The sequence below is a fragment of the Tamandua tetradactyla genome, chromosome 3 (assembly GCF_023851605.1).
Source record: "Tamandua tetradactyla isolate mTamTet1 chromosome 3, mTamTet1.pri, whole genome shotgun sequence".
In the NCBI taxonomy this organism is placed as follows: domain Eukaryota; kingdom Metazoa; phylum Chordata; class Mammalia; order Pilosa; family Myrmecophagidae; genus Tamandua; species Tamandua tetradactyla.
The window spans coordinates 42,501,586-42,645,764 of NC_135329.1; the positions used below are offsets into that span (position 1 = coordinate 42,501,586).

The following is a 144,179-nucleotide window of genomic DNA, read 5'->3' on the forward strand; positions in this document are numbered from 1 at the left end:
ACAACCATTCCCGTCAACCCTAAAGAACACCTAGGGTTTTATATGAGATTCTACAAAGGTTCCGTGCGCTATGATTACTTTTCAGAAACCTACCACCTCCAAATGGGTTCCTAGGCCAGATAAGTCCTGAAATCCAGAGGGCCCAGCCTCTCCAGAACATCAACTAGTTCCATTTCCCTATCCCATATTACTGACTATCCTTTCCAACATGAAAAATTAGAATGGGCATAGCCCAAACACCTCTAAAGACTGGGAGAAAGATCAAAGGAGAAAGAGGAATTATAACAAAGAAAATAAGATTTAACAAAGGGTACAACTGCTGAATCATTATATTGATGCTACTTTTAGTTTTCAGTGTCTTGGAGCCGCTAGAAGTAAAAACCTAAAACCCATACCAGACTCTGAAATCTGTTCTACAACTAATTGTTGTGGTGTGTTTTGAAATTTTTTGTTTTTTTTAAATATATGTTATTTTTCACAATAAAAAAAAGAAAAAAATAGGCAATCATGGAATACCAGTGGTATTCCAGTAATAAACTGCCACTTGTGCCAACCTCTGATCAGTTTGGATTGAAGTTTCACAAGCATGTGGTTGCATGCACGGTTTGCAATGAACCAATCACAGAACCCTCAACAAGGAAGAAATGATGTTAGATACCCTTGTAATTGTCTCTTTGCTTGTAAGGACATGTCTCAATGAATAGGATGGATGTCCAAGACCCAATTGTAATAATTAATCTTTGTCCAATAATCCTTATTTCTGAAGAACAGCCAGCTCAACCTGCATTGCCAGATCAACCAAAAGGTACAATGGTCAAGTGTGGGCATTGTGGAAACACATTCCCGTGGATGGAATTGAGGTTTAACACGTTAGCAAAATGCCCACACTGCAAAAAAATTTCTCCAGTGGGTAGTGCACTTCCATGGAGATGTTATTGTGCATATATTACCATTGGAATGATTTGTATTTTCATTAGTGTTGGATTAACTGTTGACACCAAAGATTTTCCCAGGCAATTTCACACAACCTATGTTTTCTGGGCAATTGTTTGCCTCTTAGGTTTGATCTGCCTTATCCGAGTTTGTTACTGGGGAACAATAAGTGTCAGTTACCCAGGACACAGTTTTGCATAACCTTGCTTACGACTGAGTGACACAGGTGAGAGTTCTATAAGTTCTCCATAAGATGCTCTCGACATCTTGAAATCATTTATCCTAATGGATTCCATTCTCATTTACATTTACAAGTTTAAAGACTTTGGGAGTCTTTTATGAACAATTGTTCATTGTACTACATTATATGCAAATTGTTTTGTTACGTTTTCAAGCTCTGAATAATAAAGCTGTGTTTTCATGTTCTTTTCTATCTTTTAGAGGTATTTTTTATTTGTTCCCCACATTATATATAAGCATCGCCCTCTCATTGTTTTAAAATCATTTGCTCCATTACTTGGTGATCTGTGAGTATTCTCAAGAAGTGTTCCTCAATAGCTTCACATTTATACTTACATTTAAATTAAACAGAATCAAAATTGCTTGCTTTAAAATTTAAGCAATACACTTTTTGCTTGGACTGCTTACTGCAACTTTAACCTAAGATCATAGTGATCTTATTCAGGAAAAAATATTGAGTGTATCTTCAAAGACTTGTTCTTAAAGAAAAAACATTCCTAGATACTATTTGCTTGGTTTTTGTTTTTGTAGAGAGATACGATATTTTGGGTGTAATTTAAAATACAGGAATGAAACTATTTATTTGTTCACAGTTGGAGATAATATTGGATGAATGTCTTTTCTCAAAGATCACATGACTTCTGTCTTTCACTTTTGTCCCTATTACTTACCAATTATAAAAATTCCCCTCTGGATTCATGGAATTTGATGTTAATCAACTCTATGTATTTCCTTTTAGAACCCGGAAGAGTTAGTTCAAATAACATATTTTATAATACTTGACCATTTAAACAAAGATATATTTACATTGGTTTGCCCTCTTTTTCAATAGAGTATGGTAACTTTTTTTTATTGGATAATTATATACTACTTATGTGTGTAGGGGGCTTATGACATTTTATTTTATCTTAAATATAGCTGGTCAGAAAATTAGCTAGTTATTTAAGAAATAATATCAAAAGCAAAAAGTAGACTAGTTTTCTAAGACTTCACTAGGATTTAAGGAATCAGCTCTTACACTGCCCAGCTTTGCAGTTTTGAACAAAAAAATTGCTTAATTGAGACAGCATATTCTGAAGTCTTTGCTGTAAAAGAGTTAGATAATGAAATAATCTGAGTAAATTAATTGGCTCTTCCAGGGATAAGCATAATATTTTAAATTATTTATGTTCTTGATTAGTATGCAATTGTATCTAATCAGATATTTTGGAGAAAAATAAATGCAAATTCCAAAGAATAAATGATAAATGTGTAAATGGAGTAGCTCAGGATTATACGTAACTTTGAAATTCACTAGTAAATACACTAATAAAGGTTATTGTTCAAAAAAAGAGAAATGAGAAAAGAGATAAAAATAATTCAATAGGAAGTGAATTATTGAAAACAAATAAAGAGGATCCAACCCGAGAATAATAGAGAACTCAGAAGATAGAAACCAAAGCAAGAGAACAAAAAAATGCAAAAATATAATTCATGAAAGCATTCTTGAAAGGAAAGAAAATTCAAAAGTAAATATTGAAAAGTACACCTTATATATCAAACTATTGCACCAGAAAAACTAACACTAAGACACAGTCTAATAAGCTTATTGGAATGTAAAGGATAAGAAATTGTGGGCACATGCTCAAAAAGACCAAATGACTTAAAAGGGAAAGATAATAAGGTAACTATCCAAGTTTTTGACAGCAACACTTCATGAAAGGAGAAAATGGAGTAATATTTAAGAAAGAAAATATAAACCAAGGATATAAATATTTATATATATATATTCAAGTACAGAAGGCACATAAAAACTGTTATCAACATACAATAACTCAGGGAATATTGTTTCATAAATACTTCCTTAGCAATCTATTAGAGAACCCATTCCAGACATCCAAATGACAAGAGCTATATAAAGTTAAAGATTGGTGGTGAGCATTTAAACCATAATGACTTGTAGAACTAAGACAAATGGCTGTTAAAAAAGAGAATATAGTATGTAATAGTTACATGCTCATTTTTACGTGCTGTAAAAATGGAGGAGATTGGTAAGAGTATATTCAATTTTCAACTGTTCAAAATAATTGTATTGGTGATAGTGCTGTTTTATTGTTAGTCTGTATTGTGTATGCAGTGTGTGATCAAATACATGGGTAATTGTGAAATATTCTGTCATCTCTATGTCACCGAGAACTGGATTCCTTGTGTGGAAGAAGGGAGATACAGATGTAGCAGAAAAGAGGATAAGTAAAATTTGAATTGGAAGTATCAGTGTGAACTCATGAAATGTTTTTTACTTTATAAGCCTAGAATAAAAGACCAACCCATAAAAATGAGTATCTTTTGTGTTCAGATTTATGGTTTTCTTAGTATGGTATACTAAGATGATCTGGAACAGCTTGTCACATCATAAAGTAAGGAAGCTAACAGAGTCTACTTAAGTCATATTAAAAGGACCCAGGACCAAAATTTAAGAAGTTCCCAAGGACAAAGATGGGACCATTTAAGATTTAAAAAAGGTAATAATTGCAATTGATTGAAATCTATTAAATATATTTAAATTTATGACTTCAAAAATGATATTAAAAGTGATATTTGGTCATAATAAGAGAATCGTATTATCTTGAACACTGGCAAATAAGGGAAAATAATCACCATGTACCCTCTTTCCTGTATGAACTGTATCATTAGGAAATGAGGGAAAATATCTCATTTTAAAAAGAGTTACAACTAATAACTGAAAAAAAAAAAGAATATCAGCATTTTGAAAAGTGATGGATCTAGGAATTGACCATCAATAGAAGCTAACATCTCAAAAAGAGACAAGCAGGCATTATGTGCATCTTAATAAAAGAACACAGCACCATCTATGGTCCTGATTGTTCATGAGTCTCTAGCTGACCTGAGTTGCAGCCTCAGTGTGCAATCAGTAAAATCTAAGCTATGGAAACTCTACAGGCCAAATGGTCTTCAATAGATAATTGTAAAAGAAAGAGGAAAGGATGGAGACACAATTATAGATGAAAAGAGATTTAGAAGATATATCAAAGGAAAAAAATTAGGTAGAATTAAAGTACAATGTTTAGACTGAATACTCGAGTGGTAATCTTATCAAAAACACAAAGAAACAATTATAGTCAGGATAATGGTTACTCTTCAGAAGAGGGAGGGTGTTCAGATTGGAATTGGGCACATGGAGATAGTGATGATACTGCAAACAGGTTACCCTTATAATAAATTATTAAGCTAAACACTTGTTTTGTTTGGTATTTTTGGTACATGTTATTTATTCAATATGAAAGTGTTGGCAAATTATTGAATCCCAGAGAGGGTGAATGCTGTAATGGAGTCAATACTCAACTAGACAGAAGGTAGAGGATTTGGAATTAAATGCAAGGTCTACAAGCCAGTAGCTGAATTAATGTGGGCAAGATACTCTGTTTCTCCATTCTTTTTCTTTTAGGACTTGAAATAATTATTTCTTCAAGTTTCCCTTCACTTTTAAAATCTAAAGTAGCATCTTAGTAGAAATGGATTTCTTAGTAGAAATGGTATGAACAGGATGGAAATGGTAAGCTATCAGAAAGCCAAAAGCCTTTGGGAGGATAAAGCAGAGGGGGTGGTTCCTGGCGCATTGGAGCTACTGCAGAGCGGCATACCATGGAGCAAGGTAAACTGCTTTGAGAATTGATAAGAAGACCTGGAAGTGCAAGTAGAAGACCTTTTGTATTATATGTCATAGTTGCTGCTCCTGTCTGCTCCTTTCGACAACCTCTGGGAAACAGAACCACCTCCCCCTGCCCCCAGACACATACATGCACTCATACACAATCTCTCAAAGCTCTTTAAAGCTGGGCACCTGGACGGGCCATGGTGGCAGATTTCTAGCCTGCCATGCTGGCAGAGTTCTAGCCTGCCATGCTGGAGACCCTTGTTCGTTTCCTGGTGCCTACCCATGTTTAAAAAAAAAAAGCTAGTCACTTTCAAGAATTGTAGCCTCAAATAGTTTATGATTTTGTCTATTGTGCTTTCACACTTAGAATAACTAAGTGGATTCTCTGCCCAATGGGCTCAAATGACTGATTCCTGAGACACCAGGGGTTCAAACAGAGTAAGAGTTTATTGCTAAGCATGAAGCAAGAGATCAGATGGCTCATCAGTCCAAAAATCTGTCTCTCCTAACTGCAGTACTTCTGACAGTTTCATAGCATTAAAAGATAGGTAACTTTTCGGGTGAGCCACGGTGGCTCAGCAGGCCAAGTTCTTGCCTGCCGTGCCGGAGACCCAAGTTTGATTCCCAGTGCCTGCTCATGGCAAAAAAAAAAAAAGGCAAGTTTTAGAATAATGAGCACAATGGCTCCAGATGATATAATTAGAGGTGAGCAAATTATTGAGTATGTGCAGATTGATTACATGCTCAGTTACAGAACGTAATAAAGAAAATGGCAACCTTTATATGACGATAGGTATGGTTTTTAGTATTATAATGAGGTGTTCTAGTTTGCTAGCTGCCGGAATGCAACACACCAGAGACGGATTGGCTTTTAATAAAAGGGGATTTATTTCATTAGTTCTTCAGAGGAAAGGCGGCTAACTTTCTACTGAGGTTCTTTCTTACGTGGAAGGCACAGGATGGGCTCTGCTGGTCTTCTCTCCAGGCCCCTGGGTTCCAACAACTTTCACCGGGGTGATTTCTTTCTGCATCTCCAAAGGCCTGGGCTGAGCTGTGAGTGCTGAGATGAGGAATGCCGAGCTGCTTGGCTGTGCTACGTTGCGCTCTCTCATTTAAGCACCAGCCAATTAAGTCAAACGTCACTCATTGCAGCAGACACGCCTCCTAGCTGACTGCAGATGTAATTAGCAACAGATGAGGTTCACGTACTATTGGCTTATGTCCGCAGCAACAAGACTAGGTATGCTCACCTGGCCAAGTTGACAACTGAATCTAACTAACACATGAGGTATAGGTCACTATTGGTTAAGGTCTAATCTGCTGCACATGTCAGACAGTCCTGTCCTATTTTGGTTAGATCCAGCTTTGGTGATCAAGATAACCTTTGAATTGGGGTGAATTTGTTCTGAGCTGACTCAGGACCCTTCATTAATAAACATTAGGGATTGTCTTTGGTGATCACAAGACTTCAGAGTTGAAAAACTGGATAAATGGGTACAAGTGAGGGCCAGTCACAAGGGATTTATAATCACAACAGCACAAGATAAAGGCTATTATAATCATCATGGGAGATCAAGGCAGCTAGATTACAGCTCATAGATTTCAGGTATTTCCTTCTGTCTACTCTAATATACCAGAACGTAAAAAGAAATATCTAATAACAATTCAGTAACCATAATTATCCCTTAAATCCTAATTTCTTGGTTACAACTTGATGTTTGCATTAAAATTGTATCTTTCAAAAAATATTGCTCCCCCAGTTATTTTTGAATAGCCTTGAATGTTCTCTGTATTCAGCAGGCTTGTCTGCCCTTGGCTGTATAGAAATACTCATCTGTGATTTGTCTCCGAGTCTAGACTGCTTCCTAAAGTTTCCAGTGCCTATTAAAGTTTGCCTTGAGAAATGAACATGCTTTTTGACAATTGTTCTTCATGAGAGCTCAGTCATCTGACCAAAGCAAACTGCCCCAGGTACATTTAAAAAGTTATTGCCGTAAAAGAATTGCCCCAATCTGTAAAGGCATCTATTTAGCATGCATGCCTCTAGCTGTGAAATAATTCAGTTTTCACCTTTATAAAAATATGAAGTGACTCACCTATTTTAAATGAGTTCATACTGCGTTTTCAGTTAATCCCGTTGTCCTCTGAATTGGAAAATGCATGGATACCTTCATTCATTTATTTAATTAGAATAAAAGCCCTGTTCCCTTCTCTCACCCCACACTATATACACTAGATCCCACATAATAACTAAAGTACAGGCAATATACATTTTGCTGTATTAAAAGCAATATATTTAATGGTACTTCAGAATCAGACAAGTTGGCAAGGGTTTTGGCAGCAATTGTGAATAATTTGCAGAAGGTTTCTCCTGGAAGACTCTCTTTTATTAATTTGCCAACTTTCCTAATTTAAACACTGACTCATGTTTCATATAAATTTCTTCCTAGGACATAATTATACTGACAACGAATACTCTGTGCATGGGAGGTGATCTGGACTTGAAAATAGCTTTTTCTCAAAAGTCAACTTTTGTTTCACCAAAAGTAAAAATCTACTGAAAGTAACTACTGAACCAAATAGGTAGCAAGTGAAGATGCTATGACCTGCTTTAAACTTGGATCACACGTCTAGGCTTAATGGAAAAGATGTATAGTGGAAACTTATAGATTCTTGAGTAGTAAGCTCTAAAATGTTACTAGCTGTTTATTTTCTAGATTATCAATACATTACCAGCAAGTTTGACTGATGGAATAGGTCGGTTGCAGGAGAAAGGGTTCTTTAAGAAATTATCTGCTGAGCTTTGTAAGAGCATATATAGAAATATCTTACTACCTTCCAGTAATTCCTATTTATTCTACGTTTGACAGGAGATTGAAAACATTTTACCCTCTATCTAAAAGCCCCCTGGGTATAACTCCAATATACCACGTTCATCAATTAAAATAATCCAAAGCATAGAAGCCATGGGCATTTCAGAAAATGAAAGAAATAAAGCATTCCACCAAGTCTACCCAAGAAGCAACATTTTAAATTCAAATTTTGGAAGGAAAAAAAAGGATTCTTTCTCTCTCTCTCTTTTTTGTATAGATCTCAGAACACTGTAGAATGTGTTTTCCAAACCTGACTCATAGCATAATAACTTAAAACATTAAGGTACAGGTCTTCAGCCTCTGGCCTATACTACCTGAGTTACAGTAATGTGGTGATGGAGGTAGGGGTGGAGATGATGGGGAAGTAGAGTTAGAATCGGTTATGTATGTGTGTTTAAAAAGTTATCGGGTGGGGGTTGTGAGGGTAGTTCAGTGGTAGAATTCCCGCCTATCATGTGGGAGACCTGGGCACGATTCCCAGCCCATGCACTTCCCAAAAAACAAATAAACAAATGAAAAACCAAACAAAAACAAAAAATTCCACAAATGGTGCTGCAATAAGGGACTACTCATATGGAAAAAGAATAAAATGTGACCCCCGGCCATACAGTCTACAAAGAAAAAAAAGTTATCAGGTTTTTATTCTTATGCAGCTGTTCCCATTCCAGTAAAGGATCTGTATTTAGGAGCAACCTTTACAGAGCATTAATTACTGTGCATGAAGCATTAGCATAATCAGCATTGAGAGTCATTATAGGAAAATTTTTATAGGTGTAATCACTATATACTAAGTCCTATGTTAGTGGGAGAGATAGATATAAACATCTGCTTATTGTCTGTTTTAGACTGCCAAAGCTGCCAGAATGCAACACACCAGAGGTGGATTGGCTTTCAATAAAAGGGGATTTATTTAGTTAAAAACATATAATTCTTCAGAGGAAAGGCAACTAACTTTCAAATGAAGTTCTTTTTTTACACGAGAAGGCACAGGGTGATCTCTGCTGGCCTTCTCTCCAGGCCTCTGGGTTCCAACCACTTTCCCCTGGGTGATTCCTTTCTGCGTCTTCAAAGGCTGGGCTGAGCTGCGAGTGCTGAGATGAGGTATGCTGAGCTGCTTGGCATACCAAGCTGCGCTATGTTGAGCTCTCTCATTTAAGCATCCAGCCAATTAAATCAAGCATCATTCATTGCAGCAGGCATGCCTCCCCGCCAGCTGCAGAAATAATCAGTGACAGATGAGCTTCACATGCCATTGGCTCATGGCCACAGCAACAGTACTAGGCACCCTTACCTGGCCAAGTTGACACCTGACCCTAACTACCACACTGTCTAAGCAAATAAACAATGTAATTTCAGTCATTACTAAGCTCTTTGAAGGAAGACTATGGGAACAGGAAATGACTAGGGTTGGGTCAATGTGATAACCACTTTAGTTGGTTCATCTGGGAAGTTCTTTAAGCCCTGACCCAAAAGATGTAAATTGATTTCAAGTTGAGATGGGCAGCTGTTCAAATTTCTTTCAGAATCTGGTTCAGGTAAAGTCATATAGCAGAATGATCCCCTGTATTTTCTTAAATTAAAAAACCTGGCTTACAGGTAACCATAGTGAAGGTAATCTCAGAGCATGCCCTTGTTTCTGACCCAATGTTCATTGTTCCAGACAGTTACTCTCAATGAGAAGTTGCTATCTTATTGAACTATGTATATATTTTGAAAAACTGCAATAGATCTGTTGAACAACATCTAAACAGAATTTTTCAGATAAATATTTTCTGAACAAAGCTTACCTTTTAAAAAGCATACATTGACTATGCTGCCCAATTTCAGTGTTCAGCAACTAACCACTTTAAATAAAAAGGTGGGCACATTTTTGCAAACAATAACACCACTGGTACTTTCATTTATTCTGGGTTTTCCAGCTTAGCTGAAAATTTTGAAATAGTGAGTTGTACAACTTTTCCTTCACTCCTTTCAACTTACAGTATAAAGGAAATAGGAGACCAGATGCACAATAAAAGGAGATGCCTGAGAGCCATTGGTTGTATTGGTTATGCAGAGATGATAAACAATATTTTACTGCTGCTGACAAGTCTCAGTATACTGAGAGTAATGGTGACAAAAAGATAATTTTCTGGACAATGATAAAAATATTTGTGAGAAGAATAATAACTCAATAAAAAAAGAAGCCAGGGCCGCGGTGGCTCAGCGGGCAAAGTGCTTGCCTGCTATGCCGGAGGACCTCGGTTCGATTCCCGGCCCCAGCCCATGTAACAAAAACGGAGAAACAGAATACAATAAAACAAGAAAATGTTTAAAAATGTTTCCCTTTCTTCCTTCCTTCCTTCCTTCTATCCTTCCTTCCTTCTCTCTGTCTTTCCTTTAAAAAAAAAAAAAAAAAAAAAAAAAAAAAGAAGCCAAAGCAATTTAACCCAAAGTTAGCCATGCTACAGTGATTCCAACCAACAGAAAATAGTGATTGCTTGCAATAAAGCAAGTTCTGGGGCTACTGCTCATGGGGTAGTTGAGGATGATTGAGAGTTAGGTGGTTTCTATTCAATCATCATTTTTCTCATGCCTTCTACATTTGCATTTTTAGCCCTAAGAAGGTATGTTCATAATGAGACATGAACACAGGGAAAATTATCTTCCATATACACTGTTTATGAATAAAATCTTTTAAAAATGTAAAATAAAACTGTTTCAGCAAAGAACCTCTACTTATACAGAAAACTCATTCACAGAATGTTTTAAATTATGATTATGAAGTAACAGTTTTCACTGGTAGATAATTTTAACACCTGCAGAGTTCTTACATTTTATATTATATCAGATGATCTTTGCAATAGCCCTTAAAGGTAGAAATAACAGATTCTTATTATTCCCAGGAAACTGAGAGGTGAAATGATTCACCCAAGAATACTGAGTTTGAAAGTGATGGAACTTGGGTTTTTACAGCATCTTCCAACTTCTGGCCTATTGCGCCTTCCAGAAGTACATTTCAGCTACAAAAGTATGTGTTTTTATTACAAAACAAGAAATGTTTTGGCTTGGCAGTTCAATAGATTCTTCCCCCAGCCGGTAGTGTAATTTTGAATGAGTATTCCTAGAACACCGAATATTTTGGCTAAAAAAGTGTTTTGCGCTACATCGTGATCATTTTATATTGGACCAACATGCTAATTTTTTTCCTGTTATTAGTTGAAGTCTGGATGCTCATAGTGTTATTGGCAGAATAATTGATTTCTAGTAAAGAACCTTAATATTCTTCTTGGTTTTGATTTTACTCTTTCTCACCTGTGTCAACTGCTATTAATAAGGCTGCTAGATTGCCATTTGCAATGTTAAATGTAGCAAAGATGTTACAGGGATACATATGATTGAATAAGATAACTTTTTCACAAGTTACATTACCTTATCCTCCCTGGAACCACCCGGCACCTATAAACTGGCATTTATTTAATTCTGAATTAAGTAAAGAATTAGTCTATTTGTCTTTTAAACTATACTGTGGATCATTATTGCTCTGAATTTTAGAATTTAATTACTAAAGACAGTAAGAGGATGTTACTTGGGTATTTTTGTCTGTTTTGTTCACTTCCATCAGCAATATTATGAACCATACAATATACTCTGCCACTTATGTTCATTTGAGCAATATAGCCTTCATAGGATCTAGATTATTCAGCACAAATCCCAGGAATAATAACTGCTTCACGTTACTGCACATTCCCCTAGAGGTAAATTCCACTCCCCACTCCCTCTCTCCCAGTCCCCAGGGTTCTCTAATACTCTTTCCTTTCTTATTAGGTCTCAAGAGACCCATGCATTTATGGAAAGTGTTTTCCATTGTCTCACTCTTCTTGTCTACTGGTGGCTCTTGCCTACAGACTGTGGATGAGAAAAAATGACTGCTACCACTGCTGTCAGTGTTGTTTTAATCATAAACATTCTTTGTTCTTGTTATTTGCTGTTCTAGTCAGGCATTACTTTCCCTTCTTAATACTTTCTTGGTGTTCTCACAGCTTCAGCTTGAGAACAATGCTTTGGCTAAACCTTGGAAGATCGCTTTGTCACTGAGAACAGCTCTGCATTAACCTTCCAAGAAAAACTTTTACTGAAGTTTTTTTTTTTTTTAACTTTTTCTAAAGTTTTAATAGCTCTTTTATGTAGGAATATATGGACATGTCTTCTATGGATTAGGTTGGCAGCTGATATAGAAAAATAACCCAGGGTTGCGTTAAAAATTATGCTTACCTGTCAAGATGAGAGATATCCCAGAATGCAGTTCTGGCTTTTTGTTCCCTACTAAGTGGAACCCTTTGCCCATCAGGAGACAAACTCCCTTAGAGGCATGCTTTGCCTTCCCTCGAAGTCTGAGAGACTTACTATCATCACCTTCCACTTTTCTTCTCAAGAAGCCAGCCGGATTGGGTGAGGGTAGAAGGCTAGTAAATAGGACTCTTTTGTTTCCATGAAGGACTAGGAAGTTTTTTTTTTCCTCACCATGACTGGAATTACACCTTCTACAGAAAAGTCTCCCTGTAGCCCCAGCCAAGTCTTCGGGTTCTTTTAAGAGCTCCTCCTGTTGATCTATGGTGTTATGCACAGCAATCCTTTAGTTGGTGTATCTGCAATACTATCTCTTGACTTGGCTCTCTGGTATGGAAGCATATTTGCACATTCTGAACAATTCAGACTGGTGTGGATGTCATCAGTGATTTTTTCCCCAAGAGAACAAGTTCTATGGTTTCTAGAGGGTGTGGGGTATGTCATACATATGCTTTATATCATATATGTTAATGCATTTTGGATACATGCATATATTAATATGCTTTCTGCCTATCCAAGAAATGATCAATTGATCTTATATTGAAATAAAACAAAGCTAAATTACTCTAGTCAAAACCAGGTGCAAAGCAGAAAATGCTATTTAAATGAAACATTTTGTTTATTTATTGCCTTCTATTCACTATTACCATTTAATTTCTTGGAGTTTTATATTTTTAGCAGGTAGAAAACATTTAAGCAGGGAGAGGATATAATGTGCCAGAAGGTCCCAAGTCCATAAAATGGGTGTATATACATATAGTCTGCTGATAGATACAATAGGAATTTCTCAAACTGTAAAAAGCATGAATTTTTATTTAAGCTGTAATTTACCTATATTAACAACGTTAATAAAACTTTCACCAGCAATTAACATTTTTTTGCATATGAAGTGAACTTTGGAGGATTTTATTGATTCTTCTTTAGCCCTGTGGGGGTCGTGCAGTAGCCATATCATAGGTGATTGCTAACTGAATGATTGTCAGGCCTTTAAAATCTGCCTCTCTTGATTTACACTACTTTGTTTTCAATTATAGTTCAAACACTTGTTAATCTAAAAAAAAACCAAAGAAGTTAAGAGCCTGCATCAATCACAAGAGGCCATCCTCAGAAAGCATTTTTGTTCATGATGGCGAATTATTTTATTTTTTGCGTTTTTTTTTCTAGAAATGATCTTAGTATCACCTTCCCTAACTTGAATACTTAAATATGCAGTTGTGATACTTTACCAGTCACTTAAGGTCCAAAGTACCTACCATAGCTTTATTAAAAAAGGAAAATACAGTATGAACCAGGTGCTGGATATTTTTATGTTTTCATATAAATACAAATTTAAATAAAAAAAATTAGAAAATTAGTGAAAATACTAGTACCTAAAATGAAAACATTACCAAGTTAAAATATTATTAAACCTGCAATAAAAGCTTTCACATTTTCTTATGTAGTTTAACTGTCTTGAGTATATATGTCTCTTAGAACTGTCTCGATTTCTTTATGGGAGTAGTTAGCTTATAAATTACAAATCAATCAATTAATCATTAACTAGCTATGATAGTTACTTCATTTATTGATTCTGAGAAGTGCTTTCTCAAACATTAGCCTAATCAATCCAACACTCAGAGCTAACCTGTTACTATCCTGTTAGATTGAATTTTGCCCAGTGTTAAATGTATCTGCCCAAACAAAACTACGCTCTTTAACTCTATGAACCAAACTAAATTATAGTCTTACAAATGTTTGTTAAATCAGTTCTTAACTTTGAAAATTACCAGACACTCACAAATGTGGAAAGTTTAAAGAATTTGTGTGTACCCATCCATCATCCAGCTTCAACAACTCTCAGCATTTTATCGTACTCATTTTATCTATTTCTTCCCTATTCCATTTCTTTTAGTGAAATATTTTAAAGTAAGTCTCAAACATCAGATCATATCATCCCTAAACACTTTAGTATGGTTCTCAAAACTATTTTTCAAACTAGAAAGGAACATATGGTCAAGGCAATACATTTAACAAAGTACAGAGAGGTAGAAACTGAACAGTAAAAGTTATTTCCATCCTATGGGTTTCAATTCCAGTCCCCTACAGGTAACCAGTGAAGCTTTTGCAGTCTTTTTTGCTTTTTTTCCCTCTCTCTCTCTCAATCTCAATCTCTCTCTCTCTCTCTCATTTATCATGCCCCAAGCGCTATGAGTGATATTACGCATTTTTAATAATGGGCACTGAGCAATCAGAACGCGTCAATGACAAGTGGGAGTGGATACTGGCAATAAACCAATTTTATTGCCTTACTTGTGGACACCTGTGACTATCATCCCTTCCAAGCATATACATGATGGTACACACACACACACACACACACACACACACACACACACATACACGTACATATTTTTATCCAATTATTTGTTTAAAAAATAAAAATAGGTTCATTCTATACATACTATTTTGACTTAAAATTTTTAACAGATTCTGGATTTTTTTTTTAATATCACTGCACAAAGATCTTCATTCTTTGTAATAGCTGTGCCATATTCCATTTTATGGAAATAAAATTTGTTTGACCAATGTTCTTTTCAGGGACAGTTCTACTTTTCCAATAGATATGACAAGTTATTTACCTACAACCTCATTTATAACAATAATTTATTGATGAAAAAGTGTTCCACTTTTATTAGCATTTAAATTTCATCTTCTTTACATAGGCTTAACCATCATTTGCATTTTACTTTTTTCCAATAAGTTTACCCTTCCTCCCCTTTGTTCATTTCTTTGTTTATTCTTTTCCATGTTGATTCATAAAAAGCTCTTTGCTTATTAATATAGTGTGTCATTTTTCTGTCATATATCCTAAAAATAGCTTTTGTCAATTTTATTTTAGCTTTCTTTTTGGTATTTTAAAGACTGTATAGAAGTTTAAAATTTGTTTAAGATCAAATATTTTCCCTTATAATTTCTATAGACTTGAAATGTCTACAAAATATTTTTCTACTCCTAGATGATAAAATCAGTTCCCTCATGTTTTCTTAATATATTTTTAATATTTCATTTACTTGTTGAAAACTTTTATGTATCTTAAATTAATTTTGGTGTAAGTAGTGAACTATGACTCAGCTTATTTTGTTTCCAAATGACTAAATCAATGTCCCCAAACTATTGCATTTTAATCACATACTCAATTCTCATATGTACTTGGGCAGATTTCTTTATCTGTCTGTTAACTGAACTGACTCATAGGTATACCATTCCTAAATTATCACTGGGAAATGTGGCCTAAGGATAGTTTCTCTTACTTGCAGAACTTATCATTTCTTCTCACTACCCCATCGGTCTATCTATCATTTCTCTACCGAGTTCCCTGCATATAATACCTCTCATTCTAAAGTGACATACTTAAAAGGCTCGACATATATGTTCATCTCTCCCCTAAATGTACTCTGCCACCACAGGCTGCAGAGTATTGGGTTGAAAAAGGCAGAGTGCCTCTAAAATGGGAAAATATTGACCACGATGAAAAATAGTTCACTAGTGTCTGCCTGCTATTTTCAGACCTTCAGTTTCCAGCTAAGGCTTCCTTCAGTTCAGTTATATCTGAGCATTTCACAGGAACATCTCAGCTACCAAACAGCAGTCATTGTGTCTTTCTGTACTTTCAAAGCCTCCCTTGAGGATATTTATCTCAAGGATTCTGCTGTCTGAAGGTGCTGTGACACAGTGAGTTCGTCACTTCTGCATCTATGGAGGGAAGGATGATATTGCCTTCAAAGACATCATCTTCCAGAGGCCCCCAAAGCTACCTAAGAAGTTTTCAGTTTGATGTCTTTCTTGCCCTCGAGCATATTAGTTTAGGGTCCCTCGTGCCTGGCTGCCCTGAACTGGACTGAAATCACCACTAGGAGGTGCTGCCGATTTGCTTGAGTCCTTGAGGTACGGTATCCTCAATAGTTCGTTTGTTCTGTGTTCTGAAGCCGGGAGAATGCTTGCTTTCTTGACCTTCTGGTCCCTAAAATGATTTCATCACTAAAAAACCAATTTTTGGTTCCCTGTGTGAATAGACTGTGGACAAACCCAGAAACGTCTTAAATCTGCAGTGAGTAAACTTTAAGCTCAAGTTGGAATTCTTCTCCTCCCTCAGTACATTGATTACAAATATATTACCTAATGCATATTTTCAGATAATTTAACATAAATATGGTTCATTTGGACACAACTAAATTCTTCATAATAATGCTTAAAATTTTATATAAATTTGACGTCACAGTTAACTGGCAATGTTCAAAATGGATGCTTCATTTACAGGTTGTACCACACCAGATGGGCGGCTAAAAATGATTCATTCAATGCAATGGTAGGAAAGAGCTAAAACAGAGCTATTGAGGAATATAAATCCAAATAAGAACAGTTATAGGGGTCAAAAGAAAGATTTTCTAGTTAAAAATTGTAAGGGCATTAAAAATGGAACATAACATAAGCCCCCTTCTTTTACTCTATTTCAAATTTCTCCTGGGTAGAAATTAACATAGCTAAGATTGCAATCCTTACCTTCTGAACTATGACTCTTTTCTTCTGGAAAAACTATAAATCACCTTCATATAGTGATGATAATAATAGCTAATTTCACTAATCATGAAAGATTAGTGTACCAGATTCTGATAAATTAATGAGACATGTCCAGCACATTTGCAAGAATGATTTTTTTTTTTCCTAGGGAGATGTGTTGAGGTTGAAACATGTGACAAAAGGCATGATCAGATCCTATGGGTATGGGATCCATTTGTAAACAGGACCTTTGAAGATGCTACTAGTTAAGTTGTGCTCAAACTGAACGAGAGTGGGCCTTAGTCCGATATGGTCAACATCCTTATAAACAAAGGAAATTGGATTAAAAAAAAAAAAGGCCATAAGGACCAACCAGAAGCTGAAAGTCAACGTAACCCAGAAGAGAAAGAAAAAGAAGTTGCCATGTGCATTGACATAGGATGGAAAATCTAGGGACCCCAAAGACTGACAGCCAGTCAGGAGATACTGACCCCAGGAGGAAGTAATCCTTCTAGCCTCTGAAACGGTGAGCCAATAAATTCCTAGTTGTAATCCAACCCATTGTATGGTCTTTAACAGCCAGAAAACTAATGCTTTTCTATTTCTTAATGTAATTGATAGATACAAAACTAATTTTATACTAGAATTTAGACAGATTTTTATACGTGGGGACTGATTTTGATGCACAATTGTGGTTGTTACTTTTTACTTTTTAACCTGTTAAAATTGGTGTTCATGTAAAATCAATGAGTTATAATATCATGTGGCTTGAAAGAATATGTACAGATATTTGTTTGGTGTTCATGTTAATCTGTGTTCCTTTCAGAAAGACTTTGTTCTTTACTCAAATGCTTTGGATCGAAAGCATAGGAATGAAAAAGAAGTTCTTGTTAAGTAGAGAATGATTGGCTACAAAGGAAGGCCTCCTTTTTTTTTTTTTTGGACTTTCCAAAGATTTTGGATTTGGGATTTTCAAACAGGCTTAGCAGAATCATGTAAATGTTTAATAAGCATTTTTTTCATTTAAAAAGATGTGTAAGTATAAAATAAAAAATCCAAACATGGTATAGCTATGCAAACAATATTTACTTATATTCAAAATTTGAATTTTGAAATATTTCTTTCAGGAGAACTTCTATAAAACAAGGCTGCCTGCCTTGAGTTAGTAATAGCCCTAGTGGAATATTTGCCTCTGTTTTTATTTTTACCCCAATGTCCCATCCTTCCAACTGTATTTCTTGTTTGCCACCATAGATTTATGTTCTTCTGACTGCATGCACCACAGAACTCTGAAGAGATCTGAAAGTTCCTTCCCTATCATGGGGAAGGCCAGGCTTTAAATAAGAACAGAATTATTCACCGCTGACAGTTCTGCATGTTACTAGGTGTCAGAGACCCTTATATAAGATGGGCAGGGTTATTTCATCAGGTATCATGATTCTCTTGACTGAGCTTCTATCAAGAAACTTGAGTCAGTGCTCCTTTGAATGATTTTAGCGAGGACAAGTTGCCCAATTTATAAGCCCATAGGCTAAAATGAGATGGGAGAACATTTTATTTAAAAAAGCGTTAAAATCCAATGACAATTCAGTTGTAGTAACATGAAGTTCTTCATTTCAGGCACCTATTCAAGAGCTTTCTCTTATTCTCCTGTCCATAAGTCGATTTCCTGTGAAGCTAGTGAAGCTTAAGCTTCATGGTCTCTTGCTTTCATGGGCACCTATACCTAATTGTGTACTTTATTTTGAACTTTTTCTCGAGCAGAGGGCTTCTTGAATTGCCTGAGCTACAGGTCCCACAAAACCTGCATTTTCCCCTATTCCCAACTATATGACTATCCTAAGATCTGAAATCTTCAGGTACTGTTCTGATTGCTCCAGTTCTACCCAGAAAGCCTTCTTAGTTCTATAAATTCCCTAAATGATTCCATATTTTCCAGTGTTTTATATCACATAGTCTTTGGAATTCCACTCATGGTTGTGCTCTCTTATGTACAGCTGCTGAATCCTCTCTTCTGTGAGTACTCAAACTGATGCTGCTTGTGACCTAGTGTAACAAGAACTCCATCATCAATTTCATTTTATTTCATTTCCACCTAAATTGATAGATATCTCATCGAAGCCACCAATAACAGGGAGCATATAAAACAGATAATCTATGCAGAGGAGAGCATTTATGGTTAATATAATTTAATATGGGAAATAAAGATAAATCTACTTGCCACTACCATTTTTTTTTTTATCTGGCACACTAAAGGAAGATGATTTGATTTGCAAAGATCTGGTGAGTTGATTGAAAATATAGGTCTCTGATTAGTTGGCACAAGAAGGGCAATAAAACATAAACCGACCTTTAAGCATTGCTAATGTGTGCATAAGGATATTGACAGGCAGCCTTGGGAGGATTCATTTACACCACAGAATAATTAAGATCCAGCTCCAATGCTGCCTTTTTTTCTGAGTCCTGTCCTGCCTCTTTAGGGAGAGCAAGCCAATCTATCTTGTTAGCCCCACGGAAATTGATTCATAATTCTTTATAATGTCATAGTTGTTTGTTCATAAATTCGCCCCTCACTTTGACCCTAAGTCCTTGGTTGTTAATTGTGCCAACCTGTAACCAAGCCACAGTTTTTTGATTGACACTGTGGCCATTGTGATTATCAGAATCACTGTTATGTGGCACGTAATGCAAGCTAGCATCCTTATGAATTGTCTTTTCTCTCCTAACATCTATCTTTGTCTTTATGTTCTATTCTCAGAGAGTTCCTCAACTTTATCTTTTAACCCTGCTACTGTGTTTTTTACTTCAGCTACTGTACATTTAATTTTTATGAGGTCGTTCCACTAATAAGCAATCTATTGGGCAAGGCCTGCTATTGATAACCCCTTTGGATGAGGGTCTTCTTTGTCACTGGTACATGACATTCCTCAGCAATGCCTGGTGGGTCATCTGGAGCCACTTCCTACTATTATTGCTCAGTCACACTGAAACTTTTTCTTGCTATTACTGTCATGGCCACTAGAACCCTATAAAAACTTATGGAATGAGAGTGAGCTTTGGAGTTACAGCACCAAAGCCTGATTTTTGACTCTAGTTCTCTGCATCTGAGAGACTCTGGGGCAATCAACCTGTCTGTAAAGTGAGAATAAGGATTTACAGACTTGGTCTTTGAATTCAGCGAGGCATGGAAGTTTCTGTTTGCATAGAAGGACCTTAAAATTCTTGGAGAAGCCAAATTACTAACATGGGAATATTCCACTTAGCTTACATACAAAGCATGAGGCATCAAATGGAATCAGAATTCCCAACAGTAGCAGTGAATGCTATAAAACAGCGGAGAAAATAATCTCTCAAGGGAAGATGATTTACACTCTAAAATTCTGCCTATGAACTATCAATCAAGTGTAAGTGGGTGAGAGAAATGTTAAATGCAAGTCAGTATTTTAATTTAATATATTTTAATATATAAAATACTTTTATAACATTTATTATGTGGTACACATAGTTCTAGTCTTCATAAATATCAACTCATTTAATCCTCATTTTACAGATGAGTACTGAGTCAGAGAGGCTGAATAACTTTCTTGGGCTATGCAACCAATATGAGAGCAAGGTAGTCTGTCTTTTAATCACTCTGAGATATTGTCTCCCCAGTTTCCAAATTGAGCTGACTGATAGGAAGGCAAAGGTAGGTCCTATGAAAAAAATAAAGGCCCACTTCAGATAAAGTAGTTTGGCGGTGCTTCTCTGAACCTAAAGGATGAGCACAGAAGGAAGAAGATAATTCTGGGAAAAGACATAGGCTGCTCAAAGGCAGAAGGGAAAGGTATGTGTGATTGGTGAGCAGTGAGGAGGGGGTGCAAAAAGCGGTGTGAGCATTAGGATGTGGCCAGTTCACAGGGAGTCCAGCTAACACAGAACAGTTTAATGAGTTTTGTTTTTATTTTAAACACAATATGAAGTCACTTGGAAGTTTTAAACAGCCAAGTAACACTATGTTTTGAACAGACCACCTGCAATTTGGAGAACGGATTAGTGGAGTCCAGTGAATGGAGTAGGAAAACCACTTAGGAGGCTAATAAGAGCATTGCAAGCAGGTAACATTGTCAACTTGGACTAGGGGTCCCACTGTGTAGATGGAGAAAAGGGAGCAAATTCAACACATATTTTGGTGGTGAAGTTCATTTGATGACGTAGTTCTAGTCGGATGTGGGTATTTGGGGGAAACAGGGACAACTACAAAAGAGGATTAAGTTGCAGGAATGTGGGATGGAGAGGTGCTCAGGGGTCTGGTGACTTGGGTTAGAATTCAGTTCTGCTATGAATTAGCTCTGTGATTTTAGGCCAGTTACCTAACATTCCCAGGCTTCAATTTTCTCCTGTGAAGTATGAAGAGATAGACTAGAAGATCATTAAGAGATCTTGTCTATAATATCTCATTAAAATAAGCATTAAAAAATACATTTCAGGGCCGCGGTGGCTCAGCGGGCAAGAGTGCTTGCCTGCCATGCCGGAGGACCCCGGTTCGATTCCCGGCCCCAGCCCATGTAAAAAACAAACAAACAAACAAAATATAATAAAACAAGAAAATGTTTAAAAATGTTTCCCTTTCTTCCTCCCTTCCTTCCTTCCATCCTTCCTTCCTTCTCTGTCTTTCCTTCCCTTCCTCCCTTTCTCTTAAAAAAAAAAAAAAAAAAAAAAAATACATTTCAATCTGTTTTGCATGAGCTTGGATTGATTTCCTTAATTAGGCAGTTGATGAAAACTTCCTTAACTGATACCTCCAAATAGCTTTTAATCTTTTATTTCCTGATGTATTTGGCTATAAAAATCTTCCCATTAGTCTTTTTTTATTAATTGCTTGAGCAGAAAAGTAAGGAAACTGTGCTAGCAGGTGATGCCTGTATTTTTTCCCATGTTGTGCCCAATAGTTCCATTTTGGATAGGAATAACCAGCAGTCAAGTTACAGGAAGGTTTGTTTTGCCTTCTATGGTTGAACCTCACTAACCCCTTTTTCTTAAGAAATTATTTAGCATTAAATTATGTCCCTTCTATAGACAATCTGCAATTTTTATTTTGCAATTTTCAAATATCAAAAAAATCATTTGTTTTTTTCTGATTATAGAAGTAAAAGCTGGTCATTGTAGAAAATTCGAACTATAAAGAAAAGTATAAAAAAAAACAATCATCCATTTCCATCAACCTGAAAACCGCTGTGCATATTTTTATGACTCTTGAGATAACTGCCTAACAGAATTCAAGAAATTCCAGATCGATATATTCATTACTTAGAATGTGGAGTGTATTAAATGTATGAGAGTGGCCATTTTTTCAGGTTGTTAATAATAATTTTTAAAATGTCATGCTGGAAAGATAACATCTAGGTTTTTCTCATATTTTGTTTCTATTACTAATGATTTATGTGTTTATTGAACAATTTTTTTTTGTGTGTGTGAAATGCCAGTTTATATCCTTTGCTCTCATTTTTTAGAGTTTATTTCATGGGATATTTTTCTTGGGAAGACTATTCCTTGGCCCAATAAAAAGTTTTTCCCTAACCAAGATACAGGCCCTTCACAAGTTGTACAATCTATGCTGAAAAACATTTTAAATCTTTGCTAGAGATTGCATTCTCTCTCTCTCTCTCTCTCTCTCAGTTTTATTTTTCTTCAATGAAACTCTGCCCAAGCAAAAGCTTCTCTCTAGATTTTTGCTTTGTGTTCTCTATTCCTATCCTTCCTGATTCTCTATCCATATTTTTAAAGAAATGATTATTGACAAACGCATTAATTATTTAATATACTAATCTAATTATCAACTGATTTCACATTGTTTCAGTCTTTACTAAATCACTCTTCCTAAAAGACTTCAGTGTATGTCTCAAGAGCCTCTTAATTCTTTCCAATTCATGGCATATCATATATATCCTTACTCATTCTAATAAATATATAATAAAAGTATCTTTTCTTTTATTTGATTAATATGGAAACTAGTGATTTTAAGGGTGATTTAAAAAATATTTTTATTGACACATACATTCCATACACGATGTACAATCAATGGCTCATAATATCATCACATGTATTCATCACCATGATAATTCTTTATAACATTTGCATCACTCTAGAAAAAGAAATAAAAAGAATAAAGAAAAAAACTCATACATACCCTACCCCTTGCTCTCCCTCTCATTGACCACTAGTATTTCCATCTACCCAATTTATTTTGCCCCTTATTCTCCTATTATTTATTTATTTTTATCCTTATTTTTTTACTCATCTGTCCATACCATGGATAAAAGGAGCATCGGACACAAGGTTTTCACAATCACACAGTCACATTGTAAAAGTTATATCTTTATACAATCATCTTCAAGAATCAAGGATACTGGAACACAGTTCAACAGTTCAGGTACTTCCCTCCAGCCACTCCAGTACACCATAAACTAAAAAGGGATATCTATATAATGCTTAAGAATAACCTCCAGGATAACCTCTCAACTCTGTTTGAAATCTCTCAGCCACTGACACTTTATTTAGTCTCATTTTTCTCTCTTTTTTTGGTCAAAGAGGACTTCTCAATCCCTTGATGCTGGGTCCTCGCTCATCTTTAGGAGTCTCATTAAAAGGAAAGTTTGATGGTCACAAAATTGATTGCATTTGGTTAACAAAAAGAGAGAGAAAGAAAAAATGTAATCTAAGAATGTAGGTGGTTAGTCTAGCCATTATCTTTAGTAAGTGCTTGGTGCAGAGTGAATGTGAGAGGGGAAAGGGGACTCTGCCCATCTCATAGTCAGGCTCAGTTCCCACTGCATTTATGGGAGATTTAAGAGATTCCCTTTTAGGGTGCGAAAATATCTCTGTATTTATGGGTGATTTAAGGGACTTTCAAAGGTAATTTTGATTATACAGGATTTGGACTTTAGATTTGAACACAAATAAGATGTGATGCCATTGATCACTGCAGATAATCAGGGTGTTAAAAAAGAAAACCAAGAAAAAGAGTCCAGATATTCATACAAGAAATTCAGGTTAAGAGAGATGGCGTTGTAAAATTTTACAAAGTTTACAAATGGAAGCAACCCAAACAATCATCCAATCCAAAATCTTTGTTGTAAAAATAAGAAGTCTGAAGTCTACAGAAGTTATGCAAATTTGCCCAAATGAGCAAAAAACGAGTGTGCAGTTAGGTCTGGATCGACTCCCAGCCTGATTTCCATCACAACCATTGTCACTGTGAAATTCCATTTTCTAATAAGCTCCTCAAAGGCAATTGGAAAGGACACAGGGATTGAAATACATACATGCTGCAATGATCAAATATTGTAGGAAACAAATGAAGTAAAAACACACAAAGATTGCAAAATAAAGGGAGACTAAACAAACAAAGAAATGAAAACAACAATGAACAGCTGTGGAAAGAACGCTAGGGGCATTAGTCAATGAAGACAGGAGGACAAAATGAGACTACAAGATTTTTCACATGTTTGAAAGAACTGGGGTGGGGGAGTAATTTATTTTCAATATATATATTTTTTACTATACAGGATGCTATGATGTGCCATTCAGAATCTTTGTTAAGATGAAGGCACTTTTTCAGTAGATACCAGGAATGTTGGCTGATGATTGCTCCAAGGTGAGTCTCTCTCCAGGAATGGCCCTTGGAGGAATGGAGCCATCTTGCCAAAGAATACAATTCCACCCTGGAGCAACCACTAACCAATGAATGATCAATACAGGGGTAAAATGGCTTTGGTTCCCTCTTAACATTTCAGAAAAGCTCTGATGGGCCATCCCGGTTTCTGAGTGTCCTGAACCTTTCCTTCCTCCCCAGATTGGCTGGGGAGTATACTGCAATTCAACTTTTCTCTGTATCTCTTGCTCTCTCCCAGGGTTGTTCCTAACTGCTAGTGTCAGTAAACTTCCTGCATCCAAATCTCCGAGTCTTCTTCTTGGGTTAATTGTCCTAAAGCATCTGTCTAGTATCTAGACAACAAGCTTGAATTTAAAACTCTATGCTGGCTGCAAACTATTTATCACCAAGTAGATGAGCCAACCAAGTGCTCTAGCAAAACCACAATCTAATTAATTCATGGGTTAGTAAGTACACTGGGATCATGTAAGTAACAAGGATGCTAAAAAGAAAAAAAATGCAATTGGATTAGTTTGGAACTCTGACCTCATAGTTCATCAACTCTACAGGCTGTATCAATAGTGAAGATGTAGAGGAACAATTTATATTGTGGGGTCAGTGACTAACTTTTTTTTTTTCTTCAAACTTTTATTTAAATGCATTGACCCGGGTTGGACTAGATCTTGAGGAAAGCAGCAACATCCGTGGACTGCACATAATCCTCAAAAGCAGTTATCTCCTCCTCCAGCATATCTGCTCCAACCCTATCATCTTCAACCACACCCTGAATCTGAAGTTTTTAAATTCCTAATCCCACTGGAACTAGTTTAGAAGAGCCCCCAGACCAAGCCACATCTGCTTGAATGCTTCTAACACACTCTTCTAATTTGACCATCTGTCTCATCATTCCAAGGTTTCACATCTAGTAAGATGGAAGACTTGGCAACAAGGATTTTTGGCTTTCTTTTTTTTTTCTATTCTTTTTTTGTGTGTATTTATTTTAAACATAACAACATACAAACACGAACATTCTTAACATATGAGCATTCCATTCTTGGTATATAATTAATGACTCACAATATCATCACATAGTTGTATAAACATCCCCATGATCATTTCTTAGAACATTTGCATCACCCCAGAAAAGGAAAAAGAAAAAACTCACACATGCCAAACCCCTTACCCCTCCCTCTCATTGATTGCTAGTATTTTCATCTACCCAATATATTTTAGTCTTTGTTTCCCCTATCTTTTTTTCCTATACCCCTTACCACTCACTTTCATTGATCACTAGTATTTCAATCTACTCAATTTATTTTAACATTTGTCCCCCTATTATTTATTTATTTTTAATTCATATATTTTACTCATCTGTCCATACTGCAGATAAAAGGAGCATCAGACACAAGGTTTTCACAATCACATAGTTACACTGCGAAAGCTATACCATTATACAATCATCTTCAAGAAACATGGCTACTGGAGCACAGCGCTGCAGTTTCAGGCGCTTCCCTCCAGCCTCTCTAATACACCTTAAACCGAAAGGAGATATTTATATAATGCCTAAGAATAACCTCCAGGATAACCTCTCGACTCTGTTTGGAATCTCTCAGCCACTGACACTTTATTTTGTCCCATTTCTCTCTTCCCCCTTCTGGTCTAGAAAGTTTTCTTAATCCCTTGATGCTGAGTCCCAGCTCATTCAAGGATTTCTGTCCCAGGTTGCCAGGGAGGTTTACCCCCCACGAGGAGAGGGGGAGGGCTGTGAGTTTGTTTTTGGTTTTCTTTGGCTCCTACCGGGCAAGGCGTTCTTCCCTCAGCCGCTTAGCTTCTTCACTTTCCTCCTCCTCATCGGGTCCGAAAAGGTCAATGTCATCATCATCGTTACTATCCGTGGCTCCACGTCCAGTGGTGTCTTCCACATTAGCGGGTCCGTACTTGCCCAAAGCTTTTTTCACTCCTGGCAGGGTGGCTTTTTCCTTTTCATAAGATTTGATATGATTATACCAACATAGGGCATGATACAGGTCAGCGGGTGGTGGGCTGGAGACCGCTTCAAATATTGCCGCATCTGCTTGTGGTGGCACATATCTTCTCCATGCAGCTCTTGTTGGCCAAGTAATCATTGAGCGCTTGAAGGCTAACTGTGCTTTTCCGGATTCCGAAACCCATGGCAACATCTATATCCGGGAATTGGGCAGCAGCGGACAGAAAATGGAGTGCATGCAGTCCACCCCGAGTGCTGGGAGGAAAAAAGCTGATTTACTTTTTTAATAGAATACTTTTATTGTTTAGGGACCCAAAGTCTTAAAGCAGTTCTACCCCCTCCTATATAAATTTTTAGTTTACATGATATGGAAAGAAGAAATAGAAAGTTTTAGTCCTTTCTCTGCTATTGTCTGACATTGCACAAGTATATTTCCTTGCCTGCCTGTTCATGTGTATAAAATAAGGGATTTTCATAGATCAGCATTTCTCACATTATGGAAAACATGTTGATGGGTGTGCTGGATTGAAATGATGTATGTACCCTAGAAAAGCCATGTTTTAATCTTAATCCCATTTTGTAAAGGCAGCCATTTCTTCTAATCCCTATTCAGCACTGTATATTTGAAACTGTGATTAGATTATCTTCCTGGCGATGTGACTCAATCAAGAGTGGTTGTTAAACTGGATTAGGTGGAGATGTGTCTCTACCCATATAGGTGGGTCTTGATTAGTTCACTGGAATCCTATGAAAGAGGATACATTTTGGAGAATGAGAGAGATTCTGAGAGAGCAGAGAATGACACAGCCATGAGAAGCAGAAATAACCAGCCAGCGACCTTGGGAGATGGAGACGATAAATGCCTCCTGGAGAGCTTCATGAAAAGAAGCCAGGAGAGAAAGCTAGCAGATGACCCCATGTTCGCCACATACCTTTCCAGATGAGTGAGAAACCTTGACCTTATTCGCCATTGGCCTTCTCACTTGAGAGAGAAACCCTGAACTTCAGTGGCCTTCTTGAACCAAGGTATCTTTCCATGGATGTCTTTGATTGGAAATTTCTATAGACTTGCTTTAGTTGGGACATTGTCTCAGCCTTAGAACTGTAAACTAGCAACTTATTAAATTCCCCTTTTAAAGCGATTCCATTTCTGGTATATTACATTCTGGCAGCTAGCTGACTAGAACAATGGGTAATTCTTAAGAAGTATTGCATGTATACCATGTCCCTATTTTAGAGAGTTACACTGTATAAAACCTTATTGAGGAAGAAAAAAGGAATGTCATTACTGCAGGGTGCTGAAAATAGATGATAATTAATACTTTAAAATGTCACATTATGTGTGAGACTAAAGCAAAAAATGTTTATTTGTTACAAAATTTAGATTATGACTAGAGCATTTCCTAATATAACTCATGTAGATAGTTTGATTGAATGTCATAAGTACTTGGAATCTCAGGTAGCACATGAGATTTTGTTGGTTTGTCCAGAGTGATCCCCTGATGAATCCCAGAATGATTTGATCAGTGACTGGAAAAGTATTTGCAAGCCCCCTTGGGGGAATGGTGAGAGTGGGGAGAAATTCAACTTCCCAAGTTGAATTCTTGATATTCTCACAAGCAGTATGGACAACCAAAGCTATAGGCTGAGCCCCCAGTCTTGGGGTTTGTTCACATGAAACTTAACCCCACAAAGGATAGGTCAAGTCTACTTAAAATTTAGGCCTAAGAGTCATCCCCAAGAGAGCCTCTTTTGTTGCTCAGATGTGGCCCCTCTCTCCAGCCAACACGATGAGCAGTCTTACCACCCTCCCCCTCTCTGCGTGGGACATGATGCCCAGGGGTGTGGACCTTCCTGGCAACGTGGGACAAAGATCCTGGAAAGAGCTGAGACTCAGCATCAAAGGACTGAGAAAAACCCTAGAATGAGCTGAGAATTAACATCAAGGGATTGAGAGAACCTTCTCGACCTAAAGGGTGAAGAGTGAAATGAGACAAAGTGTCAATGGCTGAGAGATTCCAAACAGAGTTGAGAGGTTATCTTGGAGGTTATTCTTACACATTAAGTAGATATCACCCTGTTGTTCAAGATGTAGTGGAGAGGCTGGAGGGAATTGCCTGAAAATGTGGTGCTGTGTGCCAGTAGCCATGTTTCTTGATGATGATTGAACAGTGATATAGCTTTCACAATGAGACTCTGTGAATGTGAAAACCTTATGTCTGATGCTCCTTTTAGCTACTATATCAACAGAAGAGTAGAACATATGGAATAAAAATAAATTCAGTTTGAAATAGTGGTAAATGAAAGCCAGGGGTAAGGGGTATGGTATGTATAGTTTTTTTTTTCTCAATATCATTTTATTTCTTTTTCTGTGGTCTTTTTATTTCTTTTCCTAAATTGATGCAAATGTACTAAGAAGTGATGAATATGCAACTATGTGATGATATTAAGAATTACTGATTGTATTTGTAGAATGGAATGATATCTAAATGTTTTGTTTGTTAATTTTTTTTAATTAATAAAAAAAGTTAAAAAAAAAAACCTTATTACAATCTGTGATAAATTCCATGGTAAAGATAACTTTAATTTATTTATCCAGTGGTCTCTTAAACTTTCTTTGAACATGAAACAGTATCATTTTTGGAAAGTAATATCTTCTATCAGCTCACCAGAATAGTAATATTTAGAAAAGCACAGGCTTTAGTCATCTCTAGTGATGAATACAAATTTCAGTGGAGAAATGCAGCTGTGCTAAAATTTGGCTTTATTTTTTAAAAATTCAACTTCATTTCCTTTTTAAGCCCCCATGTATGTGTGAAGGTACTGGAAATGTATCTCAGTAAATTATAATCTCCCCTACTTTCCCCGGGGTTACATTCAGGGTGGGGGGGGGAGGACTTACATAACATCAAGGCAATAAAAGTGGTCTCGTCTGGTTTGTTATGTGGCCTCAACACGTACGTTTCCACTGAGGTGTCCATTTTCCTTGTCTGGTGCTTGGTCACCTGGGGCATTGTGGAGATTTTTCTCATCCGTCTGAAGAACTGTGTTTGGACTGCATTTGACTCAGTTGCACAGGAATCATTCTGAAGCTCCTGAGGTCTATAGCATGCTCCAGGAGCCAATGAATTTCTGGGATTGCTGCCCTCATAGTAATTCCTTTCTCCACTCCCTCTATTCCCAACCTCTAAGGAGCTGGGCATTTCTTTTCCAATCTGAGGGTGGAGGAGTGGGAAGTCTAACTCCTCAGGGGTCCTCCCAAGTGTTTCCCCATGTTCTGAATCTTTTCTGTTCTACTGAGCATCTGGGATTCCGAACTCCAAAGCCAGAAAGGGACTCATTTATTTTTCTCTATCTTTCTCAACAGACCCAGCTTTTCTCTGAGCCGGTGAGTTCAGAATGACGTAGCTGACCGAAAGGTGAGAAGGGTCAAAATGGGAGGAGAGGAAGAACAAGCCAGGGTGGAAAACAATGGTTCATGTTTTAAAAACAACAACAACATTATCTCACCAAATTAAGAAAAACACGTTCATGTTTATGTGGCACCTGTCATTGTAGTTTAAGTGATGTGTTGTTTGGGGACCTAACAACAGAAAGTGGAAGAGCGGAGGAGAAAGGACGGAAGATGAGACCCAAAGGATTTTACCATCAGAGTGCCCTTAGGGAGCAGCTTCTCTAAGCTTCCCCTAGGAACTTGTCTCAGGTTACACAGATCAGTGCTGCAGCTGGGAGAATTCCCAACCCCCACATTATCTGTCCTTGCACGTGTTCTCAGCTCCTAACACCAGGATGCCATTGAATAAAGCCAGTGACTTGTGAATGCTGACGTCTGGGGTTACAAGAGAGAAGGAGAAACAGGGACGAGAATCTTAGTTACAGATAGCATTCTAAAAAATGTATTGTTTTTCTCTTTACATAACTCATTTTCTTTTGATGTGATTCACACAAATTCGTTCTTCTCTTCATGAAGCATGAATTATAGGATTTCCACTTTCTAAAGGGGAAATTGAGTCCCAGAGACTTATTTGTTGTACCTCACATAGGAAAGGAGAAAGAGCGAGGCAGTCCAGGATAACAATGGACTGTGTCTCCGTCAATGTTAGTGTCTCCCGCTGTCATTGGGATTGACACTGGCTGCAGCGTTTTGGGCTCAGGAAGGAAATGCTGACAACTGCCATTATTTTCATTCTCCCTAGGGGCTGCAGAACATTATATGTACCTTGCTGATGGGTTGCAATGACAGCATATGTATTAGTGTGAATAATCTTGCTTAGTAAGAGGGATGGAGTGGGTGACCTGTTCTTTATGTCTAAATTCTTTTGGTATAAAGAAATTGGTGGTATTATGGCTTTCACAGAACAGTGGAATTACAGAGCTATTGCAGGTCAAATGTATTGTCAAAATAAGCCGAACTCCAGAGAATCTTCTCTGCTCAGAGAACACTATGTATGTGTATGCCTCTAGTCAACTGGTGGCACTCTCTATTCTCAGACACACCTGTACTTGCTCACACCTGTTCCTTTACCTTAAGCCATTCTCCCAAGGTGGAATGGGGAAACAGTATCATCTGACACTAAGAGTCCTTGGTATAGTGGAGTGACTGTGAGATTGAAAATCAGGAGACCAAAGTCATAGTTCTAGAAGTGTCAGCCACGAATTAGTCTGGTAATCGTGACCAAATGACTTAACCTGTGTGTCTCTTAGATTTATTCACCGAGACTAAAGCTCTAGTCTTAGAAGTTCTACTGCTAACTAGTTTGCTACTCTAAGCCAATTGATACTCTGGTTTCCATATCCTTATGTACTTTTTTCCTTTGATTAAATTTCTAGGGGAAAGGTTACTGGTATGAAAGGTATGTGCATTCGTTATTTTAATATATCTTGCCATAAAGCTTTCAAAATACTGTAAAGATTTATATTTTCACTAGGAATGTAAGAACTTCCTTTCCCTTCATGTCTGGCAGCAGCAGATGTTTTTAACACTTTTTAAATATTTCTCAACCTTATAGATATTATTTTAATTTAAATTTTCCCTAAATTCTATATAGGATGAGCAACTATTGATATGCTTTTATATGGTTATTGGTTATATGTATTTTTCTTCTGTGAATAACCTTTTTTATGCTTTACAAAATTTTCTCTTGTCTGTTTTTGTCAATTTAATTTTCTGGCTCTTTTAGACATCTTTGATATTAGTACATTACAGATATTAACTCATTGTTGGTTATTATAATTGGAAATATTTTTTCAAAATGTCAATTTCATGTGAGGTATGGGTCTTTTTAATAGTTTTTACTCATTATTTTTTATTACTTCTTGCTTCAGTTTGCTAAAGCTGCTGGAAAGCAATATACCAGAAATGGGTTGGCTCTTACAATGGGGATTTATTAGTTTACACATTTACAGTTCTAAGGCCATGAAAAGTCCTTAACTAGGACTAGTTAAGGCACCAATTGATGTCTTCCATGAAGAAGGGCTGCAGGCACCTGCTATCCTCTGCCACACGGGAAGGCACATGGCCGGTGTCTACTGGTCCTTCACTCCCAAGTTTTGTTGCTTTCAGCTTCTGGCACATTCAGCTTCTGTGGTCCTTGCTTGCTTCTCTCTCTCAGCTTCTCTCTTTTATTCTCTCATGAAGGACTCATGTAAAGGATTAATACCCACCTCGAATTTGGTGGGTCTCATCTCAATTGGAACAACCTAATCAAAACATCCCACCTACAACAGGTCTGCACCCACAAGAATGGATTAAAAGAACATGGCCTCTTCTGGGGTACACAAAGCTCCAAACTACTACACTGTCACTTTATACCAGGACTCTAGTATTAGGTGATAGGAATATTTTTTACTCTTTTCTATTCATAGTCGTCCCCTGATCCTCACTCATGTCAGCCTATTGTTTTTGCACCTCATTCCATAAGGAGTTTGAATTCTTTCTAAGAAGTTCTAAGAATTATTGACCCATAATATCCATTTCACCATTCTTCAGACATGCCTGAGTCCTAGGACAGACAATGCTTAGGTTCATGTTGGTGTCTTCATTCCCCAATTAATATTATTACTAAGTATGCAGAAGTGTTACAGAGCTATGTACAGAGTGTTACGAGAGGAGAGGGACACCAGATCCTTCTGAGAAGGTAGGAGGGTGCCATGCATACGCTTGTGACCTTCATTGCACATGGGCCAAAGAAAGCAGTTGGCAGTTCTTCCAATACATGTTAGTGAACCAACATCAAATTGAAAGATTTTTGAACTTGATATTGCCCTTTTAGAATGTGATGAAACAATATCAAGGGGCTGCCAGAATTATTTAATAAAATTTTCTGGCATTAGCAGTAACTCTTATGTCGATATCAAGATGAATCTGGGCAAACACAAATAAAAAAATCTCACCGAATCCCTTTTCAAACTAGCCAGAAGTAGAAGAATAATGAAAAAATAAGTGACTGGCCTTGCCTGAAACTATGTAGTTGGCATTTTTACTTTTTGAGATAATTTAGAAATGTGGCACATTTAATGACAGCAGATATGACTGTGAAAAATGAAGCAGTGAATGGAAGGTTTGGACTTGTAAGACATTTTCACTCAGCTAAAGAGTAATCTAGATATTTATCACTGAGGTAGCAGAAGAATCAAAATAAAGAATGATTCAATTAAATAATTTTCTCTTCATTTAAGAAATGGTCACAGAGCCAGGCCGCTTGTTAACATTATATCCTCAATAGTGAAGATTCATCCAAAAGTTAATTCTCATTTGGCTCTTTTCCTTTACTTTGGGGCAATACAACTCTTTCTGCATTTCTTACTTGCTTCAAGAATGTCATGATATCATAGTTGGAATGGAATGTATTCCATTAGCTCTGACTTCTAAGTGCTCATTTCCCAGTCTTTTTGCCTGAAACAAAGACTAGGACTGGTCAAAACAAATTTTTTTTTAACTGATCTCAAAATTATGGAATTACAAAGATTAAATGGCCTTTCTGAGCTAGAAGTAAAAATCTAAATTTGTGGAAATGTAACCCATGTCAAACTCTGAAATATGTTCTTCAACTAGTTGTGGTGCTGTGCTTCGAAATTTATAGCTTTTTTGTATATATGTTATTTTTCACCAAAAAAAAAAAGAAAGAAAAACAGTCAATTGTGATGATAATAAAATATTTAAGCTTTCTATATTCTGGAGCAGCTAGAAGGAAAAATCTGAGAGGATTGTGTGGTAGCCCATGACAAACTCTGGGATCTGTCCTCTAACTACTCGTTGAAGAGTGCTTTGAAAACCACTGCTTTTTTATGTTTTTGCTTTGTATATATGTTATGCCATACAATTAAAAAAAGTTAAAAATCTAAAAAAGTCCTTTCTGAAGAGCATTTGGCTCAACCAGCTATGAACTCCATTAAAATCAAGATCTTGTCAAGGAAGAAGTGGTGATTATAAAGGAATTAATAATTAATCCTTTATTTTGTTTATGATACTTTTTCTTTCTTTCTTTCTTTCTTTTTTTTTTGCGTGGGCAGGTGTTTGGAATCTAACCTGGGTCTCCAGCACGCAGGCGAGAACTCTGCCACTGAGCCACCATTGCCTGCCCTATGATATATATTTTTTTCCTATGATATTTTGCATAGGTGAAATCACATTCAAAAGTACCAAGACAACTCAGAAGGAAAAAAAAACACATACATTTCACAGAAGGGCAGCCTACAATTCGAAAATGTATAGAAGAGGGAACACTGTGGTTTGGTGACTAGCCTTGGTCCTGCCTTCATTGTTTTGGTGAGGTCAGTTAAAATAGTTGTGCAACCTCCTCTTTCCTCTTTCTCACACATCTCCTCACAGCCCACTCCCTCCCCAAGTCTCTCCCCAAAAGTTCTGCTTCACTTAAAAAAAGCACAATACCCAGGGCGATTGCACAGTAGGAACACCTTTGAATATCATCAGTCAAAAGCTCATATGATCACTCAGATTCTTTCAGATTCATGGAAATTAAAAAAAAAAAAACTATCTTTCCACTGCTTTGAAAATCAGAAGAAAGACAGTCATTGGTCCTAGGTTATCTTTTATTCTCATTGTATTATGGATATTTCAAAATGGCACCCAGTTATGATCAGCCATTTTTATGAACTGAAAAATTCCTAATTTCAACTTCTAGTTTCAGTTCTGTCCTATGAATCAACAGGAACTAAGAAACAGTGATGAGAGATGAATCCTGAGCATCTATTTCAGATATTGGAATTTGATTTACCTTTTAAGGTAAACTAAATTAGTTCGTTAAGGATGAACAATTATTCCCTACCCTTCATGTTTTCAAAGAGGGGAAGTATTTCTTCCTTATTTCCCAAGAGTGAGAATTGTGGGAGAAACCCTTCTGACCTCTCTCCATACCTTACTACACTTTATCAAAGAAGAAAACCTAATTTGTCTGGCGGGTGAATTTGGGAAAAGGACCTTGGTATGTGTGTCTTTGGCAGATATGCCTGGTTTCTGAGCTTGTGCTGTCTTCTCTCCATAGGGTATGCTGGTCAGGGTAGGGTCTACCTCTTCTGGAATGTCTACAATTATCTAGCTGATAGTAAGCCATTTGGGACAGTCTGCGTTTGGGAAGAGGAGGAATGATAGAAAGTACATTTTTTTTTTCCTGGGGTCTAATTCCATCTTATTAGCAGTAAGGCTTACATTATTACTCCTTTTATCCATCCTCTTATGTTTACAGGTTCCTGCTTCAGAGTAGGAAGAAGAGAGGTTTGTTCCCCCAAACCTCAACAGGTTACTACCAATTTCACAAAGAGCAAAGGTGCAAATACTGTTATAAAAAAAAGTACTTTCTTACTGTAAGGATGGATGGTGTCTACCAAACTTTTCAATAAAACATATTTGCATTTCACAGAAAGAAAGCCTTTGTCTTCCTTATTGCCTGATACGTTTAGGACCTTTTAGTTACAAATAAAGGATGAATGGGAAGGGGGCATATTTTGGGCAAGGTTATGCTTTCCGCTAAGGACCTTGTCATATTGTGTGTAACTAGTGCCTAATTTAAGAGCAAGTTGTTCCAAAAGTTTCTTTGTAAATCAGTGTCTTGCAGATCAGGATACTTTCTTCCATACAAATAATATAAAGAAGCTACTCAGGTTTTTCTGGGCTAAACATTGATAACATGTTTTATCTACCAAAGATGCTGATAAACTCTAGTACTTATGAAAGCCCCAAGCTGGATGCTGGGCAGGGTCAGGGATGATCACCACTGGGCAGAGAGACCTCGAAGCCTCATAGAAAAATCAGAATCAGTAGGGGGACTCTGACGTGACACCTTAGTTGGAAGAGTAGAGGCTGGATCTGATGAAATACTTATTGACAGAACACATAGGTCTATGAATCATTCATCTTTTTGCTAAGTTTTACTTTATTCCATTTAAAGAAGGCAGTGATCCAAAAACTTTCACTAGCTTCCTGTAATCTATGAGATAAAGGGAAAATTCCCTTAGAGTGCATTTAAATGTTGCTGAAATTTTAGCTCTGAACACTTTTCAACTTTGTATCCCAGAGTTGCTTTTCTCCAATTCTCCTCCTACTCTTATAATCTTTATTATGCAATTGGCACTTAAGATGAATTTCCTGATAGTTATCTTTACATGACCTATCCATGCGACCCCATAATACCTTAATTCCTAGGATTGACCTCACATTAACACTAATTATTGGCTTTTCCTATTTTCCTTGTCTGCTGAATCTGTAAGATGGCATCACCAGTTTCCATGAAGCAGTGTATGAAATTTTAGGGCACTGTACTCATGCTGATGGCTGGAGAATTGGAGTCAGATTTTTAAAATCCTGCTACTAGACTGAGTCCACTTTCCATTTCCAAGGTCTTGCTGAAGAAGTAGTGATCTGTCCAGTTCCAGTCACCTTACTCAAATTAAAAAAATGAAAAACATTTTAAAGATTAATGGTTACACAAAAAGAATTCAGTGTGACTAAGTGCTATATATATAAATAATGTGTTTTCTGCTTTAAGGTGAGTTAGCTCTTGAAGCCTCCAACATACACTTATGTAAAAATTGAATTAACCATTTGCACAGCTTCATTTGGGTAAAGACTTATCCACATCTATTTGGGTTCAAAACTCATAGAAATCTAGAAATTTAAGGCAAAAGGGCCTTAGAACTTAACCTGGTACAATCATTTAATTTACACATTAGGACAACAAATGAGGCTCAGGAGAGGTTAGGGAGCTCTCCAAGTTATTTAACTAGTTAGGAGCAGAACAAATAACAGTTCTAGATTTTCATCTGAATATCTCTATGTAGAGTTGATAAGGTTTCTTACTTGATTCTCTTCTCTATTGGTTTCTGAGCCATAATACATTGTTCCAACCTTATCTTCACAATCACACTTTTTTCTTTGGATGGTCGCTTCTTTTCCTCCTGCCATGAAAAAAATAATTGTTCTGGACATAATTCTGTATACTCATTCTATGTCCCCTTGTTGCTTTGAGATGACACTATTTCCTGTGACTCTTATGAATACTTTACGGTCCTGTACTATAATCTTAACATCATGCCTGCTAAATCCTTAAAAAGTTGCTCAACGACTGACACATTTAGGTGCCCAATAAATATCAGTTGAATAAATGTGCCACTCCTAAGTTCAGTACTTAGCTCAGATCTCTCTCTCTCTCTCTCTTTTTTTTTTTTTTTTTAACAATTTCCCTGGAATATCCTGCCAACATTTTAAACTTCACATGTCTAAAACCAAGATCATCATCTTTCTATGAAACACAACACCTCCTTTTTCCTTCTTCAACTTCCATTAATTTCCTATGCTCCAAACCTGAGAGTTGTGTTTACCCTTCTTCCTATCTAAATCATATATCCAATTAATTGCTAAACAATATGAATCCTACCTCTCCATTCTCCTGCAATCATTTTCCTTTTCACATGGCTACAAACCTACTTTGGTCCCTCAAACCCAGTGCATTGTAGTAGATTTCAAATAATTGCCATCCATACTGTAATACACTAGATTACAGACTGGTTTTAATAAAACATAGTTCTGAGCTTATCATATCCTTATGAGAAAGCTGTGCCTCCCCTTTGCCCTGACACTCAATCCTTTTGAGTAATGTGCCCCCTATGCCTTCAGCAGTTTTCTCTCGCTGCTTTTCTCTCTGTGCCCTGGCTTCTGGGTAAAACTGAAGACTGGCTCTCAGGCACATCTCTACTTTCCCATGCTCAGTCTCTCCTCATGCTCTTCATGTTTAGCATCATTGCCTTCTTACCCTGCTGCCTAGCATGTAGTTTGAACTATACGAAATGCCCCCCTTTTTTCAGTGGGTCAGAAATGATCAAGCACTGGCAATTCCAAGGAAATAAACCCAATACCTTTAAGGTCTACTTTAAACACCATCTCCTTTCTAAAGCTCTGCATGATTTTGCTCCAGCCCCCAAATTTGGATTTTAGCTTTTTCTCTTTTTTAAACTCTCATGCACTGTTTCTTTTTCCGAGCTTACTGTAACATACTTTTAATTATTATCCTTTCTATGCTTACATTGTTCCTTTACTTAACTACAAACTTCCTTTGGAAGGCACTGCAGCTTACTTATCATTTACATTGCAAAGATATTGAATTAAAAAATATTTGTATTTCACTAGGATGTAAACTTCTAACTCCAAGCCCAGGGCTCTTCCTAATATGGCATTCTTGGGAAATATTGCAACGTGAAACTCACTTTTTTTCATATCATTTTTTTATTACATTGCTCAGATTTCCAATCTGTATTGTATGTAAAAAAAAAAAGGATTATTTTTCGATACCCTGTAAGAACCTAGTTTCTTTTTTAGTTGCTCTAGTTGAAGCTAACACCAATGAAAAGCTGATATATTCATTTATAATGAAGCTATTTCCTTGTTATTTGAAAATTTCTCTTGAGGCTGCTTTAAAATAAACGGTGTGCATTTTTACATTTGCCTTGATAAATTGTATTTCCTGGGTAAGATGTGATGGCATGAATCGGAGTGAGCTTTAGGTGTCCTTAAAGAAACCAGGTAGTATCCTTAAAGAAAGAAATGACCAGTGTAGGATGAAATTGACTGTGCTACAATGATGATGTAATTTATAAGATTAACTTTTTAAAATAAGCCCAGTGACCCACAGATTTATAATCTCACGTTGTGATCTTTTCATATTTTAAAATAATTGAGGTTTGACTTAGTTAATGACTGCTGTGAATCCATTTCAAGAAAACTAGCAATGCTGTAGGAACAATTAAGAAACTACTATCACTATTTATAGAGTTGGGTGCTGAAAAATATCTACGATTTTAAAAGGTACAAACTACCTTTCAAATTAGGATATCAAAGTGTTAGCAAAATAAAAATTGGTTAGTCTTTTTTGACTAACATTTAAAACAAAACCAAAACTATAAAACCGCCTAGGTAGTAATTGTTACCTTTCCACCAAATGGTAGATATTATAGATTTCTACTTTTGTTGAGATGAAAGAAAAATTATCTCAAACTAATTAATATCCAGCACTATTCCTTTCTTATCAAATACATATTTTCTAGACATATTTTAGAGTGCTAGTACCTATTGTTTGCTAGAATATCAAATATTTTTGTATTCTGAGTATTAGAAAGGATATGCAGAGCTCCCAATTCTTAGTCATGTAGCAATGAGCTCTCTGAGGCTTAGTTTTTTCATCTATAAAGGTAAACTGCTCCTTCCTTCTCCAGAAGTATTATAATTTTGATGGGGTGGAAAGTTCCTTGACTCATTGAGTAGGACCCTGAAGATACCATTTTTCATCCTGTCTATTTTTTACTGGAGAGTGACAGATAATTTTCTTGCTTTCTAAGCTTCTTCTTCTTCTTTTTTTTTCGTATGGGTAAGCTCCAGGAACTGAACCAGGTCTCTGGCATGGCAGGTGAGAATTCTGCCACTGAGCCACGTTGCACCGCCCTCTAGGATTCCTTTTTAAGATGAATTTATTAAGGTATAATTGAGATGGAATAAGCTGCACATATTTAACTTTATAACTTAACTTTATATATGACTTTATAAGTTTTGACATATGTATACACATGTGAAGCTATCATCATGGTTAGATAATGAATATATTTACCCCCCAAGTTTCCTCATATTTCTTTTTAATCATTTTTTGAAACTGTCTATTTTGAAATGCTTTCAAACTTACAGGACAGTTATAAAAATAATACAACCCCCATGGAGGGAACTCCTACAACTCTCTACCCAGATATGTAGATCTACCAATTTTAACTTATGCCACATTGGCTACACCATTCTATTATCCATCTCTTTCTCTCACTCTCTCTTTCTCATTTCTATCTCTATCTCATCAATCCATTTTCTGAACACTTGTGTGCGTGCTCTATTCATTATGATCTTGAACACTTAATACTATCAGGTACATTTCCCAAGAACAATAATATTCACCTATGTAATGCCGTAAGTGAAAATTTTAAGCTCAAGATATTCAAAGTTTATAATCAATATTCCAATATATCCATATGTCCCAATAATGTTCCTTTGAGCCATTTTTCCTGCCTTTCTAGATCTCATCCAGGATCTTGTATTACACAAAATTATATAATTATCACCATCTCTTTAGTTGCTCCTTTTCTTTTTTTAAAAATTGTGAGAACATATATACAACATAAATTTTCCCAACTCCACGACTCCCAAACATACCATTCAATGGGATTAATCACATTCACAGTATTGTGGTACCCTCACTGCCTTTCATTAACAAATTTTTCTCCTCCCCCCGCAAACAGAAACCCAATAGCCACTATACATTAAACCCACATTCTCCCTGCCCCCTGCCCCTGGTATCCTGTACTCTAATTTTGGTCTCTGTGAGCTTGCGTGTTTTCCAATATTTTCTTTATAGTTACCATAGGGCTTAAATTTAACATCCTAAATCTAGAACAATCTTGTTTGCTTTGATACCAACTTAACGTCAATGGTATATGCAAACTATGTTCCTATACTGCATTGTCCCTCCATCATTATTTATTTCTTGTCCCAAATTATACATTTATACATGAGTTCAAAACCACTGATTTATCATTACATTTTGTGCATTTGCCTTTTAAATCCTGTACGGAACAAAAAGTGGAGTTACAAGCCAAAAATACGATACCACTGGCATTTATATTTATCCATATTTAGTACCCTAAATATAGATCATGATTTTCTTCGTGTGGCTTCAATCTATTGTCTACTGTCCTTTTCTTTCAACTTGTAGAACTCTCTTTAGTATCTCATGCAATGGTGATGAGCCTCCTCAACTTTTTAATTTTAATTTAGGAATGTCTTAATTGCTCTCTCATTTTTTAAAGAAATTTTACAGGATATAGAATTCTTTGGTGGCAGTTTTTCTTCCAGCCCTTTAAATATATCTTTCCAATGCATTTTTGTCTCCATGGTTTCTGATGACTCTTATTGATGCTCCCTTGTATGTGACATGCTGCTTCTCTCTTGTGGCTTTCAGAATCTTCTTTTTATCTTTGGTATTGACAGTTTGATTATAATATGCTATGGTATGGATCTATTTGGGTTTATCCTGTTTGGAGTTTATTGAGCATAAATAAATGTGGATGTGCATAATCAGTCACATCTTTCATCGAATTCTTTCAGCTCCAAGCTGCCCTTGAAATTTTCTAGGGGATTTTTAGAATTTTTAATTTATAATACAGTGATCTTCAGCTCTTTTAAGTTCCTTTTTCATGATTTCCATGTCTATCGATAGTCTCTTTGTGCTCATCTGTTGTTTTCCAATTTCCTTTAGCTCTTTGTCCATGTTTTCCCTTAACTCTTTGAGCATATTTAGGATCATTTTCAAAAAGTCTTTGTAAAGTATGGCCTTCCTCATCAGTGGTCTCTAATGCTTTAACTTTCTTCTTTGTCTATATTGATGTGTGCAAGTTCTCTCCTTTATGGTTTACCCATACAATAAGCTTTTAGCTCCAGGTTGAAGGTTAGTGTTCTTCCTTTCTGTGCACGCATCTTGTCTACATCTCTTCTCTACAGTTTCCTCATAGTCTTGGGCACTATTCTGTACATCCTAAAACCAGCAATCCTTTGCCCCAGGCAGACACTTGACTGCTCTCCCATGGCATTCTATAGGAATCAGACAGATTGGGACAGACATACATGCTTTCAGTATGTGTAAGAGAGTACTGTTCTCCTTCTGGAACTGGGACCAGGGATCCATGCACTGAGAGTGCTGCCAGCTCTGCACTGAGCCCATAAGTAGTGAGGGAAGCAGCAAGCCAGGTGCTAGTAGATCCTACAGTTTTTTGTTTTTTCTCATGGGCAGGCACTAGGAATTGAACTCGGGTCCCTGGCATAGCAGGTGAGAACTCTGCCTGCTGAGCCACCATGGCCTGCCGGATCCTACTGTTTTTAAGTGGTCTTTTTCTTGATTTAATGCTCATCCTGTCACTGTAACCCTTAACTGTTTTATGGAGCTTTGAGAAAGATGTTTCTGCCAGAGTTTCGCTGGTTGTTCAAAGCATCTATGGGGCAGGGAGTGATGGAGACCTGAAGCATCGCATTCTACCTTCTTTTGAAGAATGTCTCTTTTAAATCCTTCATTTCCTTCCATCTTCCCAGACAACCAGAGATCTGTCTATTACAACATTAGATTGGTTGGCATTATCTAAAATGCTATATAAATGGAATCATATAGTATGTACTCATTTTTGTTGTTGTTCTGGTTTCCTTCAGTCAAAATAATTAGTTTGAGATCCATCCCATCTGATTGAGTATGTCAGTAATTCATTATAAATCTCTAATCAAGTTTTGACACAATGTCACATAACAGATCTCTTTAAAGAATCCCCAAATTCCATGATCCTGATGGTATAGTTTTACCATCTAATCTTTTTCAGTTAAACTACAGCAGATTTTATTATGATAAAAACTGTTTTAGGGTGCTTTATAGAATGACATCATGCTAACAAACCTTATATGGTTGACTATAGGTCTGTTCTGTTAAATTAATTTAATTACATCTTTGAAAAATTACTCCTGGTGATATAGGTGATAATGATATACCACAGATTTTCTGGAACACTTGTATGTTCATAAAATTTTATTGTCTTCAATAAAGAAATTTAATTACATATATAATCCAATGTATTTTAACTTTTATGTATATGTAAAAGTTTTTCAATAAACAATTTGACAAATCAGAAAATGTTTATGGGCCAAAGGAAAAGAGCCAATAGAGGTGTAGGGATGAAGATAATGTAGAGAAAGGGCATGATTAATGGCAAAAGCCTACCAAGTTTGAGTTCCTGGAAGCAGACTCCAAAATGGAGAATAGTCTATAGGAGTTTATCAGGGAATGCTCTTGGGATCAACACCCACAAGAAGAAAAAGAAGCAAGCAGGATTGGGCTGAAGGAGGAATTGAGCTGTGATCCAGTTACCACAGAAACTGCAGTTGCCCAGGTAGGCATTCTGAAGGTGGAATGACACTTAAGAACTTTCCTGACCTGGGTTAGAGGGCTGGACTTTTATACTTCCATGATCATTTATCATTTGGATGCAAGAAAGAGCTTTCTTCAGCTGAGGTAATCCCAGTCTTTACTCAAGAAGTATGTGAGCAGTGCATCACAACAACCAGCAAAACCCTGTTCTTGCACCTTGTTTTAGTTTTCTAAAACTGTCAGAATGCAAGACACCAGAAATGGATTGACTTTTATAAAGGGGATTTGTTTCGTTACAAATTTACAATTCCTCAGAGGAAAGGCAGCTGGTTTTCATCTGGGTTCTCTGTCACAATGAAAGGCACTCAGTGATGTCTGCTGGCCTTCTCTCCTGGCTTCTGGGTTCAAAGAAGTTTTCCGTGGTGTTTCCCTTTTGCATCTCCGAATGTCTGGATCTATGTTGGCTCTGAGCACTGAGCTGAGGTGTGCTGAGCTGTACTGAGGTGTTCTTCCTCTTCTGACTCCTCCTTTTAAACCTCCAGCTAATTAAATTAAATGTCGTTCATTGCAGAAGGCATTTCCCTTTTCTGACTACAGATTCAATCAGCCATAGATGAATTTCAAACACTGATAATTTAAGTCCACAACAACAGAACAACTAGGCACCATCTCCTGGCCAAGTTGACACCTGAACCTAACTTCTACCCACCCCTTAGATACACTTCTTCATATAAATTCTGGGGGCAGCTCCTCCAGGAATTCTATGGGTCTATCCTGGGGGAAATTTAGAAGAGGAGGATTAGTGGGATTAACTGTTGCCCTCACTACTGCAGTTGGTTATAGATTCTCCCTCTCTGCTGACTATTCCTAATCCTGCCTTCACAGTTTTAGTTTCCTTAATGCTAAAACAAATCCTATGCAATGGGTTGCATTAAACAATGAGAATTTATTGGCTTGCTGTTTTGAGGCTAAGAGAAGTCCAAAAACCAAGGCATTATCAAGAGAATGCTTTCTTCTAGAAAAGTGTTCTGGGGCTGGCTGCTAGCTATCCTCGATCCTTGGCTTTTCTGTCGCATGTCAATGCACATGAGAGCCTCTAATGGTCTCTCTGGGCTGTATTGACTTCCAGCTTCTGTCTGCTCACTGTTTCTTTCTCCCTGTGTGTCTGAACTACATTCTGCTTATAGAGGATGCTAGTAATAGGATTAAAACATATCCTGGGCCACACCGTAACTGAAGAAACATCATCAAAAGATCCTATTTACAATGGATCAAGTTCAAGAACATGTTTTTCTGAGGTACATAACTCCAAGCAACTGCACTCACCTTCAGCTAGCCATCTCTATTGGTCCTCATAGCTTATGTGCTAACCTGATTGAGATACTCATCCTTGGCAGTAGAGCAGGCAGTGTGCTCTTCTCCAGCCAGAGTTGCTGCACTTGTCTATTTACCATCGAGATTGAGTAAGGCAGTAGTAAGCTGTGTCAAAGTGGATCAGCTGGGTATGTCTTTATTGTATAACAGCAGCCTTACTTCCTCCTGATGCACGGGGTCAACTTCTCCCAATATGGTGACTCTTCTTCATCTGCAGGTAACATGACACAAGAGGCCCAAAGTGGCAGCCATTGCTATGAAATTAAAGAAACTTTTGCTATTTGCCCATGGAAGAATTCCTTCTTTGGGAACCAGGACCTCCTCCAAATCTGTAGTGCCCAGAATTTGAGGAAAGCACAAATTCCCAAGAAGAGTTACAGACCACTCCTGCTTCTGCCTCTGGGTTCCTGGGTCCATGCATTTTTTCTCTTGGGGATACAACACCATATGGAGGTCTTTGAGGTCTTTGATCTCAACTGTATACAACATCCCGAAAGACGGTATCCCATACTCATAAAGTATCACCTCAGAGATGGTGCTTCCACTGTGTCTTCAACAGGCCATTCCAGTGCTCTTTCAGGCTTCTAGATGTGTGGTTTGTGATATGTGCCATGAATCGATTGTGACAGACAAATCTCTTTACTTCCTTTGCTTAAAGTGGGTCCTTTGATGGGATCTTATGCCAATGTATCAAACATTCTGTAAGCAATTGGAGAATGGTCCTGATGAAGCCCTGCAGGCAGGAAAAGCAAGCTCAGACCTCAAAGATACATCTATTCCTGTCAAAATAAATTGTGAATATGCCCAAGCTAGAAGGAGTTCAATTTAGTCAACTTGCTACAAAATAGTCTATTAGTTTCCTTGAGGGATGCTGCCATACTGGGAACTTGGCATTGGTCTCATTATTAGCAGGTATGGTTGTGGCAGCTGCAAGATTGGCCTTGATAAGTGGGAGCCAATGCTGTGAAATCCAAGCATGAGCTCAGTCCTTGCCATCACCATGGTTACCTGATCCATGTGCCCATGTGCCAACCCAAAGTCACAGAGGAATGGGCATCTAGAGAACAGGAAACAGTTTCCTTTAGGAAGCGTAAGAGCCATGAGTTCTCCTGACACTGGAAGGAAGACTGTATGGAAAGGTGCACTTGTAGGGGAGTTCGTAGATGGGGAGGGCTGGTGCATATGTGAAGGAGCTGCTACTTTTGGCCTTAACTTTTCTGGGAAGAGGGAGGGATGATCAAAAGCTGAGAGATGGAGGGGGTGGGCTTTTGATTCAAATGGCATTTTTGTTTTAACAAAACATGTAGCCTTAAAGCCTATTTTGTTAAACAGAAAATGAAGCCATAAAACAACCAAAATACTCCTCAAACTATTATCTGTACTGTACTGACATGTTATCTCTTATTTGGTTTCCAGTGAACCAAAGTTGCCTAAATACTGTTTGTTACTCTGACTGGAAACTCTGAACTTTAGCTTTGGTCCAGTAATTTAGGTTGACTGAGAGCCCTTTTTTGTTAGATTTTTAAAAAGTTATATACAAACTCATATATTTATATACATAGTATATATATATATATATATGCACATATCATACCCAGCATGTCTTAATCTTTTATAATGTATTTATGCATCTGAAAATAATGTGTTTTAGTTTCCTTGATGCTAAAGAAAATACTGTTCAATGGGTTGACCAAACAATGGGAATTTATTAGCTCGTGGTTTGGAAGCTAGGAGAAATCTAAATTCAGACAACATCAAGGTGACACTTTCCTCCCAAAGCCTGGGGTTCTGAGGTTGGCTGCCAGTGATCCCTGGTCCTTGGCTCCTCTGTCACATGGCAATGCACGTGGACAGCCTCTCCTGGCCTCTACCTTCTCTTCAGGGTTCTGTTGAAGTTTAGCTTCTGGCTGATCCCTCTGTGGCTTTCTTTCCCTCTGGCTGTCTGAATTTCACTCTACTTGTAAAGGACTCCAGTAACAGGATTAAGAACCATCCCAATTGAGTTTGGCCATACAGTAACAGAAGTAGCCTCATCAAAAGGTCCTACTTAAACTAATTTCTTACCCACAGAAATGGATTAAGTTTAAGAACATGTTTTTCTGGGGTACATAGCTCCAAACTACCACTATATATAATATAGTTTTGTTTATTAATTAATGAATACTCTTAATATTTTCAGAGTTCCAAACCTGTGTGCCTTATACTCCTCTTCCATCTTCTTTTTCATAACTTTTTACCTCTAAATAATGTCTAGTGTTGCAAAAGCAATACCAAGAACTCCTGTTTACTCTTCACCTATATTCCTGAATTGTTAACAATATCATATTTGCTTTATGATTTTCTCTATTCTTTCTCTCATGTTGTGTACATACATACATGCATAAATACATAAGATACATGTATCACACACATGTGTGTCTGTGTGTACATGTGTAATATAATTGACTTTCTTCTAAACCATTTGACTGGGCTCAAACTCTTTCTCTGTTAATGGTCAGCAGCAGCTGAAATCTCTGCTCATTTTTTTTTAGTGTTTAGCTGCAGCTTGTTCACTGATCTTTTGGGTTCTCACTCATGCATGAGTGACATCAGCCAGGATTCGGAAAGATATAGGTTGTGAGCTTTACCCCCTCTGTAGTTCCTGCCCTTCCAAAGTCTTCTCCCTCAAGTTTGGCTGACTTTATAGCCCTTTCTTCTGTTCCCTGGCACTTCAAGCTGGTATGGCTATGACTCTGTTTCCTCAAGCTATACAGAAATTGTGGAGTATCTTCAGGCCAAAAGCCACAAATCTTCAAATCTCACCAAGTGCAGTTTCTGTCTTTGAAGAGGACTTCACTCTAGTTTTTGCCAACTTTTGGTTTCTGTCCAGTGCCCTAGATTACTTTAAAAAAAATTTATTAACAAATCTTCACACACATGCATTCCACACATGGTGTACAATCAATGGCTCACAATATCATCACATAGTTGTATATTCATCATGATCATCATGTTTTAGAACACTTGCATCACTACAGAAAAAGAAATAAAATAAAAACTCATACATACCGTACCCCTTACCCCACCCTCTTATTGACCACTAGTATTTCCATCTACCCAATTTATTTTAGCCTTTGTCTCCCCTATTATTTATTTATTTTTTTACCCATATTGTCTTACTCATCTGTCCATACCCTGGATAAAAGGGGTATCGGACACAAGGTTTTCAAAATCACACAGTCACATTGTAAAACTTATATCTTAATACAATCATTTTCAGGAATCAAGGCGACTGGATACACAGCTCAACAGTTTCAGGTACTTCCCTCCAGTCACTCCAATACGCCATAAACTAAAAAAGAGATATCTAGATAATGCTTAAGAATAACCTCCAGGGTAAACTCTTGACTCTGTTTGAAATCTCTCAGCCACTGAAACTTTATTTTGTCTCATTTCTCTGTTCCCCCTTTTGGTCAAGAAGCCTTTCTCAATTCCACGATGCCAGGTCTCAGCTCATCTAGGAGTTCTGTTCCATGTTGCCAGGGAGAGTTGCACCCCTGGGAGTCGTGTTCCACCAAGGGAGAGGGCAGTGAATTCACTTTACTTTTTAAATATTCTGTCTGAATTTTATAATTGTAATCTGCAGGCAGGTTAATTCCACCAAGTTATCTGCCATTACCCTGATTTCATTATTTTACTTTTAGGTTTTTGATCCATTTAGAATTTGCTCCTACATATGGCATGATGTATGTACCACTGTTCTATTCTTTTAATTTTTTATTTTATTGTATTGTATTTTAATTTTAAAAAATAGTTATCCATTTACCCATTGACATTTTTTACATTCCATTTTTATACATTATTTGAGATGCCACCTCCATTATATGTACTTGGGTCATTTACTTTGCTTTTTATTATATCCCACTTGTGTATCTGTGATTGGGCCAGTCAATGCCAATCACAGGTTTTATATTATAGGTTTTATATTATTGAAGCCAAGCAATCAATCTACCAACTTGCATCTTATGGGGCTCATCTTCCTTTGTAGCTTTTCTCTTTTAGTATTTTCCTAGCTTTTTTTTCAAGTTTTTTTTTTCCATATGAACTTCTATGGTCCCAAAGCTTTAACCTAATGTTTTTTTCTAGAACTTCTCAACCTGGCTTCAGAAGATTCACAAAATTGAGGTGCCCTTTCATTCTCTTTGCCAATACTGTTTTCAGCAGTCCCTTGTCTGAAATAAGTCTAGAGGATATTTTAGGTTTGTAAAGGAGTCTAGGCTTTTTTCCTAAATCTTTGGTCAGGATTATAAATAGGCTTATGCGTTCCTCAATAAGCCAGTTAACTTTTTATCGTGGAGCCCATATTTCAAATATCCCACAGTTCTTAACATTGGTGAATATACCTTAAATATCCACTACTCAGCATGTGTTAAACTCTTTACTTTTCTTACTTAACGAATGCTCATACGTAATAGATTTGCTTGATTTACCTATAGAACTTCTCATAGACTTTTTTTTGATAGGATAGCGAAGGCATAGGGAAACTTCTTCAATGCTAGATCTCCTTTTCTTATATACAGCATTTGAACGTAGTACTAGAAACAAAAACGATACCTATTCTGTATAATCCAGTTTATAACAAGTGGGATAAGGTAATTCATTATGATGAGAAATGTGACTCTTCTGTGGGATGCCTTTCCCCCTTGGCTTAGACGCTGACCTGAAATAATTTCATGATGAAAGTCATGACCATTAGCCTTTCTTTGGGCTCACAGCCAAGCATCGCTGAAGCCAAGGTCATAGAAGCTGCTCATTCCCATGAGCATGCCCGTGGAACATCCATTGCTGATATCTGAATTTCATGATTAATGAGAACTGTAAAGCTTGTCAGGAAAATTGTAGGAGTAGGACTGTAGTTTAATTACCCATGATATCAGCAGGGAAGAGAGAGTGTTTTATGTTAATCTTCAAGCATAAGCATCACTGCACTTTGGTTTGACCTATGTACCATCATGGCTTTTATCCCATTACACACTGTAGAATTTCCTCGTACATTAAAAAAATCCTGTGAGAAGACTTTGAAGTTCTCCCATAGGAAAAGCTTTTTATGATATAACATTGGAATAGTGGCCACAATGAAATATTACAGCATTAGCAAGTGTCATCTTTGACAAGATAATATCATCATATTGCTACAGCGTAAGATTTTTACCTAGAAAAACTTTTATGAGAAGCCAAGCAATCAATCAACCAATTTGTATATTGCTAGGAAGGTCATTCAAGGAAGTGCAACATCAGTCACAGGACCCAGTGGTGAGAGGAATTAATTAGTGTTTGAAACAGCACAGTGTAATGAAAACCTGGCAGGTTTTGGAATTAGAGTCTCAGGTTAGACTCCTGACTCTGTCACTTTCTAGCAATTAGAATCATCTAAATTCTCTAAGTTTCCCTGGTCTTTCTGTAAAGTAATATCTACTCTATTCATTTCCTGGGGCTACCATAACAAACGACCACACACCTGGCAGCTTAAAACAGTAGACATTTATTTTCTCACAGCTCTGGAAGTCAGAAGTCTGAAATCATGGTGCCGGCAGTGTTGTGCTCCCAACACAGGCTTTAGAGAAGAATCCTGCCTTGCCTCCTCCAGCTTCTGGTTGCTCCAGGCATTCTTTAGCCATAACTGCAATCTCCAGTCCATCTTCACGTGGCCTTCTTCTCTCCTCCCTGTGGTCTATTCTCTGTGTGTGTCAGGGCCCAACTGGATAGTCCAGGATGTTCTCTCATTTCTGAAAAAAAGAGGTCACATTTACAGGTTCCAGGGATTGAGATGTGGGCATATCTTTTCAGAGCCACAATTCAACTCACTACACCTACTCTCCATGTAAAATGCCTACTACTGAGATGGGCACTTAATAGGTACTTGTACATGGAAGGCACTTTAATCAGTACTTTTAGAAAGCTTTTATTGATGTGTTTATACAGATAGAAAGGAGTACACATCATAAGGTATGGTTTAATGAATTTTAACAAACTGAACATACCCATGTGGTCAACACCCAAATAATAGCTAGCTTTCAACTTAATCAATACCTGGAAGATAGAATATGGTGTTACTATTATATTTTTTCATAGGAAATTGTATTGAGTTCAGTCCCAAGAGAAACTGACCTTGAACTAGCAATTTTGTGTTAACATAGCTATATTAAAACACAAGCTTTGTGGCATGCTTTTCATTTCACTTCTGTTTGATTCAGCCTTGTTCCAATTAAGCACCATAATTTGGCATAAATACTTTGAGAACTTGCAAGGGATTCAGAGAAGGGTCATAACAGTAATAAAGATATTGGAAAGTAAAGCTTATAAAGAAAAGTACTCGATGACTTTTAAGCTCCTCTTTCTGCCTTCATTTGTCTCAGTGTAATGACCCAGCCTCACCTCTGTGCCTTAACATGAACTCTCCTCTCTAGCTTGGCCAACCTCCTCATTATGCCCCACTTTGGGCAGTCACTTCTATTCCCCTTGCCTGGTCTGCTCTGCTTTCTCACCTCCACTATGTGCTCCTACTCTTTGCTTAAGGTTCAGCTTGAACTTGATCTCTGTGAAGTCTTTCCTTATTAATCCCTTTTTTCTTCTAATCAACTCTCGCCTTGGTTTTAACCATTCTCTCAATCCTCCCCCAGCTCCACTCCTCCCCCTGGATTCTTGGCCAAGATTATCATAGAATCATAATTTCCTTTGCCAGTGCAAATTTCTCCCCCTTCCATTCTGGGCTACAAGCTAACTGAGGTCAGGAGAGGTAAGAGATGCATGCCTACCATCCATGGAACTAAACTATGCTGACTTAAAGTTTATTGTGAGTAGATTATTTACCTTAAAGAATATTTTTTTGTTTCTTACTGCATTATATAAAGAAATCTTTATATAAAGGTTGTGAGCAATTATTTTCTATCTTCACAAGAAATGAGCAGGAAAACATTGGCTTGAATTTTAGAAAAAAATAGGATTACATAAAGGGATAACTGTAAAGTACAAGAACAACTTATTAAGACTCTATGGAGTTTCTTTGCATGGCAATAATTGGATCTGTTTGTTTCTCAACCTTCACTTTTCTTTTGTTTCTGGTAGCATTTGATATATAGTATAACTAGGAAAGCTATCCACAATATTTAATAACAGAACCATGTAGGCACTACGAATCAGAGGGTATGCCAATCAGATTGCCAGCTGGCATGTGGTGCCAGTGTAGACTGACTGGGTACTAGCAGTGACGAAAGGATGGCCTTTCAAACCCAGTTACATAGATTGATTTAGCTCTGTCACATACTAGCTATGACCTTGGTCAAATTATATAATCTTTCTTGCCTGGTTTCTTCATCTGCGAACTGGGGATAATTATAGTCCCCACCTCATTAAGGTCGTAATGAAGATCAACATGACTTAATCCCAAATTTACGAGACCTCCTGCAATATGCTAAATCCTCCAAAATATGTAGCTATTATTCTCGCAACTCCTGGAAACACTCAGCTCCTTCTTCAGTTTAACTGATTTTTATAAGTTAGTCATAACTGCCTCCATAATGCTTTAAGATTATTCTTATTTTATTAGTTATACACCTATGTAGTTTGGTAAGTCGAATGTCTAAAGCTTATAATAAAAAACAGAAAACAATCCAGCCTTCCACAATAATACCTAAAATGTTCCCTCAGAGACAGCTACTTTAAATTATTTACCTCCAAATTTTTAAAGACCATGGCTTTATTACTCTGATTTTTTTGTGCTTATTAGATATTAGCCATGGTTTTCCAAGCTATAAAGATTTAGTTTTTGTATATCTGTTCCCTTGTTCCCTGCCACACACATACCTACCCCCATCCTTGCAATGTAGCTATATCATAATTTTTAGATGAATTCTTAACCAATAATATAATAATTATTTTATAATTTTATTTACATCTGAGCCATAAATTCAGTCTAATATCCTTGTATTTCCTTTCTTAGACAACATTTTACTTTACAGGTAGTTAATTATATTTTTTGGGGGAAGGGTTCAGTGTATTATATATCCATCACTAGTTTATTCCTGAACTTTTTGCCAGACATGTTAATATAATCTTGGTAAGGTTAAAAACATCAGGAAATCTGTTTTATTATTTTCTAGGAGATTCTTCTTGGAGTTTTCTGTTCTGTTCTAATAGTGACAATTTGTTTCTCAGGACTGCTGTAAAGATCTGCCATCTGTTTCCGAGATTCTTTCTTTCTTTCTTGATTCAATTCTTTCAGCAGAAGGAATGCATAGGAAATAAGTTTTTCTTTACCTTTGACTTGATTAAAAGTTTCACTGGTTAAATAGCACATGATTTTGGATTTAATGTTCCCTCAAAAATTTAAGGGTACTTCTCCATTGACTCCTTGTTTCCTGTGGTGCTATTCAGAAATTCAGTGCTGCTCTGATCCCCCATCCTTTGTATACAATCTTTTTTTTCCCTTCCTTTTCATTTCTTGAATGAAGCATTTAGGGTCTTTTCTTAATTTATATATATATATATATATATATATTTAATTTCATGACAATATGTTGTAGGTATATTTTTCTTCTCTTTTGCTAGCTCAATTTAGAAACATTTTTTCCATTCTGGGAAACTTTCTTAATTATTTTCTTCTTGCAGTTTTTGCTTTTTTTTGAACTCATTTTTTTGATGTAGCGACGTTTAGACTGATTCTCTACTTTTCATAGATTTTTCTCCTAATTTCCATTTTTCACACTCTTTTTTTTTTAAAGCAAAAAATGTTTATTTGGTACAACATTTATATTTTAACTAGTGCATTTCCTAACGTAAATTATGTGGACAGATTAATGAAACACCGTAAGTACATGGAACCTTGATGTTCTTAGTTTGATAGCTGTAGGAATCCAATATACCAGAAACGGAATGGCTTTTAAAAGGGGGAATTTAGCAGGTTGCTAGTTTACCATTCTAAGGCTGAGAGAACGTCCACTTAAAGCATATCGATAGAAATGCCCAGTCAGAGGCATCCATCCATGGAAAGATACCTTGGTTCAAGAAGACCAATGAAGTTCAGGGTTCCTCTCTCATCTGGAAGGGCACATGACAAACATAGAATCATCTGCTACCTTCTTCTCCTGGCTTACTGTTTCATGAAGCTCCCCAGGAGGCATTTTCCTTCTTCATCTCCAAATGTCACTGGCTGGTAGACTCTGCTTCTCATGGCTATGTTGTTCTGCTTTGCTCTCTCTGAATCTCCTTCATTCTCCAAAATGTTTCCTCTTTTATACGACTCCAGGAACTCCTGAAGACCCACCTAAACGGGTGGCGACATGCCTCAAGCTGCCCAAGGTACCTAAAGATGCATCATAAAAGTTGATCCTGTGCTTGAGCGAACAGCAAAGATCCATCGGGAAATTATGAACCCGCTCCCTCACCACAGTTTTCCCTGCTTCCTCAGCAGAGGTCACTGTGATACTTCCAATGATTCCGATGACAGCTGCAATAATGAGTCCAATTAGTCTCTTAGTCCTTTTTAGATATTCTTTTGCCAAATGGATCAGTATTTGTGTTTCTGGAGAGGATTGCAAAGATCTTGACATCTGCACTGGCAGCCAAATACCTCTTCTTCTCCTTGCTGCTATAACAGTCTCATTTTCCTGCAACATAAATGCCATTTTGTTATTTTCATCCGGGCTGACATGTCTGGGTTTTATTCTCTTTGAGGGAATCCAAACCGATGTTCTGTCATCCGAGTGTTGTCTCCTGAGTCGTTTCTCTGTGACTGTGTGCTGTGTGCTGTGTCACTGACTCAAAATGGCCGTTTACCAATATGACTCGAGTCCTCTTCTGTTGGCTGGACACACATGCCTCTAATGAGACTTTTCCTTGGTTCCTTAATACTGTCTTGGAGTCTTCTTCTTCGAGCCCCATATTGGGTGCCATATGTTGCTTCCTTGGTTCAAGAAGGCCGATGAAGTTCAGGGTTTCTCTCTCAAGTGAGAAGACACACGATGAACACAGTCAGGGCTTCTCTCTCGGCTGGAAGGGCACATGGCAACCATGGCATCATCTGCTAGCTTCTCCTGGCTTCCTGTTTCATGAAGCTCCCAGGAGGCATTTTCCTTCTTCATTTCCAAAGGTCTGGCTGATGGACTCTGTGCTTCATGGTGCTGCAGTGTTCTCTGCTCTCTCTGAATCTCTTTCACACTCTTTTTTATTGTTGCTTTATTTTCCATGAGGTTTATGCAATACGACTTTTATGGAATTTAAATATTTGTATCATATTTTAAATTCATAACTCCTCTTTTGTTAACTGAATGTTCATTTTTTATAACCTCCTGTTCTTGTTTCAAGGATGCATTATCTTTTTTCTCTCTCAGAGGATAGTAATTGTAGTTATTTGAATTCCTTCCTGCTATATACATGTCTTTATTCAGTCTGTTTCCTTTTTCTTTTCTTTTTTTGTTGTTTTAGTCTCTGTCTTTCATGTTAAAGTTCCTAAAATATTGGTTGATTCTTGAACATCTGTTCAAATTTCAGAGTAAGACACTCTCACACTGACTGGAAGCTCAGAGCTATTTCATTTGGAAATGAACTCCTAAATATGTGTTATTTTCTCTTGGGCTGGCCAGTTTTCCCAAAGGTGAATCCTCCATTCTCTAGACTGTGATAGAGGTAAGACCAGGACTCACCTAGCTATCAGCCAAATCAGAGTCAAATTAGGGAAGGGAACATGCTAACTTCCTTGTGTTTTGTATTTTATAAACTCTTTATATGGGTGAGTGGCTTAAGAATCATCTGACTGGTTTTGGACATCTCCTTTGAAAGCTGGGTTTATAGGATGTAATTAGAAAGCAACTTTATTTTTGCCCATTAAATGTACTCAGTGAGGGAAAATTTTCTCTTTCCAAGGATACAAACCTGGGCAGGCCTATATTTTCTTCTCTCTCTTTTATAAAAAAAATGGTCAGCAACTATAAGTCACAATCATGGTTCAGTAATTAAAACTATTCAATTTTTTACAATAAATAAAACTCTTAATTTGATATTGTGGTAGTTAGATTCAGGTGTCAACTTGGCCAGGTGAAGTTGCCTTGTTCTATTGCTGTGGACATAAGCCAACGACATGTGAACCTCATTTGTTCCTGATTACATCTGCAGTTAGTTAGGAGGCATACCTGCTACGATGAATGAAGTTTGATTTGATTGGTTGGTGCTTAAATGACTCAACAAGTACCCTTGTTGGAGTCACTTCCCCACTTCAGGATTAATAATAGCTGTCATCGGACTTTGGCTCTTACGTGGCTTACATATATCTGTGGGGAATATTCACTAATCTCTGGATTTGCTGTTGGCAGAAGGATGATCCAGGAATCTTTTTTTCTTTGTTTTCTCTCTTTGCCACCCTTTAAGCCATAATCACAGCTTAGATTACTCAGACATGTTTCACACACCAGCACACTGGACCCTAACTCTCAAGGATTCATAAACTCTCTGAAGCATTTTCTTAAAATCATTCTCAGTAAGCTGGAATTTCTTGTGGAGTGTAACTCACAGTTTGCCTCTCTCCAAAGAAATATTCTTAAAAAAAAATCCACCCACGACTGATCATTTTATACTTTTATTTGAATGAGTAGCTCAAAAGTCACACAGCAGACTTTGTACATCTTTGCAAGGAAGGCTTGCACCAAAGTTGAGACAAGAGAGTCCCATGTTAATGTTGGGTTAAGCAGATGCCCTATTTTCAGTGTTCTAGGATCGCTAGTTCTAGAGTCTCTATTGTTTATCATCTCTAGAGAGTAAGACATAGGTCTTATTGCTGAAATTAGGTAGACAACTGCCTATGTACATTGGATGTGGGAGAGAATCTTGCCTCTTGTAGAAACTTCCAATTATTCCTTTTGCTTTACCCTCCACTGTCCATGTCTAAATGTATCGTGACTCCAATTTCTAAACGTTTCTGGTATTCATCAGGCTTTTGTCTGTTACTCCCACTTGTTGCTTATGTTTCAGCTTTCTCTCATCAGCTAAGTCAGTAGTCCTCCATCTGCTTGTTAGCTTCCAAAATTCTGTTGCTGGTGCTGCGTCACTTTATCTTTTTAGTGTTATGTGTTTGAGAAATTATTGTGTTCTCATTTTCGGGAGGTTTGTGGAGAAAGCAGAAGTAAATGCTTCTTTTCAATCTACCATGTTTAACAAAAAATTTGGTCATTCATTTTTCATAATCGCATATCTGAATATATGAGTGTTTCATGCATGTAGCTGCTCAAAATTGTTTTTAAATTTTTTTCTGTTTCTCCATGTTTATTTTTCTCTCTCTGATTTGCTTAATAGTGCCCCTTTCTATCTTTACTACCTTTTGAAATTTCTCGAAGTGCAATACTTAGCTCAGAAATTTCTTTACATTTTTTGCTTCAGAGAAAACTCTACCATTATGACTTGAACTAGAATTTTTATGGATATAATGCCCCGTCACTCTAGTTTTGACCTTTTTCTTGACTTTTTTATACATGTCTGCTGGATATTTTCACTTATCTGTTTCACTGTCATGTAAAACAACTTATATAAAATCAGACAATATCTTTTTTTTGCAGATCTGGTCCCATGGCACTTCTCATTTTTCTCATTCGTACCTTCATAACCAAAAGATTCAAGGTCTTTGGATCATTTATGAAGCCCTAATTTCTTTGTCTTTAAATTCAATCTCTAAATTCTATAAGCTACTATTTTATGTTATGTGCTAAGGGATTCCCTGGCCACGGTCTTATACCAGGCCCTTATCATTCTATTTGTGTCAAATGTGAATCTTCCACAATATTCCCAGGCCACAAATTTAGGAACATATTCTTTCCCTGTTTTATCCCTCACTCACCTACTCCCACTCTCCAAAACATGCTCATTGTGTATGCACACACATGCACACACTCACTCAGCACCCTTGGACATATATTCCTTGATATTGAATAAAAATCAAAGAATAATTCATTTGCTAGCATGTCAAGTACAAGATTATTGACAATAATGTAATTAATAGAAACTGAACATACCACAATTATTAAATCACAGGCAGTGGAGAGGAATAAAAAGAAGGGAAGATAAGATGCTCTTCTCTTCTGAAAGTCTGTCCTCTTATGTTTCCATTGTTGAGCTGTCTTCAGTGTTGAGGTTTTGCCTTTTCCTGGAGGTTGTCATCGATATTATTAGAACTGCGATATCCAGTCAAACTTTCTGTGATGATGGAAATGTTATATCTCTGTGTTGTCCAATGTGGTAACCACCAGCCATTTTGGATCCTGAGCACTTGGATGTGGTTTGTGTGACTGAGAAACTAAATGCTTCATTTTATTTAATTTTAATAAATTTAAAGTTAACTTTAAAGATCCACACGTGGCTAGTGGCTACCATGTTAGCTAGCAGTCACTGTTCTTGTATCATTGCCTAGACTGTGTTCTTACCTCTGATCACCTCTCTCCATCCTGCCCTGTCATTGCTTAATGGTATTTACTAAATCATGTTTTCATAATACCATTGACCCTGTCAAATATCTTTAATTGCTTTTTATAGAAAACTCCTATCTTCTTATGCTAGGATTTGTGGTATTTCAAAATCTGGCCCATGTCTGTCTTTCCACACTTGGGCCCCACAGCTGCCCTCTGGGGAAATACCACTTCAGTCAAAATTACGGTATTGGTGAGAGTCCAGTTGTTGAGAATGGAATCCACCCTGCTAATTAAAGCAGAAAGGGGTATATTACAGAATATTAATTGACTAATAAAATTGTTGAGAAAGTTGAAGATACAGACTCTAGTTAGAATCCAGGAGAGATTCGGAGATACAGACTCTAGTTAGCATCCAGGAATAATTCCCAAAGCCTTACCACAGAACTGGGCTACAAATAGAGATGTTGTTCCTGCTGCAATAGGGAGTCTGCCCACAAAACTAAGAAGTGACCATTTCTACTGTCACTTACAGAATCGGACTGTATTCTCTATCATTCATGCCAGTCATTGAAGGCTTCCTCCTATGACTCTCCCCTGACTTAACCTACTTCTGAATTGAAGACTTGCATAAGTCTAACTAATTGGTAGAACTTAGATCTAATCAGGAACCATAGTGGAAGGAATTCTAGGAAATGCAATGTTTTGTTTTTCATCCTCTGCAGTGCTTAAAGGTGCCCTGGAGTTAGATTGCATGCATGCAAGTGTGGATGTTTCGTATCCACCTGCTTATTGCTCTTGCAAAACCTTTGAGTGTGCTTCTGCCTCTGAATTACCCCAACACCTTGTTTTCTTACCAAGACACTCTTATTCCCTTACCTTGACCCCAAATCTATCCATCCTTCAAAGCTCATATTGAACTTCAGGTCTTTGGAAAGTTTTTTTTTTTTTTTTTTTTTCCAGAACACAGGAAGGCTTTCCAGAACTGGTAATAGCAAGGAGGAAGCAAAAACCAGAGGAAATGTTGGGGAAATCAGCCAAAGAATCTGTCTCCTAGAGAGAGAGCTTCTAAGCAAGTGTAGGTTTGGTCAGGTATCCTTATATAAGGTCAAATCTTAGAATGTAGCTATTGCTACAGTGCTCCATGAATAGATAATATTAAAAGGCAGACAAGTGCTGGCCTGTCATCCTTGTTCCAGGCAATCAATCTGGTCTCAGCAGCTGTAAGTGAGTGTTCGGACAAGAAGATCCAGTTCATTAGGGAAGGGACTGGAAAGCGTAGGGTTCGGTGTCAAGGCGGTAGTGAAATGGAATAACCTCAGCTTGACTCTAATCTTGACAGGAAATTGGGATCCTAGAAAGGGAATCCAGCTGTTGGGATGAGTAGCCGGGGAGGATCTGGGAGGGTAAACAGATTCTGTGGGGTCTTGAAAACACATGCCAATGATATGAGATAGAGGACAGTAAGAATAACTCCAGAATTCCAGGATTTAGACTGCTGTTATGCCTCTTAGCCAAGGAAGAGCTGTTGGGGAACTTGATAGAGCCACATTAGAAAGCTTTAGCATTTCTAGCTGGGGAAGACAAAGGCTGATTCAAGGTGATTTATATTTCTCTGAAATATAAATTTCAGAGAATGCACTTGACCTAAATCTTCAATTAGTATTTATTTTGCCATTATTTAAACTAGGTATCTATATTTATACGCATGCCCATATTTACATCTGCCACTTTGTATTGTATTCTGTACAAACCTAGTTCTCCATAAATATTTGTAAAATGTTTAAAGTTTGATAGGAAAAAAATTACTGTATGCATTTTATTGGAAAATATATTTGAAGGTAGGTAGGTGGATTTGATGACCTTAAAGCGACTTCCTCATCCTTTTAAATGAACTTCATATTCTTATTTTTAGAACTTTCTTTATTAACAGCATTTCAGAGACATGGGGTGTCAAACATTCACAAAAACAGAGAGAGATTGAGAAATACACCCAAGCAAATGGATATAGGAGAAGAGGAGCTCTGAAATCTTGCTTTAGTTTATGGAAAATTTGAGCTTGCCAGAGGGTTAGTTAACTGATGCAGGAATGATTCCTTCTGATTGGAAATGAATTGCAACCCAAAACAAAAGATCTGCTCTAGCTGAAAATAGCCCCATGCCTCTCACTGTGTAAGCCTCGGTTCATCACAGACATTAGCTCCACAGCAGGCCCTTCTCTTGCAGGAAGAACCAAGGCTGGCTGGGGACCCTTCCAGCTGTGTGGTGGGAAATTGAATAAAGGTTATGGGCCAACGGCCATAGAGGCTATTTTCTGCTTCACTGGACCCAACAAGAGTGCTACAGATTACCTAAATGTAATCCTAGAAACATGAGTTTAGTCCTATCTGATCATATGGTTGGGCTATGTGGTCTGCTCTGCTGACTATGCTCAGGAAAGGGCAGCTTTCTTGAAGCCACATTAGACCTTGCCAGAAATCCATGAACACTACTTAGAAAGAAAATAGGCAACACGAGGAAATGGAAAAAATCCTCATCATGCTTGAGTGTGTTAGATTTTAAAATAAAGCCAAGAATTAGTGTTTTATGGGAATTGGAGATTCTGGGACCTGGTTAGGAAGATAGAATAGCGATCTGTTTATTTAACAAGAGGTGAAACTTACTACATCTGCTTTCAATAATATTGCCTCTAAATCTGATCTGGCCTGGAGTGCAGGGACTTTGGGTAGGAGAATTTCAGAAACTTTGGAAACTCGTGCTATAAATTCATGAAAGTATGATGGAAACTTGCCCGAACTAAGAATCTGGAGTTTGCTCATCTGTCAATGAGTACTATCAGTTTGGACCTGACTCTAAACCTTGCTACAGATGCTTCCACATTTGTCCAAGACGGGTTAGTTGTGATTTCCAAGGTCTTTTACCAGACCTACAAGTTGACCATTCTCAGAGGAGTTCACAATGCACTTCTGATATTCATGCAGCAAACACTAATGAGGACAAAGCTATCTTAAAATGATTTCCCCATAGGGGTCCAAAAAGCTCTTTTCTAATTCTGAACAGAATCCATGATACTTTTCTTCTTGAGTAGATATAATATGATTTTTGGGAGTGTATCTTATTTTCAAGGTTTATGTAGTAATCTATAGACCAGCAATTTTCAAACTGTCCCACCCCATCACTTTACAGATGTGAATACTGAGACCCAGAAGAGCGTAAGTGACTTACCTAGCCCTCCCAACTGCTTAGCATTTGGTCTCTTGACTTCAGTGAAATAAACTGCAAGGACATTTGGAAATTAAACACACACACACAGTGATTAGACATGGAGTAAATTTTTGAATCAATGAAATTTCCACAGCAGTATGATTATAGTGCCTATTATAAAATGAAATGCATGTACGGACTTAATAAATGGAAATTTTATTCTGATTTTGATTTGGAATAATTAAAATTAAATCCCTTATATAATTAGTCCCCTTAATTACAAGGATGTATTGCCTTACTCACATTTTCTTGCTTTTCTTGGAACATATTTCTTTTCCTGCTATTTTATCTCAAGATGGCAATCAAAATTGGAAGAGGAGACTGATATATTTACATATTCTACAGTAAGAATAGTGTCACATTTCATCATCCGCTGTTGTCAGAAATTAAACAATCCCTCAAGCAAGGGAAATAAAGAGATTTTGATGATGAGTAATGAAATACAATTTTCTCAGAATAAATGAAGTATGATTTCTTCAGGATGATAAATTTAAGATTAAAGTGGCAATAATATATACAACTTACTTAGTAAGCTGATTTTTCTAAAGCAGACAATTGCAGTTTAAACTGAAAAACTATTATGTGTATTCATAGCTTTATGCTATGCTCCAGATTAAATAAAATTTAATAGAAGATGAAAACTAGAAAAAAAACAGTTATTACTCAATGCTACATGTGCGAAGCAAAAGAGGATAAAGTACAGAACATGACAACAAACTGATAGCAGATTTATTTTGCAGCTTCATCAGATGCTCTCTTCTATAGTTATTTATTATTTGGCCCATTTCTCATCCTGGTTATTTTTTGTAACAGAACTTCCAGAGACATATAGCAAAGAAGAGGAGATGACTCAAATTTATTCAACTAATCTATCTAAGCAATTGGGAAATATTTCTAAGTGTTTTGCAACTGTAATTTTAATGATCACAAATTGTGCTAGGTATACAAAAACTTGTAATTTCATAGTTACATCAAAATATCAATCCGCTACCTTATTCACATTGATTAAACAACTGTTTTACTGATAGCCGAATATGTGCAAAGTCTTTTATTAGATATAGTGGGGTAGATCATATGCATGCGTAGGATACTGATTTGACTTCAAGGTACAAACACCCTTTACTCCAGCGTTTTAGTTTTCTGGCTGTCAAAGCAAATACCATTCAATGGTTTGGCTTAAACAATGGGAATTTATCAGCCATGGTTTGAAGGCTAGGAGATATCCAAATCAAGGTGACATCAAGATGATGTTTCTTCCCAAAGACAGGTGTTCTGGGGCTGGCTGCCAGTGATCCTTGGTTCTTGACTTTTCTGTCCCATGGCAATGCACATGGTATACACTCCTGGTTTCTTCTCTCCTTTCCTTCTGGGTTCTGTTGAGGCGCAGCTTCTGGCTGCTTCCTCTATGGCCTTTTTCTCTTTTTGTTACCTTACTCATAGGTGATAGGATTAAGACCCATCCTGGGCCACACTTTGTCTGAAGTACCTTCATCAAGATTCTATTTTCAAGGGTTCACATCCTTGGCAATGGATTAAGTTTAAAAACATGTGTTTTTTCTAGGATAAATAGCTCCAAACTACTCTTTCCAGGAACTTCAGGTTACAAAATAAGTGTCTGTAAATAATTATCAATTGTCTATTGGAAGTGGAACACGAAAGACAAAGAGAAAGCAAATAATTCATCAAAGAAGACATTCATGCAATGAATATTCACCCAGACATTCAAAGGTATTTAAGAAGTAGTTCAGGCTCCCAGAAGCTCACACCCTAATGAAGAGAACTTACACAAACAGGTGATTTTGTAATGCCATTAATTAATGTTAAGGGAACATAGTGGAGGAAGGAGTCCAAGAAATCTTCTTGGAGAAAGCAGACCTTTCAGTTTTGTCTTAAATAATGAATGTGTCTTCATCTTTATGATTATTTCTTTCTTGAAAAACTCTTAGGTGCCAAGTGATATTCTAGGAAGTTGGGAAATAAAATAAGGCTATTCTTGCCTCTAAGAAACCTCCCACAGTGACTGAGATAAACAGATAATTAAAATATGCTCTAAGTCCTGTGATAAAGGCACTTGTAGAGTATTATGGGATCCCAGAGGTGGGCTAGGAATGTGGAGAGAGGCACATACAGTTCCCTGGAGGAGAAGGTGTTTGTGAGAAATCTTATTGGTTCCTTGACCCACAGAAGTTTTCCACCGTGACATCAACCCCAGGTTTGGGCTGATGAGATAGTGTTAGGAATTAAACTCTGGATACAGTTCTTCTGAAATGCAGTTCTGTTTTTTAGACCCAATCTTTGAACAATCCACTATTGGGATAAAATGTCAAAGGGTACTCTAGAAGTTTAGTTGGGATTAGGAAATGTTGAAATATTTCCCTTTGATTGAAATGGGTTGGGATGTTGTCTGCTTTTTTATCCTGGGCACCGAGCACTGCGACATGTCTGTGCTCCTTGCTGGACTCTCAGGACCAGCTGTTCACAGAAATGCTTCCACCAGTATCTCGTCAACCAGCAGGGCACCATTTTGTTACAACAGTAAACACCTACTAAATCTTGGGAGAGTTTCAGGAAGGGAATCCCAAAAGGACTTTTATTCTGCTTTACTTAGAAAATGCACCTTTTTTCGGATGAGGGTGAGAAATAGGACTGCTGCTGATGATAAGTATTCTGGAAATAGAATTATGTCTTATTCACATTTGTGATTAACTCAGAATTTAGGTTAATCTGTCACACTTAGTACAAGGAAAAGGAGAATTTATGGAAAGTAAAAAGGTTGGAAACTTCAAATATGTGACCATAATTAACCAAAGAAATGTGACAATGATCTCATCTGCTGTCATTATAGATGCAGGCTGATATAAAAGAATCATTATACAAAGGATATTTGTGATAAATTATTACAGTTACATTGTATAAATATGCATATTGTCAGCCTTTGCATGTAAGATCTGATTTGTTCATCTAATTCGATTTCCTACTAAATCCATACAGAAAGGACTTGGGGAGCGGTTCATGAGCATCGTAATTTTCAGGTCAGCCTATGGGGGTCTGTCAGGCAGCATAGACTGCAGAGGGGCTGCACCAGAGAAACTTAAGATTTCAAGAGGATTATGCTGCTTGCTTTATGTGGACTGTTACACTGTAGAAGCTCTGGGAATATTCCTTTCTCCGTGAGAGGGATTGTCCTGGGTCATTGTTGCTGAAAAAGGGAAAGGAAAAGAGAAGTTCTGAAAAGCATTCTCAGTGTGAATAATAACAGTTAAAGTCTGGGGAACCTCAAAATCCTCCTATTGGGAGTCTTTGAGAACATACATAAAATTCAGACCCTTTGAAATTAAATTAAATTTAAATTCTTCATTGATGGGTCATGGAATTATCAGTTCTGACACTTATAGTTGAAGCATAAAAAACTCAGGAGTTGACTTCAATATGGGGTCACTTACAGTTTAACTGAAGCTTTTAAAAATGTCTGAGGACATCAGGCACATGTAAGAGGTAATACTTTGACCTGTTTCTCCCTCTGCTAAGGCAACAGTAAGCTTCTGTTGTATTTATTACATGATAAGGGTAACCAACCATTCTGATATTCTTGGAACCGAGAGGTTTCCTGGGACAAGGAACTTTGAGTGCTAAAGTTGGGTCAATTTGAGGAAAACAGGTCCCCAAATAGTTAAGGAACATGGCACTCTGGATAGGCCGTCTCTTTTTAAACTACAGAGCCCTGAATCCTTGTTCCTAGTTGTCCTAACTAATGAGTCAGGGGGAAGGTGCCAAGATAAATAATTGTCTTCCTATTTTATGGTTCCATATTTTGGTCATGTGGTCATGTGCGATGATTCCAATCTATATAGCACAACTTTATTCACTGACTGCTCAGGGCCTTGGTTTTATTGATGGATCCAAAAATAACAGAATATAAGAAAATACTCTACTCTCTACATCATCAAGATTTTGCAGTACAGTGGTTTGTGTGAACTTGTCTCCTCCAGACACATATTCTTTCTAACAGTGAAAGCCACATGTAGAGAAAAGAGTCTTATTATCGGAAGGCAAAGACCTGGAATTCTAACCTGTGTTCTGTCATTACACTGTGAGTGTACGGATAGGATACTTTGCCTGTCTGGGCCTCGGTTTACCCAGCTGTAAAATGAGAGATTTGAATAAGACGATCCCCCAACAAACACTTCTAATAGCATCCTATTCTAAGTGCATGATAACTTGGAAAATATGTAGTTGGCTAAGGAGCTTTGCAAGTATATAGGAGATTTTTTTTTAATCCCACAGAACTTTCTCTTTGCAAGGCAGTGCTAATATACTGGGGTTGAATCTATTTTTTTTATAGTGATGCAGTTATGGTTATTTAATCTTCTCAGCAGATTGATTACAGAAATCCAGGATGTTGGTAAGGTATTTCCCTTTATGACACTTGTGAAATCAGGGAGAAAGGTTTTCCCCTTAATTTGAAAAGACTGGCCTTGGATTCTTTTCATCCTGTCATTATCCATTTGAACCATCTCCATAAATATCTAATGAGGTGACTAAAAAACAATCTGCAGTAATTGTAGTGTAATGGCATAGTGATGGATAAGCTGAACTCAGCTTGGAGGCAGGGGGTATCGCCCAGAGATTCAGGTGCATATTTAGCTCCATCATACAAAGTACCATCCTGTTGCCTTACAGTATTCAAAGATGTCTCTTTTATGGTGAGAATAGATAATGAGACAGGGCAAATGGTGACACAAACAGCTAACCTCTGAGAGGCTGTTGAAGCTTCAGTGACATATTTAAACTAAGTGATAGGTGTCAAAGTATTATATCATTGCCCAATTGTAAAATATCAGCTATTTCTACAATAATAACCAAGATATTTCATTTGATCTCTATCTTTCTTGAGGAGACATAGATGCATAGAATATATGTAGAAACAGTGACCTGGAAAGATTTATGGGTTTTATTACAAAAGCAGCAATTTGTCATTAATTAGTTGACTTTCTTCAATTGAGAGTTGTTAATGAAACTGATGAGGACATCTGGTGAGGATATATTAACCAAGCAAGTTTTGCTCTTGTTTTCAAAGATTTATCTAGGGTTTAGTTACAGAACTATCCAGCTATCAAGTGGGGTTACTTGTTGGATACCTTCATATTTTCAGGGCATGCCATTTTAAAAAAGATTCTCCTAAAACGTGTCTTTTATTGTAGATGATGGGACTTCCCAACTGGGTGATAATTTTTAAAATGAATTTTTAGACATGACTGACACATTAATTTTGGAGAAAATTATTCAAGGACTGCATTTAAACATGTTCAGTTAGAAGAGGCACAGTGGGGTAAAGTAAGAAGGGGTAGGTTTACGACACGAAGTGCTTTTCACTTTCTTTTCACTGACACGTTATATGAATTTGGCAAGTCACTTCTCCAATTTGTTCTCAGTTTCTTCAGCAATAAAATGCCTCCCTTCTTTGTTTGTCTTTTGAGAATAGTTAGATAATGATAAGACTAAAACTGTTCTGAAAGTTTAAAGTATTATATAAATCTTAAATTATGTAACTAGTTATAGGCTATGAAGACAAAAAGGTCTTAAAATGACATATCCATGACTCAGTATATATATTGAGCAGAAAGTCTTTGTCCGGAGAGAGGTTATGAATGTCTATATCCAAGGGTCTTCAGAACAGAAGAGATTGGGACCCCGGGATGATGTAGGTGAATGTTGAGAATTATAGGGTGTCATGGTCAGATGCTGGCTTGTCTATTGCGATGAGGACATTTCATAAAATTAAATCATGGTCGTGTCCGCTGCATCCACAGCTGATTCCATTTGTAATCAGCCAAAGGGGAGTGTTTTCTACAATGAGTGATGCTTAATCTAATCACTGAAAGCCTTATAAGGAGGATTCAGAAGAGACAGACTCTTCCTGTTTCGGCTGGTGAGCCTCTCCTGTGGAGTTCGTCCAGACCCTCCATCGGAATCATTGGCTTCACAGCCTGCCCTGCGGATTTTGGGCTCTGCGTTCCTGTGGTCACGTGAGACACTTTTATAAATTTTGTATTTGTGAGTGTTCCCTGTTGATTCTGTTTCCCCAGAGAACCCTAATTAATACATAGGAGAGTTCCATTATTTTTGAAATACTGTTTTAGCTTGCTAAAGCTGCCAAAATGCAGTATACCAGAAATGGGCTAACTTTTAACAATGGGGATGCATTTGTTTACATGCTTACTGTTTTGAAGTTGTGAAAATGTCCAAATCAAGGTACCAATAGGTGAGCCCAGCAATCCTGGACACCTCTGTTGCAAGGAAAGGCACAGAGCAGGATCTGTTTGTCCTGCTCTTCTGGGTTTCGTTGTTTTCAGCTTCTAGCTGCTCCATCTGTGGCTTTCTTTTTGAGCATCTGTGTCTTTTCCTCTCAGCTTCTTTGTGTGTGTTCTCCTAAACTTATTTTCTTTCTCTTTATTTCATTCTCTTATAAAGGTCTCCAGTAAGAGGATTAAGACTCGCCTAGGACATACCTAAAGTAAAATAACCTAATCAAAAGGTCCCATCTGCAAGAGTTCTAGACCCACAGGAATGGATTAGCTTTAAGAATGTGGTCTTTCCTGGGGTCCATGAAACCATCACTCTCCACCTTGTGAACCCCCAAAAGACATGCTCTTTCCATATGCAAAGTATATTAATTTCATCATAATATCCAAAAAGCTTTATATCAGTTCAGTAATCATATTAAGTATCAAGTATGAACAAAATTAGTTACAGGTGTGTCTGTTTTGGGGCACAATTTCCCTCAAGGTGTGGACCTGTGAAACCTAGAACAAGTTATCTGTTTCCAATATGCAAAGGAGAAACAATCATAGGATGAATATTCCCATTACCATAAGGAGAAATGAAGGGACACAGGGGTCATAGGACCCAAACAGTTCCAAAAACATACAGGACATACTCCATTAGATTTCAAATTCTGAGAGTCATCTATACAATAACATTTTGTTTCAGGACTTGCTGGAGTGGTAGGCCCACCTTTCCAAGGGCTTGTGCAGCAGCCATGTTCTCCTTAAACACCAGGATGAAGACTCCAAAATCTCTAAGCATTAAGGTGATGGCTGGACTCTAGGCACCACCCTCTTCAAGCATCAGGGTAGCAGCTGGATTCTCCACAATTTTGGGGGTGCAGAATCAACCCTCGCAGAATGATGGGATGTTGATTCTCCCCAATCTCTGGGGAATATGCTCCATGCTCTCTGAAGACTGGAGCAGCAACACCCTTTCTGAGCATGGTGGGCCAAGTGCTCCACAAGCCCCTGGGCATCTGAAAACCCTAGAGTGGGAACACTCTTCCTGACAACAGGGTGGAAGCCCCATCCTCTGCAAGCTTCAGGACATACTCATCATTTACAGTTACCTGGGTAAGTCCACTCTCAGCCAGAGATGATGTCTTTGGTCTAGACCTCAGCTTCCCTTGTTTTGCCTTTGAAGTCGTGGTCCTTCAACCTGTCCCTTTCCTGTCTCTTTTTGTCCAGGCTAGCAGTAGTTCCATTCATACAGATCTCACAATAAAACTTGTTAGTGTTGCATTTAGTACACAGGGGTCAAAACTGTCAGAGAGTGGGAACTTCACAAATCCTTTCTGGATAACTTTATATCCAATCCTTGTTTGTATTGAAATGGCTGAGTGGTTCTGTGTTCCGTTAAATCCTCACATGGAGTTCTATTTTTTTGTGGACTCATTTTCCAGAAGCTCAGAATTTACCAAACCATCAACTGAATCAGGAGTTCAGTTCTCAGCTTATCCCTTTCCTCTCATATTCTACTATAAACTACAAGGAGAAGCCAGGCTTCACTTTATACATTTAGTTTGGAAATTTCCTCAGCTAGATATCTGTGCTGGCTTGAGGCTGTTATGCACCCCAGAAAAGCCATATTTTTTATCCTAATCCAATCTTGTGGGGACAGACCTATTGTTGGGGTGGGATTTTTTAAATTGAGTTGTTTCCATGGAGCTTGACCCACCCAATTGTGGGTGGGACCTTTTAATTAGGTGGTTTCCATGGAGATGTATTTCTGCCCATTCAAGGTGGGTCTTATTCCATTTACCTCTTTAAGAAGGAACCATTTTGGAAAAATCTTCAGAGGCAACATAGAGAAGTTTGGAGATGCAGAAAGAAAACACCCTCAGGGAAGCTGTTTGAAACCAGAAGCCAAAGGACCAGCAGATGCCAGCCACGTGCCTTCTGAGATTGGCTTTATTTGAGCCAAGGTATCTTTCTTTGGATGCCTTAGTTTGGACACCTTTATGGTCTTAGAACTGTAAACTTGTAACTTAATAAATTCCCTTTATAAGAGCCAACCAATTTCTGGTATCTTGGATTTCCAGCAGCATTAACAAACTAAAGCAATATTCACTCTCATCATTTTCAAATTCTGCCTTCCATCCAATATCAGTTTTCAATTTTGCCAAGTTCTCTATCACATTAAAATAAGGATCACCTTTATTTCAGTTGGTAATGGCACATTAATAACTTCTAAGCCTCATCAGAAGTACCTTTAGCATCCGTATTTCTACCAAAGGTCTCTTCAAAGCAATATAGGCCTTTTCTATCAAACACCTCACAATTCTTCCAGAATTTCCCTCTTGCCCATTTATAAAGCCTTTCCAGCATTTTAGTATTTGCAAGCTCAGAACCCCACTTCTGGTACTAAAACTGTTTTAGTTTGCTAAAGCTGCCAAAATTCAATGCACCAGAAATGGGATGGCTTTTAACAATGGGGTTTATTAGTTTACAAGATTACAGTTCTGAGGCCATGAAAATATCTAAATCAAGGTATCAACAGGTGATCTGGTGACCCTGAATGCCTCTGTTGGCCTCTGTTGGCCTTTGTTGGCCTTCTCTCCTGGGCTTCATTGCTTTCAGCTTCTAGCTACTTTTTCTATGGCTTTCTTTCAGAACTTCTGTGTCTCTATCTCTCAGCTTCTTTTGTGTCCTTTGCTCTTAGCTTTTCTTTCTCTCTATATCATCCTCATATAGAAGACTCCAGCAAGAGGATTAAAAACTACCTGGGGCATACCTCAACTGAAAAAACTTAATCCAAAGGCCCCACCCACAGATTTACACCCACAGGAATGGATTCGTTCCAAGAACATGATCTTTTCTGGGGTCCATAAAACCTCCAAACGTTCCAAATCTATTTTATCCTCCTCAGAATACACCATACATTACTTCCACATTCCACAAATATTAATTCTTTATGTGTCTGGTATAGAGTATTGAGGGGTGGTCTGGTTCTTTCCTGTCTATTTCTTCCTTTCTAATTTTTTTCTTTTTGATTTCTCCTTCCAATTTTCCCTTTCCACTTTTTTCTTGCTTGCTTTCCCCTGATCCCTTGTTACTGCCAGTTTAATGGTTGAGACTGATCACATAGCTGACTCTGGAGTGAGTTTCCAATTGCACACAGGTGACAGGAGGGACTCAGTGACCTGTCCAAGTCTTATATCTTATGATAATTTTTAAAGCCGGACATTTACATGCTAACCTGTCTGCATGTATATGATTTTATTATTCTCATTTCTTTTAGGATATATTATGGGTCAAAATAAAAGCAATATTAAGTCCTGTCTATTATGACTGCTTCATTAGGGAAAATGTTAGATACTTTTTGGAAAACATTCACCATTTACTAGCAATGTGGAAATAATTTTCTATATTTCTGACTATTTCCTTATTTTCCCTCAACAAAATATCCTTCAATTCTTAGCTTATCACTTTATTTACTCCAACAGGTTTTTCCTGCTTCCTCAGAGTGCTAGGACTCCTGCTCCACCTGAGTGCATTTGTGTCTAATTAATCACTTTACTGTCATGTATTATGCTCAGCATGTAGGCTCTTGGGAAGCCTGGGGTAGAAGATAACTAGATCCTGCTCCTGAAGGAGATTTAAATTGTGTTTAGTGAACCAGTAGGAGCTGCATTTTGCTGTTTCTTTCCTTATCCCAGAATTTGTAACTTTAAATATGCTTTAAATGTCATTAAATACTTCAAAAAAAGACGATGGGGCCAGGTGACAAAGCTACAAAGAGATGATCTTTTCTAACACTCTCATTTTATAGCTGAGGAAGCAGAGGATCAGAGAAATTAACTGATTGCTCCTAGGCACACAGCTTAGTTTGGGGCAGAGTTTCCTATGGGATATTAAAGATATAAAACCCTCTACCTTGATGGGAAAGCTATATGACTGGAGGATGAAAACTGTCTGGGGAATGTGCTGGGAGATCAGCCTGAATAAGTACCCAGGAAACAGACTGGGAAGGGCCTTGTATGCCATAATAAAGAGTTTGAACTTTATCACTAAAGAAATGGGGAACCTCTAGGACTAAAAGGATAGGAGTAAATGATCAGACTTGATAGAGAAAATCAGTTTGCAGCAGTGTGGAAGGGATTAAATTGGAGGCAAAGATATGAGAATATAAGTTGAGAGATGATCACTGTGATTCATGAAAGAATTTATAAGGGACAGGTGTAAGGCAATGGCTGAACGGAAAGAAGGGAACTGAAGATGATAAGTAAGGGACAGTGAGGCATCTGAGTTGCTAAGGCCCAGTTTCCAGATTGGCTACCTGGGAAGATGGTTGTTCTAGTTTGCTAGGTGCTGAAATGTGATACACCAGGAATGGAACGGCTTTTAAAAGGGGAATTTGTTAAGTTGCAAGTTTACAGTTCTATGGGCATGAAAATGTCCCACTTAAGTCCATAAAAATGTCCAAATTAAGGCACCAACAAGAAGTAACCTTACTCAAAAAAGGCCAATGAAGTTCAGAGTTCTTCTCTCAACTGGAAAGGCATGTGGCAAACATGGCAACATCTGCTAGCTTTTTCTCCAGGCTTCTTGTTTCATGAAGCTCCCCCAGAGATGTATTTCTTCTTCGTCTCCAAAGGTCTGGCTGTGTGGGGCCTTCTGGTTCTCATGGCCCTCTCGTGGCTCTGAAGCATTTTCCAAAATGCCTCCTATTTTAAAGGATTCCAGTAAACTAATCAAGACCCACCTGGAATGGGCGGTCTCACATCTCCATCTGATCAAGGTTAATACCCACAACTGGATGAGCCACATCTCGTGGAGATAATCTAATCACGTTTCCAACCTATAGTATTGAATAAGGATTAAAATAAACGCCTTTCTCCATGAGATGGAATCAGGATTGAAACATGGCTTTTCTAGGGGACATAATTCTTCCAAACTGGCACAACGATGGTGCTATTAATTACAGTAAAAGATACAGGCTCCCCCTGTATTCTTCTCTTAAGCATGCCAAGGAGAAAGGTGATAAAGCCAGTTATGTCATAATGAATTACCTATGAGACATCTCAGTGAAATCTTGGTATAGTTGGAAATACATCTAAAGAATAAGAGAAGAGCTAGCAACAAACATCTGGGAATCATCAGCATGTACCTTCCTGTTGAAGTCGTGGATATGGTAAAGATCTACCAGGGGGAGTGTGCAGAGTAAGGAGGGGAGCAGGATAAATATGGGGATCTGGGAGAAGACTGGCATTTAAAGGGCAAGAGTAGGAAGAATGGACTCATATATAGCTAAAGTAAGCAAACCATTAGTCACTTTTTTTTTTTTTTTTTTTTTTGGCATGGGCAGGCTCTGGGAATCAGTCACTTCTTTTAATTAAGGTACAGAATGTTCCTGTTACAGTACATAAATCTTCTGTGCTGTGAATAAGTTTTGGATCTGCTCTTGTTACCTAGCATAGCCTCAAGAGAATGGAACCTAAAAGAAAGAGATTTTTTATAGGGAAAGAAAGAGAGATGTGGCTCATGGAGAATGAAGAAAAGCACACGATGTTGGATATTTAGGAGTGAGTGAGAAGGCCTTAGGCGTAAGTTGAGCAGGCAGAAAACAGATATTGATAGTGGTGAAGGGAATTCAAAAGGGAGAGAAAGATATATTAGACAATTAATATGTGTGTGGAGGGTGGGGTGGGGTGGGAGAAATGATAGAAAATGAATGAAAACCAGCTTAATAGGAAAAGGGACATAATTGTGCCCTTGGGTCTAAGATATGTCTCTGAGTAACACCATATAGATGGATTATATTTTTTAATCCATTCTGCCAATGTGTATCCCATGACAAATTCTGGGATCTTTTCTGTAACTACTTGTTGAAGTGTGCTTTGAAAAGTATTGTTTTTTTCTTTCTTTGCTTTATATATATATTTTACAATAAAAGCTTTTTTTTTTTTTTTTTTTTTTTTTTTAAAGAAGAAAGGGATTGTGTTGGCTCTATACTAAATCCCCAGAAAGGAGATGTTACATTCAGTCATAGCTACATCTAGGAGTTCAAATAATATTGTCAAAGATCATTTGCTTTCCATCCATCCATCCATCCGTCCATGCATCCATCATCCACTTCTCATTCTCCTTGTCTCTGCTTCTCTATGTATATTAATCACAGTATTCTGTGCTGCGTGTGGTTGCCTACAAGCAGCTGGGGAAAATAACACAATATCAATAGGAAGAAAGACTTATCTCCCAGCATTCATATATTCTAAGGAATAATTTTATTTGGCCCAGCTTGGCTCCTCTACAACATTTGAACAAATCACATGCCTGGTGATGGAATAATTTAATTGTTTGCTCTGGACTACCCATTCTCACCCCTGGTCGGGGAGTAGGGTTCCACATCAATACTACATGGAGTGGCTGAGGTATTTCCTCAAAGGAAAACAGGCTTCTTTTGCCCCCTTACTTATTTCACAGTTAGGATCCTGTATCCATTTGGGGTCCTAAGCAGCACAAGGGGTGTGACAGAAATAAATAGAAAGTGAGGTGGGAACTTTAAGTATATTCTAAGGGAGGACAGAAATGTAATGGAGAAGAAATCCTTATTGCCAGGAAAGAGTGGCAGATGTTTGATAAGGCCTTACTGCTCTGCACAAGAATTGTGCCCCATGTTTCCCAACCATCTGTGCTTTAGCTCTTTGGACTCTCCTTTGGGCCCTTGAACATGTCAGACTTCCTGTTGCCACAGAGTCTTTGCTCTTGCTATTTCCATTCCCCGCAAGATCCTTGGTAGCAGACAGTTGCGGCCTTGCCCATATTCTCTAGTGGTTAATACCACAGTGTCCACAGGCCAACTTTCAACTGCCAATGCCTGCATTTCTTTACCTGAAGGTTTTTGTCTTGCAACTGGAGCCCAATTTGCTGCAACCCCACTCTACTTACAGGACGAAACTGTTGGGGAATTATTGCCTCTGAGAGTGGCTCTCAACTGACCAGAGTTATAGTATATTTGTATTCCAGCCTTTCACATTTTAGATTGCGGTGCATTTTTTTTTCTTTTTACATTGGTTTAAGTACACAGTTATTTATGTCTTGCTATCACAGTGGTAACTGGTTTAAAATGCATCTTTTGATGCCTGCCTGACTTTTCTTGTCTCACATCCTCACTGTTAGACACTTTCACTTTCCAAACAAATTATCACACTCAGATATTTATCCCAGGGTCAGCTTCTAAGGGACCCCAAACTAACATGTTTAGTTAATTCCTGCTCATCCTTAAGATTTTAGTCTCCATGTTTACTTACTTGGAGGAGCCTTCCATTTTTCCCAAAGTAGTACAACCCTTGATTGTATAGTTTGCTTGCTTCATGTATCTCTCATACAGTAAGTATCATAGTTGTAATTTTACTTGTATTTATGGGCCAATTTGATTAATGGTTATCTTTCTTGCCAGCCTAGATCCTAGAGGGGTGGAAATTTGTCTGGTTCTGGTTTGTATCAGCATATAAATAGTGATGAATTTTAAAATAAAAATGAGTACATATTTGTGTCATATTTTGAGCTATAAACTTTTTCTGTAAAGGGAAAGATAATAAGAATTTTAAGCTTTATGGGTCATTCATTCTCTGTCACAATTACTAACTCTACTGTTGGAGTATGAAAGAAGACAGACAATATGTAAACAAATGAGTGTGTCTGTGTTCTAATAAAGTTGTATTTACAAGAAGAGGTGGCAGGAAAGGAGCTACTAGAATGGTTGTGTTAGGAACTTGGAAGACACTTCCCAGTGAAACAATCTTTACGTGAAAATTATTTAAAAAATAACTACTTAAAGGAGCTAGAAACTGTCTAAGGTCATACAGCAAATGAAGAAATATTTATTTGAGAAAAATCTATGAAATATCAGTAAGAACAGCAGGAGACCATGATAAGAGCAGCATGTGGTATTTGAGCCATGACCTTCTTCCATTCCCTTCTCACTTTCAAAGCTCAGTGTGATGGAGTTGTCCCACAGGAAAGTGTGGCCAAGAAAACAGTTTATCTTCTCTCCTTAGCTCCTAGACTAGGGCTATGGTTTCACCATAGGTGAAGGAGGACCAGTCACCAGTATCTCTCATTCCTCACAGCTTGTGTTGCAGAAGCTCCATTCAGGAAGTGGCTGCCAAGAGAACCAGGGCTCCCTTCCCCAACCCAGCCCATGACTGCGTTAGTAGGGCAGAATCCCTAACCCAGTGTTGCAGGCTGAGAATACTGAATCCGAGTTGCCTTCACTCCAGTATGCTCATAGGGTAGCACTTCCATGCTTGGAGGGGTAAGCTGAGAAGATTATGGGTTATCATTCCCACCCAGTACCAGCTCATAGAACAGAGTCTCATTCTGTTATAAGTGGACTAAGGACCTTTCTCCAGCTCAAGGGCAGTGATGTGGAAGTTCTGCCTAGGATTAGAGGGAGGCCTTAAGAGCTGAAAGGGCCACAGCTGTCCCTAAGGGGATTAACATTATTTGGAACAAAGTATGGGTAAGTTCAAACCTGAGAAAGGTGTCAAGAACAATGGAAATTTTGGTGGTTAGCAATTAGGAGTGGGTGAAATGGTAGAGTAGCTAGAATTCTAACAGAGAAAATCATGACTGCTGAGCAAAGCACTTCTGGTGTCTGAGCAACATTCTGCTTCTGAAAAGGGACCTGAGGTTACTTAGATAAGCCTGTGAAGCAGTTTATTCCCCCAAATACTGTTGAAAACAATACAGCAATCAGTTAGCAATTAGTGGAGGGTAATGGTTGGGTGTGGTATCAATAGAAGACTAACCAGAGATGAACTGGAGAGATCAGGGAAAGAGACAAAGAGGGCCCAGATAAATCATGAGTGGACAGGGAGACTATGTGAGTCTGACACTGCACCCTTTGCAGAGTGAATAAGAGGCTGAAGACTGAAGGAGAAATAGGCTTCACTGAACTAGTTCAGCTAAGTTCCTAAACAATAAACAAATAATCAAACAGCAATAATAAAAAGCCCAATATCAGTGTCCAGAATTGCTATGATATATTATCTAAAATGACCAGTTATCAACAAAAAATTAAGAGTTGTGCAAAGAAACCAGAAAGTATGAACTATATGCAGGCAAACAGAAGGAACAGAAACTATGAGGGGGTCCAGGTGCCATATTTAACAGGGACTTCAAAGTACTCGTTACAAATACATTCAAAGAACTAAAGGAAATCATGTTTAAAGAATTAATGGAAGTTTTAATGATAATATATCATGAAATAGAAAATATAAATTAAGTGATAAAAATAATAAAAAAGAAACAGATATAATTTCTGAGGTTGAATAGTTCAATAACTAAAATGAAATATTTACTAGAGAGCCTGACCATAAATTGGAGCTGGCAGAAGAAAGTATCAGTGAATTTGAAAATAAAGCGGTAGAGATTATGCAAACTAAAAAACAGAGAGGAAAAAAATAACTGAAAAAAAATGAACACAGTCTCAGAGAAATGTGAGATTCCATTAAGAGCACTGAAATATGCTTAATGTCAGTACTAGGGCAGATGAGAGGGAAAAAATGGAAGAAAAAAATATTCAAGAAAATAATGGCTAAAAAATTCCCAAATAAACTGAAAAACATGAATCAACCCATCCAAGAACTTTAACAAATTCCAAGTAGGAGGAACTCAAAGAGATTCACATCTACACACATCATAGTCAAGTGTTCAAAGACAAAGACAAGAGAAAAGCTTAGAAGTGGAAAGAGAAAAAGAACCCATGATGTACAAGGAGGCCTTAATGAAGTTAAAGCTGATTTCTCATCAGAAACAATAAAAGCCAGAAATTAGTGGGGTGACAGATTCAAAGGACTTAAATAATAAATTAAAACTACCAATAAAGAATTTTATATCCAGCAAAACTATCTTTCAAAAATGAAGGTGAAATAAAGACATTCCAACATAAACAAAAGCTGAGAGAATTTGCTTGCAGTAGACCTGCTTGACAAGAAATACTTAAAGATGTTCTTCTGAGTGAGAACAAATGACACCAGACAGCAATTATAAACCATGTGAAAAAACAATGAGCTCCAGTAAAGATAATTATGTAGGTAAATATGAAAGACAAACTATGCATTTCTTCCCTTTCTACTCTTAACTAATTTAAAAAGTCATCACAGGGCAGACCACAGTGGCTCAGTGGCAAAGTTCTCACCTGCCATGCCAGAGACCTGAGTTCATTTCCCAGTGCCTGCTCATGTAATAATCAAAAAAAAAAAAAAAAAAAGGAAAAGTCATCACATAAAATAATATGTCTATAATTGTATTGTTGGGCCCATAATATATAGAAATGTCATATATTTGACAATAACATTACAAAGGAAGTGGATGGAAATAAAACTGTATTGGAGTGAAGAAACAATACCAGATGGTAACTTGAATTCACAAGAAGAAATGAAGGGAATCAGAAATGGTAAATAAGATGATTTATATAACGAACTATGAATATGTACTCTTCCCATTCTCTCAGATTCCTTAAAAATTTTGTAAGGTAATAAGTATAACAACTGTTGTATTTGTAGCACATATAGACATAATATGTTTAACAATAGTAGCAAAAAAAAAGTGAAGAAAGATATGGTGTAATATAGCCATAAAGTTTCCATTTCTCCCGGGAATTAAGTTTGGAAAATCTCAGGTAGATTCTAGTAAGTTAAGATATATATTGTAAGCCCTAGAGCAACCACAAGGAAAATAACTTAAAAGTATAAATGAAAAAAATCATTAAAGGAATTAAATGTTACATTAAAAATATTCACTAATGCAGAAGTCAGTAAAGGAGAAACAAAGGGGAAAAAATATAAGATCTAAAGAAAACAAAAAAAAAGGCTAGTATAAATCCAATATCAATATCAATATCAATATCAAAATTAAATGTTAATGGATTAAGCAAGGAATCTTACTAAAAGGCAAAGATTGTCAGATTGGATAAAAGACAAGAACCAACCACTTGCAGCTTGAAGAGACATACTTTAGACTGAAAGATAATTATATATTGAAATTAAAAGGATGACAAAAGATATACTATACAGACAACAACAATAAGGAGCTGGAGTAGCTAGAGTAATAACATGTTTAAAACCAAAAAAAAATGTTTTTAGAGATAAAAGATATTTTTGAATGCTAAAAGACTCAATGCATCAGGAATAAATAACAATCATAAATATATATATACATATATCAACAGATGTATACACACACACATAAAAAGAGAGCTCCACAATATATGAAGCAAAAACTGACAGAATTAAAAAGAAAAAAGGCAATTCAGCAATAATAGTTGTATACTTCAGTGCCAAATTTTCAATAATGTGTAGAACTAGGCAGAAATCAGCAAGAATGTAGAGGATTTGAACAACACTATAAAGCAACTAGACCTAACAGACATCTATAAAACATTCCACTCAACAAGAGCAGAATATATATTCTCTCAAGTGCACATGGAACATTCTCCAGGATAAATTGTATGTTAGCCCATAACCCAAATTCAATAACTTTAAAAGGACTGAAATCATACAAAGTATAGTCTCCATCCATAATGAATTAATTTAAAAATAATAATAAATAGCAGAAGGAAATTATGGAAACAAGAAGAAATATGTGGGAATTAAACAGCCCACTCCCAAATAATCCATAGGTAAAAGAAGTTGCAAGAGAATTAGAAGATACTTTTTTTAGATAAATTAAGTTGAAAATATACCAGAGAGAAAATTGTAAATACCTATACTGAAAAAGAAGAAACATCTCAAATGATTAACTAAATCCTCTACCTTAACAAACTGGGAAAAATCAGGGGAAACCCTTGATATTGTTTCAAATATCAGGGATACCCAAATCACTAGGCCAAGCCCTTGGTATTGAGACTTGCTCTTGTGATGCTTATGTATTAGTGGAGACGCTTATCCTACCTATAGGTATACCTAAGATTTACTTCTAGAGGACCTCTTTTGTTGCTCAGATGTGGCCTCTCTCTCTCTAAGCCCAACTCTGCAAGTAAAATCACTCCCCTCCCCCCTATGTGGGACATGAGTTCCAGGGGTGAAAGTATCCCTGGCACTGTGGGATCAACAAAGGTGTCCTTACCAAGATGGGGGAGAGAAGTATAACAAATAAGGTATCACTGGTGGAGAGAGTTCAAATAGAGATGCGAGACTACTCTGGAGGTCACTCTTACACAAGCTGCAGTGGACACTGCTACCTACCATAATTGACAAACCCCAGTCAGAACCATTCTGCCGATCCTAAAGAACACCTAGGGCATTATTTAAAATTCTACAAATGTTCCATGCATGAGGGCAACTTTCCAGAAGCCTATAACCTCCAGCTGAATCCCTGGACCAGATAAGTCCTGAAATGCAGAGAGGCCAGCCTCTCCAGAATTAGCTAATTCCATCTCCCTACTCCATATTATTGACAGCCCCTTCTGCTGTTGGAGAGCTCCAATCGGTCAGGCCGGCTGGCACACCGGGTGGGGTTGGGGAGCGAGCTCGCGGAAATTAACCTGGGTAAGCCGAAGCCGGCATCTTTCCCCTGCCAGCGGTCGCGAAGAAGTCGTCACTCAGGCCAGATGTGGGTTTTAAGTCTTTATTGTTACACTCCGGGATGGGTCACCCGGGAACCCGAAGAGTGAGACGTCTGGGGTCCGAAGACCCTGGGGCTCTATCGACGACGCGGGGCTGGGCGAGCAACAGGCTTAAATATACTCGGAGGAGGGGTGGAGCTAAGGGTCTACACGTCACACTGAGGCAGCCAATCATGCAAGGTAGTAGGCAGTTGCCAGGCAGAGGGTAGAAATTAGGGGTATGGAACGAGTTGAGCATAACAGGAAGGGTTGCAGGCTTTGAGATGAGCTACGGAAATGGGCGGTCTACAACGAGGGGGAAGGGGGAACAGTGAACTAGGTTACCGATATGGGGGCCGGGAGTGAACATAGAGAGGGAGAGAAACATTAAAAAATTTTAAGTTTGGCTAGGCTCCAGTCCCTGAGAAATACGCCACACCCTTCCAACAATGAAACAGTTAGAATAGCTATAGCCCAAATATCCCTAAAAAGTGGAATAGAAAGATCAAAGGTGATGGTGGAGTAATACAGAGAAGGTAGGGTTTAACAAACAAATATGATTGCTGAATCATTAAAACAATCTTTCCTTTTGTCTCCAGTATCTTAGAGCAGTTATAAATTTGTGGAATTGTAACCTAAACTCTGTTCTACAACTAATTGTTGTGATGTGCTTTGAAATTTATTGCTTTTTTTGTATATATGTTATTTTTCCAAAAAAGTAAACAACAACAAAAAAGAATTGTGCTTTGTAAGATGCTGACTTAAAGATTGATATCAAGATATTTTTTATTAATTTAAATATTTCAAGTATGCAGGAAGTGTTTCTTTTAAGGAAAAAGAGAGTACTTTTTCCCCTAAAGTAAAATAACTGATTATTGCAGAATGAGAAACAGGAATGTGTAGGACAAAATGGATGGCTATAGAAAGTTGTGGAAGTCCTGTTGGAAGTGAATTTTATTGGTTGTGGTTAAGGTTGGCTAAGATTTTATATTCTTATAAGATTTATGTTCATGAAAAATAAGAATTTGATTTCACTCTGTTAAAACGACAATGTTTTCTTGGATTACTGTTTGCTCTTATTGAGAATGTATAAAAGGTTTATGACTATCTGAAAAAGAAACAAGAAATTGGGAAAAGCAAGCAATAAAAAAGAAATAATGAAGATTTGAACAGAAATAAATGATATAGAGAATATAAAACAATAGAGAACGCCAAAGGATGCAGAAGCTGGTTGCTTGAAATATGCAATAGAGTTAAAAGGTCATTCTGGAGGTTACTCTTATGCAAGCTTCAACCATTCACTACAGATCACCACAGTATGCCCATCCCCAGCAAGAGTATTCCTAAGAACCCTAAAGAGTACCCTGGGCTCTATTGAAAACTCTATAAAAGTTTTACTTAGTAAGTTTTTTTTCCCAGAATTTTAAAACCTCTAGATCGTTCCAATGCCAGGTAAGCCCTGAAACGAAGAGGTACCAGTCTCTCCAAGAATATTAGCCAGTTTCAGTCCTCCACCCCATAATGTTGATGAAGAAGAGCTTCTTTCAGCACAAGAAGTTAGAATGGTCATTGCCTAGAGATCCCTGAAGAATGAGAGAATGATCAAATGAGAGGGAGGAGGTGTAACTAAGAGGTTAGGATTTAACCAATTATTATGATTACTGACTCACTACATATATATAATTTTTTATGTGTTGGAATAGCCAGAAGCAAATACCTGAAATGGTTGAACTGTAATCCAGTAACCTTGATCTTTGATAATGATTGTATAACTATATAGCTTTCATCTTGTTACCATGTTATTGTAGATCCCCCTTTATCCAGAGTATGGGTAAATGAACAATAAAATAAAGACACGCATGAAAAAACATAGGTTGGGAATATTGGGGAAAATTATCCTTATGTGAACTATGGGCAGTATTTAATAGTACTACTTTAATAATCTTTCGCCAATTGTTTTAAAAACAGTAGAATTACAAAACTGTGCTATTATCAACTGCAACAAATTTTCCACACCAATGCAGGTGTTGGTGGTGTGGTGGTGCATAGGAATCCTGTATTTTATGCATGGTTTTTCTGTAAATCCACAACTTCTCTAGAAATTTTTTTAATTAAAAAATTTTGCTAATCAAGCAAATTATCTTGCTTGAAAAGACAATAAAGTAATTAGCAAAACATAATCCAGATTGATGAGAGAGAAAAATGATGAGAAGACCCATATTACTAAAATCAAGAATGAAAGAGGGAACATCACTACTAACCTTACAGAAACAAAGATGATTATAAAGGAATACTATCAATAACTATGATCCAACAAATTAGATAACTTAGACAATATGGACACATTTTTAGAAAAATAAAAACTGGCACTGACCCAAGAGGAAAGAAAATCTAACTACACTTACAATGAGTGAAGATATTGACTTAGTAGCTACAATATAAAGGAATACCCACATCTAGGTGGGTTCATTGGTTAATTCTACTAGCATTTAAAGAAGAATTAATACAAATCCTTCACAAATTTTTCACAAACTTTTCAAGGCAATAGAAGAGGAAGGAATACTTCCAAACTCATCCTATGGTGCGTATTATCTTGATTCAAAAAAGGGCCAAAATATCACAAGAACCGAAAACCACAGACTAATATTCTTATGAAAATAGATGCAAAAATCCTCAAAAAAATGCTAGCAAACCAAATCTAGCAACATTTTAAAAGGATTATATACCACGACCAAGTGGAATTTATTCCAGGAATGCAAAAATAGTTTTACATTTGAAAATCAAAATAATGCACCACATTAATGAAAGAAAGTTAAAAAAGAAAGTGTGATCATCACAATTGATGCAGAAAAAATTTTAAATGTTATTCAGAGCTCTTTCTTCTTTACTATTTTACAGGTTAGGAGCAGTTTGACTTTTGATAACAATGGATGAATGAGAGATACAATGGTAATGTTTGAGTTTGCCACGGGAAAATGTCCTAACGATGTTACTGTTCCAGCTATTGCCTCTTAAAATAACAGGATAGACAAGATGGTGGTAGAACATGCCCCAGTTTTTTCATTCTTTTGTTTGTCTTTGTGAAATGTGTTCAGTCACAGGAAACATCACACAAGTCGTGGTCCTCCACATTGCAGAGATCTTACCAGTTACAGGCATTATGTCTTGCCTTCTGTGCCTACATATCAAGGCCAACATGGAGACATGAGAGATCAGCTGTATTTTCCTCTGGGCCTTTATAGAGTCACAGACTCACAGTCACAGTCTGGGGACCATCCACATCATCATCACCTGGAATTTGTTCCCAATGCAGAATCTCAATCCCAAAACCAGTCCTGCCATATCAGGATCTTCAAACACGTGTCAAAAGTTTGAGAAATGCTAGTTGAGAGTGCAGCCTTTGGAAAGGTACTTAACTCGACAAGCCTCTATTTTCTGTCTTGTAAAGGGGACAGTGATACTTACATCATAGGTCTGCCATGCGAATTTAAAAAGTAATGTATTAGAAGTACCCAGAAGCACCTGAACATTGTACATGCTTAGTGGATACTAAACAAAGAAATAATATGCAACTAGCCTTGGACTAAGACACAGGGGAACCACCCAAGTAACTTTAACCATGGATAATTCATTTATCCTTTCTGGACCTTGGCATTTTCATTTTTAAAATCAGACTTTTGGATTATGTTTCCTTTCACGTAAACATTTTCCCTATGTCTGTTGACTTCTGTAATGTTTCTGTTGAAAGTACTTGGAACATATTAGAAACTTAAGAGTTGCTTTCTGAGTAAAAGAATGCTATTCCTTTTAGGAAAAGAGCATATCTTTTCTCACAGATTTGTTGCACTAAACCCAATGCTTTACTTATTCCAATTTCATTTCCCTGAAAGTATATTCCACTAGCTGTTCTGCACATGAAAGATGTCTAGTCCCAATTGGAAAATCAGTTCAACTTCTTGCTTGGCAGCAGATCAAAGGGTGAGGAAGTCTGGAACAGGCAGTGGGCAAAAGGCAAGTAGGGAATAGATGACGGCAGGGAACTCGAAGTGCCTTTGTAGGACCAGATGAAAGGGGACCATCCCAGGCTTGTTAGAAAAGAGAAACAGCAGTCATTCCCCTCCCTTTCAGGTATTCCCAATTTAATGTGATAGGAAATAGAGCAATCATGCAAATGATGATTATTATCCATTGCCAAATGGTTGTGTCAAATCCTAAGTGTCGTGAAATCCTAAGTGCTTGTCAAATATTTGAATGTGCAAGTAGATTTTGCTCATGAAACTCCTATATCCAAAATGTATTGGTTAGCAGAATAAATATGAAGGAGAAGCTTCAGCACCACTCCTCTTCCAATTGTACAACAAATACACCTATTTTTTTGTATAGGGTACAGGGATGTTATAGAATAATTAAAACCTGGGCTCGCCAGAAAAATCTGGCCTACCCAGTCACCATAACCATTTCTAAGGATTGTGTGGCTAGAGACTTATCGTGTTCTTTCCTTTTTACTAACAATGCTGCAACTGATGGGATATTTTTCCCACCAAATTTTTGTTTTCAATTTTTAAGCAAAATCAGGCAGGTTTGCATGTGAATACAGGCAGCTGTATTTTGCCCTGATACAATGACCTGCACAGTCACTGTGGAGACAACTTTGTATGAATGGGTAGTTATTTTCTTTCCCTGTTGGCAGATTAGAATTTCATTTTTCAGAGCTTCCTTTGTTGAAAGTGATTTTAGGATTAAAGCAGGTGATTTTTCTAACCCTGCTTACACATAAGGGCTGGAGGAAGGGGTGACTGGCATCCTTATTATTGAAAAACAGAATTTGAGATAATGCTCATAGGAGTTATCTTGGCCACCAGAATGTTGTATGCTGTCATCTTACTCACTTTACTGATTTTATTATTTTAATGCAGCTGAGTTTCATTCTCTCATCTATAGAATATTGCCCATTTCTCCATATACTTGGTTGTTGAGGATTTTGGTGGTTAGGTTTTGGTGTCAACTTGGCCAAGTGATGATGCCCTATAGTCTGGCCAGGCAAGCACTGGCCTGACCATTGATGCAAGAATATTTCATGACTGGTTTATAAACTGGAAGGCTGGTGCATTAAATAGTCAGTCAGTTGATTGCATCTGTGGCTGGTTACATCCATGATCAACGAAGGTGTGTATCCCACAATGAGATAATCCAATCAGTTGAAGGCTTTTAAGGAAGAAGAGACACTCTTTCACTGCTTTTTCAGCCAGCAAGCCTCTCCTGTGGAGTTCATCCAGGCTCTTCATTGGTGCCGCCAGCTTCACAGCCTGCCCTACAGATTTTGGACTCTTCCATTCCCACGGTTGTGTGAGATGCCTTTATAAATCTCATCTTTACAGATCTCTCCTGTTGGTTCTGTTTCTCTAGAGAACCCTGACTAATACAATGGGAGAGGGTCTTTTATTGCCTGGTTTGGTAGCAGTTTCGGCTTAACCAGGAGAAGTTGTGTAGGGAGTAGGAGGAAGAGAGAAAGGGTTAGAGAAGTAAGACTTTGTGGTGGAATCTGGAGATGGGGTGTGGAGATGGGGTAGTGTTATGTTTTGGCTGTGTTTCAACAGCATCTGCAGCTTGGCTGGGACGGACTATATAGGGAGGAGGGGAAGGGGAGTTAAGGAGAAGATCTTCAGAAGGATCAAAGGAAGAGTTGGGAGGGGGAGGAGAGGAAGCATTGAATTCGGAACTAGGTTGTTTCAGGAGAGGGGAATGGAGAAGAAGGATTTGATAAGTAGAACAAGTCTGGCAGAGAGAGGGGCACCTGCACAAGCCAAAAAATTCCTGGATATATGGCACTTCACTCCACTTGCTGAGATGCTGACAATAACTGTCAAGGTCTAGAAGACTTCATGGGTCAGGGGTTCCACTTTCTGGCCAAACTGACCCGTTTTCCAGTTTATACTGTGGTCAGGCCATATTGCAATAGAAAATTCATCTCTTAGCTCTTAAATCGGCAGCAAGGCCAAGGACTTCAAGATTTTTAAATAAGCGACCTAAAGGAGTATCATGGGGAGATCAGTGCTGCCCATTTCCTATAATGTTGGATAGTGCAAGGAGAAACTCTCACTCTTAAATGACTCAGGAACAATCGAGAGGGCATCCCCCTTCATGACTCCCCAAACCCCAGTGAGTATATATATGGAGGAGTGGATGGAGGCGTCCCACCATCTTACTTGCTCCTAGGGTCCTGGACTCCCAGCAGAGGCAGCTTTCCCCCAGCGATGGAGAGTGCTGGATACGGAAGAGGAGGATGCTTTCTCCTTACCCTGAGATGATTCACCGGTGTTGCTGAAGTCAGGCAAGTGGGTTCCATCCCCTTCTGTGGAGGTTTTGTCTCCATTCCCAGTCCCAGGTTTCAGCACCAAAATGATATGTTTTTCAACTAGGAGGGAGGACAGGAGACCAATACTCAAAGGAGCTTTATTGCAAGGCTATGTGCAGGCGGGCTGATGCCTAAGATGGGAACAGCCCCAAGCAGAGGAAGGGGTATAGCTTATATAGCATGGTTGGCAGGAAGTCTAACGCGAGCCCTGGTAGTTGGCAGTATTCATTGATTTAGAAACAAGGAGCTAAGTGGAGAGTTATCTCAAGCTGCAGCTGCCAGGGCTGTAACTGTTGGAGGGTGGATGTTGAATAAGGGGAGCTATCCCAAGATTGTTGCTGCTGGAGCTGTAACTGCCAGAGGGTGGATGCAAGGACAATTATGCAACTGCCGGATGAGCTCTGGCAGGTTTGGTTTTCCAGGGGGCCTCCTGGAAGTTATGGGTGGGAGAAGTTTCTTAGAATGTTTGCTAAGGTTCAGTTACGTCATGGTGAGGGTTTAGCCTAACAGTAAATATAAAATACATTGAGATATTTTACCTTCTTTATTTCATACCAAGTCTTTACAAGCTGCTTATTGCAATTACTGCACCTTCAAATCCGAACATGGGACTGGTGGTCACTGAATAGAATAGCACAAGTCTACTGTTTAACGTGCACCTTGCTTTCATCACTTAGCAGTTTATTTTGGAACTCGGAATAGTCCTTATCAGCAGACACAGGTAACCTTTAATCCCTCTTATTGCTGCACCATGTTCTCTTGTATGGATATGACATCATTCATTTACTCTCTATCAGCCATGTAGGAAGTTGCTCGTCTTTTGATGTTACAAACAGCAGCATTGTGAAAATTCACGTAGAGATGATTTTTCAGACAGGTGCAGGTAGGTTTTCAGAGCAGATGCTAGAATTGAAATTGACAAGTAAATGGGTTTTGACTATTTTCGTGATTTCTTTATGAGCATAAACACAGAAGTCCCTCAACTGTCAGTTCTATGGCACTGAACCCTCTCCCCCTGCCAGTGTAACTCACCATCTTCCCTTTATGTATTCCTTTAAAGATCCTTGAGCTTTGTTCTGGGGACAACTTTGGTGTTACTAAGTCTTACTTCTAATCTTTGTTAGGTGGGCCCAGAGCAGGCTTTAGTAAGGGCTAATAACTCCTCCCGCCCAGAATTTCCTCCCAAGGGCCGCTGAATTGTGAGCTTCTTCCATTCTGCTTGGAGACATGACCTCCTCCCAGTTCCAGGTGAGCGCTGCAGACTGTGCTGCCCATGTTTTCTCCTGTGGTCTTCTGAGGCTTTCGGTTAACACTTTGTCTCCCTGGGCTTGATTCAGCCAGACGTGAGGGGATCCCTCTGCAAAACCCTGAAGTTCTCTCTCTGTAGTTTTCTCCTCTCTTACGGCTTTCTCCCTCCTGTCCTCTACCTGCAAATGGAGCTTCCTCTTCTACCTAGACTCCCAGCCCTGAGCCTGCAAATGACCTCCATGCCTCCTGCTGGGGGCAATGACTGCATTTGTGTCCCTTCTCTCAGGTATCCCTGATCTATGTGGCTTGTTGCCCAGTGTTTGAAGCAACAAACAGTGTTGTTTCATATCCTCTCTTTCTCACAAATATGTGTGTCGTGTGGTACATATATCCCTCTTATAGCAGGGAAATTGAGGTTTACAGGAATCTGAGATGCAGGAGAGTCTGATGAATGAAGTCGGAATCTGAGCCCTGATTTTGGATCAGCTACTGACTTGCTATGCAGCTTTGCATACCTTCATTTACCTATGTGGAAGATGGAATGAATGCTAGTGTCACTGACCTAGTACCCTGTACAACTGAGCGATTTGTCCTAGAAAGAGGCAAGCTGGGATTTGGAGCTACGCTAACTGGTACCAATGCTGTGTCTTCACAACTGCCTTCTACCACCTCCAGGAGATGCAGACCCAGGTTGTGGTGACCTCTGGGCACTTCCCTGAGCTGCTAGGTTCCATGCTGGCCGAAAGCCACTTGTGAGTTTGTAGGTGAACCTGTTCTTCCCAATGATTCAGACACTTCTAAAACCCCGTTCCTTGTTTAGAGGCCCAACCTGTCAAACTACACCCACCTGTCACTCAAAAGCCAAAGAAGACATCAGTAAAATCCTCAAGTGATGGATTTTGATCTGGAGCCACAAGACCTGAGCATGTGGCCTTGGAGACATCACCTCTTTCATGAACCTCAGTTTTTCATTTGCAGGTCACTGCAGCCAAAGACAGTGGGAAAGTCCTGACCTTTCTGGTAACTGCAAAACGAACTCTAGCCTCCCAAGATTTCTCATCACACAGGAAATCCCTGATCCCAGGGAACCCATAACAAGGAGTCTGTCACCACCACCACTGGCCCTACCCTGTGCACAGTGGTCTCTGCACTGTGTCAAGACAGTCATCAGCCAGAGCTCTGCAGAGGGTGCAGTCAGCACCCGGTCCCCATGTGCTCACAAGGCTGGGAGATGCTATGGGGTGGCTGTGGCCCTTTGTGTTAGAGACTCCAGAGCACCCTGCTGAACCACCTTATCATACTGAAAGAGTGCTGCACTTGGTGAGCTTCCCTTTACAGAAAAGCATTTCACAATGTCTACTATTTTCTGTTTTCTGCAATGTGCTGTTGTGTCTGGGGTGAGCCTGTCAGACTGCTCAACACTTGCATCCCAGGCTTGTGGCCAATTGCACACATTGACAGGTCCATCCGGCAGAATGGCTACAAGCCAGAAGACACTAGTAGGACACCATCCCTGACTGGCCTTTCCCTCTGGGGAGCGCTGGTCTTGCCCCTTTTGTGGAGCCACCTGGAAGACCAGCAACAGAGGTCACATTTACCACTGCCGATCAGAGCTCATCTCCAGGGAGACGCTAAAAAGCTAAGTAGTCAAAACAAGGGCAACACAATGGACAGGTGGGAGTTCAAGGCTACTGGGGAGGAAGTTTCTGCATATCTCACAGACATTTTAGGTACAGTCGGAGGCAGTAAGTGGTTAGCCAAATGCTATCCAAAGGGTAGCTTGAAATGATTGAGAACAAGCACATCTCAGAATTAAAGTGTTATTAGTTTAAGACATATTTAGTTAAGACCATTGTCTCATCAGTTGAAGTGCAGTATAATCAAAGCCATTTCTGTGGAAGCAAAGGTAGAGGTTGCTCTGTTTTTCATGTTCATTCACCCCATCATTCCTACAAGCATTCACTCCTTTATTCATTCTCTGCATAGGCTACTGTGCTGCCGCAGAAACATAGCCTCAGGTCCCAGGCATTTCTGCCCTTGCTCCAGAGCCCAGTGAATGTCTGGGGAAGACATGGACAGATCCTACAAACAGTGATGTAGGGAAAGTCACATATAGGAGACATGGTCCCAGGCAGTAGCTGGACTTGAAGTAGCACTCCACAGCATGCAATACCTTATATGGAGATTATATAAGAAGAGAGCAAAGAAGGCACAGTGCCAAACTGCACAAGACCACAAGACTTATTTACTGAGCTTAGGAATGTGATTGGGACCTTTTGGTGCCAGTATACAGGAGCTTTAGACAAAACCACTCCTTCCTTCAGGGTCACAGGGCAGAATTGAATACATCATTATCTGCCCCACATAAGAAATAACTTCTGATAAAGTAAAAACTCCCTCATTCCTTGAGGCTAGGTCAGGGCCCTTGTAACGCTTTCTATACTGTTTCCAGCAAGCAAGGGGAAGGGGAAGGCAGAGGTGGAAACAAGGATTGCACATAAGAAAATATTGGACTTACAGCTATGGTAGCACCTAGCTCTCATGAGCCTCAAGTTCCCCAACAAATGGAAGGTTGGAATTGACTCTCTAAGAATCTCTCCAGGTATGTGGAATTTTTTTCTTTTTTGCATGGGCAGTACCGGGAATTGAACCCGGGTTTCTGGCATGGGAGGCGAGAATTCTGCTACTGAGCCACCATCTCACCGCCCTGTAGGTGTGTTTTAAATAATAAATTTTCTTATACAACACTACTAAGTTTACAAAAAAGAACTGCAGAGATAGTACAGAGTTCCCATATACATTTCCACAATCCCAATTTCTCCTTTCATTAACATCTTGCTATTAGCAAACCAGTGTGAATACATTTTTAGTAACAGAAATCCATAGTGTACGTTAGGATTCACTCTGCCTGCACAGTTCTGTGTTTTTGACAGATGCATGGCATCAAACATTCAGTACTACTGTGGCATACAGAACACCTTCACTCCCCTAAAAATGCCCTGTGCTCCACCTATTCATCCTGTCCAACCCCAAAACTCATGACAACCTTGGATTTTTTTATTGTCTCTGTTGTTTTCCTGGTTTCACAAAGTTTGCATAGTTCAAATCCTAGGAGGGACCCTGGAAGGAATTGAAGCCCTTGCAAATGTTATTTTGAAAGATACCTACATTTCTGGGCTGGGTGCCATGCTCTCTGGACGGTCTGTTGACCTCTAATGCCATGGAACCCAGATGGTGACTCAGTTCCTGGCCAGTTGACTGGCACTGAAATGCACATTTGCTCTTGTGTTTGCACCAGAAAAGGAGGGCTTGTGCATTTCCTTCAGGAGCCATGGAAGGTTCACTGGCCCTTCTTGCTTCTCCCATGTACAATAAACTGACAACCCTGAAGTAGTGTGACCTCGACTTCTTAGTTGAATGGCCACATGAGAGCTGGTATCCCATTCTCCAATCAACACAATATATGAAAGAACCAATCCTCAGCTCCCAAGCTGGAAGAAAACAGGATTTAATAAAATATTTAAGGCTAGCGTTTGCTATTTACAATAAATATATGCTATCCCTCTCAAATAGGTACTTTTTTTGGTCTTTGATATAAAAATTCAATAACCAGCCACCTCCCTAATATGCCCCCCTACTAACTCTGTCTCCAGTGTCCTCACAAACCCAAGGAAGTAGTGGCATGTGGTCCTTGAAGAAATTCAGCATCCATGAGACCCAGCTGAGCCCTTTCTCACTCACTGGGTAAAGCCTTGGCTGAGAGAAGAGACCCTCTCTGTCCCACAAAGATGAGAGGAGGCAGAGAAGCTGTCACTCCTAGTAGGTCCTGGTGGAGAATGTGCAGCGCAGACTGAGAAAGCTGCAGTGAAGAGAGGCAGGACCGGGACCTGGGAAGGCCATGGGTAGGGATCCAGGGGCCCGAGGAGAGTGCAGTTCTCCTAAGGCAGCAAGTGTTCCAAGGGAGTCTAAGTCAGCCTGTCAAGAGGCAAGGTCATGCCAGGGAGGAGGAGAGGTTCAGGGCTGAAACTGGAACGGGGTCAGGGAGGCCCTAGTTGGCTAGTTGGCAGGGATGGACCTCGCTGGCTTGCTTATTTTTACTGGGAATAGCTAAGCCACCCAACCAGCTAGATCTGGGCAAGGTGATCTTGAGGGCTGGCAGGCTTAGGGCCACTTAAATCTGCCTCTTGGTAACTTGAGCCCCTTGTCCTTCCTGTGAAGAGTTGAGTGGGCTCTCTTCTTCATCTTGGTCCCCATGGGGAAGGTCTGCTTAGTTAGGAGGAAATTATAATTCCCTGAAGGGTCCATGCCATAAAAGACATTTGCATTGTCAGGAATCTTCAGCCCTGGTGAGGAGTGACAGAGGGGCAGTCAGCTGTGCCTGTAGGGGTTCCCAAACCACTCTGCTCTTTGTGCAGTACACAAGGCTGGGCCTGTGCCAGAGACACAAGTCCCCCAGTTCAGCTCCAGAACCACCAAAGACTCCTTGGGATGATACCTGCCCAAAGGCAAAACTCAAGAAGCACTGAACCCAATAAATCTTGTTAATCAATGACTTTGACTCCACCCTGGCCTAGAGCTGTCAGAGGGTCCTCCCATCTGCACACTCTGCTTCCCAGTCCCAAATGCCTTCACTGCTGGGGATCTCAGAGCTGGAAGAAGTCTTCTAGAATGCAGTCATCCCCCTTGAATCTTGCACTCTTTGAGACGAGGTGACTGAGGTCCAAGGCATGGCAGGCCAAGCCCAGGCCTCCTAAGCAGGGGCCTCCATGCCCTGGGGTCCCTCAAGTGAGCACTAACTTCCTCTCTGATCCTGTTTTCCACCTGTCTGCTCCAGCCTAGAGTCTGCTATATTATAATGCTGGCCAGACTTTCTGCTCCTGCCTCGACTGTATGGCTCCTTCTTTAGGACCTTATCCCCTCTCTAGGCCTTGGTCTTCCTTTTCTGAAAGACAGGATCCCACCTACCCCAACCATCTCATCAGAATGGGTACTGGAAGATAAGGGAGAAAACAGCACACAGGGAGTCAGAGCATATTCCCTAGGCTAATGTTCAAGAAGATGTAAGCAGCTCACCAAAAATAAAATAACATTTCCCTTTATGAAGCATGGATAGGCTATATGCTCTCCCATGGCTTGTTTTCCTTCTCCACTGGGGATGAGAAACAGGCACAGAGGGCATGAGTAACAGCACCTTTGGCCCAGACCCGAGGCTGCCTGGTTCTGAGTCACTGCAGTGAATACTGAGTTGGCTCCCTGGAGCCTCCAAAGGGGATCAAGAGGATTTGTTTTTTTCTCGCATCATAAAACATGTATTTTAATATTTGTTATTGATGTCTGCAGCCTCATGATTGTTTGGGAAGCACAGCTCATCCCGTCTTGGCTAGAGGATGCCCTGCCAGTGGAGACCAGGGGCCAAGTAGAGAGACCTTTGTCTTGGATCTCAGTCATGTCAGCTCTGTACTAGGTCTCCACTGCCTGAGTTCTATCCAGGAAAGACACATGACCAGAGATGAAAGTGGCAAGGTGAAGTCCCGGTGGGCACCGAGGGCACTGAAATGCTGAACACCACCATTTTTCAAGGTTTTCTTGGGCAGACACCCTTGGTGGCTGGGGTTAGGAGGAGAGTGTTGAGGGTGCCCCCTCACAGAAGACCTCTTGGATGAGCCCCATGACTTACTTCGGTCTTCTGAAATTATTTGTACCTGCTTGTAGTCCTCTGGTGCCTCCTCCTCCAGGTGGGACTTGTCAATGGCTTTGTGAATCATAGCCAGAGCCCTGTCATGGCAGGTCATCTGGGCATGTTGTGGGACAGGCCATCAGGGCATGGGTCCTGGAGCCAACTCCCACAAGGGCAGTGGTTGGGGCCCCTGTGGAGCTCTCTCAGTGAGGAACACAGGACTCTGAGACTCCAGTTGGGCCTGGGTGTATAGGGGCCCTGCTGCCCTCTTCTGCTCCCTCATGAGACCTCCATGGAATGAGTGGGGTGGGTCTTTCTAATCATTCCATCCCCATTTCCTAGATGAACTGCATGTCTCTCTTATTACAGCTTCCTCCCCTAGGGCAAAGCCCCTTCCCTCTGGGTCCTTGGCTTACTGAGCTCCTACCAGCTTCCAGGGCCTCAGGGACAGAGCCCAGCATACAGGAGGGTGCCAGGGACAGATATGACTAGTCTCTGCCAGCTCCTCCCACAACTCCTTGGCCATCTTTTTTCTCCTCAGGATTTGTCCTCCTGAATAGACTCCTCCAGAATAACAGTATGAGTGATTCCAAGAACAGACATCCAGTCTAAGCATGGATGTCAGAAAGGAGGAGGAACTGCCCACAGGCCTACTATGCACCAAGTATGTGCTAGTTCAGGGGACACATTCCAGGTGACTCACCCAGAGTGCCTGGGCACAAGCAGGGCTCAGACAAAGGGTTATAAAAGTGACAGCTTAGGTATAACCACACAAGCTCTGTGTGTTGAGTGAAATGCAGAGCAGAACAGAGCAGTTGCATAGCATGGCATCTCAGGCAGCTTTTGTGCAGGTGGAGTCTGAGGTGGCTCCACCAGCAGATCTATCTAGAATCTGTTCCCCTTGTGGCCATTTCCCTGGGTCAGTTTCTATTCTCCACACCTGGGTGGCAGCAGCATCTCTTAAATGGCTTCCCTGGGTCTATCCTAACCAGGGTTCAATGTGATTCAGCACTTGAAGTCTCTCTGACCTCTCTCAAGCTCCCTGACACCTGCTCCTTCACCTTTGACCTTCTGAACACATCTCAGTTGGCCAGGCACATGTTGAGCTTGGAGCTTTTCAGCCTGTCCTTTCCTGGCTTTCCTCCCAGGGGCTTCCAGTGAGGTCTTTCCAAGCTGATCAACCTCACGATGGAAACCTCAGATCTGCGTCTACCATCTTTCGCCCTGACCAATGCCTGTCTTTATTACTTCAGGATCTGCTTGAGTGTCTGTCCTTCCCAACCCCTTAGCTTGTTAGCTCCAAGAGGGCAGGAAGAGAACATGTCAATCATTCTGCTTTCGCTGTCTGTCCAGTGAGGGGCACCTGGGGTGGCTCACCAGGATGCGCTTATAAATGGTGCCATTGTCCCCATCCAGGCTGACATAGATGATGCAAGAGTCGCCTACCTGCTTGTTGTAGGGCAACAATGAGCCAGAGGGCCTGTGGGGGCTCAGAGGTGCCCCAAGTGGCAGACAGGCCAAGCAGAAGGCCATGTGTCTGGAGGCTGAGGTGACACCCGTGACTCCAGGCATGACAGGGAGGTCAACTCCCCAAACTGTGGAGGGACGTTAAGATCAGGTTCAACGCTGGAGCCTACAGGACACTTCCCAGTGAACATAGATTTCAGAGAGTTCAAGAAGCTTTGCTTTCTGACCCCTTTTGTGGGTGTGGATTGGAAATGCCAGCACTCAAAGCATGGTCAGAGGACAGACCTTCAGGGACAAGGGGCGGCCGGGCACCTGTTTCCCCTGGCCAAATGGGCATTCTGTGACAAGTCCCATGCTCATTTCCAGATCAGACTTGAAGGCATTGGCTGCATGTCCATGGAATAAAGTAACCGCGTCCCCACTGCTGAGGTCACGGCCACCCTGGACCTAGACACTGAACTGGGAGGTGCCACTGCTGCTGGGCTAGGCACTGGGTTCCTGGTGGCTGGAAACAAGGGCAGCTTAGCTGGGGTTGGCACCAGGGGCACATCCACTCCCTCTGCTCCTGGGGTCTGGGTCTTGGCTCTCAGGGGCCCCCTCCTCCACTGCATTCTCATCCAAGACCTCCCTCTTCTCAGCCTAGGATTCTCATAGTCCCTCCTGAAGGCAAATGTCCTTGATGACACCTCCACCCTGCCCCAACACCATGTGGTAGATCTACTTGATGCCCGTGAATCAAAATCACCTGGTAAAAAAGTGAAGGTGGATGGAGCGACAGAATGTCCTGCCCTGGTTAGTCTCTGAGATTCAGCCTCAGTTCTAACCACACCACATCTCTCTAGTGATGCCCCCAGTTCACCCCCAATGTTATATAGTAATTGATCAATCTCCCCTGAAAGACTGACAGCCTGAGTCTATCAGAAGAGGCCCCCCCAACGCCTTGACCAACCACCTCACCCCCTCTCTTGCTGCACTATTAGGAGAGGCCACCAGGACCAGGCCAGCACACCCAGGGCTTAAATCTATTCAGGGATCTGGGCATGAGAGCAGGAGGCCCAGGGCAGAAACGTAGGGACCTTCCAGCCTAACCATCTCTGGTGGCAGATGAAAAGACTGCAGGGTCAGCAGGAAGGGGCTCATTAGCTGTCTGATCATGGAGGGGCTGACTTCATTCTCCTCCCATGGGCACACTGGAGGCAGAGAGTGGGCCCAGTTCAGCCACTGCCTTATGTGGCTGTGAAGTCAAGAGGGAATGCTGGAAGGAATGTGGACTGCGGCTTCTGCCCACCCTCTGCTTCCTCATTTGGAAGGTGGGCATGACACCCCAGCTCGAAGGGGTGTGGTGAGGCTCCTATGGAAGAGCTGGGCTCTTGACTCAGAGAGGTGCACTCTCCCTTAAGCCCAGCGGTCTCAACACCCCCTCCCCTGCCCTGAGTTCTCCTCACTACCTAAGAGTCTGGGAGAGCTTGAGACACCAAGTCTGAGGAGAGCATCATCAGGTGGGGAATGTGGCCTGGGGGACAACCAGTGCATGAGACGGAGGATGAGGAGCCTAAGCTCTCTGGAGTGCACCCAAGTCCCCTGCCCTGAAGTCTCTTCACTCTCAGACCCTTATCCCCAACCCAGAACTCCCACTGAGGGAGGTCTGGGACTCTCAGTCACCTCCCATCAAGAATCCGTCCCAGCCGCATGGACCACAATAGCCCTGTGAGTCACCTCCAAAGGATGGCTTTTGCAAATCACAAAACTTATGAAGCAGCTGAACCCTCTCACCCCAAATCCACCTTTAACTGGGCTCTCCCAAGTTCTTCCTTTGACTGGCTACAAACAGGACCTCTTATATACTAGCTGGTCAAACCACAATGCCAGGGTCCAGAGGATGTCACATGGAAGGACATTTCTAAATGATGACAACCCCTTTCCATTGACCCTGCTTTCTGCAGAGCCTAACATGGGGAATTGCTTTCCATGGCTCAGTTCATCTGGTTCTGACTGTGACCTAAGTAGTTTGGTCCTGCTATGACCCCACCTGCAAGAGGAGGAAACAGGCTAGAGGCTGCAATGACCTTCCCCAAACATTCAGCTCATGTGTGGCAGAACCGTCATGAGATGGAGGAGTGTCAGAAGCTCATCTTTTGGACACCTGGTCCAGGACCTGTTCGATGGAGAGGAAGGCCCAGAAATTTACCAGGAGGATGGTTATATTGGCTTGGTCACCCTTCTGGGTGGCTGGCACCAGGAACTCCATGCGTTTCTCCCAAACACCCACCTTGTTGGAGCACTTCGGGCCATTCTGTGTCCTTTTCAGTGCTGACACATTTCCACACTGGGACGGGGTACAGCAGGAGTTGGTGGGCAGCCTCTGCAATGGGAACCCAGGAGTCAGCCAGGGCTGGAGGGTGAATGTAGACCCGCCTTTTCCTAGCCCTCCCTGCCTTGGGGCAAGAAGTGGGGCAGGAGTGCATCTAGCAGAAAAAGGTCCCAGTCTCCAAATGAGAATTGAGGTGAGGGAATAATGAAATCATCAGAACCTGGCCATCATTCTGGGAGGTAAGTAACAGTAGAAACTCCCTATATCAATGCCTGGAAAGCATTTTATCCCCATGAGTCCTTACACACCACCCCCATTCATGAAATGAGGAAAACTTAAGAGGCGACTCAAGGTCAGAAGCCACAACCGTTCACACGCTGGGGCCTTGTGATCATCCCTCTATCCTGTGGAGGTGGTTTCTGCTCCAGACACAGAGGGAAAGTATCTGCTCCCATCACATTCTTCCCCACTTTGGAGGCAGTGCATGGAGAAGACGGATTATGAGAACACCTTTGATTTCATACCAACACCCGGTTTGAATGTCAAATTCAAATCGGGTGTTGGTATGCCTTAGAGGGTGTTCTGAGAACCTGAAGCCATGGTGATCCCTGTCCTGGCAAAAGGGCAAGCACCAGGAGTGTACAGGTGGAGAAAGACCCCCACAATCTGAGGACTTGAACAGAAGTCTTAGAGCAAAGCAAACCCAGATGACTGCTTGACGACTGGCTGGAACTGCAGCTCTCATGGGGCAGTTGCAAATCAAATTATTAAAGTGATTCCATTTGCCTCCCTGATACCAGATTGGTCAAAATAAGAGAATGTTCACTGTTGGGCCAGGAGGATGCAGGGAAACAGCCATGGTCAGAGACTGTTGGTGGTGGCCACTGAACTGCTGCAGCCTTGTGGAAGTTTGGTGGTTCCAGCTATTAAATTTCTACTGCATGTGTTCACCCAGCCATTCCATTCTGGGGATTCTTTACTGGGAGGCAGAAAGGGGAAGCAGACATTAGGACACACAGATGCCATTCCCTGTAGCACAGCTGAAATGGATCAAGAAAGGAATCCCTTCAAGACCTGAGAGTAGGGGGAGGCTCACCCTGTCCTCTAGGCAGGCTCCCTTCTGAAAAAAGATGCAGGAGACTCAGGCCTCAGTTCCTGGCCTGGAAGTTCAAGAGGATGTATTATGGGAGTGTATAGTTTGCACCAGAACTGATGTCATAGAGTGAGCCTCTTTCCTTTGAAGTCAAAACCACCCTCTAGAGCATGAAGATCTGTGAAGCTTGTTTAAGGTGTGGAAGGACCATCCAACTGGCTGCTCCAGGGGACACCCAGGTTCAGGAAGTAACAATAGAAAAATTGCAAAATGCAAAGAAGCTTATGGCTTAACCAGAAATGAAAACACTATTGTCATTCTTTCTCAGATGCTACAACAAAAGTGTGAAAAATGACTTTCTAGCTGGCCAAGAACAGGACTGCATGGATTGGTGGGGTGGGTGAGGGGTGGAGGCCTAGATGCCTTTGACAGTGAGACTTTGGGTAAATCATATGGCAAAGCTATGGTGGTCATCCAGGGAAGACCTGTACCTCCTGGCCTTCCCCACCTGCTTCAAGACCCTGAGGCATGCTGTTCTTACCTCTACTCACTACTGGCCTAGGTCAAGAGACTTCCTGACCATCACGGCAGGGGGAGCACTCCATGCTATCTCTGCAATCCCGATCAGGCAGACAGGTGTCTGCATACACCCCCAGTCCATGTCAAAAGGAGATGACAACTTTTGGGCCCAGAATTAACATGTTGAATGGCGGTTACCTCACCATCACCAATTGCCCTCCCATCAGCCATCTATGACTTGAGGTATGAACACAAGTGTCCATGAATTTTTCCCAACCTGGCCATGGATGACTCCATTCCTTATGCCTCCTGCACACTGAAGGGAGGAGTGATATGGAGCAGCACAAGCAGCATGACAATGCTGGCATTTCCTGAATTGTTTGACAATGGGCCACCTTGACTTACCTTTGGGAAACCCCTGACTAATGGAAGGCAGCATTGTGGTAGAGAATTGAGCCAACATCTACGTCTATTGAAAAATGTCTCATTCCTTGGTTTCCTGAGGCCGGATCCTCAAGCTCTAAGAACACAACATGAGAACATGTTCCTCTCTTGAGCATCTCTGGTAAGAGAGCTGGATAGGGGGCTGTTATGGAATCCAGTTGCCTAGTTACCAGGGTTCCAAGTTCTTTCGGGCTGTATCTCCATAGAACTGAGGTCACCTCCTTAACTGAAACTTCTCAACAGATAGGACCTCCATGAAGGCCCCTCCTGAGTCCTGACGGCTCATCCTCCTCAACCATGTCATCCTGTTAGCTAGACCCAGTTTCCACAACACATCCCTCCCCACAACTTCTTGGAAGACCGGGGTACAGACTGGGTCCCAAGCATGAGGAAAGAGAACTTGCTCCCAACATAGATAATTCTTCTTATAAATCTTGTGACCATGGTGTAGTCATTTTTACTCTCATCTCAGTTCTTCCCAGTCTCCACACCTACACAATGGGGTCATTGTATGATCTACTTCCTGGGTCATGAAGTAGATACAAGATGAAAAGTCTAAAAAATATGGCTGGTTTTAGAGTACCTAACATGCAAACAGAAATGTAAGTTATTACAAGAAGTGGTGTTCCAAAACATGAAATACTACACACAACAGGGCTGGGTGCTGACTGTGAGATCCTGGGAAAGTTAGATTTCTCCTGCTCTCTGGTGTGAAACCTTCCAATGGTTTCCCATTATGACTAGAATCAGACCCAAGTGGCTCAAATGGATTGATACTGTAGAGACAACCTAGATCAAGCTGACACCGAAGTATGAGCTTTGTAGAAGAGTCCAAGGAGGTGTTCTCTGGGCACAGCATTGAAGACAAATTGAACAAGGATAGGTGGGTTAGGGGAGGAGAAATGCCTACCAGGGAGGGTGTGGTTTTCAGATGGGCAAAATATTGTTTTTTTCCCAGAGTGAGGAAGGGTCCAGTGAGGCTGGAACATAGGGTGGAGGAAGCATGCTGGGGAGTGTGCTATGAGAAAAGCTCAAAGAATGTGGAGCAGAGGATTCAGGACAAGTCACACTGAGGGTGCAGAAGGTGATCAATGGGACATGGTCCAGGCTGTCTCATCACAGCCTCAGCAACTCAGAGCTGGAGGAAGCATAACAGACACATGTCCACCCCACCCAAGCCCAGCTCCTTAAGGACCACCCATGGGAGAGGAGGTTTGCCTCAGTGTTTTCATTTGCACACTGCAGGTTCTATGGTGGCCATCTGCCCTCTCCCTGTATGGGAATGCTAGCTGGAAGGCCCAGACTTGACTATTTGCCAAAGTAGTTGTTCAGGAAACATCTTATCCAGACAGGTCTTGCAACCCTCATGTTACTTAATTCTCACCCCTCAATTAAGATGGATGGAGTGAACTGCCTGATGTCTAACAGCTCAGAGATGATTCTGGGAATAGCTAAGTCTCTTTCCTTTCAGTTATATCATATTCATGCCATCATTCAACCAAAATCTTGAGAACACATTTTCTGTGCCCAGCACAATGGAGAGTGCTTGGGACATTGCCCATGACTTTTTGAAACTTACAGCTGGAAGGAAGCAGAGGTGGCATGTCAACATAGTAAATGCTGACCAAGAGACAAGGAGGTGCACTTCTGAGGACAGAGAAAGGCCTCTCTTCTCCAGAGTGCAGAAATTCAAACAGGCTTCTTGGAGGTGATTGTAGAAATTTGTCACTGATAATTGTCCAAGCTATGTGACAAACATGGGTGGGCAGCATAACTAAACATGTTCTGCATTGGGTTTAAGAGGTTGAATGATGATAGATTACACAGAAGAGGAGGGAGACAACTAAGCCTAAAGAAATGACATGACAGTTAAGATGCAGAGAATCCATTGCAAGGGGATGTTGCTGGATGATTTTAGGAGCAGCATGTATTATGTTCCTTAAAGTGGTATCACCCAAATGATGAAAGCTTCAGAGACTACAAAACATTGGCCTTCCCTGGCAAGACTGACACCTGAGTTTTATGAACATCTGATCTGATTCTCTGGGCATAGGGTTGAGGTTTCGAGCTTGTATTCTGCCCAATCCATTCCCAACCCATTGCTTACTTCTTCTATTTTTGGGCCTCAAAACCCAAGTCAAGGCCCTTTATACCTTTTCCAGTGACAAGAGGAAATTTGAGATGGTGAGAACTGAAATAAGTTGGTGAAATATATGTTTAAGACAACAACTTAAAATGAAAGTAAGTCAAATCTTGAAGTCTGTTCTGTAAGCCAGAGGTTAAATTGAAAAAGCCCCCTTACCGCTCCCGTTACCTTTTCCCCCATGGACAGTGCTTGGTGTGATCTGTTGGATGGATCAGTGCAGGGATGGGAAGTCATCTTGCTGTGAATGAGTCCCTGAAAAGGCTCCTGCCAATTTATGGACTAAGGGAATAAAGGGAAAGACAAGGAGTGGACAAGGAACAGCTGCTGATTTCCTCAACTGAGTACAGTTTAAGGTTCTCCTCTGCTCCACTTCCTCTGTCCTAAGTTCTCACCTCCACTTGGAGGAGTTGGCCAGCCAGTGGCCTCCAAGAGCTGAGGTTAACCTCCGAACACATTCACTATGCACGCAGGGTGAAACAGTCTGAGTTCCAAAGGGCTCTTCAGATAATGGGTTCAGTGAAATAGGAAGCTGAAAGCAATGGAACCCGGGACAGAAGAACCAACAGATGCCAGCCATGTGCCTTCGCATGTGAGAGAGGAATCCTGGATGCCAGCAACCTTTCAACAGAGAAGATATCTTCATATTGATGCCTTAATTGGGACATTTTCACCTCTTATATTCTTTGCCTACTAATGTACTCAATTGATAAGACACAGTTTAAGCCTCAACTCCTCCACCAATGCCCTTTCCCAAGATTCTAATGGTTGGGTTGGTGCTCTGCAGCCATGATCCTTGAGGATGCACTTACTCCCTTTATTCCTGGTCCAACTGCTATAATAGTTACAGTGTATATAATTGCGTTCCATGAATATAAAAAAAATGTTCCACCATGCAACATTCATATTCATTCTATCCATGAAAAAGTCTGCAGGCACTTGTCCATCCCCCACCTACACCCCCAAGATCAGGAGACAAAGCTGGAGATGCCAGGCTAGTCCACACAGTTCTATCTGCTGCATAATGAACCTGTGCAGTTGGGGCAGAAGCAATTCACCAACTCTATTGTCTTGTTTTAGAAGCTATTTTAATATTTGCCTGTTATCCCATAGTGTTCAGTTACAGGAAGGTAGCAACTGATGTTTTAGAACCTGAAGAAATACAGTTCTGTACTGCTGGACAACCTTCTGTACAAGGATTAAGTAGATTGTTTTTAAAAGGTGCTTGAAATGATATCAGCATCACATAAATGTTTCACTAAAGCAGAAAACTTAGATAGATGTCTTCCTACTCGAATCAATAAACAGAGAATGACAAATAGAACTAGGAAAATAGTGCATGGATAGGAAAAAATGTTAAAGGCCAGCTGATGACTAAATTTGGCTCCAGCATGAGAGATACCATCCAGTGGACAATTTAAGTTCTTCTAGTGCATTATTCCTAGGACGATCACTATATCTTGGCCAGTAGTTTAGGTACCATCCCTATCTGTTGGCAGCAAGCTCTACAGGGATACTTTGAAGTTCACTGCTTTGTGGTTCTTAGGCAAGAACCTGGAGAATATTCCGTTATCTATACAAATAAGAAGCACAATGGCCCCGTGCATAAGAGATTGTGATGGCCCAATTTTGCACAAGTGATTTGAACATTTTGGTATAGATCTAAAATGAGCTTAATAGGATTCCATCATTTCACCAAAAGAGAGCGCTGAAATCTCTCCTAAGGTAAAGGAGTTGAAATCAGAAAGGGGAGGTGCATCCAATTTTACACTATATTGTCTATTATCCTCCTGCATGGATAGAAACTTCATACTCCGTTAATTTTTCTGCTTTTCAATTTCCAATCTTTCACCATAACTTTAATTTCATTGCTAAGTTTCAGTCATTTGCTGCAATTGGTTCATTTCCTTATGATCTGATCTCCGACTAATGTGGCTTCCTTTGTCCCACTTGCCCCTGTGCATCCTACCTTCCAGTGACATGTTTTTTCTCATCCTTGTGCTTTTGACACATTGTTCTCTTTCCCTGCAGTCTCTTCCCACCCCCAGTCTCCCCTCTTATATCTTTGCCCTACAGATGTACTCATTTTATAAGATACAACTTAAGCCTCAACTCCTCCACCAGCGCCCTTCCCAAAGATTCTAACAATCTGGGTTGGTGCGCTGCAGCCATGATCCTAGAGGACGCAAAGACTCCCTTTACTCCTGGTCGATCTGTTGTGATGGTTACTGTATATATCACTGAGTTCCATGAATATAAAAAACGCTCCACTATGCAACAGTCATCATTACCCGAGGTTGTTCAGCACATTAGAGATGCTCCATAAAGGTGAATTGAAGTCAGAAGCAAAAGTGCATCTCGATAACTCAAGGCCTTAACCCCCCATGACGTGAAATTTCTAAGTAATTTTTCAGATAAATTTAGGGCCTCTAAACAAAGTTTAACCCTAAACGATCTTTTCAGCCTCTCAACAGCTCAGGAACTCCTTTGGTATATGGAGGTGGAGGCAGCTGGTAGCTAGTGGCTTCTTCACTTTAATTGGAGTTGCTTTCAGGCCAGACACTGGTGAATAATGATTACACATCAAAGAATTAGAAATTTATTTGTAAGCAAGTAGGGAATCCTGTAAAATTAGAAGGTTTTTAAAAAATGAAATCTAAATATAATTTATTTATTTTTTATTAATTAAAAAATTTTTTTAATACAAAAAAGCACCAAACAAAGGCAAACATTTGTAACTTTCGATCATTCCGTTCTACATATATAATCAGTAATTCACAATGTCATCACATAGTTGCATGTTCATCATTATAATCATTTCTTGGAACATTTGCATCTCTTCAGAAAAAGAAAAAATAAGGAAACAGAAAAAAATTCATACATACCATACCTCTCCCCCTCACCGATCACCAGCATTTCACTCTAAATTTATTTTAACATTTGTTCCCCCTATTATTCATCTTTATTCCATATGTTTTACTCTTCTGTTGATAAGGTAGATAAAAGGAGCATCAGACACAAGGTTTTCACAATCACACAGTCACATTGTGAAAGCTATATCATTATCCAATCATCTTCAAGAAACTTGGCTACTGGAACACAGCTCTACATTTTCAGGCAGTTCCCTCCAGCCTCTCCACTACATCTTGACTAACAAGGTGATATCTATTTAATGCATAAGAAAAACATTCAGGATAATCTCTCTACTCTGTTTGGAATCTCTCAGCCATTGACACTTTATTGTGTCTCATTTTACTCTTTCCCCTTTTGTCGAGAAGCTTTTCTCGATCCCCTGATTCTGAGTTTCAGCTCATTATAGGGGTTTTCTCAATCCCTTGATACTGAGTCTCAGCTCATTCCAGGATTGCCAGGAAGGTCCACATCCCTGGGAATCATGTCCCACATAGACAGGGAGAGGATGGTGAGTTTGCTTGTTGTGTTGGCTGGAGAGAGAGGACACATCTGAGCAACAAAAGAGGTTCTCTTGGGGGTGACTCTTAGGCCTAATTTTAAATAGGCTTGACCTATCGTTTATGGGGTTAAGTTTCATATGAAGAAACCCCAAGATTGGGGCCTCAGCCTATAGCTTTGATTGTCCACACTGCTTGTGAAAATATCAAGAATTCAATTTGGGGAAGTTGAATTTCCCCCCTTTCTCAGCATCCCCCAAAGGGAACTTTGCAAGTACTTTTTTATTCACTGTTCAAATCACTCTGGGATTTATTGGGGGATCACTCTGGACAACCCAACAAAATCTCATGTCCTACTCAAGGTTCCATGTACTTATTGTGTTCAATTAAGCTGTCTACATAAGTTATATTAGGAAGTGCACTAGTCAAAATAGAAATTTTGTACCAAATAAACATTTTTTGCTTTAGTCTCACACATATGGTAAAATTTTAAAATATTAATTACCATCTACTAAATAGAATATTTTAAAGAGCTATAGCAGACTATAAATTTATCAAACTAGAAAATTGGGCCTAGCAGGTCCAGGTTGATTCTTTCATTTATTTGTGAAACTTAAAATGCTCTTTCACCTCAGGCACTGAATCAAATGGAATACATTTAACAGTGACTAGTTATTACTATTAATTCAAAGACAAAGTTACTGCTTTCAAGGTGCCTTCAGTCTTGTTGCAGTTAAGGGTAACAAAATGATGGCAAACAGAAGATTTGCCCATACACCTTGCATGGGCTGTATGCACTTAAGTATGTAGCAAATTTGATAGATTTTGTTGTATCTTGAATATCCTGTTAAAAGAAAGCTGAAAAGGGCTGGAGCAATCTTTTTGAGTGAGATTAGTAGCTGTTTTCCTCCTGCTTTTCTCATTCATTCGATAATTACATATTGAGTGTTTATTATATACCAGGCAATCTTTTAGACTGACACTGTCCAATAGAACTTTTTGCAATCATGAAAGTTTTCTATATCTATATTCTCCAATATGGTAGCCATAGCTACATGTAGCTGTGGAGCACTTGAAATGGGGCCAGTGTGACTGAGGAATTAAATTTTAAATTTTATTTAATTTTAATTAATTTCGATAGCTTCATATGACTAATGCCTACCATACTGGACAGTACCATTCTAGACAACGGAGACACTGTGATGAATAAGATAAATCAGGCCCCAGATCTCATGTTGCTTATATGTAAGGGTGGTAAGAAATGGCATTGAAGAGATAGGTTGGGGCTGATGCTATGATAAGATTCAATTTTATTCTAAATTCCACTGAAAGTTAACAGTCACTTCTAGTGCTTACTATGTTCTAAGCAATTTTTTTAGGCAATGGGAATATGGAAATAACACATATTTCCTGCCCTTTGGAAAGTTACTATCTAATTGAAAGCTAATAGGTAGATAGATGTTCCTAGATGTGATGATGGTTAACATGAAATATGCCAAAATATTTTATGAGTGGCTTCAAGAAACTAGGCAAATCTATATTACAGGAATAGACATTTTATTACAGTGATGGTGGTGATAGTGATGGCTATGATATAGATTGTAATCTACAAAGCTCTTTATCATATGGAGTCTTATTCAATTCTCATAATTTCACTGTGAATTTGAAAAAACAAATACTATTACTAGCATCATACAAACTTACGAGAAAATTTTAGTTCAGAGTGTCTAGCATCAGGTCATAGAGCTAGTAAGAAGTTTAAACATATATCTTTCTCCAGCTTAAATGATGCACTGAGCTGTCTCATTTTTTTCAATGCTTTCAACAATTTTTTCTGAAAATGTCTTGGATGAATCCCATTTTGGACATTTTATGTTAATTATTCTACCGGGAACCTGCTTGCTTTTACATCTCAGTCATAGATGAGATCTATTTTAGAGTGGACAGAAATAGAGGTTCTATGAGATGACTGGGGAAACTGATAAGTTACTTCAGAAGCTGTTCAGAATCCAAAGCTATTTTCCATGAAAGCATTGTAGTAATATCTGGCTAGGAACAAACTAAGTCAAGAACAGTCCTTGGCTGAAGGGCTTGACTGTTGCAGATACAGGATGGTTTATAGGACAGCTATTCATACTTCTCTAATGCCAAGACCCAAATTTCTTAATTCAAGTCATCACTTAAGTTGGCACCCTTCCAACTCTGTATTCCATTTTTGTTCAGCTTGGATCAAGGAGCCTACAAAGCAAAACAGATTTGAACTGTATTCTTTGAACTATAAAAGTCATGCATTTTCATGAAAGTTAATAATCTTTGGAGAATTGTTTAAAGAAACACAGGCAAAACTACCTTTTCACTTTATATATTCCAAATATGCATACTAAGATTTCATGCTGTGAAGCAAAATGTTATTTGCCTATTTGTGTCTCTCTGTACATTCAGACTACTTAAAAGTTATGAATTAGATAATTCACTCAACATCTGGATCAAGCAGTTTCCTCAGAAGCCTCATTTTAGAAGTGATATTGAGGAGGCATAAGGAAATTAAAGTACTTTTTCAGCTAAAGCAGCAAATTAGAAACTAGGTTAGTGCTCACACTCAATGCCCCACTTTTAATTCTTTGCTCAGATAATCAGTCAATGCATTTCTCAAGAGCATATATCCAAAATGGATCAAAGCAATGCAGCCAGAAGCCCACAAATCCAAAGAAAATTGATACTTATATGACTCAGGTACATTTCAGATATGAAAAATGATCATTTTAGAGAGGCTGAGCCTTCAGGGGGGATTTATTGAACACCTACTATATACTCATCTGCTTGAATTGCATATTAACTATTATTACTACTAAACAATTCAAAGACAAAGTCACTGCTCTCAAAGTGCCTTCTTCAGTCTTGCTGGTGAAGACTAATAAAATAATGAGAAACAGAATATATACATGTATATATGTATCTTCCAAAATACGTATCATTGAATACTAGTTTGGATTGTTGTGCATAACTGTTACTTGCAAAAGACTTCAATGATCAAATAAGTTGGGAAATGCTGGAATGAACAGAAATGATTGGGTTTCCTTAATGCAAGATTTCTCAAAGTCAATGTGCATTTTAAATCTCCAAGGAGAAAATGTGGTGAACAATGTTTCCCATAATTATTTGGCATAGAACCAGTCTCTTGGGGAAACATTTTGTATGATTAGTACTTCTTGAGATGAACTAACAGAGTCCAGAATTAAGTGCTAAATTAAATGGCATTGGGACTAATGCATTATTTGGATTCTAACTGGGTTGTCAAGGTAGAAGAGCTTATGAAGAAAGGACTCTTTTTCCAGGGAGGATGCAGGTGGAGAAGGGAGCAGTGAGCTCAAGGCCATAATACTTTTCTGCACCATCAGCGGAATAGGGATTGAGAAACCTTGGCACAGACTAAATCTATGAGAAATTGGAGAACTGTTACATGAATGGACATAAAAGAAAACTTTGAGCTTTTCTAAGGAATAGATGGATCTTGTTTATACATATTCAGTGTCAATGGCAGAGCCTGCCACAAAGTAGAATAAGTAATGGATGTAAATTGAACTGAGGTCTGGAAGAGTCAGGAAGGTCTTTATGGGTGTGAAGACATAACTGGACACTTTTGGAATTTAGATGGCTGGAAAGAAGGAAAGATGACCAGGTAAGAGAGAAGTTCATGAATTTATTTCCATTTCTTCTTTAGTAGCATCTCACTTCTGTCATATCTATTATTACCTTACATTATCTATTTCCATGTCTTTATTACCTTTAGTAGCTACCCTAATATTGAGTAGTATTAGAGAGGCACTGTGACATTCATTACATATGCTCTAATACTTGAGGTAACCCTATGGGGTTATTAAACTCAGGGTCCAGCTGTTAAGTGATCTGCCCAACTCCTTGATAAGTGATAGAACGAAAATTCAAATTCATGCACCCCTGGTTCAAAGTCTGTGGTCTGAATCATGTTGTTATATCAGACAATAAGTTCTCTGAGGGAAGATTTTCAGTGTCAGTGGAAGTATTTGGCACAAAATAGGGCTTTGGTGGATATTTTCTCAAACCCTATGAAATGATTGGCACAGTACCCTACAGAAATTAGAACTCAATACAGACTAATGAAAAAATGAATAAATCAAGTAAAGAAATGGAACTGTGTGCTAATGGGATTTTCTTGGGACTTTTGGACCAGACTGTCTAGAGCAATGAATAAGAATTGGACATTTCTAAGAGAAACTCTAGGATAATTATGAAAACCAAGTATAGGAGTTTAGGTTTGATTCTGTATGAAACAGGGAATCATGAAAGAAAATGAAGAAAGGTGAGTTCAAGGCAGATTAGCCCGAGAATGCTGTGGAAGATGGTTTATATTCAGAAAATATTCCCTAAAAGAGATGACACATCAATGAATGGAGGCAGAACTATTTGGAAAGAAATGAACCTGAATATAAGAATATTCATGTGGAAATACATGTTTTTTAAACTAGGATCTTCAGGACCCATGAGTTTCCTTGAAATATTCTTGTGGATCTATACATGCTTGAGACACACATTCACCAAATCAAAGTGGCAGTTATTCCAAATCTGTCATTGTACTCTTGCTGAATTATTTTCAAAGTAGAAGTTACTAAGAAAATACTTCTCTTTTGTAGTGTTAATTCACAATTAAAAAGTATTTTTATTGAACTAGATTGGTTCCTCAGGTAAAGATTTCTCAAGCCACAAGTCTTTGGAATCTTCCAAGACTGCAACTTCTCAAATTTGAGAACACTGATTGTGCTGGTTTGAAAGATGTATGTCCCCTAGAAAAGCCATGTTTTAATCAAAATCCCATTTCATAAAGGCAGAATAATCCCTTTTCAATACATAGTATGTAATTAGATCATCTCTTTGGAGATGTAACCCAATCAAGAGTGGTTGTTAAGCTTGATTAGGGGAGATGTGTCTCCACCTATTTGGGTGGGTCTTGATTGGTTTACTGGAGTCCTACAAAAGAAGAAACATTTTGGAGAATGAGATTCAGAGAGAGCAGAGCAGAACATCATGGCCACGAGAAGCAGAGTCCACTAGCCAGTGACCTTTGGAGATGAAGAAGGAAAATGCCTCCTGGGGAACTTCATGAAACAGGAAGCCAGGAGAGAAGGCTAGCAGATGACATCTTGCTCGCCATGTGCTCTTCCAGATGAGAGAGAAACTCTGTGTTCGCCATGTTCCCTTTCACTTGAGTAAGAAACCCTGAACTTCATCGCCTTATTGAATCCAGGTATCTTTCTCTGGATGCCTTTGATTAGACATGTCGATATATTTGCTTTAATTGGGACATTACCTTGGCCTTAGAACTGTAAACCAGCAACTGATTAAATTCCCCCCTTTAAAAGCCATTCTGTTTCTGGTATATTGCATTCCAGCAGCTAGCAAGCTAGAACACTGATCTAGATGGCTGTTAACAGCAATTTGAGCATGAGGGAGATCAGAGACTGGGAAACCTATGGCCAACACTCTTGAAGAATGATATCAGAAAGCATTGCTTTAAGTAACCTGTAAGACCTGGGTAGAGCTTTCCTTCACTAGGACTCTGTCCAACCTGTTCTGCTGTGGCCATTTAACTAGACGGAAAACTGTGTGGAAGACTGCCCTCTGATTGAGTAACAAAAACTAAGTCTTTAAATTATCCATAATACATACATTCAAGAATAAAAGGCTTATGTTGAAGCAGAAAGGTTTGAGATTTGACATTGGAAGGAGTTTCCCCTTTTTAGACCTTCACAACATGTCTCTCAGATTTAAGTTGTTCACATTTTTGAGGGGATATTGGCTAAATATGTGGTGAGACCATATTTTTATATTAATGTGAATGTAGCCTCATTCAAAAACAAATGTGTACAGTGACTTTATGGTCTTCCTCACAGTTTTGCATTTCAATGCTTAGTCAACACAAGAGAAATGCAAGGGGAAAAACTGTATTTTGTAACTCTAGTACTGAAAAGGAAACATCTGAGCAAGAAAAGTATAGCAGTAAAGCTGTTTAAAGTGTCTAGTTGGACTTAACTGTTGTCATTTTTTCCCCTTTTTAGTGCATTTTTAAGCAGAGTGCATTAATTCCACAACGTACTATTGTGAAGAAGCCCTCCAGAATGATTTATTTATTTATTTATTTAAGACAAGTATATTTTTTTCTGTGTGGGTATGAGTAAAACTGTGGTGTTTGTACTTTTCCTCTGGTTTCTACTTCCCTTGTTTTTAAAAGACTCCTTACCATCTCTGAAGGATAAAACATCCTCAAATATAAAAGGTCTGCTCTTGAAAAGGCGAGCTCTGAGAAACACTCACCCATTTCTAATGCCTTCAGAACAATTCATGAAAATGCAACAGGGAAAGAGAACATTTAAAAAGGATTGTTATAAAGAAGTTTTACTGTACTCAGTTACCATACTCAAGGAACACATCCACTTATTTTTTCACTTGGAAATACCAGCAACAGTCAGGCAGAGCGGTCATTTTAATACGACCCTATTAGTGGTAATAGTTTATTATGTATCCTCAAACCCTCCATTTTGGAATCATTTCCCACTGGCCTCCTTCCCTGAAAACTGATTGTCTGAAGATTTAAAATCCAATTTCATGTGTCAAAGAGACAGAGAAGCCTTCCGATGTGGGTCCTGACTTAGTAGACCCATCTACAACCATGAATATTTGCCAGTGTCTGCCCAGTGTGCATTCCATTTCCCCCCTGCCCGGAGGTCAGTGGGCACTCCCATGAATTAGAGGGCTGGTCAGGGGCAGTTGACTCTTTTGTGGCATTCTTCACCTAAGGACAATTCTTCTTCTTCCTTAATAGGTCTTTAGAACTACCAGACAGCAAATGACATTCTCCTTTGCATTCACTTCAGGCTGTGCAGGGAATACAAACAGAGGTGGATCTAAACATAGAAGGACACAGGGTTTCTTCTCCATGGAGATATACATCTACACAGACAAAGTCAAAATGGGATTCTAGTGCTGTTTCTGCCATCTGCTTTTTCAAGGCCTGCTACTGCACTCTGCTGGCTCTTTATACTCTCCCTGTCTCCAGAGACAACTGTGTCCAGGCTATTAAAGTACTTGTGTACACACCAATGATGCTTTTTTTTTTTTTTTTTTTTTTTACTTAAAGTTTTTAAAAAGAAGAATTTCAGGCATGCGGTCTATAAATGATCATCTGAGATGTTGTGTTTTCTTCCATTTGTGGTATTCTGTTTTTCCTTTTGGTTCTGGAACATTCTGGGGTCCTGGAGGGTGCTAGAAATCTCAGATTCACAGCCGACAGGGAGGTCCTGTTCATGTCCCCTCTTGAACAGCACGTGTGTTGGCCATGGGTTATTCTGGGTCTGTGTATCCACGACTGGGGAGCAGTTCTAAATCTATACCAGGTTCTCCTAATCCCAGACATCAACCCACCACTCAGACAGTCCTGCATATTTTCTGTGTAATACGATGGTCCCCTCCTTGACAATGAGTTTGCATTTATTGAATCCTGGACTCTTAGAGACTGAATTTCTATAAGAGATCGTGTGTCTAACATCTTCATTTCACGACTGAAGATGCTGAGAAGTGCTTTGCTCAGTGTCTACACAGCTGATTAGCAGCCTGAGAGAAAAAAAAAAATATTTCGAGCATGTCTCACCTAATGGCAGAAATGAAGTCATATTGCCATTGCCTTGGTTTCTGGTAGAGTAATCTATCAGTGCCATGCCATAGAGCATCACGTTAGTTTTCAATAATGGATTATCTAATGGTTCTCTTGTCTTCTTGGCGCTGAAGAGAAATTCTTTAAGTAGCAAAAATTTCTAGACTTTTCTACTGGAAATCTTCTCAAAAAGCTTTATGCCCTCTCAAATAGGGTATATTATTTATCATTTGAACTTTGGTGATAACTTGGGGTATCATTGTGACAATTTGGGGGCTGTGATCAAGGACATAGGATCAAATCTGTGCTCACCCAAACATTAGCAGAATTGATGCTTGCTTTTTTAAATCTATGCCCCACTTTTACAAAAATCAGGTGAGTATGTGCAATTTTATAACCTCATGGCTTGAAAAAAAAAAAAAGATAAAATCCAACATGAGGCTCCTGGGCACAGGATGGAGGTTTGAAATATATTTATTGAATTTGAGTAAGAACAGTCTTGATCAAAGTGATTATTTTTAGTGTTTTTATCAATGTCCTGTGACTTCTTAGCATTAATCATCACAGTTTTGTCCTTTGTGGCGATGAAAGCAGCTTAATTATATTTCTCTTATCATTTCCCAGTTGCTTTTAATAAGTGGGAAAGTGACAAGTTATTGCCAATTATCTAATGTAGAAAGCATCTCTGAGCAATGCGAATGCTCTACAACTAAATTATGATTTTGATGCCGTGTTTCTTCCTATCACAGAAATCCTCATTCTTTTCTTTTTTTATATAATAATTTTTAAACTACCTTGCCCAAGCCTACTCTTTTCTAAAACTGCTAGCTTTGGTTATCTTTTAAAATATAACATTTTAATTTCTTAGTAAAAAAACATGTTTAACACTTCCTGCTCTTTCAATGATGCCTATTTTTTGCTTCAGTTGTTTTTTTCTTTAAGGATCTGATTTACGATGCCTGTTTGGAGGTTAAAAATTGCAGTGTATATGGATAAGCCTGGAGCAAATAGGGAACAAGAACTGGATTATCAGACCAGTGTTTGTGATTATTTAAATAATTTCAGAGATCATGTTTCCTTATCTTTTTTTTTGCCAGAGCATAAATGTGTTTATTAAAAAATGGCAAAACCCAAAACTGGCAATATTAAATAACAGAACTGAAAAGGAACTTAAAAACAGATACTGGTTGGGCCACAGTGGCTCCGCCGGCAGCTTACTCGCCTGCCATGCTGGAGACCCGGGTTCGATTCCCAGTGCCTGCCCATGCAAAACAAAACCAAACAAACAGACACTGACAAGATTGTCTAAGTCACAAGAAAATACTAAGAATATAGCTGTTTGGAAGTTTGAGGAATATATAGTTTCCATTTTATAAAATGGAAGCTAACATAGCTCTGATACCAAAATCCCTATCTTTTAATCATTAAATATTTTAAAATCATTTTTTGTCTCTATGGAACCTGAGTTCTGATTTTATTTTCTAAGCAAGTTGAATGTATTAATAATTGTTGTTTTTCATTTTAAACAGACAAGTATCTGTAAAAATGACAGTTGAAGTGTCTGAACGTCTCATGAACCTGAGATCACAATTACATGCCCTGAGTTGATTTCATTCTCATAGAAAGCAAAGAAACTAGTGTTGTAGTAAACATAGGAGGACACTGTTTATTTGCATGCCTACCACTTCCATTAAGCTTTTGAATATAGAATACAGAAAGTCACTTAGAGTCTTCTATTGCTACATTTGAGTACTCTTTAGGATTCAGGAATGCAGGCTGGGAGGCACTGCCTGCATTAACATATAAAATGGCCATGGAGGCATCTCATATCCTAGGCTTCTAGAGTCTCCAGAAAGGCAGAAATTATGTCCTCTGGACTGATATCATTACTAAGAACTGAGCCCAGCACCTACTCTGGAGGAAAGACACAAGCCATCTTGCCTTAAGCTACATTCATCTATTTAATGAATCAAAACTATTATGTAATATCTATATTCAACATTAGTGAGAAGACAGCATAGACATAATGAGAACTTTTGAGTCACCTTTATCTGCAAAATCCATCCACAACTTGTACGTATGCAAAAGAGGCAGGTATGTGATTTTCTATGATTCAGATCTTATAGGTTCTAAACTCTGATGAAACTTCCAGCATGTGCAGGCTTTGGGCTGGCTATGAAATGGTGACCTCTGCTGGTATGGCTCAGTTTCCTGGGTCTTGCTGTACATCTCCCCTTAGTTGTACTTCCAGGAATAGAACTGAACAGTTGCAGGTGATGATATGTTCGGCAGTGTAGCCATGGGTGTGGGTTGCTGAAGTGGAATACAGGTGAAAGCTGATTGAAATAAATGGAGGTGGGGTATGTTTGGTAGGTGATGCTGGGCGGACAGGATGAAGGGATGTGGACCTGCCATGCTGGCCATGAAGACAAACAGCTAGAGAGAATTAAGTAGAGCAATTTTTTTTTTAAGTTGAGCAATTTGAGTAGCTAAATGGCAAGAACAAAGTTGAGAAACACAAGATTTATACCAGCAATAGCAAATGTATCAGCTGGATTGGAGTGGATGGGTTAATTTCAGATTAGTGAAAAGTAATATAGAACATCTGGGTTGCAGTGAGATTACAAATCAATATGCAGACATCAAAAAAGTTAGCAGGTACCAGACAGTATATATTAAAGGCAAATAGGGTGGTGCAACGGTGGCTCAGTGGCAGAAGTCTTGCTTGCCATGCCGGAGACCTGGGCTTGATTGTCAGTGCCTGCCCATACGAAAAAAGAAAGACAGCTAAATGGCACATTTTAAGAAAGAAATAAACTGAAATGAGGTGGTCAGGGAGAATATCAGATTTCGACTGGAAATTAAATATATTTTAAGTCCAATAACTATTATAGGGCACAAATTACTCATTTACATATTTTATTCTTTTATGCATGAAAAAAGATAGAATTCTTTTCCAATATTACTTCCACTCTGAAACCCACAATATGTGTTGCAAAAATATTTTTAATTATATCCCAACAAACTGGGGGGGGGGGGAGGTGAGGTGAAATGCCTGATGATATGGTGTGAAACCTTGACTGATTCTGAACTTCTATATCTCCACTCCCTCATTAAAGACAACTTGATAATCACTGCCAAATTCAACCCTGCCCTAGTTGCTAGAAATATTTCTTACCTGATGCAAGACGGATTTAAGAAACATGAGTCTATACAGCAGACTTGGTACTGGGTTACTTCTGCCATCACCCTTGGACTGACCTTGTGCCTTATTCCAGTTCTTCATTCTTGTCATCTGATGTCCTGGTTTCTGTTTTGTTCCCTCTGCCTTGATGAGCTTCGTGGTCCTTCACTTCCTTTAGAACCAGAGTCTAACTTACTCAGGCGACTTTTTCTTCCAGACAGAAATTCAGTTTGGTGCCTGGGACCCTTGACCTGTGGAGAAACTTTTCTGACTCTACCCACCTGCCTTCCTTTTTTCTTGTTTATTGACATTGCTAAAATGCTTATGCCCCCAGAGAGTCTAGGCCTCTTGATTTTGCTCCAAACTGCTTGTCATAATCCTCTTCTCCTGCAATTTAGAGCTCCAGTGTTGACTGCTTTCCTGAACTTGGACCCTTCAGCTTTTTGTTTTGACCTTTAGATTCTCTTGGCATCATGTGGAACTGAGATCACCTCTTCAAGAATTTTAATGTAACAGGGTTCAAATTCTGTATGTTAAGTCCTTTTATGCTGTTCTCATATCTTCCAATCATGCCCCATTGGGTGTCTGAATCTTCTATGTAAGGAGCTTAAAAGCTGATAGCCTTTCCTAATCAATTTGGACATTTGGATGGGCTCAAACTTTGCTAACAATAAGAGATCAAGGAAGAAGTAGAGGAAAGAGCCTGCCATGATACTTACCAACTCAAGCCCACTTTCAAATGACACCCTGATATCCTCTCCACTGTGATGAAAATAGGTAGGATAAAGGAGGCAGTGTCGATTCCTATACACTTAGCTTTTTATGCTTGTCCCAACCACATCAACAGAGAAATGGTGAGAGGGCATTGTGTGCAAGCATTAATTAATCTCATTGAATTTACTTCTATTTATATCTCCAACCTTTCTCCTATGTGATCCAGTCACTGTCCTCTACAAACACCACTCTAAAACTCTAGCCACTCTTCTGTGCTTGCAAGAATGTTACAACCTTAAAGTGTTTTCCTTTCTTGTCATCTCAGTTCAGATATATTGCTGGATGGGTGATATTTTTTTAAAGTGACCTAGTTATTTGATTCAGATTCAATAATTTCATTCCTACCAATAAAATTTAAAATAAAAATATCCTAAACATGCATTCCCTTCTACAGACCTCTCCCTACTGTATTAACATTACAATTTCTTCCCAGTTTACTTCTATAAATGCCTTTCCTGATCAGCTCTACCAAGCAGTAATAAGTAGAGACGTGCAACATAAAAGTTGTTTATAGGAAGCACAGAGGTTAAGAAGCCAAGAAAAAATTACCTATTCAATTAAAATTAGATATTCGGAAAGTGGAACACTGCATATTTTAGAGGCAAAGCAAATACCTAAGAGTCCAATGATGTGGAATTGTACATTCTGTTTGTAGTTTCTCAGTACAAGGAAAATGGAGCAAATGCCAAACAAGCTGTAAAGACCAGAGAGATAATAAATAGGAATTATTTATGGGCTGATGAGATAAACTTCAAGAGATTGCCAGGATAAACTCCATGAAGAAAAAAGTGATAAAGAACATGTTTACTATTTACAAATTTAGAAAGTAGAATCTTTCTAAAGAAGGAGAGGGATTATTAGAACAATGGTCTAGTAAACAGCACTAAAGAGAAATTATGAAAAGAAGATGATGTGGAGAAAAATGATTAGGTGGTTGAGTGTTTTCCAGTGAAAGTTTTGGAAGCACTATTTTTGTTATTTTCCTCTGCTTCCTCCTCATCACCAAATTTTAATTAATTTATTATTGAGTACATGGTTTGTGCCAAGTATCATATATAAACTAAAGGCAAGTATAATTTTTAAACTTACGCTGTTTTTTTAAAACTTTAATATCCAAGAGAAAATACTTGCATATAACCATATGGAATGAGGTAGTTTTCCAAATGAGCAAAGGCTTTTATGTACTTCTATTTTGAGGAAGATTGCTTTGTCGGATTTGTAATTTATGCTAATTAAAATGTTTTTGCATGTTTTTTTCTTAAGGGATTTTTGGTAGCTTGAATTATGTACTCTTGGGGGGGAAGTGTTCTTAATCTTAATCCTATTTTTGTGGATGTGAACTCATTGTAAACAGAACTTTTTTTAAACTTTTTTTTTTGTGAAATATAAATTACACAAAAGGGCAATAGATTTCAAAGTACATTGTAACAAGAAGTTATAGTACAGATTATGGTAAGGGCTACAGCTCCACAATTTCCTGTTTTTCCTTCTAACTGTTTCAAGATAGGAGACTAAAAGAAATATCAATATAATGATTCAGCAGTCATACTCATTTGTTAAATCCTATCTTCTCTGTTACAACTCCTGCTTCCCTTTGATCCTTCTCCCAATCTTTAGGGATATTTGGGCTATGTCCATTCTAATGTTTTCATGTTGGAAAGGGGTATCGACAATATGTCATAGGGGGATGGAACTAGTCGATGCTCTTAAAAAAGCTGGCCCCTCTGGATTCTAGGTCTTATCTGGTCTAAGAACCATCTAGAGGTTGTAGGTTTCTGGGAAGTAATCCTAGTGTGGGAAACTTTTGTAGAATATCAGATAGAGCCATAAGTGTTCTTTAGGGTTGACAGGAATGGAGCTGATTGGAGTTTGGCAAACCGTGGTAATCAGCAATATCTAGTCGGAGCTTGCATAAGAGCAGCCTGCAGAATAGCCTCTGGACTACACTTGAACTCTCTTAGCCACTGATACTTACTATTTTGCTACATTTCTTTTCCCTCTTTTGGTCAGGAAGGCATGGTTGATCCAACACTGCTAGGACCAGGCTCATCCCTGGGAATCATGTCCCAAGTTGCGAGGGAGACTTTCACCCCTGGATGTCATGTCCCATGTAGAAGGGAGGGTAATGATTTTCTTTGTAGAGTTGGGTTTAGAGAGAGGAGAGAGAACACATCTGAGCAATAAAATGGGTTTTTCACAAATGATTCTTAGGCATAACTATAAGTAGGCTTAGATTCTCCACCATAGAAATAATCTTTATAAGATCAAGCCTCAAGGTCTAAGGGCTTGGCCTATTGGCTTGGAGTGTAAATAGGTCCTTTTTAAAGATGCTGTTTTTAGTCAAGTTGTTGCCAAGTGAATCAGGCTGGGTTTTAATTTTGATTACCAAATTCCTTTATAAGAGGAATGAAATTCAGGCATAGAGAAAGCCATAGATGAAAAGAATGTGGAGGATAAAAGAGAAGACATTAGCCATGTGATGAAAAAGCAAGGATCACCAGCATTCACTTCTAAAATTGGTGAGGAAGCATTGTCTTGCTGATGCCTCAATTTTGGACTTCTTCTGACTTCAAAGCCATGAATCAGTAAATTCCCATCCATTGTAGGGTAAGTCGAAATTGGTTTCAGAATTGGGAAATAGATGGATACGATCTGATCATATAGTCAGTCAGGGTGTTTAAAATATGGAAATATCCACATTCAATTAAGAACATTAGAATATTTCTCCTTGGAGGCCACATATTGATTCCAATGGCTTTACTACTATTTAAGCTTTCCTTGGACTCTTTCAAAAAACCTGCCTCTACAGCTGATGTTCATTCAGATCTTTCTGGTGGCAAATCTGAGTAATTTGGAGGTAGGTTTTATTTTTTGCAAAATTAAATCATTCTAACCTATGTATGGCGAATAAGGAAAGCAATCAAAGATGAGTAATATTGTGGACTAAAAAATAAGATTGGCTTACTTACATTGTTAAGAAACTGATTCAAATAGCAATATATTTAAAATATTTTTTGTACATAGTAAACGCTATATACAAATGCCATGTGAGGCTTAAGGGGAGATGACAGTGATTATCAAGTGGTTTATCATCCATATACATATATGGAAATTAGATTCTTAGGCCTGATTTTAAGTAGGCTTAGCTTATCCTTTGTGGGGATAAGTTTCATATGAACAAACCCCAAGATTGAGGGCTTGGCCTATTGACCTGGTTGTCCCCACTGCTTGTGATAATACCAGGAATTCTCCAAATGGGGAAGTTGAATTTTCTCCCTTTCGCATGGCCCCTCACCTTAACTGCTAATATCAATGTATAGAGTTCTCGTTGGTCTGCCCACCCAGATTTTGGGATTTTCTCCGATCCATTTCTTCTCTGGTCCTATCCATCTTCTCTGACTCTATCCATTTCTTCTGTGAAGTCAGAAGGTCCTTCTTGACATGAAGCACTTTAGACTTAGTATCTATTTTGTGCTCCCTAAACCCAGGTATGTTGTAATTCCTAACCTGACACTAATTTCCAGTGGCCCCCTTCGCTTACATTTGTGGCTTTCGATAGTTCCATTGGAGGATACTAATTTCATGGGTTAGTTGGATGGGCTAGTGCTGCTTCCAGTAATGGTTGGAAAAAGTCACTAAAATGCACAACTGGGCACCATCTCCATAAATAATCTGAATTTTATGCCTGTACTCTTTAGGACACTGTTGAATTTAGATATTTAAAGTGACTTCCCCTTCCCCTCCATTACTCTATAAGCATATTCTAATCTCTTCATACCACCCCATGTAATCATTCTCATCCAGGGTATCACCTCTGGCTTCTTCAACTTTAAAGTAATCTCTCATTTTCTGGGGAGAATTCATTAGCGTAAATAGCTGCTTTCTCCCTGTCATGTTGCATTAAAATGTGTAATGAATCAGGCAGAGTAAGCAGTCGGATTTGCATTGAGGACCTGGCAGGCAACCACAGATCTTACAGGCCAGTAAAAAAATCTTGTAAATAAGAAAGAGAAATTCCTTTCATGTATATGAAGTGTGTGTGTGTGCATATGTATGCATATATATGCACATATACACACACATATATATATCATACTATACACATATACATATATGGAAATTAGTAAAAGACTGGGCATCACAGCTTCACTGAATGGCACCATTTGGGTTCAAATTTAGCAGACTAAAACTGATTGCATATCTACCAATATGATTAGATTAAAAATCTCACAAACCTGGCAAAAGAAGATAAACAAGTTGGCATGGATGAAAGCTGTGTTTCCAGAAATTGCAACTTGCAGTATGTTCACAGTTTAATGGATCTTCTGTGACACAAAAGCAGAAGTGGAGCAGAGCTCTTGGGTCCAGAATCCATAGAAACCCAGGGAGTCAGTCTCACTTTACTCTCCTGTGTTGATGCTATTTTCACAATCAATGGAGGTGGAATTTCTGAAGGAAAAGGCCTAAAAGATCCTTTCTTGATTCTGATATTTAGAAACTCATTTGTTCATTCACTCAGCTGTGGCTAAGGGCCAATATGCAGTTTCTTCACCTGGATTCTCTTGCCATCACTACATGTTCCTACTTCCCCTACCTTGGTTTAAAGATCAAGACCTTCGGGAAAACTTACAATGATCCATTTGACAAATGTCAAATGTCAGGACATTTTATATTGCAATCAACTGAAACCTAAATCAAAACAGGTGTGGTTGGATGGAGATGCTCAATATCATCTGGACATGTGTCTGTCTCCATCTTTGGCTCTGCTGTCTTCTGTGTAGGCTGTTATCACTTCTGGCGGTTGTTATCTGCATAGCAGAAGCAATGATCCCCAGAAGCTCTGGGCTGACATGATGCTTAGCACCCAGTATATTAGAAAAAGAAAGTGTCTTTCCCCCAGTAATTCCAGTAAAGTTTTGTGTATAACACACACTGGTCTTGCTTGGGTCGGGTGCCCATCCTGAACCAATCTCAGTGGTTAGAGGGATGGAGAAATCTCCTTAGGTAGGCCTCCCCTAAAAGCCCAAGGTAGAGCAGCCCCACCCAAATGATGTTCTCAGACTATCAGGGAGAAGTCACTGCCCAGTAAAAAAACACAGGATGCTCTTACTAAAGAAAACCATTTGCTGGTTAGGCAAATGAAGCAGGTGCCTCTAGGGTTGTCAGTTCTGATTAGGAAGTGAGTACAGCTAGTTCTCTGGGACAGCTGTACTTTAGGTTTACTAAAATATGATCTAAACTGTGATAAACTGTGTCAGTCATAAATTCGATGCCTCCCTAATCAATTATTTTATTGGACAAAGAACGAGAATATTTACTAAGCTCACTTTGTGGCAGACATTTTGGTATGATGTGGTGCCCCATACTACATAATATAGGAGGCAAAGATATAAACAAAAAGTAGCCAAGGAAATATACAGATATAATCTGTTCTATAGCAAAAGATTGTGGGAGCAATAACTGTGGTTGGCAGGTGATGGTTAAAGATTTCATTGAGTTGACAAGATTTGAATTGGACTTTGAAGTATGAATAGGAGCTTACCAGATAGAGGTGTTGAGACAGTATAAGCAAAGAGAAACAAATCTGTGAAAGTGTAGAGTCATAAGTGAATCTGTCACAGAAACAACAAGACTTTCTGTAAACCAGAAAAATAATTTTAAGTATAGGCCTTGTCTCAGCAAGCAATAAATGACTTTAGAGGCTCACAAGCAACACTGAAAAAGAAATATAGTGGAACAGATAACAGAGTTCACCACTGATAAAGGTGAGAGTATTTGGTAAAATGTTACATTTGATTGTTTCTCTGGGTGTATCTGGGCATTTAGTTGTGTACTGGGTTACAATATATTTCTTATTGTGATTATGGTTAAAAATAAGTCTGAAAAATACTAAATGAGGACATAAGATGTGTTTGGCAGGGATGAGGAGAGAAGAGAGACTTGAAGCTCAGAAAAAAGGGGGCAGATGTCAAGGAATTTCTGCTTTACCTTATAGGAAGTGAGGAACCATATTTCAGAATTATCTGACTCATGCAGGTTCCCATGAAAATCAGCTCTAAGGTGGAAATCATTCTCTTTCCTTGTAGTCTGTGCTCCAGTTTCAGTGGATCTATGGGTTGATTTCCTTTGGGCACAGTGCTCAAAGGTTGTGTTGGCATTGAAACATACATTGGATTTGACTTGGCTAGATCTATTAGAGAAAGTGGACTGAAGCCAAGCCTTTTGAACACAGTCACTTTTCATTAGTGTTCAGAAGGCATGGGAAGCCTCCTCTCAGGAGAACTGGTATTTCAGGAGAAGGTAATTTTTGCAGATTAAAATGCAAGGAGCATGTAAATTCTTGCAGAGATTAGGGCAGTTGATTACACAGTTAACTTCCATGAGTTTCAGTCCATTCATCTGTAAAATGGGGTCCTGGGCCCTTCAGGGTGTTAAACAGAGAGTAAAGGAGCCTTATTTATCTCTGCCCCAGGCACAGGTTTGCTCACCAATCACTGCACTCTTTCCATCTGAGGCCAGAGCAAACTCCCTGTACCTCTGTGATAAGTCCAGATAAGTGAGCAGACCATATACATGTGCCTGAGAAGAGGACAAGGCGTTCTTTGATTGAGGTTGTTTGGGAGAGAATTTCAGAGAGCGGAGGTTTGCACCAGAATTTGAAGAATTCGTATGTTTTTCTCAAATGAGATTCATATCTCCTTAGATGCTTATTCTGGGTGCGTAAGGTCAAAGAATGCATCCCATTAATTGCTTTAGCATAGGAAGCCCATTCTCAACACTGAGAACATATTAACACTTTACCTTCTTAGAGAACATTTCCCCCCCCCCGCCCCTTGCATGTTTCTCATGCAAAAACACCTTTACCACAAAAATCTTTAGAACTACATGGACTATTTGGTTTCCATCAGGCTTTTAAGAAAAAAAAAGCTATGTGGTGGCTGATTGAGCCAAAAATGCAGGCTATTTCTGGCACTCATTTGGAATACCACCTAACTCGGCCAATTTTTGGCTCGTACACAAGCTTCTTACTGCAGAATGTAATCTTAACGCCTTCCGAGTTCAAACAGTTCTATAAATTGCTATTCCTATTCACAAAATGCTTTTTCCCCTTCACAGAGTGTTCATAACTCCCATTAGCACTGATAGGACTTTTAAATGCAAAAAGAGGGGTGAAGGGGAACACGATTTTCTACCTGTAGAATCCAGTGCTTCTTTTAAAGAAAGCCATAGTGACGCTGATGACATTGGAGCTTTTTTTTGTCTTTTCACCTGTGAGATCCCTTCAATTAACTAATTCTTTCTGTGATGACTCCTGCATAATTGCTAGGAAATGCGCTAAAAATGAACCTGATCCAATCATCTAATTTTTCTGGGGTTGAAAGCATGGATTTTGGTGGCACATCTCCTTCCAGCTCTGTGCCCAGAGAGGACTCTCTCTTTATAAGCTAATCAGTCTTCCTGACTTGTGCTGTCTTTGAAACTCCTGCCACCTTTGCCACATTAATCTCATCATGTACCTCTCTGACTCAGAAATCTATTTGACTATTGCCTTTACAGAATCCGTTTCAAACCCCTCAACACAGACCCAAATGTCTTCTACAATGATTGCCTCTCTAACATTAGCTCCCCAAACCCCTTAGCTTTCTCTACTCCCATCGTACGGGTGACAATGCATGTTTCCAGAGTTTCTCTCTTTTAATTTTTTGCAATTCTCTCTTTAAGAATGTCCTCCTTCATACTCCGTCACCGCTTGTCCTATATGTGGATATCTTTTAAGACCATCCCGGTGATTTCTTCTTTCAGTATCAAAAGGGTATCCTCTGGGTCTTTCCCATGTAGTACTCACTTATCCTGATAGCTTGCAGCCTATCACGTGGACCAGGATTTATGCTGGCTGTGTGTCACCTGGAGAGTGAGAACCTGGTGCTTGGTATGGAAATTTTTTTCTCTAGTGTTGGCTCTGTTTATTTGTTATGTGACTTTGCCAAGGCCCTCAGTTACATCTGATAATAGAAAGGATAATGCCGGACTCACCTGCTTCTCAGAAGGGCTTGAAGGACTGAAAAATTAGACAATGTACACAAAAGTGCTTTACGAGCTAAAACCTGGCCAACATGTGCTGTATTTTCACCCCTCTGTGAGTTTCCCATGAATGGGCCTAATGTCTCATACATTTTATGTCTCCCTTGGGCTTATCATAATAGTGTACAAATGAAGGCAATCAAATATGTTTTTAAATTGATATATTGCTTCACTTTGATTTTAGGCTCTAAACAACTCCATTTTGAGCAGCTACAATGACTCAAACAGTAGCTACCATAATTGCTTCTAAAACAGTTGTAAGCTCCTTGAGAATAGGTTGGCTGCTTGGAAATTGTTTGAAGCCTTCACCATTCATTTACAGATGCTTGACATTACAGCCATTCCATTTTGTATGATTTAGTTAGGAAAAAGTAAAACATAGCCATTTTATCATTTTTTTAAAAACGGCATGATACTCCCTAGCTTGCATTCCTCCTCTATATTTAGAACTGAGTTCACAGAGATGAAGGTGAAGGAAGACATCTGAAAGATAAGGTAGGAGAAATGAGAGCAGAAGATAAATGTAAGGATTTTGTATAGAGGCCGCAATTTACCTTACTGTTTTATAGTCCAAATCGCTCAGTCTTTTAAAGATTAATGAGGCATTGTAGATATTCTATCAGCAGACACATTTCTGAGAGAATTATGCTGAGCTTTGATGGCCGCACGCTTATACACACATTCAGTGAGGTTTGGAATCTGGGGTTTTTAAACTCAGGAAGATAAACTTCCTTTATAACATTAATCTGTGGATGGACCAACTTCATCTGCAGTCTGGCACCTGGTGCTTCCATTCTCTGTTCAAACTTCCCAAGAGTTTCTTAGTTCTCTTGTACGCTGTGTTTGGGGGTGTGCGCACATGAACTGGGAGGGGGGTTGTTCAGAGCAGAAATCAGGAAAAGAAAGGAAGCTGAAAGCAGGAGAATTCATTGTTTCATGGATATACCGTAATCATGCAAAGTTCTGACTCAGAGTAGTGGGCCTTGAATAGTGAATTCTCATGGTAAGTTCATGAAAAATGAGGACAGAGTTTTGAAAGAGACAGCAGTTATACTCTCCAAATGTAGCTCATTAAGTTAATTAGTGCAATTGTGGAAATAAACTTTCATTTTCATATCACTGTCTTAGATATATTAAAAATTGTCATTCTCTGTTTTTCATTCTGCCATCTACATTTTCTGCTTGCTTTTCTCTAGTTTTTGCATTTGTTTCTGTTTGGCAACTTAAACCGTATCCCGAATTACCTTGCCCTTTTCCCCTTATTTTCCATTTTGCCTGCTGTCTTATTGGCGTCACAGTTTCTCCAGCAGTGGATTTTCTTTTCTGTCGTTTAACACTAGATAAAAAAGAAATCTATTAAAATTTTGACATGTATATTATTTTTTAAATATCTAATATTAGAACATTCTTACTTCACTTTCAAATTATACACAGATAAAAGGAAATAAGTACTTTGCATTTTTCATATCACAAAGGCTCTGCCTCATTTAGGATAGGAATTGTGGTCTGGATGGGCCACTCTGTTAAAGTCAGAATGGGCAGCTGCTTTGGGGAAGAATCTGGCATATTTTAGAGCAGGAGACCAAACTTGCATGGGGGTGATTTTCAGATTTCTGTGTTTGTATTTATTTTCAGACAAGAAGCCCTTTAGACCTTTCGTCTTCTTAGTAATAGAAAAAAAAATTACATCGGCACAGACCAGAAATTCCTCTGAAATGAAATCTTAATTTCTCTGGAAAGAAACTCTACCACTCACATGGAACTGCTCTTGACAAAGTATCCATTGATTTCCAACTTGAAAAATTTAATGGTGGAATTCAGTGCTCATCTTTCTTGTTCTCTCAACAGTATTTGGACACTTTTGATAATCTTTCAGAAACCAAGTTTTAAAATATTTTTATGCGTAGTCATTTTTTTTTTTCACTTGGTTTCAAGACAATACACCATTCTGGTTTTCCTGGCTACTTCGCTGTATCCTTCCAGCCTTTAAATACTGGAAAACTCTGGGACACACTCCTCATCTTTCCTCCATCTCATAACTAGGATTTCATTCAATCTCAAGATTTTAAGCATGATCATAATGCAGATGCGTTCTCAAATTTGTACATTCAGTTGCCACTTCTTTCTTGTTCTTTGGGCTCATATCTCCAGTTTCTCACTGGACATCTGAAGCCATCTCAAACCTCACAGTTCAAAACACAACAGAACTTCGATGACTCTGCTGTTTTGCCCTGCAGAAAGTGACACCAATGTTTATAGGGCTCCTCAGACTCTGAACTAGGGGGTTTCCCTTAAATCTGCATTTAATCTCATATCCGACCCAACAGCAAGCCTTCTTAACTATATTCAACATATGTTCCAAACCTGATCAATTTTCAGTAACTCTATTGCTACTTTAGGTCTGAGTAAACCATCATCCCTTTCTCTGGAGCCTGGCAATCCCATTCTATCTGGTTCTCTTGCTGTCTTTTTCTTGCATTTATTCTCCACAAAGCAGCCAGAGTTGTTGTGGGGTGGTAAATATTATCAAGTCATTGTCTTGCTTAAAACCCTCAGAAGAAATCTTGACATGCTTAATGTAACATCCCAATCCCTTCCTGTGTCCTGCAAAGCACTTTTTTTTTTTCCTATTTGACCCTACCAAGTGTCTTTTGCCTCAAGGCCTTTTTCTGTGCTAACATACGGGTCATTCTCTCTCTTCAGTTAGGGCTGGACTCAAATATCACCGCAGAGACACCCATGTAGGTGGCCCTGCCCACAAGAGCTACCTGCCTCCTATCCCCGTTAGTCTTTATCCTCTTGTTTGGTTTTATCTCTCTTTATTATATTCCTCACTATCTAAAATGAGGCATTTCTTAGTTTGCTCACCTATCTTCTGACCCTCTCAGTAGAATTTAGGTTGCATGAGCTCAGGGATTTTGTTGCTTTGCTCTCTATAATCCCTAGCATGTAAGACAGTGCTTAGTTGATAGTAGGTGGTAAGGAAAATTTATCTCCTGAATTATGTACATTTTACTGTTGGGGAAATTGGTGCTCAAAGGGTTTAATTCAAGTTCCACAATTTTAGTAAGTGCTCTGAATCCGAATGCAGGTCCTCTGATTCCGAAGTAATCCAGACATACTATGCATCTACCCTGGAGTGTTCTTTATAGCAGCCTTGAAGCATGGGCCATCTTTTAATTGTTAAAGAGAAAGGCTGGTGCTTTCATTGGAGGGAACAGCTTCTACAAATGTGCAGAAGGAATAGGTAAAATGTATTAAGGGAGTTAAGAGGACACAAGCTTTAAAGAATCAGAGTAATTGGAAGCAAAGTTATGGAAAGCTGAGACTAATAAATAAAGGACATTTAATAGAATCTGAATTGTGTTCTTGAGGCAATAGGGAGCAATTGAAGACAACGATTAAGAGAGTGATGAGGTATTTAGGACTTACTATATGTTTAATTGAAAGTTTAGTAGGGGATTTCAACAGAAATCTGTAAAAATCTGTGGATCAGGAAAAATGCATTTTTGACTTCTATTGGCAACAAAATATATTTCATTTTATATTGTGAATTGAAATGCGCAACATTTATCTTCTTTTTCTTTTAAAAACCATTTTGCTTTCAAATAAGTAGCTGTCATACAAAAGAAATAAGAAATTCTTACTGATTCAATATTCAATTTGTTTGCATCATTAGACTGTAGTTTACACATCACACCCCAAAATACTTCCAAACCAGCATTTGCCACAAGAATTGAAACAAGCCATGAACCAGGGTGAATAAATCTGGAACAGCACTTTCTTCTAAAAGAAAAAAATTCTACTTATCAAAACATGATGTTTTGTTAAAGAAAGGCAACATTTTTATTCAATACTCATTTTTATGGAGACACTTCAAATAAAGCCTGCTTTTCCCTGTGGTTAAAATGAACAATTTCTGTTTATTTAATCTAAAGGATTCTTTCATAAATAGTCAAAATTAAAACATTTGGAGAATGCCATGTTTTCATATGGAAACTCCTTATCTGGATGTTTGAGGGTTCTTGTGCATCATTGTATTAGAGATAAAATCATTTGTCATATGAACAGATAAATGGCCCTTCTATGATTTACCCAGACAACTTTAATTGCAAATCATGTTTTTTTTTCCTCTAGGAATTTTGGGTGGAACTAAATTAAATTTAAAGATAAAGCCATCGATTTACAGGAACCCTACTTTCTACATAAAGCTACCAAATATTTCTAAAAGAGAACTGAGAAATAGATGAAAGCTGAAGGTTGTCTTCCAGACAGCATTTTAGTGAACCATGTATTTAAATGAGGAAAACATTTTGTGCTGTAGACAGCTCTGACCATGACCTGGAGCTCTGTTGGTGGGCTCCCTGCAGAGGCTCACTGACGTGCCCACCTTGTGTCCAGTTAGGAGCATGCTCAGTTACCCAGTGATGAATTGCTTTGCTAGTCCATATGACAGGCCTCAAGAGTACGGAGGCAGGAGTCACGCTCTACATGTAGTGAAGATCTACTTAATTAGCAAGTATTGGGCATTTCTTTATGTCAGATCTTTTCTCATTCTTTCCCTGGAGTCTTGATGACTCCTTTACTGACTCCTTTACTGTATAAGGCACTCCTTATACAGTGCCTCCTCTGTGCCTGGCCGGGTTCTAGGTGCTATGCCTGTGTTAACTATTCTGAAGTTCAGGCAGGTAGCTATTAGGAGTTTGTCAGCAGGTTTGGTAGCTTCAGCTATCAGGAGGGAGTTTATGGGTCGCATTCAGATTCTAAGAAAGAATTTAGTGAAAGCCAGGCAGTAAGCAGGCTAGAAGGAATGAAGTATGAAGCCACTATCCAAGGCAGGGGTTCCACCACAGGGAACAAGGTAGAAAAATCCTACTGGTCAGAGCACATGGGGGCAGAGTTTGCCTGGAAACAGAGGGGCTAACTCTGAGGGGCAACAGCAACTCAAATCTCTTCAAGGCTTCCACTCCTGAGTCAATCCCAAGAGTTTCTCTAGTGTGTTTTGCAAATTGAGCTTCTGAGTAGGTTTATGATTTGAAGCATTTTCTCTTAGGCTGAGGGGGAAAAAGGCTTGATATTGCCATTTAAGTCAAACCTCTTCATTTTACGGCTGAGAGACTAAATCCCAGAGATATTGACAATCACGCCCATGGTTAGTGCTGGAGGCAGAACACGAATGAACACTTCCTTTACAGTACTGAGGTTCTCAGGGTCAGGAGGAGCAGCAAGAGAACCAGCTAAGGGGATGCCATCCTGTGCAGTGGCATGCCTGAGCATGGCAGGGCTGGTGCAGATAGGAGGATGGCATTTCTGCTACTCACCCTTTTTATGGGGTGGGTATTTTATGAGGGTATCCTGAATCAGCAAAGTGCTTGGGCACCACTCACTCTGGATTTAGTAGTCAGCTTTTTAAAACAATCCCCTGGAAAGGTCACCTCCCCAGCAACCTAGGACCTGGGGTGTCTGTGGGAGCTCCTCTTGCTGAGGGTAGGACCAAGCCAGCTCATGCTATGTTGTGTGGGATTAGCCATGGGGGTCATTTTTCATTAATTTGATTTGTTACTCTTCAATGACACCATTTTTCAACATGTTGAATGTTAAAAAAAAAAAAACAGACACACACACACAGCTATAGCTGTTATTTAATCCTTTCTTCCCTTCTTCCACAACTTGAAACCATCAGTATAATGAATAATTTGACCACATTGACATTTCCAGAATTGCCTTGTTCATGAACTTCAGCATTTAGACCTTTTCTGGTGGGGTTTTGGTATATGAGATAGGACCTAGCTCCCTAGCAGTAGAAAATTACCTAAAAGAATAGGAGAGTTCAACAGACAGATTTATACCTTGAAAGAAAGCTGTCATTTGCTGGATTGTTTAGAAATTGGATCCAATGTTAGGTGTGATCCCAAGAATTGAGATCAACTATTGCCCACAGTGAACTCTGGAGATTAGAGATGATTCTAGAACATACTTTCAAATTTAGGTTCTTTCTGAATGTTTGATTATGAAGTTCTAAAAATCAGCATATGAAGCCTTAGAATAAACACTTCATTTAAATTCTGTAAATGGAATATGTGAATTAGCATTTAACTTTATTTGCCCTAAAACTGCTTGGTGAAGGTTTCATCAGTTCTTTGTATCAGGATCTCAGTTCAGTCCAAAATAATATAACTAAAAATAATGTGTTGTAAACTTATGACTTCCAAGTTGCAGGGAAGGAAAAATATGACAGATGCAGCCTTGGTTCTCAAAGAGTTGGTACAATAGTGTGGAAGGATCTTCAAGTGCACAAAAGGCTAATAATATAGGGCAAAAAAAAGAGAAGTATTACATAAAATGTGTTTATGCATAGTGGTCTCAAGAGGGTAAAATAAGATTCTTTGCTATTTAAAAAAGACAGGTCTTTCTAACATGCAGCTCTGATTGTTAAAAATTTTCCCACTTCCCCTCATTTTCTAAGGAGAGGGCCGACCCCTGAATGTTCTACAAGGATAGTCTCTGTGAAGATCCATTTTGTTTCTCCATTCCCAGCTCCTTCACATTCCCTTGCTCTATTTTCCTACCCCACTTTCCAATCAGGCCCGTTCAGTTTTAGTCACACCCAACCATTTACAGTTGTCTTAAAAATCATATTCTTTCATTCATCTTTATGTATTTGTACAAGTTGTTTCTTTGGTCTGGAATGCCAGTCTCCTTTTTCTACACTAATAAGGTCATCGAAATCCATTCAACTGCTAATTATTTGGCAAGAATTTCCCCAGGTAGAATTTATTTTCTCCTTTTTGGCACTCTTTTAACATTTTGTATGTACTTAATGCAATAGACTGTTAATATAAAATCACAATGATTTATAGACTCATCTGCTTTCGCCCCTCAGTTGTGAGATCCTCAAGGACTGCCTGGATGTTTCTCTCTTTTGTGGCTCAATGACTAGTATGCTGCTGGGAATAGCATTGATGCTTGATGAACAATGCTGAGTAAGTGAATAAATGAATCAATCTGGGAGAGGGGTTTGGTGAACAAACATGTTTCCTCTTTTCCACGCTGTTCATCAGTTAAGGTATTTAGAGTACTGTCCCTCTTGGCCTTCATTTTTCAATTCTAATAGCCTGACCTTGTTAGTGCACCCATTCCTTTTATTATTTTATGAATAGCTCTTTGGTTTTCCTATCTACCCCTTGCGGGGAGACTGATATTGCATAAACTATTCTGTTTGAGGGTGGAGGAAATCAGCCAAGGTTTGCTTTATGGTTTGGAGAATAATTTCATAATTTTGATAGGTGAATAATTTCAAGGGCACAGTGCACACAAGAACCTTTGGAGACAACAGATTTTAATGAAGTCTTGGTCTTAGGAAGGCATACTGGATTTGATGCTTAGTGAGATAACAATTGATGAATTCTTTTTCACTTGAGCATGAGAATGTATTTCATGAGAAGTTCATGTAGAGAAATGGCCATAATATGTATAGTAGTACTTTGATCTTTTCTATGATCAGTCCTGTTCTAATTTTCTTTAGAGAGTTAAAAACACAATTCAGAGAACCTGGGAAGGTGATAGCAATGTGCTGCTTTTGTATTTCCCCAAATATATCCAGAAATATGCACATATTAGATGTGATGACAAAATTAAAGACCCATTGACAATATCTACAACAAAAGAGGGAACAAAGTCGGGCATGCTCACGAATCCTAAATATGAACCACAGGAGCAAACCAACTGTGATGGCAAGCATTTGCATTGGAGGCAGTGATGGAAGGAAAACTGGGCTTTTTATGGCCCTGTGAATGAAGGTATCTCAATATTGCCAACAAGTACTCACTGAAAAGTGTAATTGGCCCATCTGAGAACAGAAGTCTGAACTAGAAGGAGTTTCTGAAAGGTACAATTTGCATCTGAGTGCAAGGGGACTTGAATGCAGTAGGATTTGACAGTTATGAAGCAATCTGTGCCTTATAAACTCTCAGACCTAACAAACCAAAGCTACTATAAAAGAAAAAGCCTTGCGCTGAGAACTGACTTCTGGAACAGAATCCAACTTGAGCAGGACAGACATGATAGGGGAAAAAAGGGCAGAAAACTCCACAGAAAAATTGGGGAGGGGAGCAAAGGATAAGGCCAAATTGTTTATCACTCTGTGAAAACAACAAAAGAAGGATATTAGACCTGTGAAGGTCAAAATGCCATCTTGGCCTACTTCTCTCTCCCCTAAAAGGTCAGAAAAACCCACTTCTTTAAAATGAGCAACAGAAAGCAATCAGGAGAAAAATCTATACAAGCAGTGCCAAATCCCTACTGACAATGAACGCATGCCAGTAAAATATGCCAAATTAAAGAAATGAAAATGCTAACTTTATATTTCAAAAGAAGCTAAAATAAATTTTTAAAATATTAGCTATGACAGAACAACCTAAACTAAAATAGAAAATTTCAGAAATAAAGTGACTGAAGTAAAGAAAGAATTGTAAGAAGAGGTCACAAAACAAAGGAGAATTAGGACTAGAAGAAAAAAATCACATGAGAAATGAAGACCAAACTAGAAAAACACAGTAGTTTGTGAATACAACAGAAAGAAAGCCTTAATGTAAATAGAAGTTGGAAAGGTAGAAAGTTTTAAAAATTAAAAAAAAGTGAAGGAAAAAAGCATTTGAGGGAAGGTTATAGTTATAGAAGTAGGCAGAGAAGATCTGACATTTTGTATAATATAAGGACAAATGGAACAGAACATTATATTAAAGGAAACATCCCTGGAATAAAGAAAAATACTTAGCCTGATATAATAAAAGGGAACCCCGAGGATGTGAGAAGATTGACCTAGTAAGGTCAACATGGGAACAAATTCTATTACTACCATTTAACATTATAAGGAATAAAAATACAAAAAACAAAAACCCCAAACCTTAAGGAATCTAGAAAAAAATGACCAAGTTACTTAAAAAGAAATGAAAGTGATATTGCCATCAGACTTTTACTTTACATCAGATGATGGTTGGGAAAAAACAAAGGCGATGGCTAGTTGAAATATTGCTTATAGTTGGAAGCCCATAAAAAGAGAAGGCTAAGGGAATTAAAGTGTTAGTTTAAAGCTAGTCAATAGAACGAAAGAATACCAACATATTCCTAAATATTAAATTAACCCCAGTATAATGACAGAATAATGGACAGAAGCAACTAAAGATAATAATGTTTCCCAATGGGGGAAGTATTGGTTTTGTTCATTTGAGACTGATGTATTTACAGTGTTAGATAGAACAAATGAATTATTATTTTGATGTCATTGAAAATCTAAGTTTTCAGTATGATTGAACGGAAATAGTTGTAGTGCTATTGATGAGGTTATGTAAAAACCTTGTATTCCTAACTTTGAATTCACATTATCAATATGAAATGATTGGCCCTAACTATTAAAAGGGCTAGAGACAGTGACAAAGGATGGATCAATAATCTCACCTAACAACTAGATTGTGGACTCTAAATACTACATCCCACAATAGCTTATGGCTGCTGGGAGAAATGGTGGATTCCAGCAAGAAATAAACAAGCTGAGCTTCAAACCCCTTTTCATATTGAAAAGCAAGAAAGCTATCAAATACCACTAGGGTTTCCTTACAATAGTCCTGAGTAGGCCCCCACTGGCCAAAGATGTGAGAATATGAGCATCAAAATGGAAAACAGTTGTAATGGCTCAAAAATACATCAAATGTGAAATTCTAACAGTTAATAATGATATAAAACAAAACAAATATGAACTGACTTAAGAGGGAAAAAGTAGTTGATGAGCTGAAGCATTTTTTGATAGACATATGGAATGAAAATATTATCACTTCACAACTCCTAATTAATTCACAAATCTAGGTGGTGATTACCAGTGGGTGGCTGATGCTGCAGAGAGAGAGACAACTCCTAAGGGAAACTGCTTGCTGGAGAGTAAGGACATCAATGGCACAATGACCACATGGTGCAGAGATAACGTTTCCTGAGGCAAAACTTCACCATAGGAGCAGAATGCACACAGTCCCAGAATCCACCTTTTTCCTCAGCTTATATGTCTTGTATGCAATATGATAAGAAAGCAACCTGCCTTGGCCACTAGATTGAATAGGCAGAGAGAACATCCTTGGGTGGAAACAAGCTCTGACCCCCAGACTGGGTTACATATTTATAGGTTAGTCTAAGAGGGGCTAGGAAATGCCTAGTTTATTTAGGTAATAAAAGATAATAGCAAGAGACCTTCAAGCCAAGGAACATTGCTTGGGAACATGCATAATGAAGGTGAATGCCTGCATATTTCAGTCCGTAGGACAGCTCTACCTGCCAGGGATGCAGATATCAACCAAAGACTTGGCTGCCTCCAGTAGACTGGCTCAGTACAACTGTGGCAGCTCTTTGCATCACCAAGAGGAGGTTCCAGGGCTGTGCACATTTGTCTTTCAGAGTCCTTGTGCCTTTGAGTCCAGTCAGAGTAGAAAACTAATCGAAAAAACCCATTTTTAAGATTCTGTCTCTTAAGAACCACACCACTCTCGGTATCAAGCTATATTAGCTAAGGTTCTCTAGAGAAACAGAATCAGCAGGAAATATTCATAGATATAAAATTTATAAAAGTGTCTCATATAACCGTGGGAATGTAGAGTCCAAAATCCATAGGGCAGGCTGTGAAGCTGACTGATGAAGGGTCTGGACAAACTCCACAGGAGAGGCTCACTGGCTGAAGCAGGAAGACAGACTGTCTCTTCTGAATCCTCCTTAAAAGCTTTCCAGTGATTAAATTAAGCATCACTCATTGCAAAAGATACTCTCCTTGGCTGATTACAAATGCAATCAGCTGTGGATGCAGATGACGTGATCATGATTTAATTCTATGACATGTCCTCATAGCAACAGACAGGCTAGTGCTTCCCCAAACCCACATAAATGGGTACCACCACCTGGCCAAGTTGGCACATGAACCTGACCATGACGACTTGCAAAAGAGGTAAAATAAAAAATGAATCAAAATCTGATCAGACCTCTAGATCCAAATTCCAATGATAGGAAATGCAGGAGATAGTGAGGCATGTTAAGTAATTCCATGGAGATGTAATCAGTAAAATCTAAACTTTGAGAACTCACATGGAAGACAAGATCCTGTGTCTTCAATAAAAATATAAGGGGAAACAAAAAGAGATGGAGGCAAAGTTTTAGATTGCAAGACATGGAAGTGACATATCAACTGATCTTATATAGGGATTCTCCAAGTCAAACAAAAAAAGTGCAAAAATAAGTATGAGACATTTGAGGAGATGAGAACAGTAATTGAAGTTTGGGTTCTTTATTGGTTCTAGCCCAAAACTTAATGACCTAAAATAAAACCTTTTTATCTGCTCACAATTCTGCAGGTCAGGAATTCAAAAGGGCGCAGTAGAAATTGTTGGTTCTGTTCCCTATGATGCCTACTGGGGCTGAACAACCAAGATGGCGTCTTTACCCACATGTCTAGAATGACTCAAATTCCTGGCTCAACTAGAGTTATGTGTCTGAGGCTTCATTTTCATTGTCAGCTGGGTTCCTTGCCTTTTTACCACCCAGTCTTATCTAGCAGGATGGTTAGAATTCTTACTTGGCAGCTCAGGTATGCCAAGAGAGTGAAAGGGGAAGCTGCCAGGTTTCAACTTGGCAAAGCATCACTTCTGCTTCATTCTACTGGGTAAGCAGATCACAGGCCTGGCTCAGATTCAAAGGGATGGGGACTACACATGGCGTGAATACCAGGAGGCAAGGCGCATCAGAGGGGTCATCAATGTAACAGACTACTGTAACTAGATATTTTACATATTTTATTTTATGCTTTATATTTATCTTTTAGAGATACTTAGGCTAGATGCAATGATATAATGTTTGAAATTGCTGCCATGATGCTGAGGGAAGTTAGGAAGTAGGGTAAAGATAAAACACAATTAACCATATTTTTAAATTGTTGAAGCTGGGTAATAGGTACATCTGGTCTAATATGTTTTTCTCTCTACTTTTGTTAATAAGTTTCCTCAATTAGTAAAAAACAACAAACACAAATCTACATACACATTTAGTTGAAAAAAAAAGGTGGACTTGATTCTATAGTGCTTATGAGAGTTGAAGAAGTCCAAGTAATTGCAATTGTCCTAGAACCTATTTTTTGCCTGTGCATACCATTAGAGGATATTTTGATTTGAACCGAACTCTCACTAAAGTGAGGTCTCCCTGATACATATTTATGCAAGAAGGAGCCTGTGATGTTAAAAAGTGGTTGTGCTTTTTTTTGCATGTCTCTACCTTACCCAGGAGCCCTTGATTTATATATTTAAATTTTAAATGTTTGTAAGTCAATTTCATCTAAATGCCATGTTATTGTTACTTGTATTGAGAGCAGTTATTTGTTCCTCTTGAGAGTGATTATTTGTTCCTTGAAGACAGTGACTGTGTCTTATTCATCTCTGCATTCCTAACTTCTCATACAGTGTCTGCAGTAGATTATATGATAACCTTGAGCTGCATTTGTTAGTCATGCTAATTCTGGTAACAAGGATACCCTGTTTAGATATTTTGCAGTCAGCAATGTTATCGTTTCTAATCCTAGACATCCCTCTTCCTCTTTTTGCTTCGTCTTCATCTCATTCTGTGCCCCACTCTCATAACCACCATTCTTCTCTCTCTCTCTCTAAATTCTTGCTAAAGCTAAGACAAATTCTGACGAATTTATTCCAACTAAGGGCTAAAGAACTGACTATGTTGAATGTGGAGCCTCTCATAGGGGGTTTTGCAGGAAAGTAGTAGACCTGGAATTAAGCTTATAAGATATCCAGTACTTCTCACCAATCAGCATTTCAGTCCTCCTCATAGCAGCCCTGCTCTAAGCTTGTCCTAATCGATGGCTGTAGAAGTCCAGGGTAATGCAGGGAAGCTATGATAAATGGGGTAGGCCTCATATAATTAGTTATATCTGATTCTATATGACTTCCTTTTCCTCTTTCCCTTATCCCAAATATCCAATCAAAAAGTATATCCTGTTGATTCAGCACCTATCACCCATCTCCCTACCTCACTTCATCTTTGTCAGTAGCTCATTAGCCTGCACTACCATTATATCTCAAGTGGGCCATTTCCAAAGCCGCCATACTGATCCTTCTTGCGTTCTTCACACACAAATAGAGTGATCCTTTAAACATGCAAATTAGATTGTTATTCCCATGCTTATTATACTTCAAACTCCAAACTTCTTTCATAAAAGTTTCATAAAAGTTCAAAAACACAACATGTTTTTGCTTAACTACAAGAATTTATTAACTCATGATTTTGAGTCTAAAAGAAGTTCAAACTCAAGAGGCTTACTTTCTCCCAAAGTCTGCAGTGTTCTGGTGCTGACTGCTGGCAATCTTTGGGGATCCTTGGCTTGTATCTCTGCCTCCCATCACATGGCAAAGTCCTTTCCTTTTTGACTTCTGTGAGTTCCAGGTTCGCCTTATAAGAATTATAAGTAATGGATTAAGACCCAACCCCATTCAGTTGCCACAACTTAACATCTTCAAAAGATCCTATTTACATACGAGTTCATACTAACAGGAATGTGAATTAAGATTAAGAACATGTTTTTGATGGCGTAGATAACTTGATTTACCGCAGTCTACCATAGGTTGAATTGCGTCACCCAGAAAGATACATTGAAGTCCTACCTCCAGGACCACAGAATGGGACCTTATTGGTGAATAGTCACTGCAGATGGAATTAGTTAAATTAAGAGGTGGTTATATTGATCTAATATGACTGGTGTCCTTATAAGAAGGAAATTTGGACACAGACACAGACACAGAGAGGAGAACACCCTGTTAGACAAGAAGGCCATGTGGAGATGGAGACAGAAATTGCAGTGATGTATCTACAAGGTGAGATGGAGTATTATTGGCAAACCACAAAAGCTAGGCACGGAAGGTGTCTTATTTGCCAGAGAAGCTATCACAAACACTGCAAATGGATCTGGCTTAAACAACAAGCATTTATTGGCTCATGGTTTCGAGGTTAGAAGTTGAGACATTGACAAGTCTGTGCATTCTCCCTAAAGATTATATTCTGGTGCTGGCCTGCCATTAATCCTTAGAGGTTCTTGGCTTGAATCTCTGCCGCCCGTCCTGTGGTGACCTCTCTCCCCTGTGTCTGCTCTTCCACTTTCTACCTACTTACGGTTTCTCCCTGTGCCCGTCTCCAGCTTCTGGCCTTGTTTCTTCTCTTTATGAGACCTCAGTAATACGGACTAAGGACCACATCTTAACTGAAAAATGTCATCTTCAGGAGGTCCTATTTGCAATGGGTTCACATCCACAGGCATATGGATTAAGATTAAGAACACGTCTGTGCTGAGGTACATAATTCAGTCTCCCACAGAAAGAGTCTCCCCTACAGACTTCAGAAGGAGTTCCACTCTGATGGCACATGATTTTGGAATTTCTAGCTTCTGGAATTGTGAGACAATAGATTTCTGTTATTTTAAGTTGCTCAGTTTGTGGTACTTTGTTATGGCAGCCCAAGAAAACCAAGACACAGCCCGCAAAACTCTACATAATCTGGCCTTTTGTCCATCTTTCCTCTCCAAACTCATGTCCTATCTCTCTCTCCTTTCCTCACTTTTCTCCAGCCACACTGAGCTTCTTTATAAACTGCGAATAGTCCAAGCTCATTCCCTCCTTGGGGCAAGCGCTCTTGTGTATCTCTCAACTTGATCTTCATTTGTTCAATTCTCCCTATGATTAAGATCTCCGCCGTAATAGTATAGCCTCAAAGGGGCCTCTTCTGGGCAGTAAATCTAAAGTAACTTCTCAGTAACTATCACAGTACCCTGTTTCATTTTATTTTTTTATCACAGACATAACACTGCATGATATTTTCATCAGTTTTCTTCCCTGACTGAGTATATTATACTGAAAGCAAGAGCCTTGCCAGTATTTTTCATCACTCCACCTGTAATTCCTAGAGCATGCATCACCCATTGTAAGTACCCAATACATATGGGATGAATGAATGAATTTCCTGCCATTGGTCTAGATTCTGCCCTGTTGGTTATGCCAGAGGAAGTTTCATTATTTCCTCTTTTACTTGATAACTTTTCAATTTCTTAAGGGAGTAAAAGAGTGCAAAGCCTTATAAAGCAAAAGGATGGATGCCCTAATAGTGGAATTTAAGCATTAGAAAAGGCATTTAGGATATCAGGCAGGCCTTTCCCGAGCCTCTAATTCATATTGAGCAGTTGGCCATCTCCATTATGGGGCATCCTAGTCAATGACATAACAAGGAGAATGAAAACTGAGAGGAGGAACAGCAGGGATTTGGAGGTGGTGGGGACCCAGAAAACATAATGAAGTCAGAGCAGAAGAATGGGGGCACTCAGTGGCTATCGTAAGCAACATTCCAAGTTTTCATGGGCTATTCATAGATACCCACCCCTGCCATCATCTGAGAGTCATGATCCATTGAAAATCATATATCCCTCCCTCTCCTGATCCTGTCAAGAGATTATCTCTCTCCTAAATCCTCAAGCAATCGGACTTCAAGTGTACCTCACTTGAGAATGTGTTTATTTTTACATTGACAAGCCTGAATTTGTTCTCCAGCTCAGCAGCAGAAACACTCAAGCCTTCCTTCTGCAGGGAAACCAAGCCAAAAAAAAAAAAAAAAAAAAAAAGCGTTACATTAACCCCCCTAGTCATTTCAAGTTTTTTTAAAAAAAGTGCTCATTGGTTTAAGTGCATGTTATTTGCTTTAAAATAAAACCTTGCTGACTCTCCTAGGAAAAAGGTAATTATTGATCACCTCCTCTGGGCATAGCGTAACTCGGAGATGTAATGGCCAACCTGGGGCACTCTGTGGTATAAGTCCAGGGGCTGCATTTCAGGCCCAGATTGGACCTGTGGAGGCTATTTATGTGAAGCTTTTACCTCTGACCTTGACAGCAGGGGAGGTCAGGAGCCCCTTTGAACTGAATAATCTTTCAAAGCACTCATTGGTCTGAAAAAAAGATTTTTCAGGCTTAATTTGTTATGATATGTTATTTGAAAATGTAATTTGCTGTGTAAACAAGAGGCAATAGGTCTATTTCACAGGGATGACATCCCTGTCTGTGGGCTGAGAGTGTCTTTTCAGTGTCTTCCTGCTACAGCATTGTGCAGGCTGTGCTGCCACCTTATTATCTGGGGGCGCATTAAAGATTTAAGTGTTGGGAAAAAAGCCTCAAGTCTGCATGAGAAAATGAATTTAATCCTTATTTAACCAGGTGTGCTTGCCCTTTGGGATCCCCCAGTTGATAGATAAGAAACACCTGGCTTTGAAAAGGAATTGCACAAAGACATCTACATTTTCCTGTGACGGAATTAATTCAAACCCTTGACTAGTCTGCACACTTAAACCTCTAATCCTTTTTGAGAATCTGTCTCGCCTGTTTGGATTACACTGGTTTATAGGATAGCACCGGGGATGTGTTGCTTTCAAGCTGGATGTATTTACCAATTCCTGAAGTTCAGACTAAGCAAGGCCCCAAATTAAATCATGCAGTTGGCAGAGCCTCCCCTCCATGCGTGTTTCTAGAGCCCCACAGACCTCACCTTCTTGGGCTCTTGACACCCTGGCTTTAGTCCCTCTTTCCTCACATTCTCAGACAAGGATTTGCCTTCAGTCCTTTATGTGGCAGGATGGACATTCAGACTTAGTTGTGGTGTGGGGCTATTAATATGTATTATGCAGTAAAAATAGTTCCCTGGGCAAATAATGTTGGGAAGCCCCAGGCCCACCAAGGTTTCTTTATTGCAAGGACTTTTCAGGACTCATTTGAACTGTGCAAGAGAGTAAGCATGGGTGAATGCTTTACAAATAGAAAATTCCTCAGAATATTTAATGAAGGGAACCTCTTGTTTCCATCTTCAGGAACTAGCATATTGGGGCCCTGTGGGGCAGGAGTTAAGTGATTTATGGTACAGTGAATAGAACACGGTCTTTGAGCTAGACTAGACCTGGGTTTGAATCCTGCCTCTCGTTGTCATTAAGGATTTTGGGGAAGAAATTCTCTAGCTTTTTGAAACTAGGTTCTCTGATATGTAAATGGAGAAATTACTGATTTTATAGAGTTGATATGGTGGCAAGGAAATAGCCCCCGGCACCCAGTTTGACCTGTGCCGGGTGCTTTGTTACATGGTGGTCCCCTTTTACCATTCTGTGTTATTGCATTTTAAATCTTAATCTCTCTTGGTGTAGGAAGAGGCATTCTTTCTTTCTGAAAGAATCAACAGTATATGTGAGAGAGGTGTGGAGTATCAGGGTTCTACCAGGTTACCTCCAATAGAATAAAGTTTATAACATCTCCACACACCATTTCCTTTGTTTTCAGCCTCGTGACCACCTCACTCATAGAAATTATTTTATCTCAATTCACAGATGGACCTGCTAAAGGTCACACAGCAACTAATGACAGAGCTACAATAACAACTCAGGTTTCCCAATCATATTGTCCATATTCTTTCTACTACACTCCCTATCCTTCAAACAAGACCACTAGGCAGGCCTTGATTGACATATTGCCAAAGTCTTACTACATTTCTTCATAAGTACTGGTGGTGTCTAGCTTCCTTAGAGCAGTACTAGTCAACTATAGCACCTCTGATCTGCTCCCTGAATTCTCCCTGAGTTACTTAAACCAGTAGTTCTCAACAGAGTGTGACCATGGCTGGTGTAATGGTTAATTTTATGTGTGTCATCTTGGCTAGGCTATATTGGCCAGTAGTTTGGTTAAGCAAGAATTGGCCTAATTGTTACTGTGAAGGTATTCAGTAGATGGATTTGAATCTATAGTCAGTTGATGGCATCTATATCTGATTGCATCTGTAATCAAGAACGGAAACTGCACTCAGCAATGAATCTAGTCTCCTCCTCCAATCAACTGGGGGTCTTAACATCCAGAACTGAGGATTTCAGAAGTCAGAAAGAAGAATTTCTGCCTATAATTCAGCCAGCCAGCTTCTCCTGGGGAATTCAACTTCATCTTATTTGCAGTTTCCAGCTTGCGGCCTTTTCTATGGAATTCAGACTTGCTAATTCCCATGGTTGCATGAACCAATTTCTATAATACCCTCTCTTTTTGTATCTGGTTCTGTTTCTCTGGGGGACCCTAAGATATCTGGACTAATATGTATGTTTTGGTTGTCATAATGGAGATAGAGGTGATAATGACATCTAGTAGGTAGACACTAGAGATGCCACTAAACATCTTACAGTACACAGGAAGGTCACACACACACACACACACACACACACACCCCAAATGATTATCTGGTGCAAAACTCCAAAAGTTTTAAGGTTGAGAAACTCTGCACTAGACCAGCACTATGCAATATAGTATAGTATGAGCAACATTTAAAGTTTTTAGTAGTCACATTTAAAAAGTAAAAAAGAAACAGAAGAGTTAATTTTCATAACTTATTTAACTAAATGTATCCAGAACAGTGTCATTTCAACATGTAGTCAATATAAAAACTATTGATCAGATATTTTGCATTCCTTTTTCATATGAAATCTTTAAAGCCTGATATGTACTTTACACTATGGCACTTCTCAACTGAAGCCAGCCATATTTTGGTGCTCAATAGCAACATGTAACGTACTGTGCAGTACAGGAAAAGGCAGTACTGAGTGTACCCTTTTCTGATCATAGAAGAACTTCAACTATCTTATCAATTTAGCCTTCATTGTATTGGCTAATATTGTGTGCCACCTATCTTATAAATTTTATAACATGGCTTTATATTTTGTTTTTATTCCCAAAGCCCCTAGGCCTAAGGGCTATAGTAGATGCTTAAATACATACGCTTTGAATTTTTTGTCCCCTCATGGTGCCTGGAACAGAGCACTCTGGAACCAATGAAAACTCATATTTTAATGGCTGACAAAGAGCAACAAGAAAACAGGTGAGGATAAAGAGAAGAAACTAAAATTTATGAGCATTTGATAAGCTCTAGGGACTTAGATATTTTTCACACATTATCTCAGTTCAACCACCATTTTGAAGATTTTGGAGGGCTAGAATTTGAATCTAGGTCTTTCTGATTCCAGTGTTTCCAAACTTTCTAATTCTTCAAACTGCCTCTTTGGCAAATAAACAGTCAAATATCTAGTTGTGAAAACTGGAAACTTTACCAAGAATCCAAGATCTGTAGCATTTTATGCTATAATTCTAAAAATAATTTGAAATAGAAGTGATAAAAAGGGGTATGCAGTTTCACTAATGGAGACCCAACAAACCAAAATGTCTCCTGTCTGGGTCTCAGAGTGATTTCTGAAGTTTTCACTGGGATGAACAGTCCATAAACAGCCATTTCTGAGAGACCTCAGACTATCCTTTGTGGTCATGATTATTGCTGTTCATGAAATATTTCTAGCTCCCCTCCTTCTTGGTACATCAAAAGAATGCCTCCTTTGAATTTATACAGGGCCATATAAATTGCTTTGGCCAATGAAATGTGAGCAAAAGTGGTGTGAATTACTCTGGTCAAAACTTTAAGAGCCAGTACATGGTTCATCATTTCCTCTTTCTCACTGCTATCTTGACCAACAAGAGTGGTGTTGCCATCTCTCTAGTTCCTGCAGTGAGAATGACTTGACCTCAGCTCTGGGCAACATGTCTTGTACTCATAGTGTGAGTGATAGATGAACCTTTGTTGTATAGGCACGTGATTTGGGAATTTCTGGTTACTGTAGCAAAACTTGCCCTCTACTGAATACTGAGCATGTCATCTTGAAAGTTAGTCCTGACAGTTTCTTCTGCATGGCTTTATCTTATAACCCATCCCCAGGTCATAGCTCATTGAGTCAGAAGACAGGTACCTGACCTAAAGGAACCCATTAAGAAGTTGTGCTATTGTCAAGTTGCAACATGACACTATGGGATAGCAAAGATTGGTCCATCTGAGTCACTCTTTGAAGAACCAGATATCTGCTAGGTGCCAAGAACTATGTTAATAACTAATGAAGATACAAGGCCTTTAGTAGCTCATTGCTATGGGGTAAATAACTGGTGAAAGAAATTTGAATGGAGAAGAAATTTTGGATCTGGAGGTAGAGGAGTCTGTTTAAAGCTGCTGGGATGTTGTTGTTATAGACCATAGGCATCTAAAAGAGAGAGTAAAGCCATTGGGGAATTGGCAAATGGAACAGAGAAA

At 38.9% G+C, this 144,179-nt stretch overlaps 1 protein-coding gene and 2 pseudogenes across 3 annotated transcripts; 1 reads left to right on the forward strand and 2 right to left on the reverse strand.

Annotated features, from left to right (window-relative positions):
- The window catches only part of LOC143675542 (type 2 phosphatidylinositol 4,5-bisphosphate 4-phosphatase pseudogene), a 3,628-nt pseudogene extending 2,494 nt beyond the window's left edge, over nt 1–1,134 (forward strand).
- Nucleotides 1,135–24,875: 23,741 nt separating this feature from the next.
- LOC143676045 (elongation factor 1-beta-like) lies at nt 24,876–26,371 on the reverse strand (annotated as a pseudogene).
- A 23,168-nt stretch (nt 26,372–49,539) lies between these two features.
- Nucleotides 49,540–98,804, reverse strand: LOC143676046 (uncharacterized). 3 transcript variants are annotated; one of them, XM_077151873.1, is made up of 4 exons: nt 98,651–98,804; nt 96,592–96,684; nt 85,874–85,990; nt 49,540–49,773 (listed from the first exon to the last, which is right to left on the reverse strand). In XM_077151873.1, the coding sequence occupies exons 1-4, from the start codon at nt 98,706–98,708 to the stop codon at nt 49,688–49,690; spliced, it is 354 nt and encodes a 117-aa protein (XP_077007988.1). In that variant the 5' UTR covers nt 98,709–98,804; the 3' UTR covers nt 49,540–49,687. The 3 variants fall into 3 exon arrangements, 1 of the variants encoding a protein (XP_077007988.1); XR_013171781.1 differs by lacking the exon at nt 85,874–85,990; XR_013171780.1 differs by lacking the exons at nt 49,540–49,773; nt 85,874–85,990 and adding an exon at nt 86,460–86,833.
- Nucleotides 98,805–144,179: the final 45,375 nt, after the last annotated feature.

Excerpts from the sequence above, each read along its gene's own strand:
- LOC143676046 (XM_077151873.1), bottom strand. The coding sequence starts at position 98,708 with ATGTTGGCTCAATTCTCTACCACAATGCTGCCTTCCATTAGTCAGGGG. Across the intron at positions 96,685-98,650 it reads TAGTCAGGGGTTTCCCAAAG|AGGCTGCCCACCAACTCCTG; the intron begins GTAAGTCAAGGT and ends TTCCCATTGCAG. Across the intron at positions 49,774-85,873 it reads CACCGGTGAATCATCTCAGG|AAATGAGAGAACATCCTGGA; the intron begins GTAAGGAGAAAG and ends TCTTTTTTTCAG.